The sequence below is a fragment of the Maylandia zebra genome, linkage group LG18, assembly GCF_041146795.1.
Source record: "Maylandia zebra isolate NMK-2024a linkage group LG18, Mzebra_GT3a, whole genome shotgun sequence".
Classification (NCBI taxonomy): Eukaryota; Metazoa; Chordata; class Actinopteri; order Cichliformes; family Cichlidae; genus Maylandia; species Maylandia zebra.
In genome coordinates this window covers 26,873,155-26,993,108 of record NC_135184.1, presented here as the reverse complement: position 1 = coordinate 26,993,108, position 119,954 = coordinate 26,873,155, and the positions used below count along the sequence as shown (strand labels likewise).

The window sequence follows — 119,954 nt, the reverse complement described above, 5'->3', positions numbered from 1 at the left end:
AGACACTCAAAATTAATTTTCTGTGGTGGGAAACTATTTTGTGCAACTTTTTTGTATTTACAGTTTTGAGGGATAAGCCTCTTAAATTTCTCTAACTACAAATATATGTTAAAAAATCAAAAACGATTTTCAATTTTTTGTAGTTTATTGCACTTTTTTGCAATTTATGTAATTACTATGCACTTAATGAATACATATGATTAAAATCTGGGCTATAATGGTTGTATTGATGTATAGCAACTTGAAATGCTCCCAAAAATGGCTCCACAGCATGTAAAAATATAATATAAGCTCTGGCGGGCTTGGTTCTATGGTAGGTCTTAAAGGGTTAATAGTGCATTTTGTCTGTGAAGGTTCTCAGTCATCCAGGTCATCATAGTCTAAGGAGCTGGGAAAGAAAAGCGTCTGGACTTTTTAAAGTTTCCTCGAAGACGTTTCACCTCTCGTCTGAAAACCTTTTTCAGTTCTAAGAGCAGATGGTGGAGATTTCCCACGACATCCCAGTGTTCTTCAGACCCAGCCACACACTCAGACAAAAACTGGTTCATCCCAAACACAAAACTTCCAAACACATACTTAACAACGTAATATATGCTGCACAGAACAGTGAGGAATGCTCAAACCTTTACATTGGAGAAACCAAACAGCCACTTCATGAACGCATGGCACAACATAGAAGAGCCACCTTGATGGGACAAGACTCAGCTGTCAATCTCCATCTAAAAGACAAATGTCACTCTTTCGAGGATGCCAATGTTCACATATTGGACAGAGAAGACATATTGTTTGAAAGTGTGAAAGAAGCCATCTATGTCCACTGTGAACGACCATCTTTGAACAAAGGGTGGTGGCTTACGGCACCAACTGTCTGCCATCTATAATCCAGTTTGGAGATCCCTTCCCAGACACCTTAACGCCCCCTCACATCCTGGCCTTCTGACCTCAGTAAGGCTACGTCCACACTAATGCGTTGTCGTTTGAAAACGCATCGTTTTCTCTCCGTTTCGGCCTCCCGTCCACACTGAGACAACGTTTTCGCTGATGGAAAACGCAGCGTTTTGAAAACGCTCTCAAAAACGCATACATTTCAAAACAGAGCTTTCGCGGATCAGTGTGGACAGCAAAAACGCAGACTTTTGAAAACGATGATGCATGTTAGTCATATGATGCAGTCATGTGACCACTTCACATAAGATAGCGGAGGGCATTATACCTCTTGGAGACACTCCCATAGGGCTTAAAATCTGGGACTCTTCACCAATTACCCCTTAGAACTGAAGAAGCTTCTCGGATGAGAGGTGAAACGTCTTCAAGGAAACTTAAAGAAGTCCAGACGCTTTTCTTTCCGAGCTCCTTAGAATAGTGCATTTTAATGAGTGTTGCTTGTCTTGTGTTGTACTTTTATGATGTGTACACAATTCTCCCTCACCATTCGGGCAAATGACAAATGTTTATTTATTTATTTTTTAATATTCAGGACGACCGCGAAGTGGACAGAAACGAGGGGCTGAAGTTTGCTCGGAAACACTCTATGCTTTTTATCGGTGAGTTTCTGTGTTCGAGTAACGTCAGGCGTGGCCGGTCATGCTCGTTTAAAGTAAGAGAGGCATAAAATGTAACTTAAAGCTATTAGAATTTACCGTAGTGCTGCTTAAAAGTCAGGACTGTTAGTGCACAGCTGGAACAAGCCAAGACATCATTGAGTTAGTCATGCGTGTAGTTCAGATGAGATGAGCTGTGCTGTTTATACTGCTCGCGCATTTCTGAGTCTCTGCTGTTGAGAGACGCGGCCACTCAGACGAGCTGCATTATGATTAAAATCTAGCCAGCTTTCATTTATCAAATCCATGTCCGCACGTGTTCCTGATTCTCCTCTCCAATCTGGCCCTCTCTGGTAAATTAGGTTAAGGTTTGTGCAGAGTTTCCATTTTAGAACGGCCAATAAGGGGTTTTGAAAAGGGCAGGGCAAGAAGAATCTGAAGCTTTCATCTGCAGCAAGGATGTCTTCATCCTGATGGATGACTTCTGCTTTTATGAAGTCATTTTATACTTTATTAGTCATGTTTGTCAGCTGACTGATATGTTTAGTTTTGGTAGCATGCTGGAAAATGCTCACATTTACTTTATTTACTGATCTCTTAAATTCTTCCCTTACACAGAGGCCAGTGCAAAGACCAAAGATGGCGTCCAATGTGCCTTTGAGGAGTTGGTAGAAAAGATCCTCCAGACTCCGGGGCTCTGGGAGAGCGAAAACCAGGGTCAGAAAGTTCGGCTGGGAGACCAGGAGCATGCCAGGCCTGGGGCGTGCGGAGGATACTGTTCCATACCCTGAAATGAAAAAGCACAGACGTGAGAGGACTGACTAGTGACGGGAAACGGAGAGTGAGCGAGAGGTGGAAGTGGATGAGCACCTTTTAATTGTCGGGAGTACGTCAGTCGGTCGAACAGACACTGCTGTTTGCACACTTCCTTTTCCATCACTTATATATCACTACTTCCTGTTTAAAAGAATCACGCAGAAAAAGAGCCTCGTGTTTGAGGTGGGTGTTTTAAATTAACCACGTGGAGTATGAGTCTGTCATCCGAGTATGTATGGTTTGAATTTATCTTGGTGGCTCAGCTGTACATTAAGACTTCAGGTTACACAGTTCTTTCAGCGTGGACCGATTTTGTGGTTAGAATAGACAGCCTGTCAGATTTTAATCTAATAAATTAATTGAAGTCTCCTTCATCTCTAAACAAATCTCACCTTCTATGTAGCTGCAAAGTACAAAATCTTCTGCCATACATATATTAGGAAGCTTTATTAAACGCATACTATAGCATTGGATTGAGGATTAGGGTGGGAAACATCCAGGCTAATGCAGGTTTTCATTTCAGTGCACATGAGAACACTGTGAATTCTCAAAAATCTAACCTTTTCCAATGACACCCCAACCACCACCCAGTTACTGACATCAGTTTGTCTTTTCTGTTCACCCGTGTGTTGTCTGTTTGTCTATTATGTCGATTCTCTGCTTCAGACTATTTAGATGCCTTCAAACTAATTGATTTCCTGTGTTTATTCCTTTTGGCGTGAAAATGTACAAGAAAAGTGATCAACTTTGTCTTGCAGGATTTCCTGTAACCGAACCCATCTCTGTCTTTGCATGCGTGATCTGGACGGTAACTTCTAGAGCTACAAGTGTAAAGTTTACAGTACCACGAGCTCTTGCAATAAAATGTACCTTTTTATGCACTTGAGCTCATAGATTGTTTTTTAATACTAAACTTTGACCTTGTGATCTTGTTTTCGCATTTATTTTGAAGGATTCATTTAGTGTTGTCCAAGTTTATTGAAGGTATTTCATACTTAACATAGCTGTGTTCTTTCCCATCTTCAGTATATTATGAACTTGATGTGTTTTTGCTATTTGTTTCTGTTTTCTCGATAAAATATTATGTTGAACTCTTCGCCCTGCTACACCCTTTCTCTCTCCCCCCGCTCCCCCATTGCTTTTGCTGTGCATCTGTTTCAATCATATAAAGTAATATGTTAAATCGATATCTGCCTTAATATCGAGATGCATTTGCTAGAGTTATGGTCAATTAACGTTTGAATTGTTTCAAACTGAAATAAATGACAAACCTCAAGATGCCGTCACTCGTGTCTGTTGTTTAATGGCCCTGTGGGATCTGCCTTTTAGTTTCCGTGTTGTGTAGAAGCCCACCTAATCAAAAGCAGGTTTACAGTGGAAACTTCAAGTGAGGCGCTCTTTCCATAATACTTTGTTGATGACTAGCCTCCTGCACATGTAAGACTGAAAACATTCCTTGCAACAAAAAAAACAAAAAAAACAAAAAAAAAACAGACCAAAACTGGGACGTGTGGAAAAATCCAGTTAATCATGTTGTTTAAAAAAAAAAAAAGTTCCAGTATGTGATTACAAGCTTGATGTCAGGATGTCCCCAGATGCAACAGGACGAGACCTTCTTCTGAAGCCTGAAGGGTACTTGGTATTTCCATTATTTATTTTCTGCAGCTGATCGTGTGTGGAGGAAATAGAATTCCTGAAATGTCATTCAATATAAAATAAATTAAAAACATTTGTGAATGTTTCATTGTGATCTTTGCTGTTCCAGGAAAATGAAAAGGTTGATTTTTAAAACAGAGAGCACATCTATTGAGAGCAGCTTACGTTATTATTCCATGACACCACAGTGGCAATTCCATTTGAAACTTAACAAAAACCTTACATTCGAGCTGCTTGGGTGGGGTCTCTGTGTACATTGCTACTACAACATTACTATCTCTCTGTAAATGGTTATGGGGATTTGTTAGCTATAGAGTTATATACAAATTTGTTGATGGGAAGTGGTGCTATATAAATAATCTCAAAGGGCTTCATATTGTAAGGTAAAGAACCAACAGTAATATAAGCCCAACAATCACGCAAACCTCCTATAAGCAAGCACTTGGCGAAAGTGGGAAGGAAAAACTCCCTTTTAACAGGAAGAAACCTCCAGCTGAATGTGGCCCAGGCAGGGGCACCTATCCATCACAAATGTTGGCAGTGAGGGGAAAGAGAAGAAAACACAGAGACACACTGGGTGATGTGTTTCTGGTAACTTGTTCAGTGTCTGTTCTTTTAGCACAAACTAGCATCTTTAGGAAATCATACATGATCAGCTCTTTGGATGCTAAGCTCTTCCTTGTTCACTAAATAGCTGCTATCCATGTCTAGTGTGTGGCCAGTACTCTTCAAGAACATCTACTTATGGTTTGGCTAAAACACTGAAGACATGCATCATAAGGTCAAAAACAATGAGTTAAGTGAGTTCAAAGAGCTCCAAATGCTGTGGTTTCATCACTGTGAAAACACGCATTCACATCAGACAATGGAACCATTGTTTTTAAAAAAGTATTAATATGGCAGCTCCAATATGTCTGTGAAGGTTCTCAGTCATCCAGGTCATCGTAGTCAAAGGAGCTTGCAAAGAAAAGCATCTGGACTTCTTTAAGTTGCTTATTATCTTGCTTATTCGCATGATAAGGTGGGGCCAGGTTTCACAATGAACTCACCCGAAACTCTGGCTGATTGGGACCCACACCCAGTTTCACACCTTGGCTCAGGGGATTAGAGGATCATCAGGGGGTCCTTTTGTCCCTCTGTGGGGGGATACTCCCACTAGGTTTATATCTGGGACTCTCCACCATTTGACCTTAGAACTGAAGAAGCTTCTCGGATGAGAGGTGAAACGTCTTCAAGCAACTTAAAGAAGTCCAGACGCTTTTCTTTGCAAGCTCCTTTGACCATGGCAGCTCCAAGTTTGTAACAGGAAACTAGGATTTGGCCCATGTCTGTTTCTAGCCTTCCCTCCATGTTCCCTCCAGGAACTGTCTCCCTGGGCCACTATAACACTCTTCTTCCATCAGTACAACCCTTTTAAAATCCACTTTGTGTAACGATGCAGTAAAACTTCACCACGTACGTCTGCACACGTGAAAACTAAGACTAAATACAGCTCAGCAAAACAAAACTGTGCATAGAAATTACTCTAAGCACACGACTATTCAAAGGATTTCACATTAGGTTTATTGAAATAGCTGCTGTCAAACATTAGCATTGGATGATGATCCAGTCTCTTGGAAGTTAATATAACTTACTGCAACAGAGGGGGGCATGAGGAACACAGCAAAAAACAGTAACAACTAATAAACAGCATTAGGTTAGTGTTAAAAATGGTTACAAACATTAAAGTTAATCAGCATTACAAAACAAAGATCTCAGAGGCTGTACATATATATATATATATATATATATCGCAAGGCACGTGGACGTCTGGTTTTCCTGTATGAAACAACATGTTTAATGCCTACACACTGTTTGCCAGTGAGACTTTGACAGTCTGGACCTCAGAGATATGAGAGGATTTCTGGATGATGCGGTTGGTGAGAGCGGGCCCGGTGGCACAGCTCTGCTGTAGACCTGAGGCAGATCCTGTGTTGCTCATCTCGTCTGTGATAGTGGTCTTTGCTACAGAGAGAGGCCCTCGGGTGTAGCTCTGCCCTGTAGCAGCGCTGGACACTGGAGCACTGCTCTGGTCTGCAGTGCAGCTCTGCCCCTGGGCCAAGCTTGTCAGAGCCACAGCAGCGTGGATCTCCCTCCAGCCTTGGTCATCTTGTCTCTGCTGGCCTCTGAGTGGCTGCTGGTCCCTGTGAATACATACATACATATAGAGTATACACATATCATTTGTAGATAATTTATAATCACCCACGCCTTCCTTTAAAAAATGATCTAAACGCCAATTTCAGAAGCGCTCTGCTAGCAAGCCACCAGGACCCGAACTTTTGGCTGGAGCCTTACTTGCCATCCTAGGTTTGTGCAGCCTATTTAATTCAGCATCAACAATCATTGTGTTTTGGATAATGGCTTTTTTAATAACTTTACTTTGCTTATTGGCCGTGGGGGACTTTTGGACACTCAATTTTTCTAAGATGAGAACATTTAACAGTGACCCCATTCTGCGTGACATGGTTCCCAGATCTACATGCGTCACTGCTGCTATACATCCTGTACAATTTCCAATGTATTTGGAACAGGACATTAATCATTTTGAACTACAGAAAGATTTACCTGATCTTCAAAACCTTCTTGCTTTGTACAATTACAAAATTAGTTACGAAAAATCCTGCTTTGTGTCAACATTTCACACGTCAAAATCAATAAGTACAAAGCAGAGACTTCTGATCGTCTTACTACTGCTCTTATCTGGTAATGTGCAACCTAACCCAGGCCCTGAGCTGCAATGTAGCCAGACACCATCTGAATTTAAATCCTCACCTGGGCTGAAGATAGTTCATCTTAATGTGCGCAGTTTGTTACCCAAGATGGATATGATCAAGATCTGGGTTCAATCAACAGATGCAGATATTGTCCTCATTTCTGAAACTTGGTTGTCTAAATATATATCTGATGAACATGTTAGCATGGCTGGCTACAATATCTATCGCACCGACAGGTTTAAGAAAGGTGGTGGTGTTGCTGCTTATGTTAAGTCAAAATTTGATGCTACAATAGTTCTATCAGAATCAATTTGCAAACAATTGGAATTTTTGGCTCTGAATGTGAATGTTGCAAAGGGTCTTTGCATAACAGTTGCTTGTTGCTATCGACCCCCTTCTGCCTCCACAGAAACTCTGCGTTCTTTAAACCTTTTGCTGTCCAGACTAAATTATGGGGAGCTTGTTCTAGCTGGTGACTTTAACTGGGATTGGCTCAAAACTGTTTCAGATGATTTTAAATCTTTTTGTGATTCTATCAGTCTTACCCAGCTGGTCAATTTACCCACTCGGCCGAATCTCAAAAGCCCCGAAAAGTCTACCTTGATTGACTTGATTTTGACAAATGTTCCTCATAAATTTTCATCTTTGGGTGTCTTTTGTAACGACTTAAGTGACCACTGTGTTGTTGCTGCTATTAGAAATACTAAAGTGGCCAAGTCACAACATCGTATTATTTTTAAAAGAACTCTTAAACATTTTAATGAGCAAGCATTTTATCATGATTTGTCAAATTATGACTGGAAGAAAATAGGATTGATCCCTGATGTAGAATTAGCGTGGGCATTCTTTAAGGATGGGTTTATGCAAATTGTGAATAAACATGCTCCATTAAGAAGATATAGGATAAAAGGTCGTGAAAACCCCTGGTTCTCCCAAGAGCTGGCAGATATCATTCATGAGCGTAACCTGGCTTGGGCCAAAGCGAGGAAAACAGGCTATCCCAGTGATTGGCTTCTTTTCAGACAACTAAGAAACAGATGTACTTCCTCTATTAAGAAAGCTAAAACAGAATATTATCTGTCTGTCACCACTGAGAACCTAAATAATCCACAGAAGTTCTGGAAAATCATTAAGTCTCTTTCAGTGAGTAAAAGCTCCCACGCTCTACCCACCTATGTTTTTAAGGATTCTGTTCCTGTTTATGATAGGAAGGAGATTATGAATTGTTTTAACAAGCACTTTATATCTTCTGGCTCTTTGTTTGACTCTCTGAACCCAGTCTCTGTAAAATCTGGCACAAACCTTCCGGTGTACACTGGTCAGCCATTTAACTTTGTTCCTTTCTCTGTGCAGGAGGTCTGTAAAGCTCTTAAACTGTTAGATCCTAGAAAATCTCCAGGGCCAGACTTACTAGATCCTTACTTCTTGAAACTGGCAGCTGATTTTGTAGCAGAGCCTCTCACAACACTTTTCAACCTCACACTGGACACGAATAAAATTCCCTCAGTATGGAAATCAGCTTTTGTTGTTCCTCTATTAAAAGGGGGCGACCCAGCAGTGTTAACTAATTACAGACCAATATCTAATCTATCTGTGCTGGCCAAAGTTCTTGAAGCTCTTGTGTGTGAGCAGTTAAAGGAGTTTTTGCACATCAATGCCATTTTATCTGAATATCAATCAGGCTTTAGGAAGAATCACAGTACTATCACAGCTGCAATTAGAGTGGTAAATGATATTACTATTGCACTTGATAAAAAACAACACTGTGCATCCCTTTTTATTGATTTGTCAAAAGCATTTGACACTGTTGATCATTGTATTTTAAAACTTAGACTCTTCCAGTCAGGACTCTCTGAGAGAGCAGTGGCATGGTTCTCAAACTACCTCAGTAACAGGACTCAGTGCATTAAATCTGACGGTCTATGTTCTGACTTTGTTACAGTGCACAGCGGAGTGCCACAGGGTTCTGTATTAGGTCCCCTTCTATTTATCATTTACGTAAACAATCTTAGTCTACATGTGCCAGATGCAAACTTGCACTTCTATGCTGATGATACAGTTATTTACAGCTGTGGTTCAACTCTTGTCCAAGCCATCGACTCCTTGCAGAAAGCCTTTTCTGCTGTCCAGCACTCATTACATCAGCTTAAACTTGTTCTCAACGCAGACAAAACAAAGCTCATGTTGTTTTCTAAATCAAGGAGACGAGCCCAAACAATCCCATCAGTAACCACTCTTGAAGGTAATAAAATAGAGTTGGTTCACACCTATAAATATCTGGGAATCTTAATTGATGACTCGCTTACCTTCAAACCACATGTAGAGAATCTTGTGAAAAACCTGAAGTTAAAACTGAGATTTTATTTTCAAAATAAGTTGTGTTTCTCTTTTAATACAAAGAAGCGGCTTGTTGCTGCAACATTCTTGCCTGTGCTGGATTATGGTGATATTCTATATATGAATGCTTCTGCTCAATGTCTTCGAATGGTTGATTCTGTGTATCATGCTTCTCTGAGGTTCATCACTAACTGTAAATTTCAGACTCACCACTGTGAGTTATACTCTCAGGTAGGATGGCCTGCTTTGGTAAGTCGGAGGAACTCTCATTTATACAGTTTTATATATAAGGCGATACTTGGGTTGCTGCCTTCTTATATATGTTCCCTGCTTGTAATGAAACATGCTGGTCGGTATTCTCTTCGTCCGCATGGTTACTTGTTGCTTTCTGTTCCATTTGCCCGAACTGAACTTGGTAAAAGAGCTTTTGTCCATTTAGCACCCTCGGCCTGGAACAAACTGCAGAAGGAATGGAAAATGACTGAATTCATTTCATTAAGTGATTTTAAATCTAAACTACGAATCCTTGAGGCCAAGTCCATAACATGCAACTGTTTCAATTAGATTGATTGTCATTTTAACTGACTTTTTATTTTATTTGAATTTTATTGAATTTTATTTTTATTTTATTTGTATTCTTTCACTTATTGTTGCATGTGTGTTGTTGCTGCCTGTGTTTGAGTAATTTCTGTAACTGTGAGACATCTGCTGCTACCTATCTTGGCCAGGTCTCCCTTGAAAAAGAGGTTTTTAATCTCAATGGGATCTTCCTGGTTAAATAAAGGTTAATAAATAAATAAATAAATATCCAGAGCCAAAAGCCCCCCACAGAAAACAAAAAAGCATCTCTTTATAAAAGTCAGATGATTAGTGGTTTGATTTCAGTGAGATTATAAAATGTATGTATTCAGTAATGAATGAGTAAACTTACCTGTCACATTTAGTTGAATTGTAGTCGCTTGTATCTGTAAAAGAGAATAAAAAGACTCAAAACGTGCCATGAATCAGTTCGACTCGACAGCAGTGAAACTACAGACAGTTTAGTCATGGGACAATGAGTGTTTGGATTAAGCTTTGGAATCATATATTAGTGATAAATACATGTTTTTTTGTGGATACCCATGGGCTTGTGTGTGCTTGTGTATGTTTTAATGGCAGTACATTCTTATATGTTTGTGTCTCTGGATGGATTTTAACATGCTGAAAAGTGTATTGGTCTGTCTGTCCTCAACTATTCAACTGCTATTCAGTGTTGAGCGTTCAAGAGGGAGAAAAAAATCTTAAATGTACACTGTATCTTGTGGACACCCTGTTTTCATGTTTTTTTTAACAGCCATATGGGTCACATAAATTAATACGACCATCATCTAAACCTGTTAAAGAAAGAAGGATGAGTTGCTCTGTCAGTGCCCTAAATAGAAACAATCTGGGCATTTTTAGGAGCAAGAGAAGAAAAAAAACGAACTTTTCAGTAATATATCGCTACATGGTTTCTGTTTGTGGTCAGCAAATAAGTGTGCATTATATGTAAAACATATTTTCCATTTCAGCTTTGGAATATTGCCTATTTTCACTGGAGCAGATTGAAGCTGGTCAACAGATTTTTCTTCAGAGAGGACTAGACAGGGAAATTAGAGGTCTGCTGTGAAACACAGTCTTTCAATGCTAACAGCCCGAAACATTCCCATCTCTGACTGTGAAAAAACATAGGCCAGGGCCAAAAGCAACTACTTGTTGATAGTAAATCATTTTGCTGTCTTATGCTTTTCTTTTGCTACTGAATGTTCTTCGGCCTATAACCTCGCCAGTAAAATAGTTTAGCACTTCAGTTGTATTTACTACCCCGAAAAAACATTGTTTCAGCTCTGGTGAGTCTTAGATTTGCAGCAAAGATCAGTTACAACAAAATTTTACAAGGGGTAACGTGAAGCTGCTGAGACGTCTCCCTGCTATTACATTGTCCCGCAGTGATGCAATGTCATTTCATGTTGGATCCATAATTATGGCCATATAAGGGATGGTTTCATATTAAAAAGAAACAAACTATTTCATTTTGTTCCCGAGTACAACGACAAGAATGATGGCGCTCAAATGTCTGTATAGCAAATAGCCCATAAAACTAAAGCAAGCAAGCGAGTTAATTTAGCTCAGTAAAAACTGTCTCGAGGTAACAAAATCCACTTTTTGATGGATATACTATATTTGTTTCAATAAATGCCAAAGTTTAGAAACATGTAGTAGCTACATAGCAATGTCGTTAAAAACAATATGGTGCCTAACCTGTAAAACTCTATTTGATGTTTTTATAATTTGTTTTTTTTGTGTGTGTGTGTGTGTGTAGATGATATGACTGAACAGATGGTATAATTAATAAGTTCAGAAAAGCAACATTTTTACATTTGGAAAGAGGCTGTTTTCCCTACTGTTTGGGCTATGCTAAGCTAAGCTAACCATGCTAAACGTATTACTAACCTACTAAAAAATTTGAATTTCTTTAAATATGAAAAAGTAACATAACTTTTGCGTTAACATTGTCTAGCTTATGCAAGTTTCTGGCATGTTGTCATGTATACATTGTTTGAGAGTTTTTGGTCATATTGGTTGTGCCACAGCCACATACAGCCACCGGTCATGAGGGAAAACTCTGTATAAACAGCCTGGTTGGAGATTGGTTGTTGGAAGTTGCTGGCTGGCACTAGGTAATTTTAGTTACAAAGATGTGGCTTTGGCCATTAATGTGTATGATACCAAATTTTCCACAAACATTTGCTAACTACTTGCCAAGTGATAGCAAAGCTTGAAAACTATAAAAGTAAAGCGTTTGCCTTCTAAATAAAAGTTGCGTCTCAGCACAGGCTCCATTTCTGGTCCGTGTTACATTTTTCACTACTGCACAGAGAGTAGCTAGTTAGTATTTTCAGATAAGCCGGTGTGCTTTATACAAACTACGGAAGACCGCGACAATCTGCTAGTGACTATTATTCACCCGATCCTACATTGCCACATGTCCAAAATGGTGGACATGTTAAAATGATGCGGTTAGTGGTCACAAGTTTGCAAAACCTCAATACTATTTAGTAATAAAAGATTAACAGATCACCAAACAATGAATTAATATCTACATGAGATCATTAAAACCTTGGCGCTCTCCCACAATATAAGTTGAAAACCGCTCACATGTCCCAGTGTCAGTGATTATGAATTTTTTCCCAGATGTATAATTCAGATCCACAATACTGCATATACGAAACAAAAACCTTCATCTATGCTTTCACTAGAAACAAAACAGGTAGTTATGCATTTCACTGCTCCGCATCCAATAAAACCTCATTCTAGTCTAGTTTATGACCCTCCAGGCTTTTTAAGGGAAATACTGAACTTGCTGTGAGTGTCAAATTATATAGTACAGAAATTGCTATACAGCCAATATTAACATTGCAAACATAGACTCTGCTACTAGACTTTTACTGCCTGTGGGAAATAAACCGATATCTTTTAGGTGTCCTCGTAGGTTAGTGTGTAGTGGCATCACCTATTAGCAAATCACTTTGAGTTTAGTGACTGTTTTAATCGTCTCCCGGGCAGAGTTAAATGTGTTAATGGTGTTAGCGCCTGTCATGAAGCTGGCAGCTTAACTTTCCACTTCACCTCCACAGAGGAGTTGCAAAAGCTGAAAACACCCTTAATATGACCGTCAGGGATACATTAAAAGTTTGTAAAAACATTTCAGCAGCGCTGCATGTAGTGTTTGATGACATCATGAAAACCTCAAAGAACCACCAAAAGAAATATAATTTCAAGTGAGTATATTACACACTTACAGGAATGGTTCAGCATTTTGGGAAATAGAGTTGACCTCAAGAATTATTCTATGTCTACCAGCTAAGCTAAGCTCAAGTTGATCGAAATAACTGAGCTTGTTTGGACTCTTTCTGTAAATAGTGCTGCCTATTAACTAGTTACATGCAGAGACAGATAACTGAATTATAAACAAAAAATGTTGATTTATTGACTGAAAAATGCATTTGAACCATAATTACTGGTCAAATTTTTTAAAAAAGAATTTACATTTGTTCTCTTTTAGCTAACAAAGCTAATGTAACATTCCTTTAGTTGTGTCTTTCCACCATGTAGGAATGCCATGTTTTGGCATACTATACTTTAAGATAAAGAGGAGTACAACGTTATAAAGTGTAGGATGGCTTAGAGAAGCCCTGACTCACTGATGATGGACTGCCAGATAGAAGAACATTCATTTCTGTAAGCAACCAGTACTGTTGCATGTGTCATTTGACAAGAATTCCTTTCAATGTTGAAAATTCACCATTGCTTTTAACCTGAAGTTAGTATAGGTTTGTAACACTACAAAGTATTGTTTGATCTGTTACCAAGTAGCAACAACCAGGGCTGAAACAGGACGAAATGTGGAAGTGCAAAAAGACGCAATTCCTTCGATGGCCACATGACACTAGCTAACAATTTTGGTTGCTATAGCTAATTTTGTCTTCATTTATCTATCCGAGTGTTGCCAACTTAGCGACCTTTTTGCTATATTTAGCGAAAAATCTAGTGACAAATCTGGCGACTTTTGCTGATGTTATTGGAGACTTATGATGACTTTTTGACGTGAAGGCACATATCGCTCTTACTCTCAACAATCAGCGGGTGCTGCCGTTGGTACCTCGCCCGTGCTATAGCACTCACAGGCAGCGGATAGTCCTTATGCAGCAGTCAACCCCAGCTGCTGTCAGAGCAGGAGATGTTCACACCTTGCTTCCAAACTCCAAATGAATCGTGCATGAGCTCCTGCCCTGACTGTAACGCAGTCAGTTCTTCTTTTACTGTTACTTTTTGTGGATCACAAGGTTTAAAACTACTTAAACACACACACAAACACACAAAGTCGCTGCGCCAGAGTACCTATTTCGGGTCACTTTTGCTGGTCCCAAGCCCAGATAAAGGAGGAGGGTTGGAATTCTGACATTAAAATAAACAATAATTGCTAAAAGAAATTTAATTTGTAGATCTAAATATATTCTAAATGCATTTAGGGTGTTTTTTTTATTCACTTTATGTCTCTTCCACAATGTTATTTCTCCCTCCTACAATGTAGGTTACAATTACATAAGCATGACCAATTATCTTAATAGCAGTTTTCCTTACTAAGGAGTTGGCAACACTGATCTATCCCATCTTCATTTATATTTCACTGTTCAAGGTGTCAGTAAGACCTAAAGTTAGGTGTATGGCCATTGTGACGAGAGCTGTTTGCTAGGTTTAAGTCACTGAAATGGGTGTTGGTTCCTTTACATGGATTTATCTAAAAGATAATATGACCTGTTATATTTTACATCCCATTCAAGAAGTTTGTGCTTCAGTTTTGGTGAGTGACACTTACTGAATAGTTTATAAGTGCAGCTAATTAAGCTTCCTAGCATTAGCTGATAACAACTAGCCTAAATATTTGAACTTTTGCCAAAGTAAACCAAAGTGGCAATGGCAAAAATGCTAATGTTGTGACTTAAAAAAAACAACGAAATATATTTTTTGCTGTTTTAATCGATTAAAACAACAATTAAGAAGCGGCATGTCTTTTGGCATCCTACCTTATTTTATACTGTCTAGATAGATAACAGTTAAGGCAAGGCATTATATTTCATGTGGAATATAAGTTCAGTGGTTTATTTATCTACATATGTTTCTTTCTTAGACTGTAATTTACTCCCCAGGTTTTTCAAGTCAGCCATGACATTTAATTTAGCTTTCACAGAAAATAAAATTATCCATTAAATAACTTCTTTAGACTGGAACAAGGTGATTGCCAGGAAACTACTCTTAACATAATAAAACAGAACCTTTTTTGATTTTAGAGTCAAACTAAAGAGAAGCGCTAAAGAGCAGAATTGGTTTCAAAAATCTTTTCACAACTTTTATAATGTAATGTAAATTTAGATTGACTTTGAGTAAGAAAGTAACACTTGGGAGAACCAGACTGCCAAAGCACATAGCAGTCGAGAGAGCGAAGCCACAACTTCAAACACCGAAGGGGGAAGCCAAATGGATATTAGTGGTCTTGCTCTGCGCTGTCTCACAGATGAGTGGCAGCACCGACAGTCGCTCTATGAGACCTCTCCGGTGTAGTCCTGACAGACTGCTCCATTTCTGCATTTGGCCAAGGTTTCCACTTCTCACCCTGGGAAGAATAAAGTCTCAGACATTCTGTAATTGTCCTTGAGACTGGACTGGACATTTCCACCATGGCAAGAAGCTGAAGCGGAACAAATGGCACATTCTAGAATATGGAAATGATATTTGCGGTGTGCAGCAGCAGCCAGGGCGAGCTCCATCCAATTTTAAAATGAGGGATTTCAGCGTCTGCATGAGACTTTATTAGTAATGTTTGTAGAGGCTTTGGCTCTTGCGCCTTAGCGGATTCGAGGCTTGTCAGTTTGCTGTGCTCCCTATAGGTCTGAAAGGGCACCCAGGTTTCAAACTCCCTCCCACTTTCCCTCTAACTTTATAATTGAATCTCACAGAGCTTCTGACTTTCAGTGGAGTGCCAGAGATTTATTAATATCAGGGCACTCCGAGGAGCCATGTGGAAGTTTCTGTTCGTTCTGTTCTTACTTTACTGTACACTGTGGTGTGTTAAAAATGAACAGAGGGGAAACAGGGTAGTTAAACTGTCAGTTTGCCTCACATTCAGCATAAATCCACAATAAACAAGGAAGATGCTTTAGTAATTTCTATGGATGGGGGGAGATGATCCTACCATTTCTAGACTACTGTGTTGTTTTTGATTGCTGATTGATGCATGAAGCTAATATTGCATCACATCTTTCTAAATTTGTGTATTAACACATACAGATATTGCATTTGTGTTAGAAAAGAAACAGGTCTCACCCATATGGTAGACAAAGTTGGTCTCTGTTTCATAGGACGATGCAGGCGAGACGACATCTCCATCACATTCGTTTGAACTGAACGACTCGGAGTGGCTTCTTCTCTTGCAGGCTGGCGCAACGCCATCGGCCTTCGCCACCATCATGTGCCGCAGGGTGTCGTTCAGGTAGCGATTCAGTAAACTGCTCTTGTACTTGGAAGGAGGGGACGTGCTGTCATCACTGTTGGCGCAGTCAGCCATGGTGAGCATGTTGCCTTGTTTCTCCAGCACGCTCTTGTGGGATGATGACCTGCTGAAGTTTGACTGGCTGATGGGAGTCTGTAAGGGACATTCTTCATCTGCAGCAAAGGAAACAAAGCTGTCACTGATTTCACACTAAATCGATTCATATCAGTGAATATGAAATGTTACAAACTATGATTAAAAAAGAGAGACTGGGTACATCCAGTCTGATGACTTAGAAACTACTAATTCCCTGAAGGTCCTTACCCTCTGAGTCAGTGTCATCACTGCACATGCTCAGCCTCTCCGCGTTTCCCTGGATATATTTATTGTATAGTTTGATCCTCAGGGCCCAGCTCAGGTCTGGCTGCCTCACTGTGTTCTTCAGCCTTCGTCGGGCGTTTGCAAACCAGTTGGAAACCTGCACAGATGCCGCTGTGTTTTTTTTAGGACAGCACTGACTCGCATAAATCAGCACTAATACATCTTTCAAATCACTTTTGCTTCATTCTTCTTTCTTGCGTGAGCTCGTCTCACCTGTACTAGTGTCATGTGCGAGCCCAAAGCGAGTAGGACCTTCTCGGTCTTAGTCGGGTAGGGGTTGTCCCGGTGTTTGTATAACCAGTGTTTCAGGGGCCGGGCCATGTCCTGCAACACCTGTCTTTTGTGACGAACTTTTACGCCAGTCAGACGGGACCTGAAGGAGTAAGAGGTCAACAAACATTGTCCAGCATGCTTACCTGTAACCTGATTGTAGCACTGTAGCAATACTTTCGATCTACTTCACTGTCAAATTTGACTAAATTATGTCATGCAATTAATTTAATCAAAGCGTAGATATCCAAAGAAGTACAAGATCTGAGATCGCAGCATTATTTTAGATTCTTTATAGGTTTAATGTGTTTTTCTGCCATAAAAAAAAGCAAAAAAGTGATAAAATACCCATATCTTCTGTACTTCATGGCAGAGTTGTGTTCTGCGGACTCTTGGCATCGCAGCAGGTCCGCGCTCTGTCCTTCTGCTAAACTTGTCTGAGGTACGTCTGCACAGTTCAGTCTGTTCCTCTCCTCTGCTCTCCTGCCGTCGTCCAAGTGAAGCTCAGACTTCATCACAGCAACTTTGTTCATTCTTAAACGCGCCGAGTCTTCCTCAATCAACAGGTGCATCAGTAAACTCCCAGATGTAAAGAAAGGCAGTAGATTCCCATTCTTGGTAGACTTGGTGTAAAAAGGAATAGGTTAAACATAAAAGTGTCCCTTGCTTTTCTTTCGGTGCTCTCGGGAACAGACGTTGACAGACAGAAGAGGAGAATAATGTTTGAAAAGTCAGATGATGTTGTGCGAGGAGAGTTCAAATAACCTGCTGCTCCGCCGCCTATTGGCTCCCCCCACCGTCCAATCGCTTCTGTGGAGGGGTCTGTGAGGCAAAGCTTGCAGAGCAGCGGTAGCACCCGACGGTTTGAGCGAGATTGCACATGAAAAGAATATCAGCAAATGCGGTCATTAGATTTACAAGTGAGATTTTTGCTTGGTGTGACTGCAGTCTGTGCTAAGCAGTTCAACATGCCCTCATATTTTCTACATGAGGCACATGATTCATGTGGACCTTGCGGTTTTACCAAAAACCGTGTCAGCAAATAATAGTACATGTTTTACCAAGAGATTCTGGAAATTTATGCGTGTAATTACACGGTTACTTATAACCAGCAAAACCACGGAGCTGTGCCCTGTGATAGGCAGCAAATCCTGCTGTTTTCAGATGGATTTCAGTACAAATTGGCCAATCCACAGAGGCCACACAAACACAAGAAAATGACATTAAACTGTGTGTGTGTAATTATGAGTTTGTATTGCGTCTGGGGTTTAAAGTTTTTAAAGTCTACGTATTTATTTGAGTGTCAGGACTGCATTGCATCCCTTTGCACTGTGAGTAGGGTTAATCCAAAGATAATGCGCATATTTGTTAGTGTGGGTTCCCATTTTTGAGCAACCGGGACTGTAAATAATTATGGAAACTCAGTCTGAAGGAACTCTAACATCATCATCATTAGTGTAACTAAATGACAACATGTGGGCTCTGAGCCCAGTATTTGAAGACTGGATGGCTCGGCTTAAGCTGTAATTCACGTATGTTTTTCCTCTAAACACTCTTATGTAAGAGTGTTTGGATATACACTGATGACTTTGCCATGCACAATCATAACTTAATAATCTTTAAGCAAACATTTGTGATAAAATGGGGTTTTGGTCATCCTGGCTGCAGTTTAAACTTCGGAAATTGTGGCTAAAATCCAAGTAGCACTTGTTCGGTGTATTAAAGCACTCTAAAAAGTCCCATCCACATTCATAATTCAGGACTATCAGCAGGGGAGGTTGAGTTTCAGTGCTTTCAAAGCTGAAAAACACATGTACCAGAAGCGTCCCCGTTAGGTGCTGTAAATTCCTTGCTCACATTCCTCGGCAGCAGTCGGAAAAGGCTACATGCTATCTCACACCATTTACTCCTGTCCCTCTGTGATATGTTCACCGGCTCAACTGTTGATATTAGCTGGGAACACGCCTACATTTGGCAGCCAGGAGACCTGTAAAAAAATCCAAGTGGAAGGATATATATCTCGCTTTGTTTGGATACTTTGGCACTTGTGTCTGTGTATGTGTCGTGCAGGTTCACAAACTCCAGGCCTATCCAAAGGGACAAACACCCAGTAAAGTGTGAAGCAGAGAAACAGATCGCCAAGCATTCTTTTTATTATTATTATTTCTAATCCGTTTGGTTCAAACAGACAATTATTGATAGTGCTGTCAAATGTTGTAGATTCTGTTGCATGCTGCTGGCGCTGTGTCCTATTTTAGCATTTCAGCATTTTTTAGCTAATTGTTTTAGTTTACAGACTGCAGTTAGTGGAAATGAAGCAGCTCAAAGTACTCTAATTAGTTAGCAATTAACAATAAACTGACAAATTAAGTTTCTGAAGAGGATGCATTTCCCCGGTACATTCAGACATGGTGCTAACCAAAATCAAAAAACTGTAGCGCCAAGATAAATAGGTAGTGCTAGCATAAAACTTAGTCTATTTCTTCAATTATTATTTCTTCAACGCTAATGATGTTATGCTCTGATGAATGGTAAAATGGTAAATGGCCTGTATTTGTATAGCGCTTTACTAGTCCCTAAGGACCCCCCAAGGCCATGAACACAAAGCGTTAGCATGTCTGTTGATGCTTGAGCGAACTGACAAACTTGGTGACTAGCTCATGAACGCAGTGTAGCATTTAGCGCCTAAGGAGCTAGCCATTTGCCTCTGGAGTGGTTGGACCCAAAACAGAGCAAAAAAGTTAAGGTGAAAATTCGAATTTGATTGGTTGCAAAATTGTCTTTTTGAGATTTTTGTGTTGCAAAGTTGTTTTGGGTTAATGTCAGCACAAATGAGTCAGCCAAAGACTCTCTAAACCTACAGTATTCTGCAATAAACTAAAAACCTTTCCCTTCCTGCTTTAGGTTTGTGTAAGTATCTCCCATATACTTTTACCATGTGCTTTACTGTGTCGGTTGTTTAAAAGTAATGAACGTTTCCTGCTAACAAACTAGATGTTGTTTAACATTGGTTGTATTTATTGTTACATTCTTCAGATAGACAGCTACACGACTGAGCCAAATTATCCGAGACCAATTGACATCATACTTCTGTGTAATGTTTGAAGTGGGAGCTACTCTGAACATAAAACGGCAGGTTTTCATTGGAGCACTCTGGTGTCTTTAATGGCATCATTATGATCTCAGAGGGTGCCTGCAGATTCTCAGCGGTGTGATGAAATTACACTGCCAGGCTTTGGCTCAGGTTGGGCTTCAGACCTGGCAAGAGTGTCGAGTGTTGTCTTGAGAGTCTGCATTTAAAATAGAAAATAAGAAAGAAAGAAATGCAGACATACCAGTGGATGCATCTATGCTGTCTGCGTCCACTCAGTTATGTTTGACTCTTACAATAAGCTTTCCAAAGACAAATAAATATTTGAGACTCGATGATGCTCCCTTTGCTGCTGCAGCCCGATCGACTACGTCTAGCTTCACTGTGTTTTTAAAGTACAATTTTATATGTTGTCATAACTTCTCTCCGTACGTCTACGAAGGCCTACGTCCCTTGAAAGCCATTACCGTCTCCCCACATCACACTGCTCTCTCTTCCTCGCAAACACGACATGATAGAGCCATTAACACTCCTTCACACCCAATTGAGCACACCATCCAAAAAAGAGGAAGGAAACACCACGGCTGTAGTGAAATGTAGTCATAAAAACATTGGATTACCCGCCATGTGTGAGTGAGAGGAGTAAAATTTGTACCCGACGACCAGCTGTGATGCTCAAATATGAGTATTTGTTAATGGAGTGTCACTAATGGTGAGTTTCTGCCAATTGTTTTTAATTGTCTCAATATGTTTTCGGGTAAAAGACACCTCGTTGTGGTTAATGTTCTATAACAAAGGTGATTTTCAGAATAGAGCACTTAACAATTAGTTATTGGACCTTCTGCACCTTTGGGTCTTTGCAGTATTTGCAGCATTCTGCTGTTCGCAATCATAAAACGGTTTTTCATCTTGCTTCAGCAAAAGTTTATGATTATTATCGTGTTTGTGTCCCTGCTCCATATAGCATGTAGCTGGCAAAAAAAAGCCTCCCTGACTGCTACTAATAATATTTCTCTGGTGTACATTACAGTTAATTGAAGTGCAGCAGCTGTCAGAATAATTACATGCTGATGTTTGCGACTTGGCAGGGAGGCATTACACTCAGCCACAAGCTCTGGAGAGTTTCCTTTTTTCCCCCTTCTTCTTGTTCTTCTTCTGCAAACTGAAATGTTTTCACCCAAATGCCAACAGAAAAGCAGGAGCAGAGACAGATGGAGGGAGAGAGAGATGGAGAGAAGTGGAGAAATGGATTCTGCCTAACTGGATGCGCACAAAAGACAATATGGAAAACTTTAGAAATCGCAGCTGTTGTTTAGCCCAGGATTAAAATATGAAATTCAGTCTTCCATGTTGTTTGTTCTAAAATGACACATTACATACAGCTATGTTATATTTTTATTAATTTGTTTTTCTTACTAACTTCATATATAAATCTCAAATCCAGCTGGGCAGATGACTACAGCTTCTCCGTGCTTTTGTTGGTGAGGAGAAGCTCCACTCTGTGGGCACCCACTGGACCCGTGCCTCCTGAATCTTCTCGAGGTCTGACCTCAGCTCTCTGAACGCAGAGGCGATATCTCCATTAACAATCACCTTGTCAAACAGGTGACCGTACTGGCGCTCCATGTTTTCAGCTAAGTCAATCATGTCCTCAAAATCCGCCTCCTGTGAAAGGAAAATAGCGTCACCAGTATCCATCAGGCAACAAAGATTCTATCCCTAGATGGAGTGGTGTACAGTGTTGTGCAAAATGACTGCTCATTTCTTTATATTTTGTCAGGAGAATGGGAGATAGGTGCAGTAATGTACTGAAATGTGTAAACATAAATGGAAGTACTGGCAAAATCAGTTTGTGCAGTTGAAAGTCAATATTTGATATGACCACCTTTATTCTTCAACACAGCCTAAACTCCCTTAGGCAGCTTTCTTGTCATTTCTCTCAGTAGTCTTCAGAAATAGTTCTCCAGGCTTCTTGAAGGACATTCAAAGCTCTTCTTTGGATGTTGGCTACCTTTTGTTGCCTTCTCTATCAAGATGCTCCCACACTGCTTCAATAAATTTGAGGTCCAGCCTCTGGGAAAGCCATTGTATGTTTTTCTATCCAGGTGTGACTTTACTGCATTGGCAGTGTGTTTGGGATCACTGTGGTGCTGAGAAATGAAGCTGTTGCTAAACAGATGCTTTCCAAAAGTTACTGCATCATACAAATCTGACGGTTCTGTGCTCATAATTCCGTCAATTTTGACAAAATCTTCAGTACTAGTGGCTAAACCCACAAACCATGACAGAGCCTGCACTGTGTTTTACAGCTGTAGCTCAACTTACCTCTCTCCTGACCTCCTCTGTCTAATATTGATGACGATTTTAACCAAAAACTTCACACTGAGATGTCTGATGAGGTTTCAGTAAACAGTATATGGATCAACTCAAAGGCCTTTTCTGGCTTTCAGATACAGATCAACAGTTGTATATATTTTTTTAGGCTTGTCACTTCTTCTTTTGTTCTCCACTTGTCCAGTCTTTTGCAGACATACAAAAATTATGCCGGGATATGACAAGTTGTCGGCTAAGGCACAAGAAGCCTTTTCACGCAAGTTGAAAACACAGCCCTTTGAGACGAGCCTCAACTCTGAATGGACAGTACCAAAAACTTACTGCAACACAGCTGCGTCACCTTGTGGGTTTGATAAAGGCAACCTGGGCACATGTAGCCAAACAATGAATCTGAACTCAGATGGGCATTTTTAAAGTTACTTAGCATGTTTTGATTCCGCTGTGCCCCATCAACTTCAGATGCTTCAGTTTTAAACTCCTAGGACCTGCGTCCAGATTTGTGGACATCACATTTTGGGTTGTCTAGAACAAAATACTAAATTTTGCTCTACAACGGCCTGATATCCACTTACGAGGACATTATACTGCTACTGTCCTATTGAAATTTAAAGCGAATGTCCTCTTATGTGGATCTCATTTTTCTCAGAAACAAAAATCAGGTAAAAAAATAAATAAATCATGTAATTCTTTGTTTTTACATTCATCAGATCCCAGTCAGCCCAAATAGCAAAGAGAGATTAAAAATGCATGCCGTGAAGAATTCGGGTCTTAGGAGGTTAAAGTGAGCAGGTACTCAACAGAACAATATAAAATGCACAGACTCTTCAGTCTACATCAATTTGGTGAATAATTTAAGTTTGTTTCCCTATTTAATGTGATTCCTTGCTATCGCCTATTTATTGTTACAGGTTTTTGTTTGTGTTTTCTTTTAGTTTTTCCCCCATTTAAATCATGATCAATATCACACATAAGCTGAAACTTTTATCTCTGACACAAATACGCTTCCTTAGATGTTATCTTATTGGAGAAGGAGCCAATCAGAAAGCAGTTTTGTAACTTCCCATGTCTTCTAAATGCAAACCACAGGGCCAGTGTAAACTAAGGTGTGTGTTAGTTAGGGGTGTGTGCCACAATGTTTGTCCTCATACTGTCATGTCGTTACATGGAACAGGAACCTTAGTTCACCATGCAATTGCTGGACTGTGTGTGTTTTTTCTTACTGAAAAGATCCTGACTTGGTTAATATCCTCTTCATCACAGACAAATTTAGCTCTCCGTCTGGTGAGGCGTAGCTCCTCTATGCGCGGTGGCTTGACAAACACCACGTATGGTTTAAATTCAGACGTGTACACACGCTTTATTTTCTGTTGGAACAAAAGAGGATTAGATTAGTTGAAGACAGAAGGCAAGTATCTGTAATAAAATATGTTGTCTAAACAATACACATGTGTTTTCTGAAGACTGGGCCACAGCTTCGGATTCTGTTTGGCAGAAAAAAAACACAAAATCATAACTTTATCCAACTCCCATGATGTAAAGCTACTACTGTTACTTCAACTGTGGCAAAGTAATTACTTGTGAGAGCTTAGAAACTGTTGTTTTTTTCCTAGAAGAACCATTGTCTCGTGTGTCTCACCATCTCATGTGGAGCCGAGTAGAAATCTTACTTTAACTGTTCACTTATTTCCCATTTAACCAAGCAGAAACGTTGCTATCCGATATAAAACCGGATTAAAATGAGCAGTGTGACACAGCGTATAATTAAAAGGTTTGTCCAAAGGTCCAAAGGCTTTTACAAACCATCAAGGTCAAGGTCAAGTTTATTGGTATAGGACATTTAAAACAACCACGGTTGACCAAAGTGCTTCACAGGCTTTCAATAACAACGAACAAAATAATTACAAGATGTCTAGATTTAGCTCGACATGAAGGCCAGAGAGTAGAAATGAGTCCTGAGGAATGACTTGAATGTAGCAACTGTTTGGTCAGTTCTAATATGAAATAATAAGGCATTCCAGAGACTCAGGGACACAATTTGAGAGCTCTGTGTCCACTATTTTTAAAGGCTAAATCTCGGACTATTGAGGATAATCTGAGTAGAAGACCTCAGTGCTCTGACAGGAGTATGAGCATGACTAAGATCAGACAAAGACAGTGGTGCCAGCCCAATTAGAAACTTAAAAATGATCAATAAAATGTTACAATTAAACCTAAAGTTGACAGAACTCAAATGGAGTGAAGCTAAAATTGGAGTAATATGTTCATGTTTTTGTGTTCCATTTCTTTCCGACATACAAAGAATAACAATAATACAGTCAATACAATACAATAATAAGAGCATGTATGACTCTGAGTCATAAGAAAGGCAAGGCTGCACTTTGGCCAATAATCTCCGCTGGTAAAAGAAGCAGTTTTATCACAGAAATAATCTGTTTATCCAAGTTAAAAGAGCTGTCAACACCCAAGTTTTTAACAGATTGATAAATGAACGACCCATAAGTCCCTTTTCCATTAGTACCTACTCGGATTGACTCGGCACGGTTCGCCAGGGTTTTCAGGGCTTTCCAATAAGTCATAGTACCAGGTACTAAAATAGTACCTGCTTGGCCGCAGTTAAAAGCAATCCAAGCAGGTACTAAAATGTGACGTCGTCAGACTGCCATGCTACCGATTGACTGGTCACTGGCATCACTTGATGAGTCACAAGAGTGTCTCATTCACAAAGATCAAAACTGCCATTTTTGAAACCAGGAAACGAGGGAAATGGCTACAAAAAACAACGCCCCGGCTCCCGAGTCCGACGAGAAGCAACAGAATACCAGGTATATTGTTGGCTCGACGTCCACTTTGGTTTAGCCTTCCGCATCGCATACTAATTACGTCACGGGATGCTCTGCAGTGTTGCTTTGACGACAACCATGGACATTAGATAGTACTGGATTGTAATGGAAAACCAGTCGATGCAAGTCAGGTCAATCCGAGCAGTGAGAGTAGTGAGAGAGCCAACACAGAGGAAACACAGTCCTACAGCTGCTCACCACAACCAAACATAACAATCTCTGTTTTCATTTCTGTTCATTAAAATTAAGAAAATTAATGTTTAACCAATTCTTTAAGGAAGTCGAACTAAACTTAATGAATTGGGGTCATTAGATTTCACAGGGGAAAAAAAATCAAGATGTTATCAGCAAAACAATGAAAGGATCGGTTAAATTTCTCAAAAAATAATAATAATTTTTAGCTCACTGACATGTGTAACCCAATAGGATTAGGGACAGGATAAAGTGTCAGTCTCTAAGGTTGACAGAAAGAACTGTAGAAAGAAATGACAAAAACTGCACTGCCTCAAATTCCCAAACATTTCCAAATGTTAACCTCAGAGTAAAAACATGTTAGCACTCTGGTTCAAAAACAGTTTTGGCCTGATCGCTAATTTCCCCCTTTATGATAACTTTTTGTGGGATTATTATTTATTTATTTGTACCCCTTAGATGGCTCAAAGTTCATTTTTAAGTGGGGAATGATTATTTTTAAAAGAGGGGCAGTAAAAGCCTGCTTGGTGACCTTGTTTGGTTTTAGTGCCTATATGACCAAAGAATAATAAAGTTGTACTAGCAGTTTGCCCAAGTTATCCGTGTTTAGCAAATATCTGTTCTTGTGCAGTGTACCCATGCTGTCACTTTGCCCACTAAACTTGGTGGTGTTAACTGAAAACTTCCCTGCACCCCACCCTCGGTATAATTACATGTTCAAAATGTTCTGGCTCCCAGAAAACAAGCTGTGAATGTCAGGCTTCAAAGTGGGACTTCAAAGATCTACAGATGATGTCCTGTTGGATAATGCTCATCTCTTATATACAGTCTATGATTTTATCCCATTTTTCCCTCCACAAATTTGGACTGCCCTCATATCCTAAAGCTAACTTGGGGAAAAGTCCACACAGGAATGTTCTTCTTCTGATAGAAGCAGAGTACTCAGTCCTTATTTGTTGCTTTAAACTGCAGGGTTTAAAAAGTGAGGAGGCTCATGCTATTGCTCCACAGATCATGCAAAAAAGCAAGTACAGTGTGATCCCTCACTGGCTTCCCAGCATAACTAAAATAAAAAACTAAACCCTTGTGGTGACACATGGGACTTGGAAACTTTACTTTTATTAGTTCAACGTGAAAAGGCCACAGGACAAAAACCGAACTGTAAATTTCCATTTCTGAAAAAGGTGCTGGCTCACAATGAATGATTATTTAGTATGAAGAATCAGCGTGAACTGTTTATTAGGGACACATGACTTTTTGGATGGCACAATGCTTACACTGGGGTGAACATCCAGGAGGCAGACCTTGCCCTCTGCCATCACTCTGTGCACAGAGTCTAGACTCGTTCCATAGTAGTGACCTCTGTAACTCCCATACTCAATAAGCCTGGAGGCAGAAAGCATCAGGGACAGGAACAGACATGAAAACAATTAAAACGGCAGAGTAGACAGAGTGAGTGGACAAAATGCAAGCGAGATTATTTTAATACCATGGGAACACATGCTAATGGAGTACCTGTGACTCAGAATGAGCTCTTCAAACATGTGGACTGACACAAAATGATAATCCACACCTTCGCTTTCCTGCCTTTTCTTCTCCCGTGTGGTGTCTGTAAGAGAAGAGCACGGCAGGCGGGAGATGAAACGCATTTTAGCGTGCAGGAGATGACAGTCGAGGAACTCGAAAGCGTCTGTCTTACGGGGTACGGTGACGCCATAGCGGTCGGGGTCGGAGATCAGCAGCCTCCTCTTCAGTTCATTAACGCCAACGCCGCTGGGCCCTCGAGACAATTTTCAAAACACAGTGTTCTCCATGTGGGTATTCATTCCAAGTATCACTAATGTGTACTAATGTTTTCCTCAACACAAGCCCAACATCAAATGACGCATCTGTCTTTACCATCAGAGAGGGAGCGACAGTCAGACAGAGCTCTGATTTCAGTCAGATTTTCAGGGTCTGTCTGCGCCCCCCCCATCGAACGTTTAACGCTCCTATACCCTCTGGAAAATACATAGGATTGCACTTAAATGTGACATCTGCAAAGCCACGCAGTATCAATGTCATTATAGTGTAGGATGCACAGGATGAAGCGCACACACAGACACACTCGCGCTGTAGCATCTGGGATTTTCTTCTAGAGCAGGTTTCGGCAGCCCCAGATTGCATCAGACTCTAATGGAGCTCTGTCTGAAAGTGGGATTCCTGACATACCTGCCTTTTCCATCACTGGGTTGCATGAGCTTGATGCATTACAAAATATCAGGTTTATGGACTCTCCGCTCTTACACTTCTAATGCGTTTCACAGCTGCCGCACAGAACCGGAGAGGAGCATCATCGGGCTTTGTGGACGCTTTCCTTTTCAAGAGTTACACGATCTGTGGGCGCTTTAAGTGGCTGGCAGTCACTTTCACCAACTTCCCTGGGGCATAGGGGTCTATTGTTTCATTCAAAGTGCATATGCAGTGCAAACTGAAAGGATATATTTCAAACCTGGTCAAACATCATCCAGCTGGTCCTGGTTTAGTGATCCAAGGTTTTGGTTTTCCCGTCTATAACTTTCATTGCCAATAAGCTATATATTCTTAATGATGACCTCCGGTCAATGAAGAACCCTCACAGCAGACAGTAAAACGTAATCCCGAGTCGGGGTTAGCTCCAACTCAATTAAAGAGGTCTAAATCTAAATCCAAGCCGTCTTAACTGTTCCAAGTTGATGATGGAGCACTTGGCTGACATTATGAGGGATCGTCTCCACCATCCATCTCTTTCTCTCCATTCTTTTATTTATTTTTTTCATCTATTCTCTATCTGGTATTGTTTTTGCACCTCTTCAGCTCTTTGTGTTTCTCGCTTCTCTTTTCTTTATCGCCTTTTCCGTCTCTTCGCTTCTCGTCTGCCCTCCGTTCTCCTCAGTCACAGGCGACCTACAGTTGTATCGTAATATGACATTAAAAAGACCTTCAGCGGGGCTCAATCTAAAATTCCCTGGGGAGAGATAGAGCTCAGAAATACATAGAGCAGGCCTGCCGGGCTGGCAGAGAAGCAAATCTGAGGTGGGCCGCTAGGTAACTTAAGAGAGCACGGTATATTCTGACTTTGGGTTTTCTGACAGTGTTTACGTGTTTCTGATGGGAAAGGACTGTTTTTGCGCTCATGAGTGGGAACATAAATCTTCATTAACGCATTGGTTTTTCTTTTGATCAACAACATTTTCAATAATACCGTGCTTTACGTAAATGGGACTCTGGCATTTCTGAAATTTTTGCAAGGGCTAAAAAAAGGGAAGCTACAGGATGATATAAAACAGAATATAACTGACTAATACACCTTAAACTGCACGGAAATATTTATGCTGTTATCTCCATCATCTCACTGGCACATTATTTAACTCTCTCTCTTATTTTTTTTACAAGTTTATGGCATTTTTTGATAAAATTACTCTCCACACAGCGTGGGTGTGTTCAGGGTGGATATTGCACACACAGAGATAAGTCTTGTACACCCAGGGGAATCAGCTGGACATTAATGTGCCAGTGAAAACTACAAAAAAAAACAAAACTATGACAGCATTTTTTTAAAAACTCATTGTTTTTCATCATCATTAAAAAATGCAATGCTTTTTCCTTTTTCTTTAAAGTAGCAAAAACTCCCTGTTGACTTTAATCATTTACTAAACATCATCTTAGAAAAAAAAATCAGCAATCAGCCCAGAGGCTGTTTTGTCCAAGACAGGAATGTCAGTGAATCATATAAATCATAATCATATAGCCACTGCTCCCTAATCCTTTCTTTTCTATTCCACTAAGAAAAGCATAATTTTCCTGCCTAGTTCATCATACAAGTGCTCGTCATAAAAATTACATTTGACAGAGATTTTAGTTTTTAATGAGGTATTGGACTTGGATAGCTCCACAAAATCTGAATGAAATATTTTTTTGAGTTTTGACTCTCCTAACCCACCTAAGTGTGTCCAAATTCAGGGGCTCCATCCCTCAAAGGACACAAAGGAAGGTTGAGAAGGCCGGAAGTGAGTGGCTGATAAATTAGACCAGGGGTAGGCAACTCCAGCCCTCAAGGGCCGGTGTCCTGCAGGTTTTAGATATCACCCTGGGTCAACACACCTGAATCAAATGATTAGTTCAGTACCAGGCCTCTGGAGAATTTCAAGACATGTTGAGGAGGTAATTTAGCCATTTGAATCAGCTCCTTTTTGGGTCAAGGACACATCTAAAACCTGCAGGACCTTGAGGCCTGGAGTTGCTCACCCCTGAATTGGACAAAATGTAACTTTCTAAGATTCTTTGTTAATTTAATATTTGGAACAGTTGGATATTTAAATGCAATAAAACCCAATGCTGACTTTAAAAGTTTATCCCTGGACTGCTTTGCTTGGACCATCTGCCATTTTTCTTTTCCAAAAAATGTTTTACAACCACCAATGCACAATAAATCTTGGGATAGAGTGGGTTGAAAAGGATTCACCTGATGCATCTTTCAAATCCCAGGGAAAGGAGGACACATTTGTAGGCCTCGGCTGGAGGAGCCTTCGAATTTGGACAGCCTTCGTTGCCTTGCTTTGACGTAAGAAGCCATCAATTGTGGCCTTCAAAGGATGGAGCCTCATATTGCTCCCCTAAAACGTCTTAAAAATACCCCCCCATACACTTTTTTGTTTTTTTGATCATACATACCAACCAGGATGACCACTCGATGTCTGTCCTTTGGCTCCCTGTGGTAGGGGATCACCTCTATGTAGGTAGGTGGACAAATTGAGCTGCGTACCCCGGCGCTCCATCTCCTGAACCGAGCAGCTTCTTTGGCCCAGCTGCTCTTTCTACCGAGTCGGAAACTCCTTCTTAACCCAGCTGGCAAAGAGACACAGGGACTCTTCAGTAAGGTGTATAACTGGAAAGGTAGCTGTAGATATATGGCGGTCCTAAAAACTTGGGTTAGTTCATTTGAGGCAGGGCTACAAAGCCTCTGGTGTGTACAGTTATGTATATGTGCAAGCAAACCAACACGGCAACATTTGGAGCAATATTTCTCATCACGTTGAAAACATTAACTCTCAGTTTGGCTCCGTTATTAGTGTTAGCCACGTATTCTTGAGGGAAAGATCTGTGTTTAGGGCTTTTTTGGTGGAAGTGAATCATAACACTAAAGCTGTGCTTTATAAAATTAAAGAAGTAGCATAAAGGTTTTTATGGCTAAGTCTGTTGATCATACTGTTTCATCATCTGTGTGTTTCCTTTCATACACATCATTGAATCCATTGAATCCAAAATCTTCTAAAACATTTCTGTCGCTCCCTCTTTTTTTTTGCTTAAAGACGACAACATTACTAGTTATTTCTCAAGTCTGAAGAATTTTTATGTTGAGCACATTTTCACACATTAATAGTCAGCAGAGTTGCGTAAGCCTTGATTTAATCTAGGCTTAATTGACCTGCATCTGGATTTTGCTCTTGTTTTGGTAAAAAAGGCAAAGACCAGAACTCTTGTTTTATACAGTGGAAAGGGAAAAGCATTGAGAATTATTAAGGACAAGAGAAAACAATTCAAGAAACCATCTGGTGTCAACTGCTCTCCTGAGCAGCACACGTCTTATTTAAGAGACAATAATTCAGTCTGTCACGCGTCACTGCTGTCCAGCCTCTGCCATGCGACTGTGGTCGGGCCGGGCTTGGCAGACTTGCTTTCTTTCATGATGTTAACTAAGTGATGGTGCCAAGCCCTCTCTGACGTCAACCATAATTTCACTTTGTAAGCATGTCTATCCATTTCCTCTCCAGGCTTCATTCTGAGAAACATACCAATATGATTTCAAGCTTTTGTTTACACTGGATTTAAAATGATGAGCTCTCTCAAATATGCAGGTTATACAAACTGTATAAAAAATAATTTTACAAAGCAAAAAAACAAATCTTATTTCCTAAAATCAAATGCGCTCTGCACAAAGCCATCTTGTATTTGTCAGTCTTAAATCATTCTGGCAGGCAAATTATCATCGGTGACTGAAAATGCTCCCAGCCCCACATTTGTTGAGATACTAAAACATATTTCAGATTTACTGATCAGTGTGATGTGACGGGAAAGGAGTGATAAGGCCGAGTAACAGGCCAGCGTACAACATGCTGTGAGCTGGGCCTGAGCTCTTCATGTCAATGTGGTCAGTGTAAAAGAGTTGTGTCTGTAGCATCACAGCCCTCCAACAATACAGTGAGATCATTAGGTGGCACTGAATGATTCAGTGTTAGCAATTAAGGAAACTGAATGACAGGACTGGTAGATTCCTGGTTTGGGACTTCTCCACTGAGGAACCATTTGTTTGTTTGTGACTCAAGAATAAAACATGGACTTAGCTTCCAGGTCAGAAAAACAAAGTCAATGCTGAAGTGCCTTAGATCTCCAACCACAGATGTTGCCATCTGGTGGCGATAGCTGTGGTTGGATGTATTGGAAAACAGCTTTCTGTGTCAGTTACTCATTATGTGTCATGTTGAATATTAAATTAAGTCTGTTTTGTAAATTTTGGTCATTTGGTCATACCATATTTCATAATAAAAGATTATGAAAGCTGGTAACAACTTTCAATTCAGTTCAGTTCAATTCAATTTGACTTTTATAGCACCAAATCAAACAGTTAACTCAAGGCGCTTGTGACTGACAAGTAATAGACACACAAACTATGGTTAAAAATAGCTTTTTCCACATATTTGTCATTTAACAAGAGAAAATATGACAAATGAAAAGCATCTCCATATATTTCAGAGCTTTTACTTCAGAGCAGAGATTACTGCTGCTGTTCGTACTATTTAAAAAGGCAGAGATTGGGCCTTTATCTGAGCCATGGTCTGAGTAACCCCTGCCTTTCTATTCTAAATGGTAAATGGACTGGTTCTTATAGAGCACTCTTCTACTCTACAGTGGCTTGCAGAAGTATTCGGCCCCTTTGAACTTTTCCACATTTTGTCACATTACAGCCACAAACATGAATTAATTTTATTGGAATTCCACGTGAAAGACCAACACAAAGTGGTGTACACGTGAGAAGTGGAACGAAAATCATACACGATTCCAAACATTTTTTACTAGAGACTGAAATCCTTGCCCATTCTTCTTTACAAAACAGCTCCAGCTCAGTCAGATTAGATGGACAGCGCTTGTGAACAGCAGTTTTCAGATCTTGCCACAGATTCTCGATTGGATTTAGATCTGGGCCCTATTTCAGGAAGCCGGTTTAGAAAACTCAGAGTTAAAAATGATACACGGGGTTGAGTAACCCCGAAGTGTCCAACTCGGAATATTCGGTTTCAGAAAGGCTGATAACAATTAGTTCAATCAACGCGGAGTTGCTTTAACCCCAAGTTAAGCGCGCGCACGAGGATACATAAAGCCCTGATTAGTGGAGCACAGATTAAGCGAGTCACCATGGAGACGGAGGGAAAGAAGGCGCGGTCAATGTATCTTACAGCGCTTGAGGCCGAAATTCTGATGGCAGCATATGCAGATAACATGCAAATTTTGCGGGAAAAAAGTAACACAGCCTCAGCTGCAAAAGAAAGGGAGCATGCATGGCAAAACATAGCCGACAGAGTCAATGCGTGAGTGTTAATTTAAACATTGATCTAGGGATTTCCCACCCATTTAACACATTATTTTATTATATTTTATTTTATTTTTTATTTCATACATTTTATTTTGTGACATGATGTGAGCGCAGGTGCAACCCAACAGGCCCCAAACGTTCCTGGCAGCAAGTAAAAATGAAATATAAAAATATAGTCCAAACAGGTAAGGTGTAATTGTATTATGAGCCATAGTGCTTGGTCTGTTTGTCCGATGTAAATCAATTGCAGTTAGAGGCTACATTAATTTCCCCTCTGTAAGCACTTATTGAAATTATCTGAGCACATTACAAGTACATATTTGCTTACTCTGTATGCTCAAATGTGACCCGTTATGGCCACTAGAAAAAAAGTGGAGGCCCGAAAAACAGGTGGGGGTCCTCCACCACCACCACTCACAGAGGCTGAGTAGTTGGCTTCCACATTTGTGATAATGTTGGCAGCATCACATATGATCTTCACAGTGCAGAGAACACAAATTAGCATCCATTACTATAATGAAATAATTTGTTAGTTTGAAATGCTACAGGGAACTATGTACCTGTACATTGATGCTGTGGAAAGACTTCCTGTTCACATAGTCTCCTTCATTTACTGAAGGAGCAATGATTGGAATGTGAGTGCCATCTATACAGCCAATCACGCCTGGGAACCCTGAAAATAAATGTAAAATTTAAGTAGTAGTTCAAATATCACCACATCATAAATTAAGTTTTGTTCATCCTGATACCTGCAATTTTGTGGAATCCCTCTTTGATAAATCTTGTGGGTCTATGACCGGGGAACACCACAAACGTGTACAGGAGACGTTTCAGTGCAACTGTAACATTCCTGACTGCCCGACAGACGGTAGCCTTGGAAACGTGCTCAGCGTCACCAATATTATACAGAAAGCTCCCGTTTGCAAAAAACCGAAGTGCAATACAAATAATATGTACAGAACTGAGAGGATGTCCGCGATGTGTCACATGAGCAATATTAGGCCTGAGGATGTTATTCAAATCAATTATAGATTGTGCTGAAAAACGGTAACGTTCACACAGGAAATCATCAGGAAATGATAAAATGTCCAAACGCGCTCTAATCACTCTTTCCCGGCGGAGAGCTCTGCGGAGAATTTGGGCTTCAACATCTACTGGCTCTTCAAGGAAGGAGCACGCCATGTCTGACACTTCCTACAGTCAGGTTTCTGACAAAGAGGCGGAGAAGGTCAGGGTTAGTTGAAGTAAACCTGCTAGGGGGCAGGTTAGCTTCACGGAGTGTGTCGTCATAGTAACTCACTCAGAATTAATCTAAACTCGCTTTGTGAAACCGAAAACCCAGAGTTTTCGTTAACTCAGGGTATACTTACTCAGAGTTTGCACTAAACCGGCTTTCTGAAACAGGGCCCTGGACTTTGACTGGGCCATTCTGACACATGGATATGTTTTGTTTTAAACCATCCCATTGTTGCCCTGGCTTTATGTTTAGGGTCGTTGTCCTGCTGGAAGGTGAACCTCCGCCCCAGTCTCAAGTCTTTTGCAGACTCCAAGAGGTTTTTTTTCCAAGATTTCCCTGTATTTGGCTCCATCCATCTTCCCATCAACTCCGACCAGCTTCCCTGTCCCTGCTGAAGAGAAGCACCCCCAGAGCATGATGCTGCCACCACCATATTTGACAGTGGGGATGGTGTGTTCAGAGTGATGTGCAGTGATAGTTTTCCGCCACACATAGCGTTTTGCATTGAGGACAAAAATTTCCATTTTGGTCTCATCTGACCAGAGCAGCTTCTTCCACATGTTTGCTGTGTCCCCCACATGGCTTGTGGCAAACTGCAAACGGGACATCTTATGGTATTCTGTTAACAATGGCTTTCTTCTTGCCACTCTTCCATAAAGGCCAACTTTGTGCAGTGCACGACTAATAGTAAGAATAAAATGATAAACCAATATGAAGAAGTTGAAAATAATAGAATTTAATTGTAGAAAAATGATCCTTTTAGTTTGATATTTAGTGGTATTGCTCATTGTTGAGTATATTGTTCTGTTTGGTTTGTTTTTTGTTATGTGCAGAATATTGTCAGAGTGTAATTTTGGTTGCCTACTTGTATTATCACAGATAGGGGGCAGGTGTCAATAAGAATTTATTCTTCTTCCTGCTCCTTTTCATGCATGGAAACAGTGTTACTTTAATTGAAAGGAAGGTTGTGTATGGGAAATGAATTACTGCTGTACCACGTGTGAAACAATAAATAAATAAATAAATAAATAAATAAATAGTTGTCCTATGGACAGATTTCCCCCACCTGAGCTGTAGATCTCTGCAGCTCGTTTAGAGTCACCATGGGCCTCTTGGCTGCATTTCTGATCAGTGCTCTCCTTGTTCGGCCTGTGAGTTTAGGTGGACGGCCTTGTCTTGGTAGGTTTACAGTTGTGCCATACTCCTTCCATTTCTGAATGATCGCTTGAACAGTGCTCCGTGGGATGTTCTAGGCTTGGGAAATCTTTTTGTAGCCTAAGCATGCTTTAAATTTCTTAATAACTTTATCCCTGACCTGTCTGGTGTGTTCTTTGGATTTCATGGTGTTGTTGCTCCCAATATTCTCTTAGACAACCTCTGAGGCCATCATAGGGCAGTTGTGGAGCTGTTTTGCAAAGAAGAATGGGCAAGAATTTCAGTCTCTAGATGTGCAAAGCTGGTAGAGACAAACCCTAAAAGACTGGCAGCTGTAATTGCAGCAAAAGGTGGTTCTGCAAAGTATTGACTCAGGGGGCTGAATAATTACGCACACCCCACTTTGCAGTTATTTATTTGTAAAAAATGTTTGGGATCATGTATGATTTTCGTTCCACTTCTCACGTGTACACCACTTTGTATTGGTCTTTCATGTGGAATTCCAATAAAATTGATTCACACACATTCATACTTCGCTGGATGCATCGGGGAGCAGCATGGGGTTAGTATCCCGCCCAAGGATATTTGGCATGCAGACTGGGATCGAACCTTCCAGTTAGTAGGTGACTGGCTCTACCACCTGAGCTACAGCCAACCCCCTTACTATTGTTTTGTATATATTCCTCTTGACTGCTTATATTTCTTCTGCTTATAAGAAGCCAGAGTACCTGAAGAGAACCCATGCACACACTGGGGAGAACATGCACAGTAAACACCACACAGACTGGATTTGAACCCCCGGACCTTCTTGCTGTGAGTCATCAGTGCTAACCGTGATGCCACTTTATAATAGTTGTTTCAAAATAAGCTTTACTCACTGCCTTTGTGACAGAATCGGTTCAAGAAAATGTGCCATGGATCATTATTTTGCCATGACATACACACACGCAGTCAGACTTGAGTTAAATGGATACACAGTACTCTACTAACACCCTTTACAAAGCTCTTTAGTAAGTTGTATGACTACATATTTCAAAGTTGCAACACAGTACTGTTGTAATAGAATCTCTCTGCAGTCAGACAGACCCACCTGCCTACCTACCAAAATACCTCAGCTGCTTCTCTGATTGATGCATGCAGGATCTTGATGCATGCAGCACTAAGGATGTACATGCAAAATAAAGAGTCTGAAGCTCTGTCCTCAGGTGGAATCTGGCCTCAGATAAGATGAAATGCACATTATTAACTGTACACGACTCTTTGAATTGATATTGTGCAATATCTGTAATTACCTTTCCTTTTACAGACGAAAGGAGCCTTTTTACAATCAGCCACAAGTGCACTTCCCCATATGAACATCCTGCACTGCTCACATGCACACATGCAAATACACACAAGACATTATTTCCAATCCATGAGATCAAGACAAATGGGATAAACTGTGCAGCTGAAACCACATTTGCTGTTATATTCCTTTCCTCTAAATCTACAAACCACAGAACTACATCACCAAATGAACTGGTTTGTACGGCAAAATACAACTAGGGTCTCCTTTTTTGGTTTTTATTACAGAGTTTAAATATGTGTGTTTTTGTGATCGTTCAGGTTGAAATGCCCCTGAGTTATATTTTGGAGTAGCAGTCTGGCCCCTTTTCCATTAGTGGGATTTGAGTGGGACAAGTCAAACATCTTACCAACATGGATCCCTGTTATAGCTCTATAGTCTGCATCCTCCGTGACTGGAAAAACTGGAAGAGAGAGGAGAAAGGAAATCACAGATAAAAAAGGAGAACCATTAACAACCATTAACAAAGCTTTAATCTTCGAAATTAAAAGGTAAAGCACGCTCAAGTCGGCCAGTTTGGTTTTAGACGTTACATCTTAGGTACAAACAGAAAACCCCAAACCAAAACCCAAAACATACTCATTACATCATGACAATTATTCTGAAGGTAAGGTTTCGAAAGCATATGGTAACTGACAGTACCTTCCCCCTCCTCTATGAAGCATGTGGACAAAACAATCGAAGTTAGTACAAGAGGAGGGTGGCCGGGGTCACCCTGACCATTAACCATGACCTTCAATAGCTTAATAGAAAACGTTTTATACTTTTCGCGTGTGGTGAGTTTATGGGCCAAAGGGGTGCATCACCTGGTGGCTTGACTCTTTGAGGCTGGAACAGAGCTTTGGGTCGCTGTAGAGCGACTCTTCTGTAGTAAGCCAAAAAAAAGAAAGGCAGAATGAAAGCCGGATAGGTGTGTCCATTCAGAATTTTAAAGTCAAGTGACTTAAAAGCAGGAAAAAGACCTTTCATGCAGCTCCTTCGAGGGGATGAGCCCAGCTCCACCGTTGCTGTCCTCGAGGTGACAGGCCTGCCACCAGGTGTCATCCTCCATGCTAACAATCTGGAGGACGTCACCCCTTTTAAAGGTGAGTGCAGCGTCCTTGCATGGAATGCTAGGATCTTGATTGGGATCATAGTCAAACAGAGCTCGCACAAACAGCTGAGGAAAGAAAACTATGGCATTATACAGCCTTCAAGCAGACAAACTGGTGAAAGGAAAACACACAATGCCTTTTTTCATTTATTTATTCACATTTCTGTTTTTCCACAGCAGCTTCACGAACTTCTGTATTCTGGCAATGGACTGCGCTGGTGTTTCTTCGCATATGTCGGTGTCAGTTTTGAGAAATGACCACAATCACTGAAAATAATTTGTCTTAATCCATTGCAAATGCTCTCTAGCTGCTCTAACAGTTTCCAGCTTGGACATACACTCTGTGTGGTGAAGATGGCCTACAATTAGTTCTAGCTAAGATTGTTGAACTTGAATTTTTCCACATAAGATAGGGATTCATTGTTGATGTTAAATTGAGTCAGTACAGTTTAAACGTTTAAATGATAAAAAGCTGTAAGTTGTAATGACGTTAGCATCTTATCCTTGATGGTCTGATCTGTGCTTACTTCTTGAGAACCCTGCAGCAGCAGTGACAGCATTGTGGCAGAAACACAAAACATAACCCAACACACGAGATATCGCTGATTTCATACATTTTTTACTGAAACCAGGTGGACAGTTTTCTCCATGCAGCCGCATCGCATGCTAATGTCCATGCACAACGCACACTAGCACGAGTGTTATGGTTAATGTTCTTTGTACCTTTTGCTTAGTTGTTGACATTTCTTCCCTGGAGTATGCAGGAATAATTTTGAACCTGACTTCATCCTTAGAGCGAGCCTGCACAAACACAGTGGCATGAAAGCAACAGTTTGAGGTACCTCTTTCATATTTTTACACAAAACAGTCGAAACAAGGGGAACAAATTGCCTGGATCTGTGAAAATCTTAAACAATAAATTGATTAAAACATTAAATAAATATGCATTTTTAAACCTTAATTATTGGCATACTTCTTTATTTTTTAGGCTTGCACAATCACCACAGTACTTTTGTATTATTTTAGCTAGCTACATCGTCCTGTTTCTAGCTGTTAAGCTAAGCTAGCTATTGCTCAAAGTAGCAACAGTAAACATTTTGTTGTGGTTTGTTTTTTTACTGACAAATAAATCTCACTTTAAATTGAAAGTAGGAAAAAATGAATTTGAAGATAGAGCCACCGATGAAGACTGTAAACAGTCTGAGAGAAATCAAAATATTAGCAGCATGATTGATGTGATAGCATTTGATGTTTTCTCAGTTTTTCCTCGTGTTTTTACCTTAAGTAAGATTTATAGAGTTCTGGCTACTCAGATGTTTTTCATTACATGTTACAATATACTTCTAGCCTTGATCCTACAAAATTTTACCTCAAAGAAAAGTTAAAAAAATGTGGTTAGCTTGTGATATTGCTCTTTACTCTAACCTAGATTTATTGCTCTTGTATTGAAGTTGGTGTCACAAGTAGGCCTTAACACTTTGCACATGACTGGGTAGCAATTTATTGCAAATAGCCTGTGTTGTTTATGTTTTTGGAATAAAATTTTCAAAATATTTACATCACCATCGCTTGTATTTTCATTAGACTGAATATTTGAGTTTGGTTGGACCCCATAAGATTATCTGCTTTTTAGTGGGCTGTTGAACTGGCCGGAATGGCAGGATGATGGCACATGATGTTTTAGCTAACTGTCAGCTGAGTTCTCTTTATTTGATAGCGCAGGTGTTAACACATTTGGCTAACAGAGCAAAGAGTTCCAGTTCACAAACCCAGCCTTGTGTTAGGCAAGTAACACGCTACTGTAATCTGTTCAAAACCAAAAAATGTGGTCAACCTTACAGAAATATTGTAATTAGGTAAACAATAATTTTTTTACAGAAGTGAAAGTTTAAGTAACGTGGAAAGGTTTATTGGTTTTGGTGGCTTAATGAGAAAAAACATGTGAGACTAACCAGCAGGGGAAGGATTTCCTTTGGCTTCCTGTGCTCTAGTGGGACTCCATTCACCTCTTTCAGCTCATCGCCTTCATGGATGAGGCCTTCAAAGCATTGGAGATTAATATGGAAACCTGTACCTCATGCTTTTCTTTAAAACATGGAAATGTACAATCACAGCGTTTCTGCAACCTAATGTAAGCGAGGATGAAAGGAAGCATATTTGCAATCAAGAGTCTATCAGCTTACCGCTTTTGTCAGCTGCGCCTCCTCTCATGATCCTCGCCACAACAATAGCCCCGGTGGATGTATCCCTCTTAACTGTTGCTCCCTTAAGGACAGTGATTAGTGAATGAATGGACAAGCATACGAGCAGATGCAGAGAGGCAAAGAGGTCAAACGATGGCGAGTGAAAGTAACATGTTGAATTTATTAGGGCCTAGACAAGCTTCTTATTTAAAGTCCCCTGATTCCAAGGAAGGTTATTTGTATCAAGACAGGCCCATTTAGGCGGCTGCCTTCATGTAACACACAAAGCGCTGGAAAAGGTTATTCAAATCAGCATTATTTTCAACAGATGTTATTGATGTGGAGCAAATCGCAATGGAAAGAGCATCTTATGTAGCTGACTACAATCAGCTCATGCTCGGGTGTAACCCTGTTGTCTGGAAAACATGTTGGATTGATCAAAGAGGCTATGTCAGAAAAAGGTCAGTCCCCTTCCAATCTAATTTTGGGATCAATACAAAAGTATGTTCTCCATTATTGGTCCGAAGAGCCTTTTGGAAGCTCAATCACCAACACAGGAGTACACACACACACAAAAGCAAAAATGTCCGTCATTAAGTAAATTACATTCATATTTATCCTGAAAACATATTTAAATTAAACCCATCGCTGGGATTTCTGCGCTGTTTGTTTGTCTTTTGCTTAGTGAGATATCTCAGAAAGCTGCCATTAGAATTCACTGACATCTGTTGGAAAGTAAAGCTCGAAATAATAGAAAAGCCTGGTTTTGTGATGTAGATCCAGGATTTTTCAAAATAAATTTTCACTTTGCATTTGGGGACATTTCTTCTATTTTCTAATAAACTACTGGGCGTACTTGAATGGGGGAAAACCCTGCCATATGAACCCCACTGCTATCAATCACTGACTTTATGGAGATTTTGATCCAGAAGCAACTGAAAAAACTGATTATAATAACAAATTTAGAGGATTTGTGGCATTGGCAGAGGTATGCACGCTTTGTAGTTTTACTGGTTTCCTGCCCCGTTTCACTTGATCCAGGAAATATCAAAAAAAAAAAAAAACCTGACAATGGCTGAATGTTGAATACGGGGAATCATTCCGATACCATCGAGAAAATAAGCTTTGATTAAAGACCTCGAAACTAGTTGATCTTCATCAGTAACAATCATTCTAAACGAGCAGAACGGCTTTAAAATGCCATTAAGAGGGGGTTTTTTTTGGGGTTTTTTTGCTGTTTATACACACAAGTTTTGCACACCATACACATCTGCACAACAATGCTGGAACCGTGCCGCTCGTCTCTGCAGATATATGGCAAAAGAGATGTGGAAGAATTGACTCTGTAAATTTTGAGCTGAGGAAAGCTGCCTTATGTTTCAGCCTAGAGGCAAATGTGATCCTGTCAAAGGCTTTCGTCCCGCTACACCTTGGCATACGCTGCTTTAGCAGTCACGCTGTTCAGCAACACAGCATGAATTCAGTCCCTGGAGAAAATTTCAACCTATTAGATGTGCTCATTGCGCTGGATTGCCCGTGTGTGTCAGTTAATGTGGCTGGACAAATTGCGCATTTTTAGGCACAGTCGCCTCGTTACATGGTAGCTTTGACCTAAATGTTTGCATTTCTCTATGTTTTGCGTGAGGTCTGAGACCAGGCAGGCCGTATTAGAGACAAGCTGGCACGCAGCACAGACAGAAGGAATTCATTTTCTCGGCATGACGTTTTTGTAACCGGCCTCTGGCCTCTGTCACTGGAAATTAGTTGTATCAAATGTGTTTATTTGTTTCGCTGCTAAGAGTTAAATGAAGATTCACATAACCGCTGCATCGTGGCTCTCTCTCTGTCGGTTTCTTTTTTAAAACCTGACCTTTGAGCAGACTGTACTGACCAGAGGCTCTTTGGTTTTGACCAAACTGACAATTTTGACCGAATCCTCCTCGTCCTCCAGTGCGTCATCAGGTATGGGTGGCAGAACAGGCTCAAAGTCTCTCTGAGCTACAGCGTCATGGACATGCAGGAGACTCTGCAAAAGGAATAGAAAAAACAGTCAAGATGGTGTTCAGCTTTGAGTTAATGTCACTTTGCATTCTGGGATCCTGGAAATACACTGGGCTGAGTCCAATCAATCTGACATGCACCGAAAAGAAATACTCCTCTGTAAGTGTCCCAGGCCATACATACTCTGAACATAATGAGGCATGCAGGCTGTCAAGCTGCTGTCAGATTCAGCCTGTGCACAAATGCTGGAGGTGTCATTGGAAAACTTGTCCAGTTTGAATTTAGGTAGGCAGTAGAACTGCTGTCCCCGCTATCCCCAGTGTCCCTAATGTCACCAGCTTACACGTTTAGATCATCTGTTAGGTAAAGCGTAGTCTTAGAAAGGTTGACAGCCAAGCTTCGCCCCGAATACACTTACCTAATCCAGAGGCAGCAGTTTCCTCCTGGAATGTCAGCCTGATTTAGTTTGGAATGTACCACCAGCCTGTGGGCCACCTGAAAGCAGCTCCCCCTCATCACTAACACTGGCTCTGCCTGCAGCCATCTGGCTCAGCTCAGACATCGCGCATCTTATAAAGGATCACTTCCCAGCGAATAGATCTTTGACTTGCTATCAATACCCAGGCAGTTCATTTAAATTCTTTTTGATATGGTTGCTTTGGCAGTGTGAAATCCCCGGTTTTGTTTGCTGAAAAGCAACACACAGCATAAATGTTAATCCCTCTCTCTGCGAGCCTGTGCAAAATGCAGTTCCAAACAAGAAGGTCATTTACTGTAATATGAAAGAATGAGAAGAGGGGGGGAACATGTGCTCATCAACTTAATTTTAATAATCAGCCAATCCATCTGTCAGTTAGTCTACTTGTTATCCGCATATCCATCAACAGTTACTCTGCTCAAAAGCTGCCAATGAGTGAGCAACGTGTCTCTGGCCACTTTCACAGACAGGTTTTAAAAAAACAAACATTCATTTACAGGATATTATACCCAGTGTCTCTTATAAGTATGTGCGAGCCCGTGCACTGTGGCCAAGAACAAACAGGTCATTAGGGCTGTTCAAACAAACCTGTTAGTTGTCGGCTGGCTTCTGCTCCTCATTAGGAAAAGCCACAACTTCTGCAGTTCACTGGAAAACCATATGCGCTGTGTACGTATGCTACGTGTATGTGTATGTGCATCTGAAAAATGACTGTCAGCAGATCCGAAAGAAGGAACTGTGCGTTTGAGGAGTGTGGACCACTATATGAGTGCACACTAATAAACATAACTCGGGAGTAGATTAGCTTCAGTGCTAGTGTGGTTAATAGATGTCAGCACCTCTCAGCTGCAGAATGATGAGGTGTAATCAGTTTAAATGAACTTTACGGTCAGATTAATTTGCCACTTAGAGTGACTCATATAAGAGTGGATTGTAGGAAACATATAGTGTAAGTCGTTTAATGTATATGTGTGCTTGTAGCATGAACGGAGATTGAGCTGTCAGCTACAATTTTAATGTCAACTATCTTGGAAAAAATTACTGAGAAGTACACAATTACTTTTCATTGTTGCTATTGAATCTTTGGTGCTGGAGAGCTGAGACAGAAGTGAACAAAGCAACAAGTTATTTTGGCTGCTTTTTCATTTCGTCTCATATCTCATATTTCATCATCATATCTGAAAATCCTTGTGGAAGAAACATGCACCCTTTCACAGTTCAAGTAATGTTTGTGTTTAGCAAAAAGAGTCAGTTCCTTGAATACTTAGATAAGACTGAAGCCTCTTTTCTATCGCTCTTGAAAATAGCAAGAAGCTGTGAATTACTAGCATAAGATAAAAACTGTAAACGGGGAAAAATAACAAACTATTCTAATGAATATTTGTTCCATTTTTTGTGTCGGTTTTTTCTAATAAAACAAGTTAACTGCATCTCCAATTAGGTCACTCTTTGCCTTCTTGCTAAGCTAAGCTAACTGGCTGTTAAAAGACAGGCATGAGGGCAGTATTGATTTTCTGATCTATCTCTCTGCAGCAAAGTGTAAAGTTATCAGCAGCTAAAGATTTCCATGTTTCATATTGGGTGTGCTGGGTAAATATGAAATCTTGTCTCTTGTTACGACATTTGCAACAATTGCAGCTTTAGAGCTTTAGAGCAAGACAAACCAGGAAGTATTAAAACAGGTCCAGTGGCTGGGCTCCTGATGGCTCACTGCAAATCACAGACGTCCATACCACATGAAATTCTTTACAATGCATCCTAAAAATGGAGCTTTACTTATATAGCACTTTTATACTCAAAGCACTGCATATTAGAACCACATCCACCACTATACACACCTTTCATGCTGTTCGCTAAGTGCCTGGCTAGGAGATGAGGGGACTAACATTAGTATAACCAGGAAAGGAAAAAGCCAAATAGAGTGAGTTGTGAGAAAATAATATTTCATTAAGGACTCGACTCACAGAGTCTGCTGCAGTGCTATTTCAGCCAAACAAAAGGACCACAAGCTAAAATATCCTGAAAAGTAAAGGAGATGTTTAACCAAGTCAAAGGGAAAACACTTCTGCTACAGGCAAACACTTGCTACTTACTGGTTGCTTAAAGACTCATCTTATCTCATCTCATCCTCAGGCAAACCATTCAAAGCTGTCCCACTCACTGACAGAGCAGCTCTTCACCAGCTTATATACTGGCTGACTGCTGAATGTGCACTGGCATAGTGTTACAGGCCTTTAACCAATTCTGAAAAAGTCAGAATGCCATGTAAAACGTAAATAAATGTAAATAAAACAGATTGCAATGATTTTTTTTACAATATAGCGTAGAAAACATAAGAAATGTTTAAACTATCAAAATGACAACACCAGAAGCATGTGGGATCATATATTGATTTCTGTCTGTTTTCCTTTTATTTATTTTATGTTTGTGTACACTTATAAATGGTAAATGGCCTGTATTTGTATAGCGCTTTACTAGTCCCTAAGGACCCCAAAGCGCTTTACACAACCTGTCATCCACACACACATTCACACACTGGTGATGGCAAGCTACATTGTAGCCACAGCCACCCTGTGGGGCACTGACAGAGGCGAGGCTGCCGGACACTGGCGCCACCGGGCCCTCTGACCACCACCAGTAGGCAACGGGTGAAGTGTCTTACCCAAGGACACAACGACCGAGACTGTCCAAGCCGGGGCTCAAACCGGCAACCTTCTGATTACAAGGCGAACTCCCAACTCTTGAGCCACAATCGCCCCCAAGAGTTGGGAGTTACCTTATACTACTACTACCTTCAAGGTCATTTAAAAGTCTACTGATAAATTTCGCTAAAGCGTTTCTATTAAAATAATCATTGCTGAGTAGTCTCCTCCTCTGTGATTTAGAAGAACAGGAAGTGGTGAGTGGGAGGGACAAGAGAGAACGATAACGCGGCAGATTTTTTAAGCTCTTTAATTTTTCTACTGCTAGTTTTACAAGGTGTACACGGTAAAATTGTGCTGGTTAACTTTAAGTTCTTGTACACCTTGTTAAAAGAAGGTCCGAGATGGATGTCATATGTACTAGTGAAATGATTTTGTTTGTTTTTTTGATTGTGACAGGGGCGCACCAAGAGGGGTCAGGGGGGCCACTGGCCACCGCTCAACTTTAATAGCTGGAAATTAACTAGGCATATAATTCTTTTCCCCCCTCTTTTTTTGCCATATTTTTCAAGTAACCTATATTTGCCAACAGCATAACAAAACTGGAAATTCTGTTTTTAGTGTGCCACCCCAATATTTTAAGTGCCTCCCATATGAAATAATTCTGGAGGTGCTCCTGGATTGTGAGAGAAATATAAATGGAATTGTGGACATCAGTACGAAGCGTGGATGCTGTTGACCAGAGTAGATACAATGACATTTTATATACAGGCATTGCATGGGCTCAGAATGCTTCAGAAATCATTGCCTGTAAACACAGCTCACTATGCCATCCATAAATGCAGGTTAAAGCTCTATCGGGTACTTTTGAAAAGGACCGAAGAAAAGAGGAAAACCTTTCTGTGGTCAGACGGTTCAAAATTCTTCTGGACTACAGAGGAGAGGGACCATCTGGCTTGTTATCAGCTCTCAGTTCAAAAGCCTGCATCTCTGGTATGGAATTGGAAGCTTGCACCATGAATGCTGAAAGGTTTTAGAACAACATATACTCTCATCCAAGACAATACTAGAATATTATCACTATCAGACAGGAATGGGACAGCATTCCCCTCCCAAAAACCCAGCAGCTTGTCTCCTCAGTTCCCAGGTATTTACAGACTGTAGTTAAAAGAAGATGGGGTGTTTCACAGTGGTAAATTTGTCCCTGGGAAACCTTTTTGAGACACATTGCTTCCATCAAAATCAAATTGAGCTAATATTTTTCTTAAAATGGTGCATTATCTCTGCTGTGTTTTCTGTGTTCTGCTGAAAATAAAAAATATGGGATCAACATGTTGATGACACGCTTTACCTCTGTATATATATTATATATATTATTAGCAAAGGTAATATATATATAAAAAAAAAACACCCAGCACGCCCCTGCGGGCGGTTTATCCTTCAAGCTCGGGTCCTCTACCAGAGGCCTGGGAGCTTGAGGGTCCTGCGCAGTATCTTAGCTGTTCCCAGGACTGCGCTCTTCTGGACAGAGATCTCCGATGTTATTCCCGGGATCTGCTGGAGCCACTCGCCTAGCTTGGGAGTCACCGCACCTAGTGCTCCGATTACCACGGGGACCACCGTTACCTTCACCCTCCACATCCTCTCGAGCTCTTCTCTGAGCCCTTGGTATTTCTCCAGCTTCTCGTGTTCCTTCTTCCTGATATTGCTGTCATTCGGAACCGCTACATATATATATATATATATATATATATATATATATATATATATATATATTACCTTTGCTAAAAATGCTATATAACTGGCCCAGGAGAGGGGAAGCTTTAGCTTGACACATGTGAAGTTACAGTAACATGTCACTGTGGAAGGAAATATTTTTACCTGAAAGTGGGGTTTGGAAATGAGGGCAAGCAGCTCTTTGACTTCCTCTCTCCAACCCTGGTATATGAGCTCCTCTGCCAACTGGAACAGGGAAGAAGGGAGAGGTCGGATGTTTATAATTAGAGGTACTCTTTTTATGTTAAGGCTTTTGTGACGTTTTCAGGTAGGGGAACAAGCAAAAACGCATAAAAGGTTCATGAAATTTATATCTGCCGGACACAACGTCAGTGCTGTCGTTATTTCAGACACTTTCCTAAAACCCTGTTTGCCTCACGGGGAGTTTTCTCATCCTGGTGTGAGCCATTTGTCTGTTTCCTGTTTTAGCTTTGCGTCTCGAGTCACTGTCGGAAAAAAAAAGAGAACACTTCTGAATGTTCAAGGCTACACGACAGCTGTGGTGACAGCTAAAACAGAGCAGCCTTGACCGTCGGCAGCAAGTGGAGAGGCGGCGAGTGACTGTGTGCAGTCGCCCGTCTTGTCAGGCATATTACTGTAATGACTTCTACTGCTTCAAGATGTCGAGGCACACTCCAGAGACACAATGCATGAAGGTCATTAGTTTCCACTGTGAGCAAACAGAAGCCTCTCTGAGGGGAAACAGAACCTCGGTTTGGCCCTTGCAGTAGGTCCTGATGATTTAAGCCAGGCAGAGAGTGGCTGTCGTACTGAATCTGAAGCAAGGGGACTGAAGGGAGGGAGCTGAAGTGGGGGAGTGTAGCAGAGAGACAGAATGGAAACATGGCAGATATTACAGTATATGGATATGAAAAAAAGAAGAAATGGAAGGAAAAGAGAACAAGAAAAGGGGTGGAGAGAAGAATATATGGAAGGGAAAAGGGTTAAAAAAAATTCAATTTGGACATTGTCCAGGACAAAGGTGGTGAAATCAGAAATAAAGGTGAGGGTTAATCGAAATATACAAATTAGTCATGGGGATGGATGAAAATGAAAGAAAGACGGGATGGTAACAGGAGTGAGGATGACGCACATCTGTCTGTCACGTCAGCCTAAATCTGAAATTAATTGTTTTCCTGAAACATTAGATGGAATGATTTCCGCGGCTCCCGCTTGGTGCTCAGTCTTCAATGATCTAACTCTTGGCTCATGAGTTAAGAAAAAAAAAAACTCCTTTAAAACAGCCTTTTCAAACGATGATATCTAAGGTGACAGCGCTTGAGACAACATTTCATAATTCAGCACACATAAGAAGAAATCCTCTTTGTGACAGGAAAGTGAGAGAAGACCATTGGTGAGGTAACCTCTGTTCCCTCTTCTGTCAAGCTGTCATCCTCGGCAGTGTGTCTATCTGCAAAAGATGTTTGGAGACGGTCACTTACACTTGAGGCCAGATTCGCCGCGTGCTCCTGGACGGGGACGGGGCTTCGCTTCTCAAAACGCTTCAGTTGCTCGTGAATCTGGCAAGTAAGGAGAGGATCATGCAAGAGCTTTTCTCTGCAGTAAAGGGGAACTTTAACTATTACTAGTTACTTATCAATAACTACTAATACTACTGCTGTGAAAACAACTGGCTACTAATATAGATTTAAAGAAATTTAAAAAATCCCAAAGTACTGTAAATATAAACCTTTAATAAAGCACACAGCTGTAGTGAATCTGTGATATGGTTTTATTGTTTTTGAGACTGGTGGAAAATATAGTACACTGTTGCACTTGCTGTAAAAAAATACAGGACACTGTTCTTTTTACAGTTAAATCCTGTAAATGCTGACGCCTTTAAGGGAAAAAATGATTAAGAGCAACTGCTGAGCTAAGGCCACCATGAGACTCCTGTTGCCCTGAATCACTTCCAGAACAGCCCCCGACCAGATTTTATTTATGTAACAACATTTCATGGAAAGTTTACATGTAATTAAATTAGTTAAACTCAGCATCGAATTTGTGTGTGTGTGTGCATAATTCTTGTCATCTGCAGACTGGAAAATAAGTATTTAATCATTTTACTTAAGTATAAGTTATAATCATAAGTATCTTAATTGTGCATAATATGTACCTGAAGTACATATTGTGGCACTTTCCAGTGTACATAATATTAACAGCACTCTAATCCAGTGGCATTACTTGTACATAATAAAACATAAACACATAATACTGCTAACAATAGGATCTGAATACCAAATTCACTTTAAATGAAGTGAATTCTGTGACTTGGATGGACAGATTGAGTGATCACAGCTCATTACAGCACAAACGTGCGTTCACCTTGAAGAGCAAGTGAAGCTTCTTCTCCATCAGCATGCTGTGGAGAAACCTGTAGTCCTCCTCTCTGTCGGTATGTGGCTCAGTTCCAGACATCATTGATGATAGCAGCATGCACATGCCTACCGGGTAAGTGGCAGGACATGCATAAGCACACGTACAAACGAACAAACCTGCACCTGCTCTTATCTTCTAGGTTGTGTTTTTGAGGGTCAGAAGGTGAGGTCAGAAGCCAGATGAGAGAGGTCAGAGGTTAAACGAAAGGTGTGATTAAAAGCCTTCTATATGGAAGATTCAGTGTCACTGTGCTCATCACACAGGATATAAGGAAAAGGATATAATGAAACCATACTCTGGTTCATATTCTATATTCTACATACCTCTATGCTCAGTTTGGTTTAGCATCCCTCCTAAGAATAGAAGAAAAAAAGGACAAAGAAACCATCTCAGCAGACTTAAACTCTCTCTTTTTTCTTGTGTAAAGAGGGAATGTACCACATGTGAAAAGGAAAAAGGAAAGAGTGTATTTGTCTTTAGATGGCCCCGAACAACATACTGAGATATTAGTGCCCCCTATTGCTGATTTTTATTGTAACAGTTCTTATCAAGTATCAACAAAGCCATGTCCATTATTTATATATATTATTTATATATATATTTCAGTTTGGCGTGTTTAAATAATCAATATTTCTTGCAATAATTTCAGGAAAAGATCAAAACAAAGCTCAGTTATTACATTTCAGTTTAGATCTCAAAATAAATATATAAAAATGCATGTTGCTTTCTTTGCTTGTACAACAGTTTTACCCATGATCTATCCACCAGCGTGGGTAGAGGATAATGTCTGCAGGACCTTTGCACGGGTTCAGTTTTAGATTTATATCTAAAAATCTGTTCTTGGGCTGGAAATGTATGTGAAAACCAAAAACAGTAAGGCCTGCACTCTCACAACAGACTCATTTATGTATGAGTTACTCTGTTGTTACTCATGCATGCAAGTATCAGGTACAAAGAGTTTGAAGCTACACAATACTGTAAAACTGATTTAAACATGTGAAATAATATAATAATGAATATTTTGAATGTTCATACGCATTAACAACAAATAGTAAAAATCATGAGAAATTTTTTAATGCTCTGTCACTAAAATCAGTTCAAAAATGAAACACCTTGAATAGAATATCTCAACATTGATTATCTAGGATTTAGTTTTAATTCTTTTAATATTCCAAGGCCATGTTACAAAGATTATAAAGGATGTTTCTGTCTTATTTTGTTTTTTTAAATTCCAATAGTGTTTACGTAGAAAAAAAGTTACTGCTAAGCAAAACAACAGAAGGATGCACTCACCAGAGACTGTCCATCCCATAAGGGCCAGGTCATGCAAGCCATATCATTTAAAATATGTAAAGAGTACAGGCTGTGTTTGAACATCCACTTGTATTGAAAGGTTATGCACTGTTCCACTGACCGCAATGTAAGAAAGACCGTCTCTTATTCCATCAATATGTGTTCGGTTTGACACAAATAAAGCCAGCAGGCAATCGATACGCCAATCACATCATGGAGGTTACACAGCATGGAGTTTAATGTTGACCTATTTCAGTTCAGCTACCCACATATGACTGCAGACACTCAGTCATGCACAATATTAGTACTAGATATCGTCTTACATGATGAAACATATGGATGTTCTGATTTTGAAAATGGTGATGTTGGGGTCTCTGTTACTATAATGGAATACACTGTATAGCTACAGCTGCATTAGATATCGCTGGTCACAAAGTTCAGACTGTCCATCAGGAACCCTGTACAGTGCTTGTCTCAGTAGACTCCAGACATCTGAGTAGTTGACTATAAATGCCCTGGACTCATTGCATTTATAGTCAACTACCCTATTCTACATAAACCACGTATCAATTAGGCCAAAAACCAGGGGTGGTAAGAAAATGGACATATTAGCCTGCTGTGGCCTGTTCACGCTGGGCAAAGTGTTCGTGCGGGAGCTATATGACAACACCACAAAAGCGACAAAGCGTGCAGGCTGAAGCAGAGTCCCACTTGACAACTTAAAACTACCGAGACGTGAGGTGAACTTTGAGCAGCCAACAGCAGCACTGACAGACTGCGTCACGTTATCCAGACACAGCTGAGCTCATACGGGATATGATGAGACTTCCTTCAAAATAATAGCCCATCAACGCGGAAATGCCACGGTGAGGTGTGAAAATCAAACACTTTTTGTTAGAGAACCACGTGCGGTTATTTTTGTTATTCTGTGCCATTTTGCCAGCATCGCATAAAAAGTATAATTACTTATTTAAAAATGATAACCCAGTTACTTGTGGTTTTGACTTAAGCATATATTTTATAATTTTAAAACGGAAGAGTGGAAGTTCTTTTGCGATATTCTGTTTCACATAATACATGTCTTGCTTTTCGTTAATAATAACAATAATAATAATAATAATAATAATAATAATAATAATAATAATAATAATAATAATAATAATAATAATAATAATAATCTTCTAAACGCATAACTAAAATTGTATTTTAATTTGAAAAGACAAACAGGAACTTCATCCTCCTAGCCAAACATTACTGCCTTCACCGTTTCCTCCTCCATCTGCTGCCTTCCGCTGAACTACATCGGCCGAGTTTAGCGTATACCGTAACTGCATGGCAGATGGTGCACTGAGGGTGTTTCTTTTTTGTTTTTCTTTTTCAGTAAAGACCAGCCGCTATGCAGTGCTGGTATTCGGTGCGTGACTTTTAGCTCTCTGTTTGGCAGGACAGACTGAGTGCAGACATCAGGAAGCTGAAGAAAAGAGCTGTGAGAGCAGCCAGGCAGTCAGGAGGCCACGGTTCCCCCTCACACACATACACACATCACCACGGTCTTGATGGTGATGTATGCAAGGAAACCAACAAGAGTCAGCGATGGGTAAATCAGACTCAGACCGTAGCGTTTGAAACATGTTTTTCTTACGCCGTTGATTTAATTTGTGCGTTTAAGGTTTACTTGTAGCCGTTAGCTAGCATGGTTAGCCTGCAATTAGTTAGCCGTTGATTCCGGATATGTACCTTAGCTGGTCGACTACCGTTACACCTAATAGTATTCACATCGTAAATCCTGCCTATTCTAGGTATTTGTAAGATATACTTTAAACATTACCGATTCAATGTGAACTACAGTATGAGCTAACACATCATGATAAGATGGCAAGTCAGGCTAACTTGGCTAACGCTAGCTACTTAGCTAACTGTATATGCTCCAGAAAGTCAGTTTTCAAAGTGACAAATAGAAAATAAAAAAACGTCATTGAGATCTTGCTCTAACCTTTGTTCTGTGTGTCTCCACAGGTGCAACGACAGAAGGGATCCCCAATCGTATCAGGTATGTCATGTTCAGGTTGTTAGCTGTCACCTGTCATGACGATCCATAAACGTAGGTCAGCACAGTGTGCAGGTGATCAGCAACTGTCTGGATACATTTCAGTTTGATCACAATGGTAATTCATATGTGGACTGTCTTACTTCAGCCCTTGTGTTTCAGTTACTCTATCAAAACAAGAATTTACTAGAAATGTCAATAGAATGACAATAAAAATAAAAATGCTCTAATTCAACTTAAAGGGTCTCCTGATTGAGAGGTAAGAACACCACTGTGTGAGATTGAGCATATCTCAACAATTCTGCTGTGCACTGTCCTTTTTAGACCCATAAATCTCAGCCAAAGAGCCAGGCCACAAGCCTTCACCGCTACGACAAGGTGCGCGATGGGTCGTCAGATCCTGTGCCCCCTTACAAGATGCAGCGACGCTCAGACGAAAGTCCTGTCAGCAGACACGGGGAAGGCACGGGACATGGCAAGGCGAAACCCTCTCACAGCGTCAGAGGGAAAAACGGTGAGTCTGGTGGCATTGCACATGCATGCCATTGCAAGATTAATCTCAGGCGGTTGTTATGAAGGGGAAACGGTAACCACAGATGGGCTCAGATAGGCATAAAGGTCAACCCTGTCTTTGTTTCTATGCTGGTCCCTGACATAATATGTGAACTTCTTCTGTCATGTGTTATTGTCATGAAGACTCTGGTCACCCCTGCCAGTTGTCATGTTGTGGGAAAAAAAGCTTCCCATAATACTGCCATCAGATTAAGACGTAAATGTAAACTGCAAGTATAAGCCTAAAATAACAAAAGGCAAGCTGATTTCTTTTCCCTGTTGTGCAGTTGTGACTCTCCCTGAGGATTTAGTTCTTAGCAGAGCCTCGTTTGCTTTCTCTCCTTTGACAAGTGGCTTTGTTGCAGGGACCAGTGGCTCTCCTCAGGAGAACTCCCACAACAACAGTTCTCACCATGGCACCGACTTGCATGCGGCTCAGAGCAAGTCCGCAGACAGGGTAAGGATCTACCCAGTGTTATCTGATTATAAAACCTTCAGCGATTCCTTTAGAGTGCAGCCACGCCACTATGGAACATTTTATGCAGGGCGTGATGGATAGCCATCTTCCTCTCTCACGCAGACATTTATCAAACCTAACTCAACAATGCTTGACTGTAACTTCATAATTATGTAAGAGGCTCCTTGTGTAGTAGATGGTCTGATTAGAATGTGGACTTCCTTGTTTAAACGATTTGCCATTTGTCAGTGTGAATGAGAGACACATTGTTATTTCTCACTGGTTGGACTGCACAGTGGGACCAAATACACAATATTCAACATTGTCTGGTTTGACACTAATTTGAACCGCTCCTGCAAGCACCCACTGCTCCGTGCATTTGTAAGCTTTCCTACAGACTCTTGTCAGAGCACACATGGCTCACTTTAAGTGTGTAATATTCAAATTACGTTAGAGTCTATCTTAATTCTGTTATATCAATAACTGTGGGAACTGCAGTACTAAAAATCTAATTATATAATTTTTTTTAAATGAATTGTTACTAAGATACTGTTGGTTTTACTAGTAGTATGTGGTATCTAATTACTCTTTCCACAGAGAAGGCATGAGATCATATGTTTTAAGGGCTCAAGCCTCACCTACAAAAGCACAGTTTTAAAGTTAGTACAGATGTGGATGAGAAATGTTAGATCCTAACAGAGTCGTCAGTATATGCATCATCATTAATATTAAACATACCAGCTCGCATCCACACTCAAAAGCCCCGGTCCATTATCGAGGCTCGGAAATGAAAGATGTTTACCTCCCAAAGCAAAATGGATTTATGTTTACCAAATGTGCTGACTCAGGTAAGCTCTTGCCAGTATGTACAATGAAGTAGGACTGCTACCTCCAAGCACTGGAATAAACAATTTAAATGAATTCTTCCACTTGTTGATCTTTGCTTTTGAAGCTTCGTAACCCATTTACACAAAGTGATCGATTGCCTTGCGTTACATCAGTTTAAAGAGCACTTTCATATCCTCTCAAGTTGTTTGAAACTTGAATGCGTGCTCCTCAGGAAAAAAAATGTGAGTGCTGGGAAACCGACACTGTTGCTTGAAGAAACTTTGACTTGAGCACTTTGAGACTGGAAAAGTGCTTAGTGGAGCAAAAGAAGGTGTGATGGCTCACGGCTTCAAGAGGAATGTCACTGCTGGGAAGTGGGTTGTGTAATAACACTGAAAAGAGAACTACAGACCAGCAACTACCAGAATGCTTTGCAACCTTTTCCTGTTCACCAGACAGACTGGACTGGTTTGAGGAGGGAGCGTATGGAAAATAAGGAAGTACTTTTATACAGAGCGGAAGAATTTATCTGGGGGAGATTTGCATAAATCACATAGCATGGATGGATTAAAAAAACACAGTCAGAAACAGATACTGTGCTTTCAGTTTTACAGTTCTAGGTTTTTTTTAGTATCAGTGAAATAGCCTTTGAAGATTATGGCTCATGAAAACAAGGGAACATCCTAAACCTGTATGAACAGTCGGTACTTAAAATGAATGCATGCTTCTGCAATGGATCGACAAAAAGCCTACGTGCCAGTGCCAATATTTATACCTGTGCAGGTTGCACAGGTATAAAGGGCAGTGTGTAGGGCTTCAGAAAGGTTTGTAGTTGGGATGTACCTAGATCTAACAGCGAAGTGTATGTCTGCCAGTGCTTGATCAGCAGGTTGTATGCTTTACCAAGAGAATAAAGTGGGGGGGATTAGATGCAATCAAAAAGTACACAATAAGTTGAAACTGGCCAAAAACGAACTGTCAGGATTTTCTTTTCCCAACTAAGGTTAAATTTACCTGCTCTTCGGATCATCGTGGCGGGAGGACCATGTAGCTAACTTGGCGTGACTTCTTTGTTAGATTGACTAAACATCAGATATTTTGACTTTGAAGTGAAGGGTCACAACAATAATAATAAAAAAAAATTTATGAAAAATGATCATGCATACAATAATTGCATTACTTTGGCAATGTTATTGGGAAAGTTTTTGTATAAACTGAGCAAAACGAACTTGGGGTGAAGTGTTTTTTTTTTTTTTTAACTATTTGACTCTCAATTTTCCTTGTGACTAGGACCCAGCAGATGACTGGACAGAGCACATTAGCTCCTCTGGGAAGAAGTACTACTACAACTGTAGAACTGAGGTCTCCCAGTGGGAAAAGCCCAAGGACCTGCTGGAGAGGCAAGGCTCACTTTATTCAAGTCTGTTGGCTTTTTAACCTGAGACAGTGACTGAGGTTGTTGTTCTCATGCAGAGTCACACATGACGGCTTTAGCACCACAATGCTATCAGAATATCATTAGCTTAAGGCACAGGCTCAAACCGCAGCCCACGTCCTTAACATCATCGCTGTTGCTTTACAAAACCTGTTTGCTTTGCTTCAGGGAACAACGGCAGAAAGACTCAGTCAAGATGGCAGCAAACAGTTTTCCCAGGGACATGGACTACAGACAAGAGGCCTTGCAGGACAAAGCCACAACAAGTACGACTTACCAATAAAATCTTGTTCATGTGTATATAGTTATGCTTCAGAATATAGCGTGAATTCATTCTGTGTTCATCACTCTGCTCGTCTCCACAGAAATCGCATCAGTGGATCAGTCCACAGCAGCCAATTGCGGCCATTCCTCCTCTTCCTCTCAGAGCCTGACCCCTGCTGCCGCCGCTATAGGCTCCACCCCTTCCAGCATGTCGTCCTCTTCTTCGTCCTCTAGTGTTCAGGCGCCTCCGTCTGCCCAGTTGCCCTCGCCGGCGCTGCTCCAGGACCCGGCACTCCTGCATCAGCTCCTCCCGGCGCTGCAAGCAACTTTGCAGATGAACAACGGCAGCATGGACGTGGCCAAGCTGAACGAGGGTGAGGATGAGGGCGCGGTTTACACTGCTTACCGGTCTAGTGTCTTATTGCCACTTGTTTTGCACATATTCAACTCTGTATATTTTATATATTTTATTATTATTATTATTATTATTATTATTATTATTATTATTATTATTTTATTTTATTTTTTTACTATTTAATTTGTAAAAATGTGTACACACACACACACACACACACACACACGTAGGAAAATATTTAGTATACACATCCAGAAATGCATACACTATTATATATTGTACATATATTTATTAGTTTCAGGTTGGCCATTCTTGTATTTTGCTCGTTTGTGTTGTTGTGTTTGCACATCTCTGTTGCTTGTGGGGCTCGCACACAAGAATTTCACTCGCATGTGCTGTGCCAGTGTGCCTGCACATGTGATGTGACAATAAAAAGTGATTTGATTTGATTTGATTTATTCAGCACAGAGGCGCACAATTGGTTCTCAGAGTTATATTATGGGTTGTTTGCAACTTCATAGTTGTTTAGCTTAGAAAAAAAAAGGGGGGGGGGGCGTCCTGTTTGGAAAGCTTGTTTTTACACACAGGTATTCCTGCGTACACAACAAAATATGTCATCTTTCAAAACAACAACATCTTGTTTGTTTTTGCTTTTTGTAACCCCCACCCCCAAGAAGCACATGTGTTCCGGCATAAAAAGGAACATGCCGTGCTCCTGCCTTGAGGCATGACTTCCAAAAAGAGTCAGGATGAGTGCGCGGGCTAAGTTTATGAGAACCAGCAGAATTTGAAGATGCGTGGCAAAACAAGCTAGCAGTTCGGCTACATTTAGGCTTCGTTCATGTTAGCTTCCTTCTGTCTGTTGATATGAACTTAGTTGGTGCACTGTGGTTATAAAGAAGCTTGTCGGACAGGTAAGAGCTGGATTTTTACCCTCTAAGATTTTGCGTCAGACAGCAAAGAGGCCACAGTGTTATCGACCCTTTTGGTGATAGAAAAAAAAAAAATTAGAATCTGTGTTTGATTGTCTTTTTTGTTTTTTTACAAGTGTTTCCCCTGTTGCACTAACTCGATTCTTATTTCAACTGAGTTTTCTGACTTCTAATGTTTATACACTCACCTGTTGTGTGTTCTTGCTCACTCACCTGTGTGTGTGTGTGTGTGTGTGTGTGTGTGTGTGTGTGTGTGTGTGTGTGTGTGTGTGTGTGTGTGTGTGTGTGTGTACACACGTCCCTCTTTCCTCCCTCCAGTATTGGCAGCTGCTGTCACCCAAGCTTCCTTGCAGTCTGTGCTTCATAAGCTCCTCACTGCTGGACCTGCTTTCAACGTCACTGCTCTGCTCTCAGCTGCTCAGCACTCCAACCAAGGTACGGCCTCTTTGCTGTTTTTCACCATCTGCTGTCACATACTGATTTTCATCTTCTTTGGAAGGTTTCTGCTCTCTGTGTCCTTGTTTTACTGTGTGTATAACTTTAGGGTTTTTTTTTTAGATTGACTACAGCTATGTGGGGGGAAAAGAAGCACAAGACATGGTCCCATGTTCTGGGATAAAGGATGTTTTATATGCTGTTGTATTCCCTCTTCAAGCCTTTTTACCTTTTTAATTGTTTGCTGTTAGTCCTAAAAAAACCTGGTCTAATATCAGTGCTCATTTTCCTCCTTCACACTCTGTACAATGATACGTGCAACCTGACAAATCCCCTATTCTTCCACGGCGATCTTATGTTTTCCTGTTTTCAGCCCAGCACTCGAGTCAGTCGCCGGTCTCCCTGACGTCCGACACATCATCGCCGCGGCCGTACGTCTCACCACGGAACGGCACACCACAGAGCAACCAGAAGTCTCATTTGGGTGTGCATCCTGGCAGCGTCTCATCCTCGCAAACCAGGGTGAGCCTTTGAAGCTAAAGTAACAGAGCAGAGACGCTGTGTTTATGACTGCACTCCTCTGGACCATCTTCTCTGTGTGGGTTTTCGTATCCGTGTCTTGTTTTTATTCATGTTTCTCCTCATCGTCATCTGTTTTTCCCTCTTCAGGGCAGCATGTCTTCTGGGAAGCCAGGCTCAGCTTCCTTGTCCCAGACAGCAGAAAAGCGGCCAGAAGACCCCAGGACTCTGCAGCAGAGAAGGTAACTTTCAGGAAGGAATTATTTAAAATCACTTCATCACAGCATAGATTGGTGGAGGCAAAGCCGATGAGTAGTAGCGGGGGGGGGGGAATTCAAGAGCTACAAGGACAACTGGCCTGAATTGCAAAAACATGCTTTACAAAATACAGCAACATGTCTTCCAGATAGTGTTTATGGGAGCGGTTTACTTTTGAGAAAGGGTTTGCAGCAAGGTCTGTGTGTTATTTGAGAGTAGTCATTTTGGGGACACTCAGCTCCCAATGATGCAGTTCCCCGAACAACCGGAAATGTTGGTGAGGCTTATAATTCATCCATATTTCCCCATTCATAGGCTAGACGGTGAGATTATAGACTGATCTGTGTAACAGTAATCAGCTAGAACATCAGAACAACTGCAGCAGGATTTTATTAACACGGTCTCCACCTGCGTGTCTTCCTCCAGCAGCCAGGACATGTTGTGCACAGGATCAAACGCATCTGGTGCCTTGTTGCCTCACGCTCCGTCCAGCAGTGCGAGCCACTCAGACACCCCTGGCTCCTTCACTCCCAGCCTGTCAGCTCATTTCGATGAAAACCTCATCAGACATATCCAAGGGTGGCCTTCAGAGAACACAGAGAAACAGGTATAGTCCTCCAGAAGACAGGTTCACATTTTATAAGGAAAAATGTAGAGCTTGGAATTCCATTTTTCGATAGTGAAATTGGCTCTTGAGTGACTTTCAGCAGACTTTGTCGTGAGTGGGCCTGTACAATATATGGATATATCCTCAGTTTTATTACTGCTCATTGTGTTGATGTTTGTATGGACAAACTGAGACTGCAGAAAAAATGATGATGGAGTAAAGAGCTTGTGCTGTGAAATGTTTTCACTGTCACTTCTGGTTGTGCTACTCTGTCATCTTTTCTGCTCCCCGTGTTGGAGTTTTATTTTATGCTGAACTAACTCTCTCTCTCTTACACACACACACACACACACACACACACACACACACACACACACACACACACACACACACACACACACACAGTGTGTGTGTGTTCAAAGATGCTGTTCTCCATCGCATCTATGATAACTCTTTGTTACACGAAAGCTGGCGTTTTTCATGTTTTTGTTTTTTGTTGACAAAATGCACTTCTCCCTTTCCACCAGGCGGCTCGGTTGCGTGAAGACATCCACAACATGGGCAGCTTGTACATGTCTGAAATCTGCACAGAGATGAAAAATCTTCGGTCTCTGGTCAGAGTGTGTGAAATCCAGGCCACACTGAGGGAGCAGAGGTGAGGCAAATGGCTACATTTGCATAGACTCAGCTGTTAACACACATGCATTTTGATTTACATTTTCTTTTTTTCGCAACTGCAGAATCTTGTTCCTGAGGCAACAGAGCAAAGAGCTGGACAAGCTGAAGAACCAGAACTCCTACATGGTGTGAGGACCTGACCCGAGAGGAACAGGCTTGGATGGTCCGATTGAGACAATTAGAGAGGGAGGAATAGACACGGACAGCGAGCTGCTACAGTTTATTCCTCCTGCAAGAGCGACTGTTAGAAGTCAGTAACTGACAGTGAAGCTCCGTCATCCTGAACATGTCTTTTCTTTTTAATATATATATATATATTTTTTTCTTTTCTCCATTGTCCACTACATAAATTGCTCAAACCGACTGTTCGCATGTCGGAACAGCTAAAAAAAAGTGGACAACGGGACCTTTTTTGGACAGCACCTTTTGGACCACGAATCTTGGATTGTGTGTGTTGTATTGGGTTAACTTGTTTTCTGGTGTGTTTTGATGTGTAGTGGTCAGGAAGAGAGTCAAAATGAACTAAGACAAACCCTCTTGTGATTGGTGTGACACTTCTGTGGGTGGGGGGGAGAGCGATCGGGTCCCCTTCCCAAACTTCTGAAATGAACTTTGTCATGCACTGCGATGTGTGGCTTCAGTGGCAGTGATGTTACTGTTATTTTTCTTTTTCTTTTTTCTTCACCAATCAGTGGGTTTGCCAACCCATTTTGTCTTAAAGCTGGTTTGTTTTACATGTCACCAGATTCACTGAGATCTTTGGCCAGACCGAAATGACAGATGTTTTTTGTCCCAAATGATGGGATTGTTCCATTGATGCAGAGTCACTTGGAAGACATGGCTAGTTGTGTAAAAAGCACTTTGAAAGCTGTTTTGATGAAGCTTATGTTATTGGACCTAGGTTGGCCACAAGTACATCTGAGGTTGTTTTCCATTGGTAGCCCTGCTGGCAGTTTTCTTCCTTCTTTTCTTTTTAAATTGTAAAATTGTCAATATTTTGTTTCTGTTCCAAGTCAAATTGGGGACATGTTCATTCCTTACAAGCAGCTTAGCAGGAGGTTGCATAAAAGAATAGAAAAGTGACTGAATTTACAGTCCCTTAAAGCTAAATTATTATTGTGCTGGAGTTATTACATCCTTGTAGTTGTAACGGAAAAGCTTGACGAAGGAATTTTTTTTTTTTTTTCTGTAAGAAACTCATGTTTTGGTTTTGTTTGTTGCTGCAGCCTTTTTATCGACTGACTCTAGACAGGTGTGGTTACTTTTTGCGAATGGTTCATTCGCAATGAGAGGGCATACTTTTATATGGCCATCAGATTAAAACTGCAGTCTTACACTCCAACAGTTTAAAAAAAAAAAGTTCCTTTGTTTCCTGGTTATTTGTTTTTTTTCTGTGACACGGAATAGTTCCCACAAGATCGGATGTGCACAATTTTTGGGGTTTCGGGGTGGGGTCAGATTTTTTGGGGGGGCTTTGTATTCCATTAAATATGTGAATAAAATATTATGCCACACCCTTTGCTTGGCTTTCACTGACATCTCAAGCATGCCAACAGGATATCTTCAGTATCACTTTGTAAGCAGTTAACAGACGATTGCCTGTTTGAGTACTGCTGCTGACCACCAGATGGTGACAGTGAGCAATGTTACTTTTAAACCTAATCCTGCCCATGTGATCGTTTCTTGCTGGAATCCGTCATGTTAAAAGAGAAGAGGACTTGGAAATTTTGAAATACCTGGCCTGTATTACGTTTCTGTTCCCATACCGGGGCCATATATCCATAGTACCCAGCCCTTAGATAACCTGCCACACTTTGCTTTCCCCTGCCAGGGGTGTTTCCACACTTAACAAATGGCAATTAAACTATGTTAACATTTGTATATTATAATTTAAAATAAAAAATATAACCTCAAAAATATTCATAAACCCTCTATTTACATTAAAGGCATGAAACTCTACAAATCCCAAATGACACCTAAAAACCCAGAACAGTGTCGCCCCACCAAACTTGCTGCTTGGTCTCTCCCAGAACCCTTAACTAGTAACCTTTAAGAGCTTCCTTTGTCTGAAGCTGGATTTTTGCTTCAAGAATTGAAACATTTCCATCGTGATCTTTGCTTGTGTTGTGTTCCCCATGCGCACAGCTACCACATGCTCAAAAAACCAAAACCTAAAGAGTGTTTTCATGCTTTCACCAAGTATCTCATGCACTCTATATAGAGTATTGGGCCATCCAGTCTTCATCTTTGAATTTCAGTCCCACTTCCAGAGGTGTCCAACTAGCCATGCAGTCTGCCTTTACAAACATTGGTAAGAAATGGGTCTTTTCAAAGAGCTCCGGTAATGTAATAGGATCCTTTAATTACAACAAATCAACTGGTGAGATGTCTTCCCTCTTAGATAATCTATGATCAGCTGTAAGTGGTGTCATTGCAAAGTGGAAGAGTTTAGGAACTATAGAAACTCAGCCACAAAGAGACAACCATGTAAAACTTCAGAGTGAGGTCACATGCTACACTCTGCTGACTCGATAACTGCAAAGCTGCAAAGCCCCTCCAGCATTAACATCAGCACACAAAAGCCGTGTGCTGGGGTTTCAAAGAATGGGTTTCCCTTATGGAGCAGCTCCTGTAGGTGTAATGTGTAGGTGACCCAGTACTTTTGTCCATGTAGTATAGTTCATATAATTCCCCGAAGGAAAAAAAAATCAGATTTATTTTCATTTAGAGACCAAAGCATTCACAGCAGCTATACGAGTGCAGATAAATCCAAATTATTCCTTTAATTATGTCTTCATCCTAATCTGATCATCAGCTTTACTGTTCAGATGTAGGAACACATTCTTATAGTTTCGCAGTGGTCAGCACTGGCCCCTTTGAGGTTTCCTATCTTTTTTTATACACTCCTGGTCTGCTCATTGTGCATTCAGGATTTCCACTCGATTTCATTTATTACCATTTAGTCAGTACAAAGCTCGGCCTGCACCCGAGCCTTTTTCTAGCTGATACACCAGCAGCTAAATGTGCAGAGATCACCAAATTTATCTGCTGCACGGGTTCCATTTGTTCTCATATACTACATGCTGCTGTCAGCGCACAGAGGGCATTGCTCTCATTACCAGTGATGCAACATCTTTTTTTTTCTGTTACACTTAATCACAAGCTTATTAAACATGATTAAATATTGTTGTTTCAGTACATGGTCTATGGCTCAGAGTGGCTCGAGATGGAAATAAAGTTTTTTAAAATTTTAAATCTTACAGGGTCTGTCCATCCATCTCATTCAACTCTTCCAGAAGAACAAGACTGCAGTGTGTCTTGGTTGAAATAAATCCTGACCTGTGTGCCGTTTCATTGAGTTAGTAGTGAAGGCTGTGGCATCTAAACCACTGACTTCAAGTTACCATCATGGCTATTATAATGATCTGTTCCTCCCTCTTTTTCCCCTCATCACTGTTTGGTTCTTGTGTTTCTTTGTCAGTTATATGAACTCACCTCTCATACATTATTTAAGGATCACACTCCTGATTTTCATCTCCTCCTGGGACAGATTCTATGTTATAACTCACCCTTCCTTTCTCATCTTTGTTCAGTATCTTAATTTGTCCTAAGTTGGAAGCTTAATGACTAATCTGGGATTTGTTTGCTGCGCTGAGTAAACAGTGTGTGGACATGACCTCCCAACATGAACACATCTCATTTAAAGTACAATTTAACCCGCGGTGATACCTTGATGGCAGCATTTTTTTATGGATCCTGCCCAAATGCCCATGATGGCAAACCTTTACCTCTGAACCTCCTGGTATGATACTGGTATTAGTTCTATTGTCATGCATCTTCCTTCTACTTTTCTAGTTTTTCCAGGAAAAACAGCCAGACATGGTAAGTCAACATCAACACCTGTTGATTGCAAACATCTTAATAAATTTACTATGAGAGGCTGTTCAAATGTCCTGCAGGAAAAAAACAGTTGTTGACCCACATGGCCAACTGCCATACTTCACTAGAATATACAAAACAACTCCAGTTTAGTAATTTATCAAAAAACACGTGTTTGCATCATACAACATGAAATCGATCAGGGATCTGAATGACAATGATTAATGGGATCATAAATTCATTAATGATCCGTAGGTGTAGACGTATCTGCACAAAGGCCAATTTTTAGCATCACTCCTATAAGTCTACAACACCTTCTGTTACCTAATGCGAAACTATGATAGTTAAAACTGGCTACGTTTGGATATGAGCAAAGCTCAGAACTGGTGATCAAAGAAGAAAAGACGTTTGGCTCGTTGGGTGTCTGAGGCATCGGCCTTGGTGGGTTGTCTGAAAATGCTGTCGAAAAAACAACTTCCTTTTGTATCTTAAAGAATTTTTGTCTCATTTCAGAACCCAGAGAAATAAAACCATAGTGGAAGTGGCTTAAACATGCATTTTACCTGTAGGCCACCAGATGGCGATAGCTGTTGGTGCAAAAAGACTTCCGGTCCTAGAAAAGTCTATGGGAGAACGGCTTTCTGTCTTGACCTCTGTAAACACTTTTCTAGTGAGTTAATGGACTCAGTCACTCATTCTGGCTCATATTGAATAAAAAAACTGAGTCACTTGGTGATTATATGTTTCAAAAAGCTGCTCATTGGCTAACGACTTGTCAATCATTAGTCATTAGACAATAAACAAGTGCTTTAAAAAAAATCCAAGATACAGTTAGGTGAATACTCATCTCGAGGCTTCAAAGCGACGCTTCAGGATGCTGGAATAACTCACTGGATTGAGGCAACCATAGATCGTAAGGTTGTCGCAAAGGCCTGGGTTGGAATCGGGTGTCCCACAACTTTGGATGTCATCACAGCAGCCACAGCAATATTTTACGTGGTCTATGTTATGTTGTTGTTTGGATGAATTATTATAAATAATCTCAGAAATCATTTTTTGATTAAAAAGATGGCTTTTAAAGCAAACACGCACTTTTCTAAATGACCTACAACATTTGTCAGGGTTTCTCTAGTTCGGCCTCTATAAAGGAACCTCTATGCTTTGATCTTCTTCTGCTGGCTCTTCAATTAACTGCGCATCCTCCTCTGCTTTCAAAGTCACTTCCATTGTTTCATCTTCCTGGGTTATACTTGTCTTTGTAGTAGCAACAACATCATTTTTTTTCAGTTTAATTACAGTACAATGGTCTGATCACGAGATTGTTGCTCCCCCCCCCCCCCCCCCCCCCCCCCCCCCCCCATTTTATTGTATTTTGTGTGTGTATAACATGCTACTGAGGCAGGAAAGCGCAGTCTCTTTTTATTTTTCACCTTTGTTGAAACTTGTTGACTTATACTGTAATTGTATATTACACGGATGAACTGTTTTTACACTGTCAGCAGCAATTTAAAGTACTCTTGACAAGATATTGTCCTTTTTGCCCATGAGGCAGCTTAGAAACATTGCGCTTTATATCACTTCTATAACCCAGGTAGGCTTGATGGCTCTCACCGCACACAACCAGTATGTCCCCACACTATGTCATTGATAGATCGAGTCACTGCTGCCTTCGATCCTTTAGTATTCACTTCATACAGTGCAGGTTAAAGATCATCTTCATACTCTCACCTTCTCTGCGGTAAGTTTGTTCTCTCCGGGGTATTTTTGTAGCATCTTCTCCTCACGCGCTTCACTTCAATCAGCGGCCCATCAGTCAGGGGGATTTTTTAAGACTCTCTGCAGTCCCTGTGTCCTAGCCCCCTTTCACCAGCACCGTCCTTAGGGGACACGGGTAATTGTCATGATTACCTGTCATACTATATTTATTGCTGTCACACATTTATTGATGGGTCCCCCTGATCCAAGTGAGCCAGATGCAGGCTCTGTCATTAGCCCTGTTTCTCTGTTTATAGCACCTTCCCTCCAATCTTCAGTTAACCCTGTTCTCTCACACCCCCAGCATTACACCCAACCCCTCCTCTTCTTATCTCACCCCCTGACATTATTCCTCATTTCGCTCATTTTTTTCCTTTTTTTTTGCAGTCACCCACACCCTCTCTCCATCTGTCCTTGTCATCCTCCCCACACTTCCACTGGCCATTTACCCCCCCCCCACACACACACACACACCATCATTGACTCCTTAGTGCTCGTCTCCCATCGTCACAGCCAGAGGGCTTTCACTAAAGTCACCGATCTCGCCTCAAACCGAACCTAGCATCGGGGGGTGGGGGATGTCGGCTTTGGTCGACTTTGTAAAACTTTTGATAAATGAGAGAGCTAGCCAGGGCCTTGTAAAGTCGACGTTATATAGAATGTCATTGAGGCCTGTGAGTTGAGACTGGGACATGCAACATTAGGGAGGCGGCTAAATGTGCCTTGAGCATCTTGGTGAACACTGCATGTTTGACTGTCATTTCTACATTATAATGCAAACCGTCGTGGATTGATGGGCGCGAGGTGGGGGCTGGAAGTCCTTTTGTCAAACAGTGCCATTGTGAGCAATAAATTAAATCTTGTGATTTAATATTATAGGCCCTCTGGGAGCATGCAATCCACATTAGCTATGATATATAACTGAGGCAACTGCAACAAATCTCATGATTTGTTTTCTGGAGTAGCATCAGCCCTCGTGGTCTTGTTTGTACATAGTGAAGGATAGTGCCACTGATAAAGCCCAGAAGACATTTTTTACTTAGTCAGCTTAATTTGATCAATAGTTTACTTAAAGTGCAGATAACAGACATTTCTCAAGATTTTTGAGGGTGATGATGAATAACTGAAATGGTTGGGGCTCGATTGGAATACTGAGGATTTGGTAGTCTTTGTGGTTATTACCTAATGTGGCAATCAAGTCTGTGATTCTACACCCACACAGTCATAGCTGGTTTATTTCATTACTTCTTCAGGTAGCAAGAAATCAAATAGCACTCTGCAGATGTCTGGCATTTACTCAACTGATAGATCATCAACCAGCAACTCCTTTGGTAACTGACCATTACAACAGTCAGTAGTAACAGACTGGAAATCTTTGGGATTTCTAACTTCTGAATACGATATAAAAATTATGCCCAAGTTGGGCTGAGTCACGTTTAGCATGCTAAGAGAGATATTACAGGTTTCCTTCTTCCCAGGAATGTTTTCCTTTCCTTTGGGATCCTGAGGTACCCCCAGGCCTTACAAGAAAATATAATTTGTCTAGTGATATCTGCATCTACCTCAGGGTCACCTCCTCCTGGTCATGCCTGGATAACCTTGAAGGAGAGGGGCATCCTAATCATGCCTGAACCACCTCAGGTATCTTCTTTCAACATCTAGAACTCCAATAATAACAATAATAACAAACTAGAAAAAAGCATTTTCTAGCAAAAAGTGGAAATGTGAATGCTGAAAGCTAAAATGTTTTACCTGCAACGTCTTTGGCCTAGAAAAGACTGAAATAATCGTATAGATTACAATATAAAATTATTAAATATAGATTAAAATATAAAAACTGTTTAAGCAAGGATGTCAAACTCATTTTACATCATGGTCCACATATAATGTATATTCACCATACAGTCACTGGTCTTAAGTGAAGACCAGTGAATCTCCTCTTGTTGTCAGTGGGAACAAGTACAACTACACATTGAATCGCTCAGATTTCTTGATAGAAAAAAATAGCAATTGCAGACTTTGGCCTTCACAGGCGGGGCCAGTGTATTCTTGGTCAGTGGACACTGACTCCTGGTCGAGGGGCAAAGCCTTCAGTTTTCTCAGCACGGTCTCCACTTCCTCAGACACTGAGCAGGACTTTTCAGGGATTTTGTAACAGGAAATAGGAATGTTTCTTCAAAGTTTTTGTCAAAATAAGATATTTAGAAATTCAGACTATGAACTCTGACAGTCATGTGTAATCGTGAACAAAAGGCAGTGAAATGACTGAAGGTTCCTCCCTGTAGTTGGCTTATAAATACAGATTTCCTGTCATGTATGATCAGTCTATGGACCCTCAGCATGCAGACTGCATTTCTATGAGGTCATAATGTAATAGACAAATATTCTGCAGAAATATGTTTTTAATTTAATTGAATAAAATTTATTTTAACAAAATACCTGTGTGGTAGTCACTTCAACTTTCTTACAATACCGTGACTTTTTCTGATTACAAAAAAATTGCCAAAAAGATTATCAAGGTCGAAGATTTTCAGCAAATTACAAGTATTTTCAATCAGTGTCTAGCTACTTTGAGTTATTTGTTCGGTTTTTTCAAGTACAAGTATTCATACTTATTTCACACTTTTTTTAAGAGGGAAAAATCCTTAATTTAGTGGTGTTGTACTCTAGTCCAAAGCTAGGATAGAGTACTGCTAACCATACAATCTCCAGTACCATTGGACAAGAGTGTAGATAGGACCAACAAGAATGTAACTGAATACATTTACGCTACGCGACATGACTTCTTCAATGTTACCTCTGCTGTTGCAGGATGGAGTCAGAATCTGTCCTGTGGCGTCGGAAATTGTGTTAAGTATTTTCCTGGCTTCACTGCATCACAATGAAACATGGTCACAAAACTCTTGGAGCCCAGCAGGATGGATGCACTCTCAAGCACTCAGATTAAAGGCATACAAGAGTACCACGAGATGTCAAACTGGGATCTCAGGTCGGTGATGTGCAGCAACTTTCACAGGAAGACAGACAGACGATGTCCCTCGCCTGTTGTATTAATCCAGATCTAAGGTTTAACCACAAAGGGCGTCCTTAAACAACCAGAAAAACAAGCACCAACCACTGTTAATTGAGCATGGAAGTGCCCATGAAATGGAGACAGGCTGTAGTTTTCAATGGCATCAAAGGCAAGCGTACTTTTTTAACCTTAATTACCACAACTGAGTACCAAAGCTAGACTTTTTGCACATCATAGCACTTAAACTGTGCGATGTCCTGAGTACCCTGGATGTGTAAATAGGCCACTAAATGCTCACAGAGTTGTGATTTCGTTGTAAAAGTTTTCTGCCGTGGACTCGCCATAAAATCTTTTGCCTAATTATTCTTTCTGTTATAAGCAGGCGTTTTAATTCACTCACATTTTGTGCTGTTCTGTAAATTGTCACGTATATAAATCATATATAACTTACCCAAAAAATACAGTTTTAGCTGACTCATCCCTGTGTTACCCACAGTGCCATAAAATCTTTTACCAACAGAAACTTTGTTTCATGAACTATTCGAATCACAACTCATTGTCTCATTGGCAGTGAAACACACTCTCAGAGTTACAATTGCCTTTTTGCCAGTCCCTGTATGCATTTTTTATTTGTTTTCATTTGTTTGCCAGACTAATCTCTGTTTTTCAGCCTGGGGACTCTTGATCAGTCTGTCTAAACATTGACGCTTCATCTCTTAAATTACTTACAAAGAGAATGCATAAAAAGAAAAACATCCATTTTGTTTTAAAAGACGTGAATACCTTTATGCCCCAAACCAAAGGTGCAAAAAATCATTATGTTATGTACCTAGGCATACATCCTAGGAATATAGTTTGTGTAGAATTTATAGTTGTAAGACATATTTGCAAAGGAATATCTAGAAAATAAGTTAACATGATGTGTACCTGATTATATATACGTTCACTTCTGTCCTCATGCTAGACAGAAAATTCACAGAGTCCATAAATCTACACAGGTGCACAGTTAAAGTGGATATAGAAAGTCTACACACCAACCACTGTTAAATTAAACATTTGCTTCAATACAATCCAACATAAAACTGAAATCTTTTTTTAGGGAAAACTAAAAACTTAACAATGTAGAGATCTTTAAACTAATACCTTAGGCGAAGCACCATTTCATTTGATTACAGCCCCGAGTCTATCAACGCGGCACATCTTGACTCACTCTTCTTGCATAAACGCTCCTAATCTGTCACAATGTGGATGTGTTTCCTGTGCACTGCCCCCCGTCAGGTGACCCGGCAGATTTTCAGTTGTACAGTTGTGGTTGTGGTGTTGAAAGTATTTCTCTCCAGCTTCACTAACGTCCCAGTTTCAACAGGAGAAAAACAGCCACAAAGCGTGATGCTTTGCTTCTCTGTGATATCCACAGCATCAGTGTTGACTTGTGGTGCAGTGATGTTGTGTATCTAAACAGAATTATTTGAATTATTTGCAAAGCGTTTAACTTGGGTCTCATTAGATCACATTTTCCCACATGCTTCTTGAGAACTGGTGTATATTGTTGCAAAACTTCACTGGGCTTGAATGTTTTTCTTTATAGGAAAAGTTTCTGTTTTGCGTCCCAGCCCAGAAAAGTTCAAAATATGGGAGATGTAGTACACAACCAGTTCTTTGTACCGTTTTCCTGACTGATATCTTTAACAGTGACTTCCCGTTGATAGTTTCTAAGCTTTTTGCAGACCATAGATTTTAAAGTAAAAATCAACTAAGTAAATGCGAGGAGTCCTATTAGAACAGCTGCTCTTTATTGGCTTTTGGAGTCACTTTAACTGGTGGCAGGTGTGTAATGACTACAATTTAACCCAGATTTTAATGTGTTTTCATGTCAGTTTTGAACAGAAGTACATCCCCAGCTATAAAAGGGTGTGGACGCCCAAACCAGCTCATTCCAGCTTTTCAGATTTTACCCCCTTAAAATATTTCATTTTCTTTTTCAGTGTAAATGCGTAGATTATAGATCACATTCTGAACTGATCTATCTTGTTCTCATTTTTTTACATTACAAAAACGTAAAATTCTAACAGTGCTTTGCAGGTTTTTTTAAATCCATTAAATGTGTTAAAGGTAGAAGAAAAGGAAGCCTTTTTATGAGAATGAAGGTGTAATTATACACTCTCACCACAGGAGGGTGCTGTTAGACCCACTGATGTGGTGATCAACTCCTCTTGGCCTCTGATACAAATATAAGCGTACAAAACATTATAAATTAGTGTCCAACCAAAGGAGAAATTATCGTCATAATAAAGTACAGAGAAGCCAAAGCTTACTTTATTAGAATTTTGTGGATTTGCACAAATGAGGATCACTAAAGGGAATGAAAGGAAGGTGGTTTGATGTGAAACCAGACAAAGCTGACCAGTGATGTTAGCAAGTCAGGTGATCTCAGAAGGTGCGGTGGTTGTGAATCACACCCATTAAATCCTGACTCACGATGGAGCATTCATTGCTTGGGCTCTAAGAAGGCAGTCCATGAAAACGTACAAAAAAGGTGTTAAATACATTAGTGACGCAACCAACAGCAGCTATCAGTGCCTCACTAAAAAGAAAAAAAAATACTTTTAGGTTTCTGAGGTGCTCCTCAGTTGACTCGATCGCCTTAATACTTTGTTCGTTCTTCTTTGCACTGTTTTGTTGCTATTTGAGTGGTTGTTGCAAACGAGAAGGCGCCAGTCCCTGTGGTCTTGTGTGCAATACTGCTACAGTAAATGGGGTAAGTCACATTTGTGCAGTGGCAACGTAGAGTAGGTGTATTGGCTTGTTAGAGCTGTGTGGGTTAGAAAGATAGCATTGCAATTAATACTGTATTCATGTGACCCAGATGGATAGGTTTGGCTAACATATGTAATGATATTCCTCCTCTTCATTGTTTTTGTGGCTTTAACAGTGGTTTGTATTGATATAAAGACAGTGCAATAATAGATCAGAGGCGAATTTCAACTCTTTTACTTGTTTCTTGCATAGTGTGCTGCTCGTTTCAGCAGCAACTTTTGGTTGTGGGTACACTGACGGTTTTCTGTCACTCTGATTCATACAGAAGACTTTGGATCAGCTGTTTACACAGAATGTGATTTAATACAGTCTGGTGTTTACAAGTGCCAAAGCACTCAATCGCAACATTGTGACATGCCCAGCAGATATGAATATTTCCACTTCCTCAACTCCTGTCTTATCTTTTTGCCGTGTGTTTGATCAGCTCCCTATAGATGAATCTCTGTCATCTGTTCAGCAGTTGCTGATATCGTGCTGCTTTTAATTCCTAAAGAGTATTAAAAAAAGCCTCTCACAGCGAGCCAGTTCAGCCTGAAAGTTTAATTTTATATTAGGAAAGGACAGATGTGTACACCCCTCTTTGCACTAACTCTATGTCAAAATAAGGGAATGCAGCTAGAAATTAATCAGTTTAAATAATTTACATGGTTGAATCTTTCTTCTAATTGGCTTATGAAAAGGTTTATTCCATCCCTCAGAAAGTGACTGAAATTTTGATTTATCTGGGCGTCTTTATTATGATTGGGCTTTTAAACCGATTATAGTTAAAATAGAAGGCTCCATGTAATCGTGGTGGATGACTAGATCCCCCTGGCATGTAATCTAATAATTGTATAGCATCAAAATACGAACCAAGTGTAGGAAACGCATTTCCGTGTGTTTATGTGAGTCACAACAGTGCGTGCCCACAGAGTTGGGCATTTAATTGAGGACTAGGGCTGGTTTCTATGTGGTCAAAGAGAGGTTAGAGGACTTGAGTGCAACATGGACGGTGCAATTAATGATGGGCGAGATCTGGCATTTTCCTAACCTTTCAAGTGGCTGTTACAATAAGGTCGTTTGTATTTTGTTTTCAATACTTTCACTCTACTGTGTCGTCACTAAAAGTTCTGGAATTAGAGTGTGAGAGGTTAGGCGTGTTTCGAAGAACTTCTATCCCAAGTAGGGGCCAACAAACTCATGCCTGGTAAAGTAATTTCAATGAGCCCGGAGCAGACAATATTCAGCAGAATTATGTTCATGGAAATGAAAATGGCATCTTAGCCTACAGCTGGACTTTAAATGTTAATGCTCAATAAAAATAAACAGTTGGGAAATCCTCAGTCAGTGTGGTGCACCATTAGATCAGATCAATTATCTTCCAGAGCACAATGGCCAGTCAGACTTACTTCCATGCGAAATGTGGTTTCAAATAGTACCTGCTCGTGTGCAGCTTAACAAGGCTCCGAGGCTTTGCTTTCACATAGGTTTAAATAAGTGCAAGCTCACGTTTAAAGGGACGAGCAGGGACCACAAACCCAGTGTGACGTCAGAACAAGTAACTAAGAGCCAGAAAGTCAGAAAACACTTACAGCGGGACTTAACCAACATGGGTGCTTTTCATTGCGTTTGACTTCAACGCCTTTTGTATGAGGAAGATTGTAGTTGATGGATTTGTCTTTGTGTAAATTTATTTTGCAAGTTTCGGTAAAAATCATCGTCATGGCATAAATAAATGTCAGTGAGGTGTGTGATGCACAGTCCAATCAGCAGATTTCCTACATCCGTATGTCCTTTTGATTTCCAGCATTAACCTGGATGATTGAAACTTAAGTTTGCCATTTAGTGATTTAAGGGATTTTAGAGAAGCGGTGTCATCATTAAACAAAATGTCTAATCAATACATGGCTTGTTTTAAGGGTCAATCAAAAGTTTTATTATAATTGTGACCTTACTTCACAGCTTCTGTTCAGCTGTGCTCTGCCTTTCACGTTCTCCTTCCAAGTTCCTTTTGATCTCCAGTTTTCACTACAGAAACGATGGTGATTGGGCACCGACATGTGACTACTCCATTATCCCCTCTCTTTACACTTTCTTGGTTGTAAAAATTAAACATATTTAATGGGGAAAAAACAAACAGCAAACTTGAGGTAGAATACTATCTCTGAAAAGGTAGTGAGCATTAGCGAGCCAGCGGATTGTGTATTCTGCACTGATGATACACTGCAAATGACACTATATACGATACACTTAGATTTAAATTTGTTTGAGATTTGAAAGAAAGAAACAAGGCACAACAGAAATAAAGGGGTTCAATAAATATCTCTTAAGTTAGTTTTTTTTTTTTTTTTCAAATGGTACTTTCTGATCATTTGACAAAACAAAACAAAATCCTAATGCTTTTAAAATTGTTCTATCAGCAATTTTATTTGTATTAGCATCCAGTCCTGATGCCAAATTACAGGCTTGCCTCGCAATCGTCTGATGAAGCCATTCTGATTCTGAGGGACACTTAGCAGAGCAACAAAACACTTATCACAGCGTGGAGCTACTTCTGCAGAACTGCCTGACATTTGACCTGCTAACTGGATAACACGCATCGCTGAATGGAAATAAAACGTCGAGGCAACTTTAAATTGAAGGAATACTTGCCAGGTCTATTGTTGGAATGTATTTAAAGGAGAAAGGAGAATTGCACCTCTTCAGCTGCCATTGCTTGACTCTGTATGGACATATTATCAATACACTACAAGTAGTCTGCTGGTTTAAATGATTTTTTTGCACTGCAGAGTAAACAAACGTACTCAGTAAAGTAGCAGAGCCAGCATAAAACTTTATCAGACAGGGTTTGATTTTGCAGGCATTAAAGTAGTCACTTGCTAGAACTCTGCATCAGTTTTTTGCCTTGACGGAGGAAAGTAGACATGAAGAGATACTTCAGTTGTTTTTTTGTTTTTTATATTCTAAATTGTGAGTGAGTATGTCTACCATTTAAAGCTCTAATATTTTCCATCAAACAATGCATTTTCTTCTGCTTTTTCAGAGCTGGGTTGCAGGGGCAACAGCCTAAGCAGTGATGTCCAGACCTTGCTATCTCCAGCCACCTCCTCCAGTTTATCTGGGGGATCTGGAGGGCATGCCCTGGCCAGCCGAGAGATCTTTCCAGCGGGTTCTGTGTCTGCTCCGGGACCTCCTCCAAGCTGGACATGCCCAGAACACCTCACACAGGAGGTACCAAAGAGGCATTCTAGTCAGATCTCCAAATGACCTCCACTGGTTCCTTTCGATGGGGAGTAGCACCGACTAATGACTAAACTCCTGACCCTATCTCTAAGGGCGAGGCCATCTACCCTCTAGAGAAAGCTAATTTCTTCCACTTGTATCTGCAACCTCGTTCTTTTGGTCACTACCCATCACTAATCGTTGAGTGTTCATCATTCACGGCAGGGAAGTAGCTCAACTGGTAAATCAACAGCTCTGTTCTCCCCGAGGTTTTGTAGATTTGGAGGTGCTGATTCTCATTACTCCTGCTTCACACTCGACTCCAAACCACTTCAGTGTGAGCTGGAGGCCACCCCCTGATGAAGCCAACAGAACCACATCATCTGCAAAAAGCAGAGATGAGACTGTGAGGCTACCAATGTAGAAGCCTTCCACCACCTGGCTATGCCTGGAAATACTGTCCAAAAAAGATTATAAACAGAATCAGTGACAAAGGCCGGTCTTTGTCACGGGCAGAGTCCAACACTCACCAGGCACACAGTCCAACTTATTGGTTTTCATTTTGGTGGATAAAGGGAGGTTGCCCAACCAGTGTGTTTTGTGGACTGGAGAAGGCATTTGACTGTGTCCCTCGGGGTGTCCTGTGGAGGGTGTTTCAGGTGGATGGAGTCTCCGACCCATTGCTCTGAGCCATTCTGTCCATGTACAACCATTGCAAGAGTTTTGTCTGCATTGCCGGGAATAAGTAGGACTCGATTGTAAAAATGCACTAAAAAAAGCTCCAGTGTGTACCACCACCTCTTTAAATGGCTTCCAAAATTTAAAAAACCTTCTAGAATAAAACCAATTAAACCAATAACTGTCGAGTTAACAATTTGCAATACTCCCTTTACCGCCTGCTTTATCCCAGGTCAGCCTTAGACAAGCGTGAAGCAAAAAGTACGCCCAAATGAGCAACTGCTTTGCAGGTCGCCAGTTTTATTTCCCCATTAGAACAACTAAAAGCGTCATTAATGCTAAGATGACTCAGCTATGAGCAAAGCAAATGTCTTGCACTCCTGAGGAACATCTGGGGAACTTTTATTTATGATTTTTCCACCCATATTCATTCTAATAAACAAGGCTACTGCAGTCCAGTAACAGTCCAACCTTAATCTGCTCTTTAATTGCAGTTCCCTGCTCCTTTTATACATTTTTCTTTCATTAGAACAATTCCTTAAAGAAATGATACTTAGACGTGTACAGTAAACAGAATCCATTTTGCAAATAGTTTACTATAACTCAGTTTGCTTATAATGCTTGCACAATCCGATTTAATTAATTAATCCAACTCTCAGTATGAGGTCCAAATAGATGTCTTGATGCATGTCAATCATCCAGGTAAGTAAATCCCCAAAAGTTGATTCTGTTTATCTGGACGTAACGTTTTCAGTGGGAGAAATGTTTCATCACCCATCCAAGTGACTTCTTCAGTCTCAGCTGACTGCAGGTTTCCCTAATCTTATAAATGCTGGTGCAAGTGGTGCAAGCCATCACTTGGAGTGCCTTAATCATTGATATGGTACAGTCATTAAAAGAATAATGCACCAGCTTAATAACACAAAAGGCCTAAAAAGTTTGAAAAGGGATAAATGAATTGTGAGGATTAAAGAAAGACGCTTTCACAACACCTGACCAGAAACACTCTTGAGGAGATAGCTGTGTCGTTATCAAGCATGGCTGCCAGTGGAACCAGGTCAGTACTGCTTATTGATAATGCGACTGTTGATAGAAGCAGCAGGATGAATTCTGTAGTATACAGGGCTGTACTCTCTGCTGAGATTTAGCCAAATGCTGATCTGAGAGTGCTTCACAGTGCAAATGGATAATGACCCAAAGCATACAACAAAAGCAGCCCAAGATGTTCTTTGCTTTGAGTTTCTCAAAGCAAAGAAGCTCATTGAAAGAATTTTTAAAACAATCCTCATATCTAAAGTCATCTTTCATTGTCCATTTGCTTTTAAGCCTTTCAAAATTGGACACTATGTCTAAAAATGTCTGAAATTCCTGAAAAGTTATTGCAATAATTCTGTCAAACCACCTGAATTAAATCTGAAAGTTTGCGGCTTCAATCATTTCTTTGATGTGACTGAAGTGCAGATTTTGTTTGATTTAAAATCCACTGAGCTGGTGCGCAGAGGCAAAATAACAAATAACGTGTGCGTTAAAATACTTAAGTTGCTCAGCAAAGCAAAACACAATAAGACAAAGGTATAAGCCAATTTATAGTAAATACAATAAAGTAAAACTGAACATATATTTAAATAAACATCAACAAAGCAAAACAGAGTTTAAAACTGTTAGCTGACAACATTAAGTGGTTTATTATATGTGTAAAATATAATGGACAGAGCAGTGAAATAAAGTGACTTACAGTCTGTTGTTGTGAGAGTATAAAGTTGAAATAAAATTGCAAACAGCTAAACCTCTGCTAGACAGGAGTGTTGTAATTCAAAGAGTTATTGCCTGAGGTGTGAAAGCTGTCCTGTCCTTGTAGCAGTGGAGATCAATAAGTCTGTTAGAGAAAGTGCCTTCCCCGCATCACCAGTGTTTTTATTTATTAATAAAGGTGTTCTTCATCAGGGACAAACTTCTTCATGCACCAGAGTTTTCTTCTGTGATTAAAAAAAAAGGAAATATGAACCTAATATTGTGAGGCCCCAATTATAAAATCCAAATGCAAAGATTCAAAACTTAAATAAGGAACAATCAGGGCACAACTAACCACAGAACTAGTTATCAGTCAGCTGTCCAGTTACTTTTGCTGCAGTATTTTTTCGCTAAGCTCTTTCAATTGCTTCTTGATTGCTTCATTTGAAATCTATTGCATTGTTGTTCAGTCTGGTATCTGCTGGGATGAACTATTTTTGTCATTCTACACAGTCTCCCATCTTAAAATGTCCAGCTTTATAGGAAATCTTTATAATTTCCATTTGAATTGTACAAAGATTTGCACCCTTAATTATGCGGATGCGGTTGCATTGAGTCTACTCAAAGTACTTGTTTGGTCTACAGTGATGTGAAATGGAAATAAATACATATATTTTTAAGTGAGCTTTAGTATTTGAGACGACTGATCCCCCACTGATCATTTAAATACATTTTTTATACATAGATATCATAATAAAGTAATATATATAATTTAGAACTTATATTTGTAATTATATAATAATTATATGTGAAAAGTCAAAGTTCAGTGAGACTAGTATCATACACTAACATTAACAAGCTTTTTAGCTCGTCCATCCATCCATCCATCCATCCATCCATCCATCCATCCATCCATCCATCTTCATCCGCTTTGTCCGGGGCCGGGTCGCGGGGGCAGCAGCCTAAGCAAAGAGGCCCAGACCTCCCTCTCCCCAGCCACCTCCTCCAGCTTATCCGGGGGAATACCAAGGCGTTCCCAGGCCAGCCGAGAGATATAATCTCTCCAGCGTGTCCTGGGTCTGCCCCGGGGCCTCCTCCCGGTGGGACATGCCTGGAACACCTCACCCAGGAGGCGCCCGGGGGGCATCCTTGTCAGATGCCCGAACCACCTCAGCTGGCTCCTTTCGATGTGGAGCAGCAGCTGCTCTACTCTGAGCCCCTCCCGGATGGCCGAACTTCTCACCCTATCTCTAAGGGAGAGGCCAGCCACCCTTCGGAGGAAGCTCATTTCTGCCGCTTGTATCTGCGATCTCGTTCTTTCGGTCACTACCCACAGCTCGTGGCCATAGGTGAGGGTAGGGACGTAGATCGACCAGTAAATTGAGAGCTTCGCTTTTACACTCAGCTCCCTCTTCACCACGACGGGCCGGTGCAGCGTCCGCGTTACTGCAGCTGCAGCCCCAATCCGTCTGTCGATCTCCGGCTCCCTTCTCCCATCACTCGTGAACAAGACCCCGAGATACTTGAACTCCTCCACTTGGGGCAGGAACTCATCCCCGACCCGGAGTGGGCACTCCACCCTTTTCCGGCTGAGAACCATGGCCTCAGATTTGGAGGTGCTGATCCTCATTCCCGCTGCTTCACACTCGGCTGCGAACCGTTCCAGTGCGAGCTGGAGGCCCTCACCCAATGAAGCCAACAGAACCACATCATCTGCAAAAATCAGAGATGAGATTCTGAGGCCACCAAAGCGAAAGCCCTCCGCCACTTGGCTGCGCCTAGAAATCCTATCCATAAAAATTATGAACAGAACCGGAGACAAAGGGCAGCCCTGGCGGAGCCCATCACCCACCAGGAACGAGTCCGACTTATTGCCGGCAATGCGAACCAAGCTCTTGCAACGGTTGTATAGGGATCGAATGGCCCGTAGCAATGGGCCAGACACCCCATATTCCCGCAACACCTCCCACAGGACACCCCGAGGGACACGGTCGAATGCCTTCTCCAAGTCCAAAAAACACATGTAGACTGGTTGGGCAAACTCCCATGCACCCTCAAGTATCCTGGAGAGGATAAAGAGCTGGTCCAGTGTTCCGCGACCAGGACGAAAACCGTATTGTTCCTCCTGTATCCGAGGTTCGACTAGCGGACGAACTCTCCTTTCCAGCACCCTGGCATAGACTTTCCCAGGGAGGCTGAGGAGTGTGATTCCCCTGTAGTTGGAACACACCCTCCGGTCCCCTTTCTTAAAGATGGGGACCACCACCCCGGTCTGCCAGTCCACAGGTACTGCCCCTGATCTCCACGCAACATTGCAGAGGCGTGTCAACCAGGACAGCCCTACAACGTCCAGAGCCTTCAGGAACTTGGGGCGGACCTCATCAACACCAGGGGCTCTGCCACCAAGGAGTTGTTTAACTGCCTCAGTGACCTCGCCCCCGGAAATTGGCGGGTCATTCCCCTCATCCCCAGACTCTGCTTCCTCCTCGGAAGACGTGTCAGTGGGATTAAGGAGGTCCTCGAAGTATTCCTTCCACCGCCTGACAATTTTCTCAGTCGACGTCAGCAGCGCTCCGCCAGCACTATACACAGTGCAGATAGAGCACCGCTTTCCCCTCCTGAGACGTCTGACGGTTTGCCAGAATCTCTTCGAGGCAGTCCGAAAGTCTTTTTCCATGGCCTCTCCGAACTCCTCCCACACCCGAGTTTTTGCTTCAGCCACTGCCCGAGCCGCATTCCGCTTGGCCTGTCGATACCTGTCGGCTGCCTCCAGAGTCCCACAGGCTAACCAAGCCCGATAGGACTCCTTCTTCAGCCTGGTGGCTCCCTTCACCTCTGGTGTCCACCATTTGGTTCGGGGATTACCACCACGGCAGGCACCAACCACCTTGCGGCCGCAGCTCAATGCAGCAGCTTTGGCAATGGAGACGCTGAACATGGTCCATTCGGACTCAATGTCCCCAGTCTCCCTCGGAATGCTGTTGAAGCTCTGCCGGAGGTGTGCGTTGAAGATCTCGCCCCTCTCTTTACTCGAGTGTCCAGAACATATGGTCGCAGGTCTGCTGATACGATTACAAAATCGATCATCGACCTACGGCCTAGAGCGTCCTGGTGCCACGTGCACTTATGGACACTCTTATGTTCGAACAGGGTGTTCGTTATGGCCAAACTTTGATTAGCACAGAAGTCCAATAACAGAGCACCGCTCGGGTTCAGATCAGGGAGGCCGTTCCTCCCAATCACACCCCTCCAGGTCTCGCTGTCGTTACCCACGTGAGCATTGAAGTCTCCCAGCAGGACAACAGAGTCTCCAGGTGGAGCACCCTCCAGCACCCCCCCCAGGGACTCTAAGAAGGCTGGGTACTCTGAACTGCCACTCGGCGCATAAGCGCAGATGACAGTCAGGACCCGTTCCCCGACCCTAAGGCGCAGGGAACAAACCCTCTCGTCCACCGGGAAAAACCCCAACGTACCGGCAGCAAGCCGAGGGGATATTAGGATACCCACCCCAGCCCGCCGCCTCCCACCAGGGGCAACTCCAGACTGAGACAGAGTCCAGCCCCTCTCCAGGAGACTGGTTCCAGAGCCCAAGCCATGTGTAGAGGTGAGCCCGACTATATCTAGCCGGTACCTCTCAACCTCACGCACTAACTCAGGCTCCTTCCCCACCAGAGAGGTGACATTCCATGTCCCTATTGCCAGTCTTGGCAGCCGGGGGTCAGTCCGCCAGGGCCTCCGCTCCTGGCCGCCACCCGGCACACAATGCACCCGACCCCTATGGCGCCTCCTGCGGGTGGTGGGCCTGCGGGAGGATGGGCCCATGTCTCCTCTTCGGGCTGTGCCCGGCCGGGCCCCATGGACTAAGGCCCGGCCACCAGACGCTCGCCCTCGGGCACCCTCCCCGGGCCTGGCTCCAGGGCGAGGCCCCGGTAACCCTATCCCGGGCAGGGTAAACTGTTCCCTCGGTGTCCTTTTCATAAGGGTCTTATGGATCGCTCTTTGTCTGGTCCCTCACCCAGGGACAATTTGCCATGGGAGACCCTACCAGGGGGCAAAAGCCCCCAGACAACATAGCCCCTGGGATCCCTGTGACACACAAACCCCTCCACCACGATAAGGTAGCGATTCAAGGTCGCTAAAGTTCAAATGACTCTTGGCTAAAGGGACTCAGCTCATGGCCTTGAGCCTCAGATACATCAAACACAATTTTCTCAGCAAAAGTAAAATAAAAAGTAAGAAATAAAGTTTTGTCCTCTACTTCTGTCAAACAATGTTATTCACCATTTCTGCAGCTGCTACTGTCATGATTACTCTGTGACAGGAGCAGCGCGTTGTAGCCTAAACTGTCTAGTTTAACAGCCGCTCACTTAAAGCCTTCTTGGTCTTCGCAGGCTTCGACTGACGCAGCCTATGTAGGCAACGTCCCTTGGAGGAAGAATCCCCTGACTTTAGACACACCAACTATAATAAAATTTTAATGGTTTTTTGTTGTTGTTGTTGTTTTTAAGTGAGCTTCTTCTTTGATGTTACAGTACATTACCAATGGGTCTTGCCAACCAAACTAACCACACAGCACTCTGGAAACTCTGCTGCTGTACCCTCTCATCTAAATCTGGTGAAAACAAAAACCAACCAAAGAAAAATGACAAAACACGAGGCTTCATAGTGGTAATCCACAAACCACTAAGTGGTTGACATCACAGTGGACATCTGCCTTTTATGTACAGTCTATGGGATGCACAGAAGCAAAGAATACAAGCATGATTGGCACATGACTATAAAAAATACAGCATATTAAAAAACGAAAGAAAGAAAGAAAAAGTTCTCTGCAGGTGTACTTTAACCTGAAGGAGCTGAAGTGGTGTAATGATAATGGATTATCAAGTGATGTTTGTACTCTCACCGATGTTTGAATGAACTAAATTAAGTATTGATTTCCCCGGAGCCTGGAGCCCAACAAATGTACACGTGTGAACAAGAAGAAGTTGATAGCAGTAGCTTCTTTTAAGGTTAGCTTTCCTTTCTATTTCCCTTCATTTAGCTGATACTTTACTGCTGAACTGAGTTGAAGCTGTGGATGCCAGCTATTTGAAAGCCAACAAAAACATTTGTGTTGTTATGTCCCTATAATCACTTTACTGACTTGAAAAAAAAAATCATAAATCTCCTTGTGATTTTAGAAGCTGGAGAGTAAAATTAATCTGGCCCAACAACGAAGTCTGGTTTAATTTGGCCTTGATCTCATGTGACAAACACATGAAATTTGATCAGGAGCTCAAGGCAAACGCCGACTAGTATGGTTTTAAATCTACAGTATGGCATCAAAGGGTACAGAGCACACAATCGGTGGGTCAATTGGGTGGGACTTACTCAAGATCCAATCATCTTCTGCCTCAGATGCCGGATCCTGCAGCTTCATGTGTGCATTTGATAGAAGCCCCAATAACAACAAATGGAAATTGGGAACCATAATAGATGCTTTCAATATGTGGACAGCAGGATCCACCCTTACAATTTTTGTGTAATATAGGAACGGCCGCACTGACATACAAACTGAGTACAACCTCATAAAATCTATGGTTAAGTCCCACGATTGTACAACGCTGAAATAAAGAGCATGTGCTCCCGGGGAGACTTAGAGCTCATCTCCTCAGCCTCCGGTGCTGAATAACTAAAAAGGGCATCACAGTGAAGAAGGAATGTCTCTGTCTAACTCTCCAACATTTATTATATAGGTGTTTAAAAAAAAATAAAAATAGAAAATCCTGTGCTTGGGTGGTCATGACAATCCCTGTTGTGCTCCGATAATTAGGGACAAATGCAATTGCATGGCAGGATGCTATAAACGAACCAAACTTCAGTGAAGAGAACAACTGAGATAATACATCCACAGTACAAGGTTAGTCGTTAATTTACTGCTGCATGTGCTGGGCTGAAGTTACATCGTAAGGTTTTAAAAACTGAGCTTCAAAACGTGCTGATGAATAGTGGTAATAAAAACTGAGAGCCGGACAGCGATTACAGAATTCTTTTAGGGGCTTGTTCAGATTAAATAGAACAAAATACAAAGCATTAAAACATGTTAAAAACATAAGAGTCTTAATAAAGGCAGAATAGTTTGTAAGCATTCATGACTTAAAGACTGGATAGACCGAAGTCTGTTGATTTTGACCAACTTATGCTCACAGAAAGAAAATTTAAAGTGCAAACTCTATGCAACACATCCAATGTGCAAATCTTTTTGTGTGGTAATATATATTTAATACTATATAATAATATAATTACTAACTGCTGAATGCTTGTTTGGCATGTTAATAGGGTTAGCCATGAAATCTACAAATCGTATTGAGTCCTTTAAAGAATCCCTCAGTTTGTCAACATTAAAAAAAAATTCAAATATAAAAAGTAAATATTAAGTTTTTGTTCTACATATTTAGGAAATTTTATTTTTTTACTTTATTAATAATTTAAAATTTTAAATTGGCATACTCCGACAAGAGCTTTGAGGTCTGTGGACCAAATTCTTCTAGTTGTCCCTAGGTCTAGATTAAAACACAGAGGAGATCGGGCTTTTGCTGGGACTGCTTTGAAACTGTCGAATAAACTGCCTTTACATATCAGGACCTCTTCAACACTGGATACTTTTAAAACTCATCTAAAAACCCATTTTAATTCTGTATGAGTCTGTCATTATTTTATTCTTATTATTTTCTTATCTTTGATTTTACGTTCCTTTTAAATTTGATCTGATTATTCTATTGTGCAGTACGTTGGTCAACAGTTGTTGTTTTTAAAAGTGTTATATAAATAAAATTGATTTGATTTGATAAAGCAGACTAATGGGAAGGCACACAGGACATCGTCCGGGTAGCATCAAACCCAGGCCCCTGCAGCCTTTCAGCATATGGGTTTCCCGCTCTACCAGTTGAGACATTTTGAGACTTGCTTACAGAAAACCTGACTAAGTGGTTCTGTAAAGACTAATCTATTGAAAATATACCACAGACTAAGATAGTCCAAGGGACTAAGATGGTTTCACAACCTCAAAAAATAGGATGAGCTCTAACTTTCCAATAAGAACAGATAAGTTAACAGACCTATAAAAATTACAGTGGGGCAAAAAAGTATTTAGTCAGCCACCGATTGTGCAAGTTCCCTCACTTAAAATGATGACAGAGGTCAGTAATTTGCACCAGAGGTACACTTCAACTGTGAGAGACAGAATGTGAAAAAAAATCCATGAATTCACATGGTAGGATTTGTAAAGAATTTATTCGTAAATTAGGGTGGAAAATAAGTATTTGGTCACCTCAAACAAGGAAAATCTCTGGCTCTCACAGACCTGTAACGTCTTCTGTAAGAAGCTTTTCTGTCCCCCACTCGTTACCTGTATGAATGGCACCTGTTTGAACTCATCATCTGTATAAAAGACACCTGTCCACAGCCCCAAACAGTCAGACTCCAAACTCCGCCATGGCCAAGACCAAAGAGCTTTCGAAGGACACCAGGAAAAGTATTGTAGACCTGCACCAGACTGGGAAGAGTGAATCTACAATAGGCAAGCAGCTTGGTGTGAAAAAATCAACTGTGGGAGCAATCATCAGAAAATGGAAGACATACAAGACCACTGATAATCTCCCTCGATCTGGGGCTCCACGCAAGATCTCATCCCGTGGGGTCACAATGATCATGAGAACGGTGAGCAAAGATCCCAGAACCACACGGGGGGACCTGGTGAATGACCTGCAGAGAGCTGGGACCAAAGTAACAAAGGTCACCATCAGTAACACACTACAACGGCAGGGAATCAAATCCCGCAGTGCCAGACGTGTTCCGCTGCTGAAGCCAGTGCATGTCCAGGCCCGTCTGAAGTTTGCCAGAGAGCACATGGATGATACAGCAGAGGATTGGGAGAATGTCATGTGGTCAGATGAAACCAAAGTAGAACTTTTTGGTATAAACTCAACTCGTCGTGTTTGGAGGAAGAAGAATACTGAGTTGCATCCCAAGAACACCATACCTACTGTGAAGCATGGGGGTGGAAACATCATGCTATGGGGCTGTTTTTCTGCCAAGGGGACAGGACGACTGATCCGTGTTAAGGACAGAATGAATGGGGCCATGTATCGTGAGATTTTGAGCCAAAACCTCCTTCCATCAGTGAGAACTTTGAAGATGAAACGAGGCTGGGTCTTCCAACATGACAATGATCCAAAACACACCGCCCGGGCAACAAAGGAGTGGCTCCGTAAGAAGCATTTGAAAGTCCTGGAGTGGCCTAGCCAGTCTCCAGACCTCAACCCCATAGAAAATCTGTGGCGGGAGTTGAAAGTCCGTGTTGCTCGGCGACAGCCCCAAAACATCACTGCTCTCGAGAAGATCTGCATGGAGGAATGGGCCAAAATACCAGCTACTGTGTGTGCAAACCTGGTAAAGACCTATAGTAAACGTTTGACCTCTGTTGTTGCCAACAAAGGTTATGTTACAAAGTATTGAGTTGTATTTTTATTATTGACCAAATACTTATTTTCCACCCTGATTTACGAATAAATTCGTTACAAATCCTACCATGTGGATTCATGGATTTTTTTTCACATTCTGTCTCTCACAGTTGAAGTGTACCTCTGGTGCAAATTACTGACCTCTGTCATCATTTTAGGTGGGGGAACTTGCACAATCGGTGGCTGACTAAATACTTTTTTGCCCCACTGTAATCTAATTGATCATTAATCATTAATTTGTAATAATTTCTAGTTTTCTTACTACTGTCTATACAGCTTCAACAAACATATATAGTAAATCAAACACAGTGACGATTGTGTTAGATATACAGTGAAAAAACAGAAATCTTACTAAGCCTGCCAGACTAGCCTTGTCAGGTCTTTTGATACACTTTGGGCATTTTGGCAGATGTCTTCTGGAAAATCTTCAATCCTTTCCTACCAAAAAAAAATATCCCATCTGGTACGCTGTACGGTGGATTTCTTCCCTTTATTTCAGGTGCAGCTCTGCTCTTCAACCAGAAAAAAGTCAGTCATTGGCTCAAAATGTGTCTGCGTCTGAATACGGGTTGCCACATCACATTTCTATTCCAGACTGTTTTTAGATGCAACAACACAAACATGTTTTTATTCACTGACACCACAGATGGTAAAAGCCGTCAACACTCTATACGATCATTGGCTGTATAGGCTAGCATGTACAGTATGTAAAGCTCTGAGTCAGAAAAATGAAGCCAACATGAAAGCGATTTAAAGTCACACCCTTTTAATGGCAGAGTCTCCGCTGCTGGTTTCAAAGTCAGGCTGCATAGAATTTAATAAAAAATGGCATTATTTCTCACTTGATTTTGACCTCATTAAACGCCTTCCTGATGAGTTCATTAATATCGCTCTCTAGTCTCACTTCTTATTAACTAACTAGATGCTCATCAACTAAGTTATGGTTCCCATTAGAGTAAAAAACAGTCTAAATTATGCTTGAGAGTTGGTTTAACTTGTGTCTTGGAAGTTATTTTTGCACTGCATGAGTAGGAGCTCACTGAGAAACCAAAAGGAGGAACGGATTGACTCACTTTGCCTCCCTTACACCCCTCACTTGTCAGGTTGAGTTTCAACATCAAGACGGTGATGCTCGAGGCTTCACGGTGGGGCTTCAGTGCCGAATGGCTGCGGCTCATGATGGTGGCTACATCTGTTTTTAACATACAGTCTCTGTGTTGAACTCACAGCCTTTAAACAAGTCTAAGTGATGCATAACATGCTGCACGCATCTGCAAAGATGCACACATACTCATGCCAAGCCACATACTCATTTTCAATTTAACGACACAATTTATAGGATTTATATCTGTAGGTTCCAGTGAGATTCATTTTTCTTCATGCTTAATCAAGTTAACTGCACTGCTGCGAAAACACACTCTGAGCTCTGATTTAAATTTACATTGTAGATATGTGTGTGTATGTTTGTGTGTGCTGCGTGCATATAAATGTGAGCAAGACGGTGTCAGCATATCAGTTTTTAGTTTTTGTCATTTTGCTTATTAGTTGGGTTCTTTTTAGTCAGCACTGTTACAGCTGAAAGACCTTGAGATTGCAGCTACAGACAGACAAGAATATCTCAAACCACTGTGTCGGTCTCAAGCATGATAATCTACCTGATTTGCTGAAGTTAATTAATGGCAACTGAATGGATATAAAGTTTAAAAAAAGACACCATGCAGTTTTTTTTCCCACTTCCTTTTTCTGGGTGATGCAGGGATCACTGCTCACACTGCTGAGAAGAAAAAGAAGTGCATCTTCCACCTCATTTAACGATTGGTGTAATTACACAGTGTCACCTTTGACCCATCTTTATTCCTTTTTTAATGTATTGCCTCGAATCACAACAGCTAATAAAAGCAATACATCTTCATTCTTTATAAGCTACTTTTTCACTCTGACAGCAAAATAAATAGGAAAGCTTTGCTGAATGAGCTTACAGGCCAAAATCTGTGTTGTTGCAAACAGACAAATAAAAGGAAGGGTTGATTTATTGACCCTGACAAATTTAACCCGCCACTTAACTAGTTATGTTGGAGATTTAATTACACATGCACACATGACTGGCTCAACAATCAGTTGTTTCTCCTGGTAGATGTAGTCAAGCAATCTGTGAAAAGGAGCTGCAAACTGTGCTTTTTGACCAGAATGAAGCACAAACCACGACAATGATACCCCTGCAACTTTACACAATTGTCCGCTAAAATGGTCTTATGCTTGCGTTCTTTTCAGGGTGAGTATTGGTGTGGACAGATGGTTTCTAACTAATGCCTTGTGGCTTACAACCTGGCAGTGATAAATGGTGCTGGAGGCACCAGCAGTTCCAGGATTATCATAGTACAGTTAGAAAATCACAGGGATAAAGTGAACTGAGCTGTATTCAAGCACGTGCTCGGCTATTAAACCCCATGCAGTCCTTGAGGCTTGTACTAAGTCCTGTGTGATGTTACGGGCAAACATGGCAGGAAGCCAGGTTATCTTCACATGACTGATTGGTAGTAGGATTCCTGCTCTGTCAGCCAAAGGCAGTTTTATTATCATCAGAGATCAGTGTTATGTGTGTTATGATGCCAGAACAGAGTTTTAAGTGTATTTTAGTGGATAAGAAGAAAAGAGCACTTTACAGTTAAGATTTAGTTTAACACAGAGTAAGTCAAAGGTGACTGTGTATCCCTGGCAAGATCCCTCTTAATGTGTGTGCCAAAGAGTCTGGATGCAAATAACCTTGCACTGTCTCTTCTTTTTATTTTGGCTCATTATCCCCACCTGTCCACTTGTCTTAGGATTTGCAACCATAAGTAGTCCAATTAGAGAATGATCCTTTTTGTTGCAGTTACCATAAACTTCTATATTTGATAGCTGTTCCCCGGAGAAATAGAAAAGGATATCAGCAAAGAAGTAAATGAAATGCAAGGGATATCTTTAGAGGAATCAGTGGTGTAGTAAGTAAAGACTTGAGACTTTCCCAGAAACATTTCCAGGACTGACTCTTGCAGCTCCTCACAAATGAAAATAGTGGCTATTTACCCAACATTTTGAACCTGTTAACTCCTTTTTCTTTGACTGTAACTCCTATCCCTCCAAGCCTCTTCACTTTGCTAGTATTACCACTTTGTATCTCTGTCATTGGACAGAAGTGAGCTTCACTGAATTGACGATTTGAGCCCTTTTTGTTTTAAACAAGGTTGCACACCTTGAATTGATCTGCTGTAAATCTGAGGAATTTTAAAAGAGCAAGTAGAGCAAAACTAGTGAGAACAGGACTTCCAAGAAATAACCTAACTGTAGCAAGAATTCATAGCTAGTCCTACAGAGCTAAATCTCGTATGCTTTTTATGTGTGTAGTTGCTCAACTGCGAATAAATAATGGCGAGGGGCTGAAAGTATCTTTACCTGCCTGGCGACTTTCACAGTATTTAACAAACTGTATAGTGCATATATGATAATGATCTAATCATAAATTGGCATTTAAATGCGGGACTGAATAGTTCATCTACCACTGTATCCAGCATACAGCATGCCCACAAGATAAGGCACACTGCATATATTCATTCATCTGACCTTATCTTGTGACAGTCAAAGGTTTCTGTACTGCTACATACAGTATTTGCAGTGTCACTTTGCTGGTAAAACATGTGCATACTTTATAATGATCCCTGAGACTGAGCACAAAGAGCAAGAAAATTTCTTTTCTTTTTTTTGTCTAAAGGAAATAAAGGAGAGAGAATCTTACAATTTGGCATAAATTACAAAACATCAAAGTAGCCACAGATGGCACTACTGTGGTCATCAGAGAAAATGGACTGTCCAGAAACAATGATGAAATTTACAATAAAGGCGAAACAATGTGAGTCTCTGAAAACAATGCAGTCATTCTCACTGGATTTGGTTCCAAATGCTGTGACACAAGAGGCTGCTTTGTTGATTATCACCATTTCTTTGGGTTAATTATACTCTGAACAGTACAGACATATGTGCAGTTTTATATTTTAAACCCCTGTATTTTCTGAACACAACATATTCAAATTTCCTTCATGTCTGCACATTGTGCAAATTGAGCCAAACTGTGGTCTGCATTAAAATACTTCATTTTGTAGGTGCTTTTAATTCAAAGCCAGATGTAATTTGTTCCCAAGAACTGTTGACAGTCCTCTGCAGATTAAGATATTTTTTATTTAGTCTGAAAATAACAGCCGACTGCAGCAACAGCAGAAAATGTGCTACACTTTACTCGCACTAACATTTAATTTAATCAGGAAGTCAAATTCATCTCAGTCCCCGATGGTGCTGATCTTGTACATTTAAATTAGCAGAATCATTTATTAGTGGTGTCTTGGAGTCTTTAGCAATCTCTAACATTTGCATGCAAGTAGTCACTTTTATGTATATATATTTTATCGATGTCCGGTGAGTACTCTTGCGACAGCATAAACCATGTGGTTGCGTGGTCCACTGCAATGGATGATTTATAACCAGGTACAAGGTGAGATTAAGCTGTGGATCAGGCTTCATTCATATTACATTTATAAGGATGCCGATGTACATTAGCAATGAGGGCAAAACTGTATAAGCACTGCCTTATCTATAGCAAATGGACTGACAAGAACTGATGTGGTCACAACAAACCTAACAAACTCTGACTTTAGATATGTCAGGGGAAACCTGTAGAAAGAAGGATGGTGCCGATTCCAGAGGCTTAGATATCAAGCCTGATATGAAGACTTTCTCCTTCTCCTCTGCCATCGCTCTGAAACGTGCTACATTGCCTAACTGGCCAACAGAAAAGTGTTTAAGAAAAAAACCAACAAATATCACATTTAGGACTTTTTGGTCACTGTTTCCACTTTTGTGCTCTGGCATCTCTGATGTGGTGATCCGGTTCAGTGTCCTAAATTAAAGTGAGCCAGACAGTGTGCTGAGAACCCTGGGGTCCCTCTGACATGTTGTGTAAGTAGCCAACCCCTTTGATGGATGACTCTTATTTTCTTGTCAGGCTCACACCACTTTTATGTTTATCTTGATATCTTGTTGATGGGCTTTCATTCATAAAGTACAGACCGGACAGACAGGACAAGAAGGGAAGGGAGAGCAGGGAAAAAGAGAGAGTCACTCAACAAGAGAGAAATTGCTGGTGGACACTGGACAATCTGAAATACCTACAGTATACACTTAAAGTGCGATCTTTTGCAGCACCAGTGTGGATTACTTGGCAGAGACACATGAGTAAGGTGCCATTGTCTTCAAAAGACTCAACAACTATACCTCAGAATTTACCCAATTTGCCTAACCTTCATTTGACTCATACAGTTCACATTTGGCCAGTGTACGCAGTTGGAGGAGCTCTCATTTTCTCCAAATAATTCTGGGGTATTGCTTTGGCCCAGTCTGGTGGTTAGTTACTCGATGAGCAGCACTCCACCACATCACCCAGGGGAAATTTATCCACATCACACCGATTTTCAAGGCCTAACATCAGCTTACCCTAGAGATATCTTGAGCATCCTCACAAGCACTTTTAAACACTTGGTGTGCACATATGAAATCGCTGGCTTACGCACGTGTTGCACTCTAAGTCTAAAGGGGAAGAGTGTTTCTGAAATTTCAATGAAAATGAGCCTTGAATGGACCATTTAACATAATGATTGTACATCAATCTAACAACCTAACACTTAGAGGTTTTCTTCTCAACTTCGCTTTGTTTAGTAAAGTTGCAATGGCGTTAAAACTTGATGCTAAACCAAATAAATGTGAGGTACACTGAGTCCTTGGAGATGGAGATGACTGTCAGACCTTGACAGTTGAAATTGTTATGGTGTCTGTCATTTGGGATCCTCATTTCGTTGTTTCGTTGTCACTCCAACATCACAGGGTCCTGCACAAATCTCATTACTGCTATCAGAACATTGAAGCTGCCAAATTAGGAGAGAGATTTTTAATTTAAAAAAAACATTACTTTTTCCACCGCAGTGCTCATAATCACACAGTCTACAAAAGTTTGAACATGTTAAAAATTCACTCCTGCTATCCTGTATAGCTGGGAGACTCACATGGGGCACGTTGAAAGGAAAAGATTAAAATCCAATTAAAATTCCAGAGTTTTTTATTCTTGGTTCAAGAATATGCACGAGCCTATTATTTCTGTAACAACTCTAGAACTTGCCTCCTGAAGGAGCTCATATTTTAAAACAGAACACTGATGTCTTTGCAGTGTTTAAGGTCTGATTTGCTCTGTTGTAATAATGCTTTAGTATTCTTTCATTACAGCACTATTCTACCACCCTATGAAGTCCTGTGAAAAGGCATCCACACCTCATAGTAACTTGAGTAGCTTGTAAAACATTTTATGTTTCATTCAGAGAGAAGAGGCTTTATTCTGGTAACCCTTCCAAACAAGCCTTTTTCTTATTGTACTGCCATGATCTTTAACATTTAACATGCTCACTGAGCCCTGTAGAGTCTGACATGCAGCTCCTGGGTTTTCTGCAACTGCTCAGAGCGTTGCACAGCCCGAGCTTGTCTCTGTTTCTGTGTTACTTTATGACAAATGAAGCAGACGTAATATCTAAGTTGATTCAAAGTGTTGAATTTGTATTTTAGAATTTTTAACTGTAGGCCACAGCTATAGTGTATGATAGAAATACATCAGTGTGAAAAGTGTTTGCTGTTTCTAAGCGAAGGTATTTATTACTAAGGGAAAAAAGTGAGTGCCCCCTAAACCTAATAACTGGTTGGGCCACCCTTAGCAGCAACAACTGCAATCAAGCATTTGTGATAACTGGCAATGAGTCTTTTCTATTTAAAGAGGAAATTTGTTTGAGAACATTAAAAAAAAAGTAATAAAGAGCCAAATCTGACCCTCAAGATTTTACAAAACATGTTAATGAGCTAATAAGAGACTACCACTTGTCCCTTATAACAGTTGCCCTGAGCATACATCCTTGCTAAACGAATTCAACATGATGCATTTATGTGTATGTGTAGCCCAAGTAAAGAACTGTACAGCAAAGTTGTTTTTCACAGCTACTTCAGAGGCTTGGAAAAGCGAACATCCTTCCTTTGCTCTTCATAAAGTCGTGTTGAAAAACTACATGACCGAGTAGGGTATCGTAGTTCCTGACAAAAGGCAGCTTTGGTGTGATGTACAAGGTTGCTACACACAAGAGACTGTTACGAGCTGTATTGTGAATAAAGGTGACTTTATGACTGATGCTTCTGTCAAAAAAAATGTCAAATCATGAAATCATCAACGTTTCAAACACAAAGACTTGCTCTGAAATCACTACATCACCAAAAGTCACACTTTACAGGATTAGTGGTTCTATACTGAGCTCACAGTCTGCTGCTCAAATCTGGCATCACGTCAGTTTCAGTCCCACAAGAGTTTTTCTTTTCTTTTCCAAAATAGTGATAAATTGTGATCTAATATAAGTGCACTTAAATTTATCACAGTGCAAGTTGAATATTGTAAACGCAAGTACAGGGAGTGCAGAATTATTAGGCAAGTTGTATTTTTGAGGAATAATTTTATTATTGAACAACAACAATGTTCTCAATGAACCCAAAAAACTCATTAATATCAAAGCTGAATGTTTTTGGAAGTAGTTTTTAGTTTGTTTTTAGTTTTAGCTATTTTAGGGGGATATCTGTGTGTGCAGGTGACTATTACTGTGCATAATTATTAGGCAACTTAACAAAAAACAAATATATACCCATTTCAATTATTTATTTTTACCAGTGAAACCAATATAACATCTCCACATTCACAAATATACATTTCTGACATTCAAAAACAAAACAAAAGCAAATCAGCGACCAATATAGCCACCTTTCTTTGCAAGGACACTCAAAAGCCTGCCATCCATGGATTCTGTCAGTGTTTTGATCTGTTCACCATCAACATTGTGTGCAGCAGCAACCACAGCCTCCCAGACACTGTTCAGAGAGGTGTACTGTTTTCCCTCCTTGTAAATCTCACATTTGATGATGGACCACAGGTTCTCAATGGGGTTCAGATCAGGTGAACAAGGTGGCCATGTCATTAGTTTTTCTTCTTTTATACCCTTTCTTGCCAGCCACGCTGTGGAGTACTTGGACGCGTGTGATGGAACATTGTCCTGCATGAAAATCATGTTTTTCTTGAAGGATGCAGACTTCTTCCTGTACCACTGCTTGAAGAAGGTTTCTTCCAGAAACTGGCAGTAGGACTGGGAGTTGAGCTTGACTCCATCCTCAACCCGAAAAGGCCCCACAAGCTCATCTTTGATGATACCAGCCCAAACCAGTACTCCACCTCCACCTTGCTGGCGTCTGAGTCGGACTGGAGCTCTCTGCCCTTTACCAATCCAGCCACGGGCCCATCCATCTGGCCCATCACGACTCACTCTCATTTCATCAGTCCATAAAACCTTAGAAAAACCAGTCTTGAGATATTTCTTGGCCCAGTCTTGACATTTCAGCTTGTGTGTCTTGTTCAGTGGTGGTCGTCTTTCAGCCTTTCTTACCTTGGCCATGTCTCTGAGTATTGCACACCTTGTGCTTTTGGGCACTCCAGTGATGTTGCAGCTCTGAAATATGGCCAAACTGGTGGCAAGTGGCATCTTGGCAGCTGCACGCTTGACTTTTCTCAGTTCATGGGCAGTTATTTTGCGCCTTGGTTTTTCCACACGCTTCTTGCAACCCTGTTGACTATTTTGAATGAAACGCTTGATTGTTCGATGATCACGCTTCAGAAGCTTTGCAATTTTGAGACTGCTGCATCCCTCTGCAAGATATCTCACTATTTTTGACTTTTCTGAGCCTGTCAAGTCCTTCTTCTGACCCATTTCGCCAAAGGAAAGGATGTTGCCTAATAATTATGCACACCTGATATAGGGTGTTGATGTCATTAGACCACACCCCATGTCATTACAGAGTTGCACATCACCTAATATGCTTAATTGGTAGTAGGCTTTCGAGCATGTGTTATATAAGAGCGTGCATGTACTTTAAAGGCCTGTGTACGTGCAGAACTGAACATAGAACTAAGGCAGGGTCCAGCAAGACCCACAGGCTTCTGAGTGGTTACAGAACTGTGAAACAGCTTTAAGGAAATAACATGAATAGTACAGAACAACAATAGACTAATTAAAGTACTGATAATCTGTGTAGATTAATGTTAACATAGATGTGGTTCAAAGATTATTCTGTCAACTGGTTCAACAATGGTAAATGATTAATGATTGATACTTCTGATTATAACTGTGATCATAAGAATACAAAATAAAATATCTCCTGGTCACACTATACAGCTTGGAGTAAGACAACATGCATGAAGAGGATGATGTGGACAAAATACTCATTTGCCTAATAATTCTGCACTCCCTGTATAACGCAATTGATGTGTGTTATCTGCTGAATTAATTTGATGTGATTATATACACATGCTGAACGTTGTGTTATCGAAGCACGTTGAGACAGTTGTTGTTGATGCTATACTTAAATAATCTAATAAGCTGAATTGAATAATTTTGGTAAATTAGTTGAATGTGTCAGTTGAAGATACACTAAATGGGCAAACACTGAGCCTTCTTCACATTACACCTACTCGAGCTGCTCGGTCATGCCATTAAGCTCCTGGTGCACAGTTTTTGTGCTGATGTTAATGCCAGAAGATGTTTGGCAGTTATTGAGTTTGGTGAATGTTAGTGATGTTTACACACTATATGCCTCCACACTCAGTAACTTTATGTGGTCTGCCACTTTGCATCTGAGTTGCTGTGGTTCCTAAAACTGACTAATTGCAAATGCGGCATCTCATTGCACTACTATGCTTGAATTCAGTGAACTCTTTAGAAGGAGCCATTCTTGCACAAATGTTGGTATATGCAGACTGCAAGGCTAGGTGCTTGATTTTACTACACCTATAACAATTGGACTCAAAACACCTGAATTTAAAGATTGAGAGGCACGGCCCAATATTTTTGTCCAGATAGCGTAAGATAAACTGAATTTATCTCACTTATTCACATTCTGTCTGTACTGCCACCACTTTCACAAGCTTCAAGTTCTAAACACTAGTTGTGCATTAGCTGCATTGTGTATTATCTATGACATTGGCAAGAGACCATATAAAAGAGACAATGGCACTCAAAAAAATCCTCAACCTGCAACTCCATCCATCCATCCGTCCATCCGTCCTGTTTTAAATTGCAAAGGAGTTGGACCCTATTCCAGCTGGCAAAAGGCAGGCCAGTCTATTGCAGGACTAGCACAGAGAGACAGACAACCATTCACACTCACATTAACGCCTAGAATTGTCATTTAATCTAAGTCTTGCTTGTCTTTGAGTTGTGGGAGGCAGTTGGAGCACCCACAGAAAACCAACACAGGCACAGGGAGAACATGCAAACTGCACACAGAAATCCAACTGGATTTGAATCTACGACCTTCTTGCTGCGACAGTGCAAGCCTCCGCACCACCTCACGGCCCCCAGCTGGTTTTGTACTGGACCAGCTGAGTTGGGCCAGAGTTGCAGATCAAGTTAGCATGCTGGGTTTTTACACTATGATGGTAGAAGTATAAGTTTGGGGGGATTTTATTCTTTTTAGATTTGAGATTTTATTTACACTGATGCACACTATTGTTATGCCCTGGTGACCACTGAAATAAATAAAGAGTCTTTCCTCACTCATTTAGACTTTGTTCTACAATGACTGACTTCTGGTAAATTCTCTGAATTATGTTATCATGTTATCATCATTTGGGTAGTTATAATTTGAAATATAATGTGAAAAGCTGTGTTTGATGTACCTCATTTGTTGTCAGAGGTCATTTGCGTAGAGAAACTAACCTGAATTTTTAGGCGTTAGACAAAAAAAAGCAATGCGGCTTCTTTTTGTTGTGTTAGTTATCAGAGATTGTTTTACTATCTACAGAGATAGAGAAGAATGTTTGTTCATTATCAGATGAAATGTCAGTGGTTATTTGTTGATGAGGTAAAGATGAAATCACAGAAAATTAATTTACACTTTAGTATAACCTTTTAATAGATTTAGGTGGCTTCACAGCTCATTCTATCAACCACGAAGTGATTGTAAAAACACCCCAAGCAGCTGAGAGAGACAAGAACATTTAGAAAATGTGTTTGGCATGTCATTGAAATACTGACGTGGTAAAACATGTCACAAAAGCACATTTTACTGCAGCTGTGTAATGCAGCACACGAAAAGTCTCCAATAGATAGGAGGTGTATGCATGTGAGAGAATTCGTGGCCTATCAATCTCTGTTTGTGGCAGTCAGCAGAAAGACGTGTAATTCATGTCTTGAACCTGTGAGAACAAACAGGTGTGACATCAGAAACAACAGCGCCATCCTCACCCAGGCTCAGCTAGCCCTCATCTGCCAGGCAGCCGGCATATAAATCCCATGAAACTGCCTTCTCCTGACATCTATGTGCTGATCAGCTGCAGGATCTATGAGCTTCACACATCAAGAGGGGCCTTCACTAACAGCCAATTCCACCTGGCGAGGGATGCATTTCAAGGGCAGTGGGGCTCTGATGGGAGCTGGCTGTTGAATCAGACTGTCACTCAGGTTCTTTTGTAGTTTTGTAATGGCCTTAATAGCTAACTTAGCTGAGGCATATTTTGTTTTGCTCACTTCAATATATGTTCCTTTAGCTGTTCAGTTGTTGTTCAGCCAATGTTCAGTTTCTTGGTCTCCACGACCTCCTTCCTTCCTATCCAAGGGGGTTCTTTTTCACAGATCTTTTTTTTCTATCAGATAAATACTAGTCAAGTGAGAGTGGAGCAGAGCTACAGCTCCTACACTATTTCCTCTTTTCTTGTAGCACTTAGTAAGTCAGCCCTCGACCGCTTGGAGTGTTTCAGAATGCTGCTGCCAGACTGCACACAAGGTCAAACAAACAGTCTCATATCACCCTCTGTTTATGTCTTTCTCTTTGGCTCCCTGTCGTGTTCAGGACTGCATGGTCAGACTTCTGAGGCTGATCTTCTTTACCATCACTTTTCAGCTCACCCACTGGGGTCAAATACATTATATTAACCACATATTCCACGTACCTACCTAAGGACCTGGGGGTATTGAACGTTTGAGGCTGTAAGACTTTGCCGGCACTCCTAAGTTTCGGCAGGTCTATGTATTCTTTCAAAAACTCTCTGAAGATGTGTGTTTATCACATTACACAAGTGGAAATATGCATGAACTAGTTCTACTTATGTACTGCATTATGCATATTTAAGCTTTAACTTCTGTGTAGAGGTCATTTTAATCAATAGAGCACGAGGTTGTTGGTTAAAAGACAAATGTGCTCTATCTATATACTGTTCAAAGAAAGACACAGAGAAAGTCAAAGTGAAAAGATGATGCGGCAGGCTAGTCCATTTAACTAAAATGTCATTGCAGTGTCTCCTAATGGTACTCAGTAGTTTGCATGGCCTCTGCATGCTTGTAAGCATGCCCTACAGCATCAAGTCATTCTCCTAATGAGATCATGGATGGTGTCATGAGGTATCTACTCCCATATATGGACCAGGGCATCACTGAGCCCCTGGACAATCTGAGCGTCGGATGGACGAAAACATAACGACGTCCCAAAGGTGTTCCGTTGGATTTAGGTCAGGCGACCTGGGTCTCAATGGTATCAATTCCTTTATCCTCAAAGATCTGCCTGCATAATCCTAACACATACGGCCGGGCATTGTCATGAAGGATGCAGACTTCTTCCTGTACCACTGCTTGAAGAAGGTGTCTTCCAGAAACTGGCAGTAGGACTGGGAGTTGAGCTTGACTCCATCCTCAACCCGAAAAGGCCCCACAAGCTCATCTTTGATGATACCAGCCCAAACCAGTACTCCACCTCCACCTTGCTGGCGTCTGAGTCGGACTGGAGCTCTCTGCCCTTTACCAATCCAGCCACGGGCCCATCCATCTGGCCCATCAAGACTCACTCTCATTTCATCAGTCCATAAAACCTTAGAAAAATCAGTCTTGAGATATTTCTTGGCCCAGTCTTGACGTTTCAGCTTGTGTGTCTTGTTCAGTGGTGGTCGTCTTTCAGCCTTTCTTACCTTGGCCATGTCTCTGAGTATTGCACACCTTGTGCTTTTGGGCACTCTAGTGATGTTGCAGCTCTGAAATATGGCCAAACTGGTGGCAAGTGGCATCTTGGCAGCTGCACGCTTGACTTTTCTCAGTTCATGGGCAGTTATTTTGCGCCTTGGTTTTTCCACACGCTTCTTGCGACCCTGTTGACTATTTTGAATGAAACGCTTGATTGTTCGATGATCACGCTTCAGAAGCTTTGCAATTTTGAGACTGCTGCATCCCTCTGCAAGATATCTCACTATTTTTGACTTTTCTGAGCCTGTCAAGTCCTTCTTCTGACCCATTTCGCCAAAGGAAAGGACGTTGCCTAATAATTATGCACACCTGATATAGGGTGTTGATGTCATTAGACCACACCCCTTCTCATTACAGAGATGCACATCACCTAATATGCTTAATTGGTAGTAGGCTTTCAAGCCTATACAGCTTGGAGTAAGACAACATGCATGAAGAGGTTGATGTGGACAAAATACTCATTTGCCTAATAATTCTGCACTCCCTGTAGGAATGCATAGGAGCTGCTAAGAATAGACCCCCACACTGTGAGGTGTTAATTATCGTATTCTCTGTTAGACTCTTGGCCATGCCCTGAAATCTGTTGCAGTGTATATGTACTGTAAATCTCCACATTTTAAATTCCATTTAGAATTCATTTTTGTGCTTTTAATTCCAAACGGTATTGGATCTTCGACATATGAAAACACCCTGTGACCTTGAGTCTCTTTCCAATTGCGGCCTTCAGTGACTTTTTTGAGAGTAAAAGGACTCCATTAATCTCATGTGTCACCTGTCAGACTCACAGAGGGGAGTTTGTGAAGCAGTCTAGATGAGTAACACACTCTCCTATTCTCTAAAGATGCACATTGACAGTGTAGCTCCAGCTCGTCCTTTCTGTCACAGAAAGGATTTCTGCTCAATACTGGCAGTTATGTTCATGCTAAGCTGCTGGGTCCAACATTTACCTCTGTTGATTTTCTAATTACTCCAAATCCACCTGAACAAAGAGAAGTTTGAGAAGTGTAATGTAAAAAATGTATTGATGACTAAAGCTGTGGCTGGTGTTCCCGAATCAGAGGATAGAGAAATAAAATAAAGCATTCTTGACTGCTTTGTGAAAACATTCAATGACCATTTAAAATAATGATCCAGCTGAATATCTGGGGTATTCTTACACAAAATCTTTACCTCTCTTTGAACAGAAACACCATTACCTGACAGACAAACTGGGAAACATTTTCTTCAGATACCCAGGGCAATTTGGTCAATTCTGCTTTTGTGTATTTTAGTTCAAAGTTGTTCAGGAATTTGCACAACTAAAACAAAAGAAATGAACTGACATTTTCTGGGCCATGAGTTGAAGGGTTTCTACCTGGTGTTGAAACAGAATTTATACTATGAAACTTAGTCTTAATATTGTATTGATTTTTATTTAAATGTTCTTAATATTTGTGTATAACTGGAATAAAAGCTTTGTCCCCATTTCTGTCCAAAACGTAGGTAAATTCTGAATTGATTATAGTTAGCTGTGTCACCATTTTTTGTACAGTATTGGTCATTTTGTTTTGTCTATATGATGCTAGCGACCCTGAAAAGGATAAGCGGAATGGATGGATGGTGTTGGGAAGAAAATATTGCATTAAAGAAGAAGCTTTGCCTGTTTCATTCTATATTTCATTGCCTATCAGCCTTTGAAAACTTTGAAATGATCAGTATGCTTGGAAAATGGCTAAGTTATGAGAGTGCACATACTGGTAGTTATTTCTTTCTGAAAGGAAAGTTATTTCTGACTGAAAGGAGCCCTGGGTGAAAATTCTAATCCTTTGCATCAAATGGAGTCGTGGACCTAAGGTGATTTGGAATATTTCCATGTTGGAAATGCTCATCCATTAACTTGTAAGCCACAAGATTGACCCCCAAAAGAATGAGGAATTACACATCACAGCAGTCCTGGAACCACCTTGAGATGCAGCCCCGGCTGCTTGAGCGTACCTGGGGAAAAGGATATGTTTACGACCATGCCACCAACATGGATTATGGTCTCAAAATACTGTATCTTCTCATTAACACAGACTAGTAAACACACAGCAAACCTGTAGGCAGGTAGAAGTCTAGGAGGATTGGTTAGTTTCGTAACCTTAATGCAAATTATAATTACAGCACCGTGTGTAGTATAACTGTATTTGATTGGTGGTAAAGACTGCATAGATAACCAATTGAGAGTAGGTAAAATTGTGGGTCATCAGGGGAAAACAACCTTTTACAATCCACTACCGGGTTAATGCACAACACCCAAACATCCTCTCTTTCTTTTACTTGCTGACATTATGTTCACAGCATCAGCTCAAGGCCCCATATTTTCTCTCAAGGCAAAAAAGAAGCATAGACTGACAGCATTGTCCTTTAACAAAATCCACCAAAATATTGTGCAGTCTGGACAAATAATCATCTCCCCGTACAGGTGTGATTGCGGTCTTCTGAGCTTTTGCTGCTCTAAGCTGCTGCCAATATTCTGTCTATCAAAACCAGCACATGGGATTCCCTGCAGTTATTGCAGTACACGCCCCTGTGGCTTTGAGTCAAATCTGTGATGCGCTGAAGTGACTGATACATCATTTAGAGTGGAGTGCAGAGAGATTACTTCAGAGTTTCACCTTGCGCCTCTAATTTATTTATAATTTTTTTTGCTTTTACTTTTTACAACCATTCTCAGTTGCCTGAATCTGGCAGTGTGAACAAGCAACTGGTCACAGAGCTGTAAGAAAGTGGTAGTGCTGAGCCTGCACATACTAATAATTACCTAGATAAGGTTACACCATAATTCCAAATGTATTCACTCATCTCATGTTAAGTTAGACTCTTTTTCTCCAATTGATCTTTCTGAGTTAACTTCAATAATTACTTCCTCCAAACCATCAACGTGTCTTTTAGACCCCATTCCTACAAAACTGCTCAAAGAAGTCCTGCCATTAATTAATTCTTCGATCTTAAATATGATCAACCTATCTCTAATAATCGGCTATGTACCACAGGCCTTCAAGCTGGCTGTAGTTAAACCTTTACTCAAAAAGCCATCTCTAGACCCAGCTGTCTTAGCTAATTATAGGCCAATCTCCAACCTTCCTTTCATATCAAAAATCCTTGAAAGAGTAGTTGTCAAACAGCTAACAGATCATCTGCAGAGGAATGGTTTATTTGAAGAGTTTCAGTCAGGTTTCAGAGCTCAGCACAGAAACAGCTTTAGTGAAGGTTACAAATGATCTTCTTATGGCCTCTGACAGTGGACTCGTCTCTGTGCTTGTCCTGCTAGACCTCAGTGCAGCGTTCGATACTGTCGACCATAATATCCTATTAGAGCGATTAGAGCATGCTGTAGGTATTACAGGTGCTGCAGTGGTTTGTATCATATCTATCTAATAGACTCCAATTTGTTTATGTAAATGGAGAGTCCTCTTCACACACTGAGGTCAATTATGGAGTTCCACAGGGTTCAGTGCTAGGACCAATTCTGTTTACATTATACATGTTTCCCTTAGGCAGCATCATTAGAAGACATAGCATAAATTTTCACTGCTATGCAGATGACACCCAGCTCTATCTATCTATGAAGCCAGATAACACACACCAATTAGTTAAACTGCAGGAATGTCTTAAAGCCATAAAGACCTGGATGGCCGCTAACTTTCTGCTTCTTAATTCAGATAAAACTGAGGTTATTGTACTTGGCCCTGAAAAGCTTAGAAATATGGTATCTAACCAGATTCTTACTCCGGATGGCATTACCTTGGCCTCCAGTAACGCTGTGAGGAACCTTGGAGTCATTTTTGACGAGGACATGTCCTTCAACGCACATATTAAACAAATATGTAAGACTGCTTTCTTCCATTTGCGCAACATGTCTAAAGTTAGAAATATCCTGTCTCAGAGTGACGCTGAAAAACTAGTTCATGCATTTATTACTTCCAGGCTGGACTACTGCAATTCATTATTATCAGGATGTCCAAAAAACTCACTGAAAAGCCTTCAGCTAATCCAAAATGCTGCAGCAAGAGTCCTGACAGGGACTAGAAAGAGAAAGCAGATTTCTCCTGTTTTGGCTTCCCTTCATTGGCTTCCTGTTAAATCCAGAATTGAATTCAAAATCCTGCTCCTCACATACAAGGTCTTAAATAATCAGGCCCCATCTTATCTTAATGACCTTTTAGTACCATATCACCCTATTAGAGCACTTCGCTCTCGCACTGCAGGCCTACTTGTTGTTCCTAGAGTATTTAAAAGTAGAATGGGAGGCAGAGCCTTCAGTTTTCAGGCCCCTCTTCTGTGGAACCAGCTTCCAGTCTGGATTCGGGAGACAGACACTATCTCTACTTTTAAGATTAGGCTTAAAACTGTCCTTTTTGCTAAAGCATATAGTTAGGGCTGGACCAGGTGTCCCTGAATCCTCCCTTAGTTATGCTGCAATAGACGTAGGCTGCCGGGGATTCCCATGTGTCAGATGTCTATTCATATTAATGTACAGAATTCACCTGCTTGCTGCTACTACTGCACATGCACAATGTATATATATATATATATATATATATATATATATATATATATATATATATATATATATATATATATGTATATATGTATATATATGTATATATATATATGTATATATGTATGTATATATATATATGTATATATACATATATACATACATACATACATACATACATACATACATATATATATATATACATATATGTATGTATATATATATATATATATATATATATATATATATATATATATATATATATATATATATATATATATATATGATGTTCTTCCTCTACACCCCCCCCCCCCCCCCCCCCCCAATTTTTTTGCACATGTCGAGGAGCGTGTCAGGCTACATTTCACTGTGTGTTATACTTGTATAACTATGCATGTGACAAATAAAGAACCTTGAACCTTGAACCTTGATGCATTGAGTTTTTCCTTTCCAGTCACCTTTCTCACCCACTATGTGTTAATAGACCTCTCTGCATCGAATCATATCTGTCATTAATCTCTGTCTCTCTTCCACAGCATGTCTTTATCCTGTCTTCCTTCTCTCACCCCAACGGTCCCAGCAGATGGCCCCGCCCCTCTCTGAACCTGATTCTGCCGGAGGTTTCTTCCTGTTAAAAGGGAGTTTTTCCTTCCCACTGTCACCAAAGTGCTTGCTCATGTTATATGAGTTATATGTTATATGATTGTTGGGTTTTTCTCTGTATCTATGAAGCGCCTTGAGGCGACTTTTGTTGTGATTTGGTGCTATATAAATAAAATTGAATTGAATTGAATTGAATCTGCCTTCACAAATATATGAATTTAAATGTCATCCCATTCTTAATAAATCATTTCTAAGTACATAGGGTTTAACATATGCTATGTAGTGTAGCTGAAAGTCTTCTTTACACTGTGCAAATACAAATAATACAAAAAATCAACCAAACAAAACCAAAACCAGAGAGATACCTGCAACATGAGTAATGTCCAAAAGAACTTTTTCTTACATTCTGGTAAAACAAAGCAAAACAAACATAACGCTGGTGAACTTGGCAACATAACATCACCTAGAGTTGTGGATGATCGCAGGATTGTTTCCATGGAAAGAAAACTTCCACCATGTAAAGTTACATTGTGTTTCCAGTGGCACTGGGTTGCTAGTTACAGAGAAACAACTGTATGAGTTCTGACTAAATATACAGTGGGGCAAAAAAGTATTTAGTCAGCCACCGATTGTGCAAGTTCCCCCACCTAAAATGATGACAGGACGACTGATCCGTGTTAAGGACAGAATGAATGGGGCCATGTATCGTGAGATTTTGAGCCAAAACCTCCTTCCATCAGTGAGAACTTTGAAGATGAAACGAGGCTGGGTCTTCCAACATGACAATGATCCAAAACACACCGCCCGGGCAACAAAGGAGTGGCTCCGTAAGAAGCATTTGAAAGTCCTGGAGTGGCCTAGCCAGTCTCCAGACCTCAACCCCATAGAAAATCTGTGGCGGGAGTTGAAAGTCCGTGTTGCTCGGCGACAGCCCCAAAACATCACTGCTCTCGAGAAGATCTGCATGGAGGAATGGGCCAAAATACCAGCTACTGTGTGTGCAAACCTGGTAAAGACCTATAGTAAACGTTTGACCTCTGTTATTGCCAACAAAGGTTATGTTACAAAGTATTGAGTTGTATTTTTGTTATTGACCAAATACTTATTTTCCACCCTGATTTACGAATAAATTCTTTACAAATCCTACCATCTGAATTCATGGATTTTTTTTTCACATTCTGTCTCTCACAGTTGAAGTGTACCTCTGGTGCAAATTACTGACCTCTGTCATCATTTTAAGTGGGGGAACTTGCACAATCGGTGGCTGACTAAATACTTTTTTGCCCCACTGTAGTTTCAAATTCAGCTCATTTGACCCACTTAGCCTACAGATCAAAACAACACACAAAGGATACTGTATACTGAAGGTAAAGAAACTCAGTTGCACAACCTAAACCTGATCCTTTACATCACATGCAGAAGACTAAACTAAAGGCAGAAACTAAGTTTTAAAAGTATTTTATTACTACATTAAATTGTTTGTTTATACTGGAGGTTCTAAAAACTGGGAACCATTGTTTCTGTTCTTGTCAGTCTTATTCAGCAGGAAGTCTCATTCTATATTATCAATAGACATTCTACGCTGTAACTGAAATGTGTTTCGATACACACCTAAATGTGTTTTCTATCAGCTCAATAAGAAGATTAGTCATTTATATTGACAATAGGCCTTCATCGCCAAATTGCAAACACAAATTTGATAGCTCCACAAAAATTTTGAAGGTCAATTCATTTCACCTGAGGAGAGTTGATGATGTAACTATAGTTAAGTGGTGTTTAAAGGTTTTTTTTTTTATCATGTTTTTCCAGTCTGAGCAATTACAATTCATTTTGCTGAAGAATGCATTCTGAATGACCACTTTGAGATATTTAAGTGGTTTAAGTGTCTCCCGATCACTGCAACCTAACCTTATACACTAAAGTTGCCACTATTGATGAATCATTTAAATGTAGCAGAGGTGCAAGGGGTGAGCCCAGGATGGATATTTTTTCTTTGAGTCCCTAGGTAGATGTATGATCTATTATACTTTAAAGAGAGGTAGAACCACACAAATTAAAAGTGAATGAGATCGGGGCTGCACAGAATTGTAGGCTATTGAACTGAATTACTTCTCCCATGTCACACCTAGTTGTAGCCTAAAATTGGTGAAATGGCTTGAGGGAGCGACTGAAACACTGAAGACAAGAACGCCTTCAGGTGTTCGGCAGATTCTCTTTAAAGTTAAAGTGAGAGAGAAATCACAGTCAGACTAAAATGTCTCTTGCTAGATGTTGTTGAGATGGCTGGCAAACATATAAAGTGGAAAAACCAACATAGTTTAACTTCCTGAGGGGGATAAAACCCTCCTCTGCAACCGCACTGGTACTGAGTTTTCTGACAAGGGGATTAGAGTGCCAAATACTAGTAGAAATCTGCGTTCATGGTTTTTGAAAATCAGTTGAAGAGTGCCAAAGGCATTATGGGAAATACATGGTGATGTAAGGGTGGGTCAAGCTTATCTTCCAGAATGATTGTCTTTAAGGAAGTTTTCTAGCAGAACAAACCTCTGCCAAACGTCTAACATCTTTTGCCATTTGGTAATTCTGGTGACATCTCAGCCGAACTTTTCGAGCCAACTCATAGAGAGGAATTTACATTTTCTTTCCAAGCACAAACAGAGGAAATAGTGTAGCTCGATCTGATTCGCTACCACTGTAACATCAAACAAAAACAGAGTAGAGATTCGTCTTTTGCCATCGCTCCCAGGGAAGCTCAAATCGGCTGATGGGAATTATTAAGGGATTCAGAGGAGTCTGAATTGAGCATGTACGCATGTGTTTTGTGCATTTGGGTAAGTGAGGCCCTTTCTCTGGAGGATGTGTAGGAAAGCTGTCAGTGAAATGATGGATGAATTGTATGTTGATCTAGCAGAAATGGCCAGGATGTATTCATTTGAACTGACTGGTCAGTATTCTGAAGGAGAAACTGAGGTCCAGGTGTTGGGGAACGAGGAACAGGTAGAGAAAGAGATTGTCAAAAAAAAAATGACAATACACACAGTTTTATTTTTTTGAATTTCCACCCACTCAGCAAAAAATCTATATCCCCACATGAAAAGCCTGAAAGGGATGGAGACTGGCCTAATGATCAAGTGTGTTAAATACTGAGAAGGTGAGTAATGGAAATCCCTTCATAATGTGGGCCAGGGGCGGAGCGTGGGGGTGGCTTACGGGGCTTAAGCCCGGGTTGTTTTGTCAGAAGCCCGGGGTATTTTGGAGTGTAATTTTTTCATAGTTAGATGCCTGGCTGACAACTGTATAAAACAAAAAGTACACACAATATTCGAAGCACATAGTGCACACTGTGGGAATTTACGACTGTGCGTGAATCCCCCCCTGATATTGGTATGATCCAAGCTCAGGCACTAAGCGACTGAGCGAGGGGGCGGGGCAGCTGCTGCCCGTCAGTGCGCTGTTGGAGAGACGGAGCCAGCCATACTAAGGAGAGCTTAAGTTTGAGCAGGTACCAAAGCAAATCATTCGTACCGTACAAATAATGTAAATATGACGGTGCATCACGAAAGATTGATATGAAACTGATCACTTGACCCATATTACGTTACTTGCTCTTCAAGTGAATCAACAAATGGCGAAATGAAAAGCCGAACAAATGCTATTTTTTTTTAGAGTCTTAGCTTACGTGTGTTTATTTCATATTTTCAGTTCTTACCCTCCCCGACTAATTCGGTTTCAGTTATGTACTGAAATATAAGAATGGACATTAGAGGGTTCTTTCAAAGAAAAAACTCAGGTAAATGTTATTTTATATATTATGCTTTGTATGTTGTTCAGTATATTTCTATGCAAAACAAGAGGGATTTCAGTACACAGCAGGATATTCACATTTGTAACCAGATATTTACATACACTTTAGGGAGAAAACATAAAACATTTTTACTGTACAACATCAATTTAGAGTAAACTTTTGTTTTAGATAAATATTGAAATATATTTTGAATTAGTTAAATGTCAGAATAAAGAGAGACAGAGCTGTCTATTTTTTATCACTTTCATTAAATTTAGGAGTACATGTACACTAAGTTTATTGTTAATTAATAAGAAAACTCCAGACGATTCCATTCTGAGCTGAAGAAGCTTCTGATAGGTTAGTAGAGTCCATGTGAGTAAATTGGTGGCACAGCTGTGGATGCATATAAGGCAAAACACAGAGCCTGTTTCTGTGACATGGGAACATCAAGAGATGTCAACCAAAACACCAGGAAAAGAATTGTGGAGCTCCATAAGTGTGGCTCAGTTTGAATACAATTTGGTGCCATTTGCAATTAAAAAACACAGATAGGTTCTCTCTTTACTCTTAAAGTTAACAAATATGTTTTTATATTTATCAATCTAAAAAAATAAACATTTAGTCTGATTTGATGTTACAATTAAAAAAGTGTTTGTGTTTTGATCTGAAGAGTTTGTAAATATCTGGTTTCAACTGTATATTTGATGATTGTCAGCACAAAGAGGGAGAGAGAGGAGCAGAGATTGAGATGGAGAATGAGGACAGAACAGAGATGAACAAGAGCAGGTGAGACACACATGTTAGTCAAATGGTTGCTTACTAAAAGTATCACTGTATCATAGGTACTCATGTATCTCGTACCTAGTGTTTCTTTTTAGGTTTGCTATTTTTCAAATTCTATATTTATTAAGTTCTGCAGGCTTGTTTGCACAACAAGGCTAAATAATTATATAAACTTTTCTCAATCTAAATATTGTACTTTGGTAGAATTAAATAAATAAGTGTAGTGCAGGTCTATGATGATTTTTAGTGCTACTATCATCTAGTTCTGATTGTGGTTCTGTCTTGGTTAAGTCCTCAGTAATCCTGCTTTTGAACTGTTGTAGTCCTGTTTTAATTCTGGATCAGTTCTGGGTCTGGTTGAATTGGGGTTTAGTCCCTGTGTCTTGATACAGCCCCGACTTCGTTCTGTCTTGCTGCTCAATTAAAAAACTAGTTTAAGGTGTCCTGCATGTGTGATATATATATATGTTCTATATATTTCCCTATATGAAGTCATTCTTTTTTGAACAAAACTCAAAACAGAGCCTATTAATCTTTCAGTCATTTCTACACCCCCCCCCCCTCAAAAAAAAAAAAAAAATCCCACATGCATACTACCCTTTAGGGCTAAGCCCCGGGTGTTTCAAATGTCTGGCTCCTCCTCTGATGTGGGCCCATCTAATTAGATGAGGCCAGGGGGTATAATGAAGACCAGCAAAAGCTAGTCTAATTGTGACATCTATCTAAAACTGGAATGATTCCCTTGAATCCATCATTTCTTTAAACTGACCCCTGGCAAACACCACCACCTGCACCGTCAGAGTCGATGCTTTTTACTGATTTCTTTGACAAACCCAAAGGTCAATTCTGCTGAAGAGCAGAGTTACATCTTTGAGACAAATGTGGATTGAATTTTGAGGGGAGAAGCATCTCCAAAGTACAGCCAACACTCTGAGCTCTTGAAAGGTGACATTTTCAAAAATCGGTATCATTTCCTGTCAGTTATACATACATACATAACTTTCCATCAGTTGCCATGACCTTTTCCTGTCTATGTCTTTTTGCTTTCCCCCCTCACATGACTGCACGTACTGAGATTAGAATCACACTGAGAAAAAAATCGGATTTTGTTGTTATTTATTTAATTATTTACTTATTTATATTTCTCAGTGTAGCTGTAAATAACAGCTTCAATAAAACTGTTGCTTATATATTAAGTGATGTGAAAGAAAAGCAATGTTTGCAATCAGAAGAAGAGCATCTTTGCTGTGAGCACATTTTCACGCTGCACTGCTACAGACAGGAGGAGGACACCGAGGAGAGCAAATTTAATGGTTTAAATCAAATTTACTGAATTAAATTCAAATTGGTCAGTTTAGCCTAAGAGGTAGGTAAAATGATTAAAGTGCTAATAGTAAGATTGTGTGATTGTGGTATCATAACATCGCCTGGGTGATGCAGGAGGGACATAAATCCTGGAGTTAAACTTATTTTTTAAGAACTTGGTTCCGTTATGTGGTCCTCCTCGAAAACTTGATGGTATAATGATCACATCTTTAATATAACAATGTTCAGACTGAGTTTGGAAAGTGCAGCTCAGTTTAAGAACCTTCTGCCAGTTTCTTGACCTTTTTGTCTCCAAACTCGTGCCCTTCTTATACAGCTTTACTGACTCCCAGTGGTGTTTTGTTTTAAAAGCACAGGAGAGGTTAGTGTTTACAGCCTGTTGGCAAGCTATGGGGCAACATGTGCCACCATATGTCATATATCAAATTTATTTTGCAGATATAACACAGAGCAGAATCTTCCTTTGAGTTAGATGATGAAAGCTAGATGTATTGCTTCATCCATATGTCCAAACAGCAGAGACCAAAGATCATCAAGTCAGGTCATTGAATTTGACCCAAGGGTCGGACTTTCAATGCTAACTTGTATGTGGCAGTCATGAGGCATCTCAGGTGCAAATAACCTAATCTGGCATGATGGCAAGTGTTTTCTCCATCATGACAACACGGCCGCACTGTGACAGTAATAAAAGTACTTTCCACACACTTGGTGCTCCCTTGCAGCTCCCTCCTCCTTCTGTGTGCCGGAGCAGACCTATTTTTAGTAGTTCATTACTGCCGTACCAGCTGGTGGCATCCTCACATGCTTTTTCAATAACCTGGGTTCTTCTACTCAGGCACCACCCAATAATGTCAATCCTGATGCATAGAGAAATTTCAGATTTTGCATATTCAGCAAGTGTTCTCAGCTAACAAATGTAATAAATGAGATGCTGCCTTTTTGTGCTTTTGCTGAGCTGACATCCCACTGCCTTAAGGGGAGCACTCATCGTGAACGTCTCCTCCACACTATTCTGTACACCTCCATTTATCCCTTTATCTTGGGTCCATCCCTCCACATGGTGCATGAAGAATGGGAAAGAGTGCGCTGGCTACAGTGGAGGCGAAGAGCATCCTCCCTCACTCTGTCACTAATGCTTCATTAAATACTTGGCGGGGCCATTCATCGCTGTTATCGCATGGCCACAACGTGCCCCTGTGCCTTCTACTCCTTATGTGCACACACACACACACACACACACACACACACACACACACACACACACACACACACACACACACACACACACACACACACGTGCATGCATTGTTTCACACACACATACCGCCACACATGCACATATGGGCAAACAATCACAAATTCACGTCTCTATTGCCTGTTCAGCATTGCTGACACCCCCTCTGCTCAATAAATCTTGCTTCCTTTAATTCCTGTCTCAACATTTCAACATCCTGTGCAATTCAAAAAGAGTGATTATTCAACCTAAAAACAGTCTCAGGCCAGTAGGCGCAGAAACATACAGATCTTTATCAAAGAAGTAGGCAGTTTCCACACATACACAAACATGAACACACACACATGCATGCTAATGCTATCATTGATTCACTGGGCCTCAGTGCTGATTAATCCCTGTGTTGGTTGCACTGGATAGGACTGTTCCATTACCTGATTTCAGTTGCTCAATACATTGATTAAAGCATTACTCTGATGAGTAGATGAATTAGACACACTTAAGGTTCTCCTCTCATCATCCATTTAAATCCCTTTCGTGCTGCCTTGGCTCGGTGCATGCTAAAACTGCAAACAGGCTTCATTATGTGTGTAAATCATGCTTTGATGTTCTCATTAAGATAACATGGAGATTTCTATCAAGTTAATTATTGTAATGGCCACTGGTTCTGCATTACCTGTAGTTTTTGCCTTTACACAAGCAGAACCTATACAAAGCATCCTCTGTGTGGACCGTTGTTAGCCAAATGAATAAGGATTTTGTATACGATTGATCTACATTCTTCAATATTCATGGTAGTTAATATTTAGTATAACAGTTTGCTGAGATTAGGGCATCTTTTGGGCAGATTTAGTGTTTGAAATTGTCAGGATTATTATTTTTTTCTGAATCCAATGTGAATGCAAATAATTTATCTGAAGGCAGTTGATGCACAGAACATAAAACTGAATTAAATTTGGACACACCACCTTGCGTGACGACGACAAAAAAACTTTCGTAACTCAAGCATGCCACCTTTATCATTTTATATAAGTAATTTGAATATGATATATTATTATGCATTAAAGGCTATGTATATACGATGTTTTCAGATTGTGCTGAATGTAATTTATATACATTACAAATAACCAATATCTATGTTACGGTTAAAAATTCTGAAACAGTATGACACTGGGTTTTCATACAGTCTTGATAATTCTGGATTTATCATCAGTGATGTCTGGAATCAATCGGTGGTTTAGGTCTTAACATCAGACACCTTAAAGGAAAGGTTGATCACCACCCATGATTCGTTGATCAGGTAGGGCTACTTCCTCAGTAGCTCAGTGTATTAGTTTATGTGATCAACACAATATCTGGCATAATTAGCATCCATGGCCTTTTCTTTGTAAGATTTTTCTTACTGCAAAATCTTCCTAGTACAGGTCACCTGGAATTCTGCAGTCATTAAAAAGTGCGAGCACGTCAATAAAGGCAGATGTTGTGTCGGTTTACTGGTTTGGAGCATTCAAGTGTGTATTAACATAACATGTCATTGTCTTGGATGTTCCAGTTCACCTCAAGGTCAAACTGTGCAATGCTCAAAGAAACTGCAAAACCCCCAAGAGCTCCAACTCAGACCCAACAGACCTTAGTTAAGATGTTAACTGTTAAAGTTTGTGACAGTAACCTACTTTTAGCTGCATCCTTGTCACAAGGGATCGCCACAGCAGGCAGCATCACATGTTTCATTTAGTAGTTTTACACCAGGTGCTCTTCCTGACAAAGCCCCAAGGGTTAGTTGAGTTCCCATCTGGAATTGAACCAGTGACCTCTCACTTGCCAAGTAAAGGGTTAAACATTACACTTACAGTAGAGGCACATTAAATACCAATACACTTTGCATTTTTATTTTGCAGCCACAGGGCTTTGGCACCTTGCTGTCACTGAGTCAACCATGAACTTCTCTGTATAGTATTCTAGATTCAAATGTGAGGCCATCTGTCTGACAGTCTGACAACAGGATGATGCTCCGAAGCGCTGCAGCAAATCTACAACAAATTATATGACTTCAAGTCTTTGTAGACAATATATGAAAACAAAGATTTATTCCGTGCTTTTTCTTATTCTTTTTCACATGTGATTTGAAGAGGAAAGGTAAAGTGAACAACTCAGCAGATCCTCTTTTTTTTATCATTACCTTGCATGATCTTTGTTTTTACCCCATATGTTTGAATCTTTCTTAGAATTGCGAGAGACTCAAATAGAGATGGAAAGACTTGAGTTCTGTGTAATGAACATCATTTCCTAGTTTTTTTTCTGTGCATGTAATGAATGCTCTGTAGTCTTACTTCACTATCTGAAGACATTATGATGATAAAAAGACAAAATTGTTTTGATGCACTTGTGGGTTTTTGCTAGAACACTAAGAAGTTTTGTGAATTTCTTTTAAAAATTCTTTCCTTTTGTTTTGATTTTTGAGAAGAGGACTGGTTTAGAGAACTGTGTCTTAGGAATAGTAAGAGAAAGATAAACAAATTTGTTCTGATGACAAGTTGGTGAAGATTCTCTGATTGATTTAGTTTTTTCCTTTAGTGTTTGTGGTCTTCCCCTTTTCTTTAGACCCCACATTACAATGTTGATGATTCAATGATTGTAATCAACAGTCATCTTTAAAGTTGCCAAATCTCATTTGCTTTCCTAAGACATTTCTAGGCGCTCATCATCTAGTCTGTGTGAGTGCAAGATGAGAAAGTTGAATGTGGGGACATACAGTCACAGCACATTAATTCAGCTTAGGTTCAGTTTAAGGTTTAGTTACAATAGAAGCACCACTAATCATATTAACTTTGAGAAATTCATCAGTTATGGGGTGTAGTCAGTGTTTGGACACAGCATTGCCTCAGTTCTCAGAGCGCAGAGTCTTCCTTGGACCTGTCGATGGAGTGGTGTATAGTGTTAGTATCTTTGCTTGTTCTGTCGTGGTGGCTCTTTATTACTGAAAGCAATTAAGGTTCTCTTTTATGCAGGCTGGGAGAGTACCAGTGACATATCAGGCATAAGGTACTCCAAACAAGTCCAGGCACATCTCCACCACACTCCCTGGTTGGGTCACAGTGACCTCTCTTTGCTGCTATGTGCCTCTTCCTGACAGCTCCATATTTCAGCTCTGCAGGCATCCACCTTCCACTCTGCAGGGTTACAGAACAGAGGTATGGCAGGCACACAGCTTTTATTTACTTCCAATTTCTCATCCCATTCATAACACTCTCAGTGCCACTCATTCAGCCTCCTGCAGGAAACAAGGGAGTACTCCATAAAACTAGATAGATAGCCAGGTAACAGGCAAGACAATTAACCTGCTGCATATCCTCTAGAACAAAAGTTACATGCTTCCATCATGAGAATGATTCATTATAACAAATAATATTTCAAATCATAGCTTTTTATTAACATGTGTTTAGATAACATGGGGAATCAGCATGGTTGTGGCAGGACAACTAGGGGTCCTTGCGAGGGAGAATGACTTACAGCTTTGTGGAAGGAGAAAGCTAGTGCTTATCATTATTTATTGATCAGTATGTAAATGGATTATTGATCTCTGGCCATGTTTTATGATCATATTTTCAGCATTTTCTTCAGACTGCCACATACTTAGTTAGCATTCATGCTTCCAATGTCTAATTAGAAAGACACTGGACAGCAGTTTCAATGTCATTGTGTCATTACTGTGAGTATGAGTCTAATTAATCTGAAGCCTTTGCACTTAAAGACCTTTACCAAAATGAAAGAAATACTGGAAATAGTGTGAATGAGCTTTACAGCTCAGATGTGAGTTTATATTTTACACTTCTGGTTCCCTCACATTAAAGTCAGTGGTTTTTTTTTGTTTTTTTGCTAGATGCCTGAAATAAATGTGCGGTCATGATTCTACAGTATAAAAAAACATGTACCTTATTGTTATAATTTCAACATCATCACTTTGCATACAGGGCATTAATGGTGCTGCCGAAATGATGAGAAGACGGTAGTTATAACTCAACTGTTAGAAGTTAAATTCTACTACAGTAGAATTTAACTTCTAACAGTTGAGTTTATGCTTCAAAATTTATGAAACTGTTTAAAAAACATCCAAGTGTTGCAAGCTTTTATTTCCCACAGAGTTTACTTTTTACATTCAAAAGCCTGTTGTAAAATCCTGTTGGCTATTTTTGTTGAAGAGTCAGGTGCAACACAAAAGAGAAAAAAAGTCTTCCCTTTCCCAGCCATCCACTATTGAGATTATGGTTTTGTTTGTCAGATCACTGGACAGAAATGTTCTTGTTTTCCAAAAATAGTTTTTGCAAAGAATTGTTAGAATCAGCAACATTACATAACACTGCAAACAAAAAGTTTGCAATTTTACTGTGTAGACAGTTTAAACCAGGAAATGACCGTTATGACATTAGACCTTCAACCAAGGTGCACAAGGTTCACTCCTTCCCTTTTTCAGAGCCGCCCTTACTCTAAATCCCACAGCTGACGGCTGTGGGTACATGGGAAATTAATTAAATGTCTGAAAATGACAAGCTCTCCTTCTCCCACTTATGACAGCTCAAGACATTTTTTCTCAGGGCCCTAGAGACAGCAAATTGATTTCCCTGCTGTCTCATTCTCTCAGCCTTCTTTGGATTCTTTTTCTCTGTGAATTGGGAGGATAAAGTGGAGAAATGAATGGGATGGCTCGAGAGGCCGTAGAAATACCAGCAGTGATGGTGGTGCACGTGTGCGAAATCATGTGGGTGGTTTGCTGATCTGTCTAGCAGAGGCATGATTGTGCATCCGTGTGCCTATAAACATCCCCTGTCAGTTGTGAAGGCTGTTCATTAACTTTCTGCTCAGTTCCCTTGGCAGTCCCCTCCTCTTCCTGCTCTGCATTTTGTTAGATGTGTACAGTTCAGAGAGGAAGGTCACTCAGTGAAAAAGCGTCCTACAGGGACATCATTAGCATACCAACAGGCAGTTTTTACTAGTTCTGTCCTTTTCTGATACTATGCCTGAATTAAAGACTATACATTTTATATAAAATATAAAACACTAATACCTATGCAATTAATTATATTAAACTAAATAAACGGATTTAACACAGATATTGATTTAGCCAATCATATGGTGGTAACTCAGTGCATTTAGACATGCAGGCATGGTCAACACGACCCAACGATTTTCAAATCGAGCGGGCTGATCTAGCAGAAACTGCTGGGATTTTCACACATAACCAGAATGAGAAAATAGTGCCAGTGGTTGAGGGAGACTGGTCAGATTGCTTTGAGCTGATAGTAACACAAATAACCACTGGTTACAATGAAGGTATACAGAAGAGCATCTCTGACCGCAAAACACACTCACCCTTGAAGCAAATGAATGCATCAGGTTGGTGGTGGTGGTGTAATGCTGTGGAGGATATTTTATTGGCACAGTTTGGGCCTCTTAGTACCGACTGAGCATCGTTTCTGACTATGTTCATCTCTTCGTAGCTACAGTGTAGCCGTCTTCTGATGGTTGCTTCCAGCAGGAAAATGCACCACATAACAAAGCTCAAATCATCTCAAGCTGTCTTTTTGAACATAACACTCACATGGCCTCCACAGTCACCAGATCTCAGATTCACCTCGTGGATATGCAGCCAGCAAATCCTGGGTCCACAAGTATGCAAACATCCGTAATTTTGGTTAATCCCAGACGTTCAAAGTTGTTTCACTCATTTGTGTGGCTTTGTCTTTTGGTGGGATCAGGCACATTCAGTCAACATTGCATGATATATATGTGACTTGCAAGCAGTTAGCAAGTTGTATCAAATGAAGGACTTCATTGTTTGTGTTTTTGAGGGAATGTGGAAATTCTACTTGATTTTTCAACAACAGTCAATTAAACGCTCAGAGCAAATGGCAGAAAAATGGTTACGACACACATTGTAAAACATTTATTAATCTCACCACAGCATATTTTTAAATCGAAAAAAACAAATCAAAACCAATGGTTTCTGTGTTTGACACTGGAATCTCAGTAAATCAGTCTGTATTGATCTATAGCTGGAATGAGGGATTCAAACAGTGCTTGTTCTCCACAGCTGCTTTATGTTGCATAAAAAGTGTGTGCTTGAGCTCATTGAATCCCATTGGAAAGCAGCAAGGTACATATAATATATTAATCAGTCTGCAGCCTGTGGGTTCTGCAGTGCTGTGTCAGAGTGCAGCACAGTGCAATCATGCAAACATGTCTACCAAATCATGTGCAAGCGAACACAGTTGAATATATCAGACTATTAGGTCATGACTCAGGTCAGGTCAGGTCAGGTCAGTTACTGGATCCTTGCCAACTGTTCATTTTTACTGCATTAGGGTGCCATTGTTGCTGAGTCACATTTTATGGCACAATGTGGTGTTTAGAAGCCCACTGCTTCTCTTACTCACTTACTTAGACTTAGGTCCTCCTGTGCCGTTTGGCGCATTGGACGGCAAATGTCCGCCAGCATACTCGATCAGCTGTGGCTGCTTCGGCCTTATGCAATGTCTAAGGTGCATAAATCATCGATGAAAGTCCTCCGCCATGTTGTACGGCCTGGTTTGGGTCTTAGGTTCCACATGATGGTGATCTTGGGCAGTGAGTGTGAATAGAATAGAATAGAATAGAATTCAACTTTATTGTCATTGCACATGCACAGGTACAGGGCAACGAAATGCAGTGGGGGTTGGGGTAGAACGTGACCTCCAAAGCACACACACCGCTCAGTCACAATGACATGGAGGGGACGTGTGGCAGTCTGACGGTGTACTGCTTCTCTTTACATGAGTTTATAGGTTAATATGTTTGATTCTGGAGATGGGAAAAAATTACAACTCCAGCCTCATCCAGCTGACTAATCTTTTTTTTCTCCTGTCTCTGGGCTAAGTTGAGCACCTATGATCACCACGCAGAATATTTTGCAGATCTGTTGCAATTAGGGACAGTTTTAACCATCTGTCACGGCAGCCTGACAGACTGACGGCTGCTTTGCGGTTATTAAGCAGCAGAAACAACTCAGCGCTTTAGAAGCGAGTAATCATCCTTCCTATATCTACTGCAGACAGTGACTTTCTGTCTGCTGGCATGACACTCGCTGTTGACAGTGCGACAAATGCCAGATTAAGAGAAACCTTGAGGAATTGGCAGGAGAATTCAAGCACTCTCTCTCTCACACACACACAGACAGACAGAGGGCTGAGCTCAGATACATGAAGGGTTAATATTGCTGAAGCGCTTATCTAAACAATGTTTAAATAAAGTTAATTTAAATAACAAACATCGCCCCTCAGTTAATCGGTTAATTTACCGAAAGAAAATACACCAGCCACACTTCTGTAATTTATCAAAATAAATAGTTGGCTCTTCCTTCTGTGCTCTACAGATGTTAATCTTTTTCTTCATTTTCCTGTTGCCAAAACATGAATAAGAATATTTTTTAGTCTGGGACTGCAAGTCAAAGCACCTTTTTTCCTATTAAATGTTTAATCGTTACTTACAGCATGAATAAGCTTCGGGTTTGAATGACGCTGCTAGCAACATAAAAATTTGTGCATACTTAATTTGAAATTCATTTAATTCCTAATAATTTGTCATTTTGATCTTTTCTCACTAAAATAAATGATGAACAACTTGCTGCAGCCCCACAACAGCCCCACAGCAGCAACACGCACGTCCCGATTCAGGGGTAAAAAGCCCATTAAAATAACCGTTTGTTTTCCTAATTGACTCACAGTGACCTCAAAAGCACCTTGAAATAATTGTACGTATGTACGTGTCCGCCCTTCATTCCTCGTCAGGATGGATGGATCTTTGACCCGGTCTCCTGAGAGTCTCACTTCCCTTGTCTGCTGCGAGGCATTGGGAGATGGAGGCAAACCTTGTCTGTCTTTCTATTGCTCTTTGTTGTCATGTGTAATGTACCGTGACATGACAGTGGAAGACCCATGAATATAAATGGTAGCTCACAAATGACAGAAAGGAAAAACAATCAGCAGATTCTGAGTGTATGATCTTAATTAAATGATTGTTTCCACCCTCATTTGTTCTCTATATTGGTTAATATTTAATTAAATCTTTATTTACACAAGAGTTGTAAATGTTTCTGATAACATATGATGTTTAATTAGTTTTATTTGGTTCTGTCACATAATAACAGCTCTGTCTTTCATGTAATTCATGCATTTTAAACATTAGTACTCTACCTAGTAGACAATATCCTCCAGCGGTTATGGGTTAGGTTCTATTTTGTACCTGGACTGAAATCCAGTCTTTCTTCACTGCTATTATTCAGTAATGTAAATGATTTGCTGGTAAACTTTTTAGATTTAATACACAATCCTTGTATTACTTAAGAAACAATGCTGTACCAAAAGAAAGAATACAACTATAATAATCAGCAGAGGCATCACCATTATCATCATCAAAAGACTGACAACACTTGCTGGTAATGAAATTCCTTGGGTCTCTTCAAGAGTACTCATCTCCATTAGCGATTTTCCACTAGTATCTAATCAGCTCTGTTCAGCTCGACTCCAGCCGAGGGTTTTCCTTGTGGTAGTTATTTTTCCCATTTCTCAGTACCTAGTACCAAGTGCTTTTTTAGTACCTGGTACCAGGTACTGGTAGAAACCCAATAATGAGTGAAATGGCTACACAAAAAACAACACAATGATCCCCTAGTCTGACAAAAAGCCATACACTGAGCAGCAGGTATACCATTGGTTCAGCGTCCTCCACGGTTGATGTTACGGGACTTTCTGCAGCATTACAATAACGAGCCCATGCACATTAGGTGTAATGGAAAATCACTGAAAATGAGTCGAGCTGAGTAGGTACAAGTGGGAAAAGGCTACAGAGGAGCTCAAGTTCAATGGTCGCCCGAATGCCCTGATGTATTCTGTCAAAAGCCAGAACTTTCATGCTGGAGACAAGAATCTGACCAATACTGAAATTCTGGGGCTGATAATGACACCACGAAAAAAGATTGACATTGATACATCTGCTGTTGTTCTTGATTTCAAACTACCGTCTCTTCATCTATGATGCATAATCTGGGGCATGTACAGAAGAGCATTTTGAGCGATGGGGTTTGTGGCTCAAACT

At 40.7% G+C, this 119,954-nt stretch overlaps 4 protein-coding genes across 7 annotated transcripts in view; 2 read left to right on the top strand and 2 right to left on the bottom strand.

Moving 5' to 3' along the window:
- rab18b (RAB18B, member RAS oncogene family) overlaps positions 1-3,633 on the top strand; it is a 13,954-nt gene extending 10,321 nt beyond the window's left edge. Inside the window, exons 6-7 of the mRNA XM_004567197.3 lie at positions 1,478-1,544; positions 2,160-3,633. Coding sequence (XP_004567254.1) covers positions 1,478-1,544; positions 2,160-2,332 — 240 coding nt within the window. The 3' untranslated portion in view covers positions 2,333-3,633. The remainder of the gene's footprint in view (positions 1-1,477; positions 1,545-2,159) is intronic.
- Positions 3,634-5,578: 1,945 nt separating this feature from the next.
- LOC101468926 (homeobox protein Mohawk) lies at positions 5,579-17,398 on the bottom strand. Its single transcript, XM_004567196.4, has 6 exons — positions 17,175-17,398; positions 16,770-16,929; positions 16,500-16,653; positions 16,010-16,348; positions 10,038-10,071; positions 5,579-6,196 (listed from the first exon to the last, which is right to left on the bottom strand). Exons 1-6 carry the CDS (start codon positions 17,396-17,398, stop codon positions 5,857-5,859), a joined length of 1,251 nt encoding a protein of 416 aa, XP_004567253.1. The 3' UTR covers positions 5,579-5,856.
- A 3,953-nt stretch (positions 17,399-21,351) lies between these two features.
- LOC101483148 (MAGUK p55 subfamily member 7) lies at positions 21,352-52,597 on the bottom strand. Of its 3 annotated transcripts, XM_024806101.2 has the most exons (18): positions 50,475-50,558; positions 49,505-49,534; positions 49,128-49,246; positions 48,245-48,322; positions 46,908-46,988; positions 41,797-41,931; positions 39,906-39,987; positions 39,675-39,760; positions 38,446-38,523; positions 37,592-37,788; positions 37,436-37,494; positions 36,979-37,032; positions 29,976-30,149; positions 26,983-27,063; positions 26,799-26,892; positions 26,561-26,669; positions 23,472-23,615; positions 21,352-21,582 (listed from the first exon to the last, which is right to left on the bottom strand). In XM_024806101.2, exons 1-18 carry the CDS (start codon positions 50,491-50,493, stop codon positions 21,352-21,354), a joined length of 1,851 nt encoding a protein of 616 aa, XP_024661869.2. In that variant the 5' UTR covers positions 50,494-50,558. The 3 variants fall into 3 exon arrangements, with proteins under 3 accessions (XP_024661869.2, XP_076732419.1, XP_076732420.1); XM_076876304.1 differs by lacking the exons at positions 49,505-49,534; positions 50,475-50,558 and adding an exon at positions 52,468-52,597; XM_076876305.1 differs by lacking the exon at positions 26,983-27,063 and having other exon boundaries at positions 50,475-50,559.
- Positions 51,731-61,358, top strand: LOC101468451 (WW domain-containing adapter protein with coiled-coil). 2 transcript variants are annotated; one of them, XM_023153979.3, is made up of 13 exons: positions 51,731-52,071; positions 52,491-52,524; positions 52,846-53,035; positions 53,439-53,530; positions 55,649-55,758; positions 55,962-56,059; positions 56,159-56,431; positions 57,663-57,779; positions 58,153-58,301; positions 58,449-58,540; positions 58,986-59,163; positions 59,691-59,818; positions 59,904-61,358. In XM_023153979.3, the coding sequence occupies exons 1-13, from the start codon at positions 52,031-52,033 to the stop codon at positions 59,971-59,973; spliced, it is 1,572 nt and encodes a 523-aa protein (XP_023009747.1). In that variant the 5' UTR covers positions 51,731-52,030; the 3' UTR covers positions 59,974-61,358. The 2 variants fall into 2 exon arrangements, with proteins under 2 accessions (XP_023009747.1, XP_004567251.1); XM_004567194.3 differs by having other exon boundaries at positions 58,983-59,163.
- Positions 61,359-119,954: the final 58,596 nt, after the last annotated feature.

Excerpts from the sequence above, each read along its gene's own strand:
- LOC101483148 (XM_024806101.2), bottom strand. Across the intron at positions 38,524-39,674 it reads AGGAAATCCTTCCCCTGCTG|GCTCGCTCTAAGGATGAAGT; the intron begins GTTAGTCTCACA and ends GTGTTTGTGCAG. Across the intron at positions 37,495-37,591 it reads TCGAAGGAGCTGCATGAAAG|AAGAGTCGCTCTACAGCGAC; the intron begins GTCTTTTTCCTG and ends GGCTTACTACAG.
- LOC101468926 (XM_004567196.4), bottom strand. The coding sequence starts at position 17,398 with ATGCACCTGTTGATTGAGGAAGACTCGGCGCGTTTAAGAATGAACAAA. Across the intron at positions 16,930-17,174 it reads ATGAAGTACAGAAGATATGG|GTCCCGTCTGACTGGCGTAA; the intron begins GTATTTTATCAC and ends TTACTCCTTCAG. Across the intron at positions 6,197-10,037 it reads AATTCAACTAAATGTGACAG|GGACCAGCAGCCACTCAGAG; the intron begins GTAAGTTTACTC and ends ATGTATTCACAG.
- LOC101468451 (XM_004567194.3), top strand. The coding sequence starts at position 52,031 with ATGGTGATGTATGCAAGGAAACCAACAAGAGTCAGCGATGG. Across the intron at positions 55,759-55,961 it reads CCCAAGGACCTGCTGGAGAG|GGAACAACGGCAGAAAGACT; the intron begins GCAAGGCTCACT and ends GCTTTGCTTCAG. Across the intron at positions 57,780-58,152 it reads TGCTCAGCACTCCAACCAAG|CCCAGCACTCGAGTCAGTCG; the intron begins GTACGGCCTCTT and ends TCCTGTTTTCAG.